General features: G+C 55.8%; 8 protein-coding genes and 1 non-coding gene across 40 annotated transcripts; 4 read left to right on the top strand and 5 right to left on the bottom strand.

Moving 5' to 3' along the window:
* Window positions 1-4,801: 4,801 nt before the first annotated feature.
* Window positions 4,802-8,676, top strand: REEP4 (receptor accessory protein 4). Of its 3 annotated transcripts, XM_032143598.2 has the most exons (8): window positions 4,802-5,276; window positions 6,015-6,087; window positions 6,465-6,541; window positions 6,628-6,748; window positions 7,169-7,282; window positions 7,636-7,771; window positions 7,904-8,058; window positions 8,145-8,675. In XM_032143598.2, exons 1-8 carry the CDS (start codon window positions 5,245-5,247, stop codon window positions 8,208-8,210), a joined length of 774 nt encoding a protein of 257 aa, XP_031999489.1. In that variant the 5' UTR covers window positions 4,802-5,244; the 3' UTR covers window positions 8,211-8,675. The 3 variants fall into 3 exon arrangements, with proteins under 3 accessions (XP_031999489.1, XP_031999492.1, XP_031999493.1); XM_032143601.2 differs by lacking the exon at window positions 7,904-8,058 and having other exon boundaries at window positions 8,145-8,676; XM_032143602.2 differs by lacking the exons at window positions 7,636-7,771; window positions 8,145-8,675 and having other exon boundaries at window positions 7,904-8,008.
* A 6,818-nt stretch (window positions 8,677-15,494) lies between these two features.
* On the top strand, window positions 15,495-31,596 carry HR (HR lysine demethylase and nuclear receptor corepressor). Of its 2 annotated transcripts, none has more exons than XM_032143597.2 (19): window positions 15,495-16,228; window positions 17,446-18,097; window positions 18,827-19,616; window positions 20,921-21,071; window positions 21,149-21,342; window positions 22,844-23,008; window positions 23,777-23,866; window positions 24,048-24,163; window positions 24,965-25,046; window positions 25,444-25,607; window positions 25,714-25,956; window positions 26,165-26,330; window positions 26,499-26,568; window positions 26,783-26,913; window positions 27,378-27,497; window positions 27,596-27,711; window positions 29,622-29,786; window positions 30,229-30,357; window positions 30,902-31,596. In XM_032143597.2, exons 2-19 carry the CDS (start codon window positions 17,486-17,488, stop codon window positions 30,962-30,964), a joined length of 3,567 nt encoding a protein of 1,188 aa, XP_031999488.1. In that variant the 5' UTR covers window positions 15,495-16,228; window positions 17,446-17,485; the 3' UTR covers window positions 30,965-31,596. The 2 variants fall into 2 exon arrangements, with proteins under 2 accessions (XP_031999488.1, XP_031999487.1); XM_032143596.2 differs by having other exon boundaries at window positions 16,087-16,228; window positions 22,841-23,008.
* HRURF (HR upstream open reading frame) lies at window positions 15,948-16,052 on the top strand. Its single transcript, XM_058433572.1, has one exon. It carries the CDS (start codon window positions 15,948-15,950, stop codon window positions 16,050-16,052), a length of 105 nt encoding a protein of 34 aa, XP_058289555.1.
* A 3,662-nt stretch (window positions 31,597-35,258) lies between the features above and the next one.
* NUDT18 (nudix hydrolase 18) lies at window positions 35,259-39,700 on the top strand. Its single transcript, XM_032143667.2, is given in 4 exon segments — window positions 35,259-35,438; window positions 36,624-37,436; window positions 38,226-38,439; window positions 38,675-39,700. Coding segments are annotated over 4 exon segments (1,803 nt in total). The 3' UTR covers window positions 39,271-39,700.
* Window positions 39,701-41,903: 2,203 nt separating this feature from the next.
* On the bottom strand, window positions 41,904-57,067 carry FHIP2B (FHF complex subunit HOOK interacting protein 2B). 5 transcript variants are annotated; one of them, XR_004246210.2, is made up of 18 exons: window positions 56,901-57,056; window positions 51,742-51,820; window positions 49,750-49,922; window positions 48,709-48,813; window positions 48,490-48,612; window positions 48,019-48,261; window positions 47,710-47,903; window positions 47,306-47,414; window positions 46,997-47,073; window positions 46,469-46,658; window positions 45,628-45,773; window positions 45,395-45,523; window positions 44,842-44,932; window positions 44,521-44,664; window positions 44,054-44,194; window positions 43,740-43,840; window positions 43,183-43,575; window positions 41,904-42,400 (listed from the first exon to the last, which is right to left on the bottom strand). XR_004246210.2 is itself a non-coding variant. In XM_032144017.2 (17 exons), the coding sequence occupies exons 1-17, from the start codon at window positions 56,943-56,945 to the stop codon at window positions 43,437-43,439; spliced, it is 2,232 nt and encodes a 743-aa protein (XP_031999908.1). In that variant the 5' UTR covers window positions 56,946-57,067; the 3' UTR covers window positions 43,299-43,436. The 5 variants fall into 5 exon arrangements, 2 of the variants coding, with proteins under 2 accessions (XP_031999908.1, XP_058289574.1); XR_004246208.2 differs by having other exon boundaries at window positions 47,710-47,906; window positions 56,901-57,055; XR_004246209.2 differs by having other exon boundaries at window positions 41,904-42,275; window positions 47,710-47,906; window positions 56,901-57,055.
* A 6,509-nt stretch (window positions 57,068-63,576) lies between these two features.
* Window positions 63,577-97,070, bottom strand: DMTN (dematin actin binding protein). Of its 17 annotated transcripts, none has more exons than XR_009211662.1 (16): window positions 91,248-91,379; window positions 89,129-89,257; window positions 79,306-79,476; window positions 79,035-79,109; window positions 78,512-78,667; window positions 77,152-77,196; window positions 76,693-76,792; window positions 76,262-76,318; window positions 75,865-76,017; window positions 73,751-73,875; window positions 72,373-72,478; window positions 65,864-65,928; window positions 65,648-65,696; window positions 65,238-65,490; window positions 64,915-64,995; window positions 63,577-64,762 (listed from the first exon to the last, which is right to left on the bottom strand). XR_009211662.1 is itself a non-coding variant. In XM_058433592.1 (15 exons), exons 2-15 carry the CDS (start codon window positions 79,321-79,323, stop codon window positions 64,649-64,651), a joined length of 1,218 nt encoding a protein of 405 aa, XP_058289575.1. In that variant the 5' UTR covers window positions 79,324-79,476; window positions 91,248-91,374; the 3' UTR covers window positions 63,577-64,648. The 17 variants fall into 17 exon arrangements, 2 of the variants coding, with proteins under 2 accessions (XP_058289575.1, XP_031999884.1); XR_009211666.1 differs by having other exon boundaries at window positions 79,306-79,361; XR_009211665.1 differs by lacking the exons at window positions 89,129-89,257; window positions 91,248-91,379 and adding an exon at window positions 96,928-97,070 and having other exon boundaries at window positions 79,306-79,361.
* A 265-nt stretch (window positions 97,071-97,335) lies between these two features.
* On the bottom strand, window positions 97,336-105,531 carry FGF17 (fibroblast growth factor 17). 3 transcript variants are annotated; one of them, XM_032144014.2, is made up of 6 exons: window positions 104,180-105,531; window positions 103,208-104,073; window positions 102,990-103,026; window positions 99,883-100,060; window positions 99,541-99,647; window positions 97,336-98,199 (listed from the first exon to the last, which is right to left on the bottom strand). In XM_032144014.2, the coding sequence occupies exons 2-6, from the start codon at window positions 103,240-103,242 to the stop codon at window positions 97,906-97,908; spliced, it is 651 nt and encodes a 216-aa protein (XP_031999905.1). In that variant the 5' UTR covers window positions 103,243-104,073; window positions 104,180-105,531; the 3' UTR covers window positions 97,336-97,905. The 3 variants fall into 3 exon arrangements, with proteins under 3 accessions (XP_031999905.1, XP_058289580.1, XP_031999906.1); XM_058433597.1 differs by having other exon boundaries at window positions 103,208-105,531; XM_032144015.2 differs by having other exon boundaries at window positions 99,883-100,027; window positions 103,208-105,531.
* Window positions 105,532-106,274: 743 nt separating this feature from the next.
* NPM2 (nucleophosmin/nucleoplasmin 2) lies at window positions 106,275-122,517 on the bottom strand. Of its 7 annotated transcripts, XM_058433593.1 has the most exons (10): window positions 121,998-122,517; window positions 121,315-121,405; window positions 121,100-121,185; window positions 120,846-120,971; window positions 112,986-113,079; window positions 111,949-112,118; window positions 111,681-111,715; window positions 109,693-109,726; window positions 109,514-109,581; window positions 106,275-106,479 (listed from the first exon to the last, which is right to left on the bottom strand). In XM_058433593.1, exons 1-9 carry the CDS (start codon window positions 122,019-122,021, stop codon window positions 109,537-109,539), a joined length of 705 nt encoding a protein of 234 aa, XP_058289576.1. In that variant the 5' UTR covers window positions 122,022-122,517; the 3' UTR covers window positions 106,275-106,479; window positions 109,514-109,536. The 7 variants fall into 7 exon arrangements, with proteins under 7 accessions (XP_058289576.1, XP_031999904.1, XP_031999900.1 ...); XM_032144009.2 differs by lacking the exon at window positions 106,275-106,479 and having other exon boundaries at window positions 109,234-109,581; window positions 121,998-122,516; XM_032144010.2 differs by lacking the exons at window positions 106,275-106,479; window positions 121,998-122,517 and adding an exon at window positions 121,544-121,988 and having other exon boundaries at window positions 109,234-109,581.
* On the bottom strand, window positions 113,791-113,893 carry LOC116462175 (small nucleolar RNA U13). Its single transcript, XR_004246272.1, has one exon. It is a non-coding gene; the product is annotated as a small nucleolar RNA U13 (small nucleolar RNA).
* Window positions 122,518-124,508: the final 1,991 nt, after the last annotated feature.

The raw sequence follows: 124,508 nt of genomic DNA, 5'->3' as shown, positions 1-124,508 counted from the left end.
TCAGGTGATCCGCCCGTCTAGGCCTCCCAAAGTGCTGAGATTACAAACGTGAGCCACCATGCTCGGCCATCGGTCTGATTTTTCTAACACACACTTTCCTCCTGTCCTCCCCTGCTCAGGAGCCTGCCTTGGCTTCCTGCTCAACAAGCCCACGAGCCTCTGCCCAACATGAAGATCTCCTGTGACCTGGTCCCACCGTACACACCCAAGCCCTGTGGGCAGTCAGGGTCCCTCAACATCTCTGTGAGTGGAGTCAAGAGAGCCTAAGACAGTCAGATGGGGGCCGGGTGGGGGACAGTGCTCAGGGTGTCAGTGCAAGTAATGGGGTCTCGGGGACAGCACGCTGAATGGCAAAACAGGTGTTGTCAAGCTGTGGGGACCCCTTTTCTCCTCTTCCCCCATGGGCTTGAGTAAATGAAATCCCTTTGTGGCCGTGTGTGGGTTGGTGACAGTGTAAGGGACAGGGGATGGAAACGGGGGGAAATGATAGATCCTTGGGCAGTGGTGCTTGCTGTGTGATCCTGGGCAGGTCAAATCCCTTCTCTGAGTCTCCAGGTTTTCATTTGTCCTCCAGAGCCCCTCTCAGCTCTCGCATGTCACAAAACCCCCTTCGTTTCTCTGTCTTCAGCGAGCACCTGTGAGCGGCTGTGCGCAGAGGATTAGGTTATGGCCAGAGAGCCCAAGGAGCTCACAGCCAGCCCGGGGAGTGGAGAACTGGAGACAGTGGGGTCTGGAGCCTGGATAACATGGGTGTGAATTCTGGCTCAGTCCCTTCCCATGGTGTGAGATTTCAAGCAAGTCAGCTGATTTCCCTGAGCTTCAATTTCTCCTTCTGTGAAGCAGATTTAAAAACCCCACTTCCTGGGTTCCTGATTCTGCCAGCCGGGTGAAACCAGCTAGTAACACTCAGCCGCGTTAGCCTATTTGTGCCTTGGTTTTTCTTATTTATAAAATGAGTATAATCGTGATACCTACCTGATAGGGTTTGTTTGTTTGTTTGTTTGTTTGTTTTTTCCAGCTTAGGCTGGAGTGTAGTAGTGTGATCTTGACTCACTGCAACCTCCGCCTCCTAGGTTCAATTAATTCTCCTGCCTCAGCCTCCCAAGTAGCTGGGACTGCAGGAGCACGCCTCCATGCCTGACTAATTTTCATATTTTTAGTAGAGATGGAGTTTCACCATGTTTGCCAGACTGGTCTCGAACTCCTGACCTCAATGATCTGCCCTCCTCGGCCTCCCAAAGTGTTGGGGTTACAGGCGTGAGCCACCTCGTCCTACCCTGACAGGGTTATTTCTCATGAGAGTGAAATGCATTAGTATATGTAAGTCCATTGGTATAGTGTGTCCAGCACATAATTATGATTTGCCTTGGTCTATAGGAATATATGAAAACAGAAGTGGCTCAGAGAAGGGTGTTTTGTGCAAGAGGAGGAGGTGGATCTTTGGAGAGAACTGTTTGTGGGTGACAGTTCCTCACCCATCCTCAGTCTTGGAGCCCCTGTGCCCCCTATCTTACCTGCAGCCTCTGACCTGGCCTGCTCGCCCCCAGCAATAGGTGACTTACCTGCTTTCCACCTCCTCAAACATACTCTTAGCTTAGCAGGCACCTCCATCATCCTGGGGAGGCCTGTCCTTCTTTTCCAAATGGGAAACGGGCCCTTATCCTGTGCTTGGGAGAGGTTGCCAGGGAAAGTGGGTTGAGTCTCCCAGACACGCTGGCACTCTGCTGCCCAGTAGAAGGATAAATATCACTTTGACAGCTGCTGCCCCCAGTGGGGAGCTCTTCTGAGGGGTGGGAGGCACTTTCCTCCCTTGGCCCTGGCTTTCTGTGTGTGCCTGCTGGGTCACTTGCCCCGGAGCTTGTCCATGTCCAGAGTGCTGCTTAGCAACCCAGTGGAACTGGGTGACTGTGTCAACAGCTCAGGACCAAAGGCTGCAAGAGGCAAGGTCCACTCACTCTGCCAAGACCAGGGATGGTGATACTCCTCAGCTGCCAGCCTCTTGCCCTCCATGTTGAGCCTTGCTGTCAGCGCGGCCCTCTGACATCTCTTCTCTTAGATTTCCCAAGCACAGGCATCAGGACCAGGAGTCTCCATACGGGAGACCAACCCAGCTGAGTGAGCTCTGGGCGGGCCCAGGGAACGTTTCCCAGCAAATAGGGGTAGACAGAGGCCTGTGATGCTGAAGTCAGGCGCGTGGCCCCGGAAGGCAGCCAGCGGGGAAGGGACAGTTCTGCAGCACGCACCAAAGGACCCGACGCTCACGTGGGCAGTGACCTCCTGAGTCATGGATGTCCCTTTCAGCGGCTCCCTGAAGGGGTGGGTTGCCCCTCCACACCTGTGGGTGTTTCTCGTTAGGTGGAACGAGAGCCTTGGAAAAGAAAAAGACACAGAGACAAAGTATAGAGAAAGAAATAAGGGGACCCAGGGGACCAGCGTTCAGCATATGGAGGATCCCGCCAGCCTCTGAGTTCCCTTAGTATTTCTTGATAATTCTTGGGTGTTTCTCGGAGAGGGGGATGTGTCAGGGTCATAGGATAATAGTGGAGAGAAGGTCAGCAGACAAACACATGAACAAAGGTCTCTGCATCATAGACAAGGTAAAGAATCAAGTGCTGTGCTTTAGATATGCATACACATAAACATCTCAATGCCTTACAGAGCAGTGTTGCTGCCCGCATATCCCACCTCCAGCCCTAAGGTGGTTTTCCCCTATCTCAGTAGATGGAACATACAATCGGGTTTTATACTGAGACATTCCATTGCCCAGGGACGGCCAGGAGACAGACGCCTTCCTCTTGTCTCAACTGCAAAGAGGCATTCCTTCCTCTTATACTAATCATCCTCAGCACAGACCCTTTATGGGTGTCGGGCTGGGGGACGGTCAGGTCTTTCCCTTCCCACGAGGCCATATTTCAGACTATCACATGGGGAGAAACCTTGGACAATACCTGGCTTTCCTAGGCAGAGGTCCCTGCGGCCTTCCGCAGTGTTTGTGTCCCTGGATACTTGAGATTAGGGAGTGGTGATGACTCTTAACGAGCATGCTGCCTTCAAGCATCTGTTTAACAAAGCACATCTTGCACAGCCCTTAATCTATGTAACACTGAGTTGACACAGCACATGTTTCAGAGAGCACGGGGTTGGGGGTAAGGTTACAGATTAACAGCATCTCAAGGCAGAAGAATTTTTCTTAGTACAGAGCAAAATGGAGTCTCCTATGTCTACTTCTTTCTACACAGACACAGTAACAATCTGATCTCTCTTTCTTTTCTCCACAGCTCCCCTATTCAGTCACAGCTTTCCTCCTTCAGGGAGGAAAGGTTCTCTCACCTAGAGAACCATGTCTGTGCCTAAAGATGGACAGTGGCTGGGGCCTTCCTTAGGGGTTCCTCTAGCCGTTGACCTTTTTGGTTACTCCAATGTGTGTGTGTAAGGGGGGATGGGTAAATGTGAGGGTTGGTTAAGAGAGGAGAGGGAGACATGGGGCCTCGGGGGAGTTTCTCCCGTGGGCTGGTTTCACTGCTGGCTCTCACACCCAGCAATACCAATAAAACTGATGATAATAATTAAGACCATATAATCACTGTGTGTTTATTTATCCCCCAGAAGCCTCCTTTCCCTGGCCCCATGATCACCTATTCCATCCTTATGATAGCTGGTAGGCGTTAACTGTGGCTCCAATAAAAAGCAGTAACTGCCTGTGTTTCCACCCCACATGCCCGGACAGCTTTGCTCCCACCCTCTGCAGGGTGGGGGGACGCTATTTTCAGAGGGAACAACAGAGGCAGTAAGCTGAAGATGTCAAAAAGAATGAAACCTCACAGGGCAAGTAGTAGAAGCAGCAACGTTTGCCTTCTTTTTTAGAGCCTTCCCCCTTCTTCCTGGTGTCTGCCTCCCTCCCAGAGCAACTTCTCCGGTTCCATGGCCCTCTGCAGGGCCACTCTCAGCCTGCAGCTGCTGATCTCTCAGAAGACTGATCAAGCCGAGCATGTAGCCACCAGCCAGCAATAAATACCACTGGGTGATCCCGGGAAAGTTACTTTTCACCATTGAGCATCCTATTTCCTACATGGTAAAAAGGATGTTTGCAAAGACTAAGACCTTGCGTGCAAACGTGCATTACAAAATGGCAATGGTTGATACTACTATTAAGGGCCCAGGGATATTTGTGTACTTGGCTCAGAGGAATAGGTGGAATTTCAAACTTCTGCTGAAGAAGGAGTGTGGGAGCTGGGAGCTCTACCCAGAATGCCTCAAATCATCGCGCTCAGCCTGCACCGGAGTCAGGGCTCTGGAAAGGCATCCCAGAGAGAAGGGAACCCCTGAAACCTGCTGGGGCGAAGAGTCCCTCAGGTTCCCTCTCCCCCCACGCCTCCCCCCTTTCCCTCCGGGACCCACTGGTGTGAGACCCGGACTTGCTGGCGCTCAGCCAAGCTTCCTTCCAGCTTCTGACTGAGCCTGCAGAGGAGAGCCTCCCCTCTACCCCACCAACCGCATCTCATGCCTTTACCCACTTCACAGAGGGGAACATGAGGCGGGAGGGAAAGACACCGGGAAAAGCCAGTGAAGGGTCGCGAAAACTCTGGAGTCCAGATTTTCTTTGTGTGCCGACCCCCGCACTCCTCCTGCTTTTTTGTTACAGCTTCCCACACTCTAATCTTTCCGATTGGAAAGGTGACTCCACCGTGGGCCCCACGAGCCAGTCCCGAGGCACATCGCCCCTTTAAGGGGCCGGCCTCTCACCTCCCTGACCTCGCCCCGCCCCCTCCGGGGCCACACTGCGCCTGCGTGGCGAGCCGGAGCCCTGGGGTTGGGCAGCACTCGGTTCCGTGCAAGTTTCAAGTGAGTTACAAACTCCGCCCTGTAGGCCGGTGCTGGTGGCCCCGCGCGCTGGAACCGCGGCGACCCGCTCCAGCGCGGGACCAGCAGCAAGGGCCGAGCGCCAGGTTCTCCGCGGCAGGAAGGGCGGGTCGGAGCTGTAACTGCCCGGGCCGCGGGGAGCGCCCGCTCCCAAGTCGGCTTCCTCCCCGCCGGGGCCGCTTTGCCTCGGGTCTCCCCATTCTCCAGGTCCCCTGAACTGCACAGTCGGAGGCCGTGGGCGGCGGGCTCCGCCTCCGCCGAGGGACAGCCGGATCGCCCCTCTGCTTCCCGCAACTGCCCTGATCACCCCCCGTCCCAGCCCTTGAGTGAACGTCCTTCTGAGCGGCTTCCTGGGGTCCTCCCCACGTCCCAAAGGCCGGCAAGATGGTGTCCTGGATGATCTGTCGCCTGGTGGTGTGAGTATGGCCGCCCTCAGACCTCCTCTACCCCGGGGTGCCGGCCCGCCCCTGTGGTGGAGGCTGTGGACGTCTAGTGGGAGGGGGAACTTTCTGAGCTCCACCCTCCGGCACCCCATGCAAGGGACTTGTGGGCTTGCACGCGGTGTCTTGGGCACCGCAGGCTCCCCGCCCCACCAAGCCTCGTTGGCTGAGGACGACCCCTGCCGCACGCCACACACACTGCAAACAGATGCGTGGGGCCGAGGGCCACAGGCCTACCTTGCTGCCCCTTGGCAAACACAAGGTGATATGGCAAGTTGTGGGCGGAGAATCCAGGTGCCTGCTTGCCATCTGTGAGCAGTCACATGACTCACCATCCTAACCCTCACCTTTGAGTATGCCAACACCTGGCTCACATAGCCCTGTCTGCAGCCCAGCAGTGTCAGGTCTGGTGACCCAGGGCCTGATTGCATGCCCATGGGAGGGGACAGTCTGGTATTCTCACCCACTTCGTGGAGTGGCTGTCCTCTCGCTCCATCACGCACCCATGGGCCACCGGTGCAGGCTTGGGATGTTTGTAAACAGCAGGGTGGGGAGGTGGCCTCCAGGGCTCTGACTCAGGCACGGGTTGTACAAGCCAAGCGAGAAAAACAGGGCGGGTACTGCCACCTTGCACCCCAGTGGGGGGAAATGGCTACCTGGCAAGGTGGGAGTGGGGCATGGTGCCCCTCACACTCCCCATGGCTGCTTTTCCAGGCTGGTGTTTGGGATGCTGTGTCCAGCTTATGCTTCCTATAAGGCTGTGAAGACCAAGAACATTCGTGAATATGTGAGCGTGGGGGGTTTGGGTGTGTGTAATAGGACTTGGTGAGGTGGGGAGGGTCTCAGCTGGCCTCTCCCTCCTCCAGGGGCAAGGTCGTGTGGCACATCCTGAGTGGAGTGGGGAGGGAGAGAGAATGGGCCCTGTTCAAGAGGGTGTAGATAGAGGGCAGGCCATCGGGGTGCCTGTGGAAGATCTCATGGGTGAAGCTTGTTGGAGGCGGGCATAGGAATGAGCAGCAGTTTCTCAGAGCTCCTGTCCAGCCATGTGTGGGGGAAAGCAGCTATGCAGTCGGACAGGCTCCCTGGAATCTCTGGGCTGGGCTGGCCTGGGTTGGGAGTTGGTGCTGCAGGCCCCATGCTGACCTCTGCGCTCTCACCCCACAGGTGCGGTGGATGATGTACTGGATTGTTTTTGCACTCTTCATGGCAGCAGAGATCGTTACAGACATTTTTATCTCCTGGTATGGACGCAGGGTCTGCAAGCCATGGGTCGGGGTGGCCCCCCAGCCCTGCTCCTTGGCTCACCCTGCCCCTTGTGCTGTGACAGGTTCCCTTTCTACTATGAGATCAAGATGGCTTTCGTGCTGTGGCTGCTCTCACCCTACACCAAGGGTGCCAGCCTGCTTTACCGCAAGTTTGTCCACCCGTCCCTGTCCCGCCATGAGAAGGTACCCCAGGGGGAAGCGGGAAGGGAGGCTTAGGGGGTGGGTGTGAGGGAAAGAGCCCTGGACCTGGGATTTAGGATGCTGGGGACACCGGGGTTCTATCCCCGTCCTGCTGCTGTTGAGGGGCAGGACCTTGACAGGGCCCAGCCTACCTCATCTTCTGGGATAATCAGGTGGGGGTGCACATGAATGACCTTTGAGGATGGAAGTTGGTTTGGGGGTAGTGGTGGCGGCAGCTGGAGCATGGCCACTCATGGAGGTGTGAATAGGTGGCAGCCCTGCTCTTGGTGTGTGTTTGTGGCCCAGATTTGTGGCTCTGGGCACCAGGTGGGGCTGGGCTGGGTGGCGCCACAACCAGTGGCTTCTCAGAGGAAGAGGGACTCTGGCTGTCCACCTGAGCTCTCCTCCCCATCGGGTCCACAGGAGATCGACGCGTACATCGTGCAGGCCAAGGAGCGCAGCTACGAGACCGTGCTCAGCTTCGGGAAGCGGGGCCTCAACATTGCCGCCTCCGCTGCTGTGCAGGCTGCCACCAAGGTGCTCCGGGTCCCCAGCCCTCCAGCAGCCCTCATCCCACCCCTAAGGCCCTTTGGGCTCATTCAGCTCCTCTGCCAGGGAGCCCAGAGATGGCAGCTGGGGAGCAGGGGTGAGAAGGTGACGGGGGGTATTGGCAGAAGCGTGGAGCTGGAGTCAGACCTTCCTTCCTGGCTCTGGCACTGAGTGTAAGCAGCGGCTCCTGCTCTCTGACTTTGGTTTCCTGTTGGTGCCGCATTGGCGCGGGGCCAGAAGCTTGCTGAGCAGTTTTCACTTCTGTGTCTCAGCCCTGGTGATTAGCTAGTTGGCCGATTTCCCTGGGCAGCCTCCCCGCTGAAGCCTCTTCCCTGTTGCAGAGTCAGGGGGCGCTGGCTGGCAGGCTGCGGAGCTTCTCCATGCAGGACCTGCGCTCCATCCCTGACACGCCTGCCCCTGCCTACCAGGACCCCCTCTACCTAGAGGACCAGGTGCCCTACCGGAGGCCACCCATTGGTGAGTGGGCAGAGGGGCCCAGAGCCATGCCAGGAGGGATAGCTTCCTTCACTCGCACCGTGGCTTCCCCCAAGGCTCGAGGAAGGGCTGGCCTGGCCGCAGGCTTTCAGCTTCACCTCCTCCTCCACACAGGGTACCAGGCCGGGGGCCTGCAGGACAGCGACACCGAGGATGAGTGTTGGTCGGATACTGAGGCAGTCCCCCAGGCGCCAGCCCGGCCCCGAGAGAAGCCCCTAATCCGCAGCCAGAGCCTGCGTGTGGTCAAGAGGAAGCCACCGGTGCGGGAGGTCAGTGTGGGAGGACGACAGGAGGGAGGAGGGCTCTGCTGGCTGGTGCTCCCCACACCCTCATGCTGTGCCTCCCCTTTCCCCAGGGCACCTCCCGCTCCCTGAAGGTTCGGACGAGGAAAAAGACTGTGCCCTCAGACATGGACAGCTAGGGTCTGCTGCATCTGGCCCCTTCTTACCTCGTGCCCTGCAGGGCTCCAGGGCTATTTGGAGGGACCTTGGGCTGCACATCTGGCCTGCTTGCACCAGCAGCCTGGGCCCCGCCCTCCTGACTCCTGCTAATGGTTAAGGGCCGGGAGCAGATGCTGCCAAGGCCACATGAAAGGATGCACGCACAATGTACCAAAGCAGGCTGGGCCCAGGGGTCTATTTATTGCCTTGCTCTGCCCTCTCCCTTCCCCGACTGTGGGACAAGAGCCCTCCCTGAACCCCTGCAAATGAAACCAAACGTCCACCTGGGTGTGTTCATTCCTTCCTGTCCTTGGAAGTACTTGATAGCCTTTCATAAGGCCTGGCACGTGTGTCCTGGTTGTGTGTGTGTATGTTGGTGAGTGAGGTCAGGTTTGCGAATGTTTTGATAAATAAATACATAAAGGGGTTCTGTTTCTCTTGATTCTTACTCCCATTGCTCGCGTCACACCCTTGAAATTGGGCAGCCCAGTCCTAGCCTAGGTCTAAGGCTGAAGGAGCCCAGTCTTCTGAGGGAGACAGAACCATTGACAGAGAGTTGCAATGCAGCACATGGTTTCACGAAGGAGCTTTTGGGGAGTTTTGAGAGCACTGATGGGAAAGTGGGGACCAGTCCAGGGGACGAGTCAGAACCCGAAACTTCAGTTAGGCCTTGGCAGGAAGGTGCAGCTATAGAGAAACCAGTGGCACAGGCAGGAGGGGCTTGGGGCAGCACGTTAGTCCCATAGGGAGGTCGAAGCTGGGCAGAGGAGACCTGGGGAGGAGTACCTCCTCCAGGAGCCTGGAAGAAGGAGCCCCCTGGGGCAGCTCTGGGGACATTAAGTTGTGTAAACAGTCAGGTAACCACAGGGGCACCATTGCACCTCTGAGGAGTGGCCACAAGAGGGCAGAAGTGTCCAGGATCTGGGCTGTCCCCGGCTTCCAGGTCAAGGAGGGTGGGGTTGGGAGACTGGCCAGAGCCTCGCCTTGCTGGGCCTAGTGGAGCTCAGACGGCCTCCAATGGCCCTCCCTGCTGCTTGTGGTCACTGGTCCTTGGCCTGCCCCATCCAAGGAGTCTCCTCTGCTCTCCTGAGACCGAGGCTCTTTGCCTGGCTGGCTCCACTCCAACTCCTCCAATCCCTGGGGCAACCGGGGTACCCAGCTCTGCCCTCTCCTGCCCCGATGCTGGTCTCACCACGATGCCCGGGGTGCACCCCTCTGCCACTGCCGCACCTGCTCCTCCTCCCTGCTTTTGATTAAGCAAAGAGGTGGGTGAGAGTGTGGGATGAGAAGAGGGGAAACGGGGTGGTAACCTGGAGTGGCCCCAGAGAGTGTGGATTAACTCTTGGTGTGGGGATTATCTGGGTTTTATTTGGGGGAGGCTCTTAATCTGCTGCGGTGATTTAGCTTCTCACATATAGGGGCTCACTGGCGTCCAACATGGCCTGCCTTTGCATTGTGGGGTTGTCTTATCGCTTCATTAATTCATTCAAAAATGAATCTTTATTGAGCCTCGAGCAGGTACCAGACATGTTGCCAGACACTGCAGGGATGCAGGCAGTAGTAACGGCTGGCGCCCAGAGTGTGGCTGCCCACGCAGCCCCTGGCATATATTAATTTAATTCTCATAACCATCTTTGGGGGGCGGGTACACACTAGTCTTATAGTCTCCATTTTCCAAACAGGAAAACAGGCACAGAGAGGGCAAGTGATTTGCCCAAGGTCACATAGCTAGTACGTGGCAGGAGGGCTTGGAATCAGGCAGTCTGGCTCCAGAGTCTGTGCACTTAATCACTAAGCAGTACCAGAGTGAAGGAGATGATTCCTGCCTGGGAGGCAAGGACATGGAGACTAACATGTATGGAATATTTGTTGTGTGCCTGACCTTGTACTGGGCATTTTACAGAGATGATTTCCTTGAATCCTCCCAACAAGCCTGTCAAGTAAGGACTATATCCACTTTCTAAAACAGGTTCTCACTGAATCACCCATGCTAGAATACAGTGGAACCATCAGAGTACACTGCAGCCTCGAACTCCTGGACTCAAGGGATCCTCCCACCTCAGCCTCCTGAGTAGCTTGGACTACAGGCACTCTCCATCACACCTAGCTAATTACCATATTTTTTTTGGTAAAGACGGGGTCTCACTATGTTGCCCAGGCTGTTCTTGAACTCTGGGGCTCAAGTGATCCACCTGCCTTGAACTCTGAAAGTGCTGGGATTACAGGCATGAGCCACCACACCCATAGGGCTATACCCATTTTACAGATGAAAAACCGAGGCTTGGGGAGCCACAACAACTTGTGTACCATTGTGCTGCTTGTGAGTCGGGGACCCTGACTCCTGAAGTACCTCTGCCTGGGAGTTGCGTTGATACAGGCAGGCTGGCAGGATCCATGTACCCAAACCAAGGGAACAAAACCAGAGGGGCGCTGGGCGCAGTGGCTCACCCCTGTAATCCCAGCACTTTGGGAGGCTGAGGCGGATGGATCACCTGAGGTCAGGAGTTCGAGACCAGCTGGCCAACATGGTGAAGCCCCGTCTCTACTAAAAATAACAAAAATTAGCCGGGCATGGTGGCGCGTGCCTGTAATCCAAGCTACTTGGGAGGCTGAGGCACGAGAATCGCTTGAGCCCGGGAGGCAGAGGTTGCAGTGAGCCGAGATTGCACCACTGCACTCTAGCCTGGGTGACATAGCAAGACTCCGTCTCCAGAAAAAAACAAAAATAACAAACCCAGAAGGGCATGTGATGAATGGCGAAACAAAACGGAGTGAAAGAAAACAAGAGTTGGGGAGAGGCCTGAAGTCGTGGGGTGGTGAGGGAGATTTCACTGGGGTGGGGGCTTCACTTGCCCTCCCTCCTAGGATGGGTGCTTGGAGAGGGCCACAGGCCCCTTGGCGGAGCTCGCGATGCCTTGTCCTCGCCATCTCATCAGACTGTCTCATGGCTCCGTGTGGCCCTATGCGTGCTGGCCTCTGACGTGCTCTTCCTCCACCATCCAACTCTGTCCCATTTCTACTTGCCCTTTGAACCCCACTCAGAAATCACCTCCCCAGGAAGCCCTCCGCAAGCACTCCCTCACCTCAGAGTGGTTTGCTGTCTGGACCACACCACCTCTGTTCTTGCACAGACTTCTGTTTTTGCCTTGAGCACGTTGCCTTTTCTCCCCCGCTGTGTTGTGACTTCATAAAGAACAGACGTATTTTACACACTGTTGTAGCTCAGCCTGAAACAAATGGTCTAACCGAAGTGAAATACTTTTGTAAGTTCGCGATTGGGTGGTGAAGTCCTGATCTCATTCTCTGATCTCCTCCATGAAGTTCCCCTGACTTCCCCAGGGTGGGACTAGAAGCATCTTGTAATCATTCATGAACAAGCCCAACACCCCCAACGCCCAGCACAGGGCCAATACCTAAGAAGCCTGGAGGAGTTTTGCTGGTGAAAGAACAAATGCGAGAAGTGACCATAAGTTCTGGGTGGGGGAGGCTGGGGGGTGGGATGGCCTCGTGATTTCTGCCTTTGTGCCCTGCATCGCCTAGGGCCCACCGCCAAGCCTTGAACATGCCAAGGCCCCTGGAACACGGGTTTGGTGAACGGCTGACTGCAGTTGTATGAATTCCAACACATGCTGGGGGCAGGAGGGGAAGGAGCCAGGAGAAGTCCAAATTCTGGGGCATTTCTGGGTGAGCACACATGTGACCCGGAGGCTCAGGGCACTGGTTGTCAACTGGGCTTCCCTGAGAGCCAGCCCTGCCTCTCTGAGAACGCCTGAGTCCTCACCTTTGCCCAGCAGTTGCACATGTTGCCTCCGGTTGCACACTGGAGGGGGTTACTGTCTCAACCTCCACCCCCTCTGGCCTGGCCTCTCTTGGAAGAGTAGGCTGCATGCCAGCCTGCCTAAGCACCCCCAGTCCTCTTCTCCCCACCAGGCAGTGGGCCACCAGCAGGATCAGGGCTGGTGGGGACACAAAGCTGCCACAGCCAGCCCCGTTAGAGCTGCACACTTCCGCTGGGTCCTGGCCCCTGCCCCACTCAGTTTGTGCCCCGGTCTCACTCCTCACCTCCCCTGCAGCTTGTCTGCTTTTGAGGGGTTCCTGCATATCCACCCTGGTTTCTGGGTGCAGATCGCCCTCTGTTCTTGCCCCTCTCTTCTCTCTCCTCTCCACCCACCGCCATCCCTTGGCCCTTCCAGGTGGCTCCTCTCCCTCCCTGACCCTTCAGCCCCCGTCACCGTCCCTCTCGGCCTGGGGCCCTCCGTGTCCCGGTCCCCTTCCCTGTCTCCAGCCTCCATGTGCGCCGCGCGCGCTGGCTGTATTTTTAGCTGCCACTGATTAGCCTCTAGTTCTGAAGCAGCCCTGGCCCAAGCTGGGTTGGGGCGTCCTGGTTGGCACTGCCCTCCACCTTGAGGGGGTTAAGGAGGTGGCACTCAGGCTCTGGCCCTGTCCTCTACCCAGCATCAGGGACCAGAGGTCTCAAGAGCTGGGTAGGGCGCAGACGCCTGGGCAGGAGGAGGATTCTCGGCTGCTGGAGAAGTCCTGGGGGCCACAGTTGGTGTTTCCGGGTAGGCACAAAGGTCCCAAGCCCAGGGCAGAGTGAAGCTGGCTTCCTCTCCCCGGGTGGGTAGCTTGTGGGGGTAACCTGGAGGGGAGGGGAGGTGGGGGGAGGAGGAAGCGCACTGGGAGGTGCAGACTGAGAAGAGGAATTAGGTCAGGGATGTAGGTGGGTGGGCGAGAGGGGATGGCGGCATCTGCTTTGGAGCTTCCTCCGGGTTCCAAACGCATCTCCACACTTCCCTTCCCCTCCTCTGCACACCCTGCCCCCACCCCCACGGGTCCCGGGAGAATTAGCCTGGTATTCCCCCTCCCCCATCCCCCCAGGCGTTGCCACAGGGTGGGGGGTGGGGTGGGGGGAGGCCAGCCTCAGCTGTCTGAAGGATGGAGGGGCTGGGGAAGCAGGGCTAGGTGCCCAGACGGCCGCGTGTGTGGGAGGGGATGTCCTCAGATGCCCTCCACCCGGCAGTCCCCGCTCTGACGTGGGTGCCCCCCCTCTCCCCGCCCGGATTAGTGGCAGCTTGGCCTGACTCTCCGGGGCTCCTTCCCCCGCCCCCGCCTGCTGCCCTCCCCTGGGCCGGGGGCTGCTCCGCCCGGGGGGCACTGTGCTTGCCCAGGTAAGGGGCTCTGGGGATGGCATGAGGGCCGCCGGCTCGTGAGTGCTGCTGTGCCCATCAGCACAAGCGTGTGTCAGCGAGTGAGTGTGTGTCAGTGCGCCAGGGGTCGGTGCGGGGCTGGGGCTTGGCCCCCGAATGGCTGGGGGTGCTGGTCAGCTTGCCTTTGTCCACAAGTCTGGCATTGTGTCCACGCGCCGTGTGGCTTTTCTTCTGTGTTTGTGTCTTTTGTGTGTCTCCTCAGCTCTGCTCCGTCTTCAGGCACAGAACAGCCGGCTACAAGGACTCTGTGGGCCTGTGGCATGGGCTCCAAAGCGGGATGGGGAGCTGGGTGAGGGTGGGGAAGAGGTCCTTCCTCCCACCCCGCAAGTCCCCACGAGCACCTGGGCTTTTCAGGAGCCTGTCCCCAAGAGCCCTGCTGCTCTAGTCCAGGGACTGCGGCCTGACAAAGCAGACATGGTAACTGGGGTTGGGGGGGTATCTGCCCCACTCCCCTGGGATAGTCCCCATCCCCTTTGGGGATGTCAGCTATAGGTCCTCAGGGTTCTGGACACCGCAGGCTCCCATCTTGGCCTCTTCCAGGCCCCAAGCCGCAGGAATCTTCCCCTGGCACTCCCACAAGCTTCGGCTGCTGAGGAGGGAGCCCAGAGGACACAGATGGGGGACCACAGACACACCCCAGCCCTCACCTTCACCCCTGGAGCCAACCTGGGAGTGGGAGGACGGGCCTCAGGGCCTGGGGCCTCCAGTCCGTGTTAGACCCTCTACAAGCATCTCCCCTGGCACACTCAGGTCCCAGCCACCCTCAGGGGAGCTGGGGAGGAAGGGAGTGTTATTAACTCAGTCATGTAAACAACCCCTACCAGCCTGCCTTGCCACAGAACTGGCCTCTGGGGGGAGGCCAGGGGCAGGGTGAATGGATGCCAACACGGCCCAAGTCCGGCCCAGTGCTTGCTCCTTTAGACCCTCGCTCCCCAGGACCCCTACTCTTCTCAACTGGTAGAAGGCTCTAGGCCTTGCTCATCCCTTAGGAGGAAGGCTCCTGGCTCTTCAGGGCTCCCCTCTGCAGGGATGGTGGTGTGACTTGGGACCAAGCTAGAGGCATCCAGAACCCATCGCTTCCAAGGGATGGGAAAGAGGGAATGCAGCTTCTGTCCCAGGCAGGCCGAGGATGGCTTCCGCAGGGAGGCAGGGGAGCCGAGGGTGGGAGGTGGGTGCCTGAGGGGAAGGGAAGCGCCCATTGGGCGTGTGGGTTTCTGTGTGAGTCTGAATCTGTCTGTGTGTGTTTGAATCTGTCTGTTTGTGTCTGCACTGGAACCACCCCCGCAGTGGAGCCGGGATGCTTCCTCGGGTGGAGGGTGCCCTGCTTTTCCATTTCCTCTCCTCCTCTCTGCACTCTCCCGGGAGCCACTCCCATGGGCGCCTCTCCAGCCCCTGGCCTGGAAGCACCAGGAACCCTGCAGACCCTCACAGCCCAGGGTCTGGAGCCCCTGTCGGTGTCGGAGCTCATCTGGGCCCATGACCTCTCCAGACATTTGGCAAAATCAAGGCCCTTAGACCGGGGACAGACCCGATCCCAGGCCCTCCCAGAGGTCCTAGGCCACAACCCTTTGTGCCCCTGGGCTCTGGAAGAGGTTTGGGAAGGTTTTGGGGTGGAAGATGGCAAAGAGCAGCTTAGCCAGGTGAGGATGAGGCAGGGCAGACACAGGCCAGCGGGGCGTGCCATGTGCCACAGCTGGAGAGGACCAGGAGCCAGTGGCCCGGCAGGCACAGCCCGGCTGGCGTGGGCCAGGGCGCCCATCACTGACCCGTGAGAACTCGACTGCCCCTGCCAGCTCTGGCACTGCCCCCTCCCAGCCGCCCCGCCCTAGCACCCTGGGGGGCACCCCGCCCAACCGTGGCCTGGTCCGGCCCCTCCCGCCCTTTGCTCCAGTTCCCGGGCTTGGCACCTATAGTGGGGGTGCCGCCCGCCTGCCAGGCTCCGGGGCCGGGCCCACGGGAGGGTGGGGCGGCTGGGAAGCTGGCACGCTGCCCCGGGGGAGCCTCTCTCGGCAGGCGCCCGGGTGCCGCGGGGGGGAGGGGGAACAAAGGACTCATTCTCCCCGTGCGCAGCCGGTGGCATCGCCGGGGCGTTGGCGGAAGCCCCCGGGGCCCGGGAGGGGGCAGGCCCAGGCGCGGCCGCCGAATCACGGGCTCCTGTTTCCCGCAGGGTGCTGGAGGAGGAAACCGGCGGAGCAGCTTCCCCACTCTCAGTTGCGCGTCTGGCGATGGCGATCAGAGGTCCTGCTGCGCTCTCCGCCGCGCTCTACCTCCATTAGCCGCGCTGCGCGGTGCTGCGCCCTCGCCGGTGCCTCTCTCCTGGGTCGCAGGATCGGCCCCCCCCATCCAGGCACGACCCCCTCCCCCGGCCCCTCGGCCTTTCCCCCAACTCGGACATCTCCGACCCGGGGCGCGTGTTCCCCCCGGCCCGGCGCCTTCTCTCCCTCCGGGGGCACCCGCTCCCTAGCCCCGGCCCGGCCCTCCCCGCGGCGCAGCACGGAGTCTCGGCGTCCCATGGCGCAACCCACGGCCTCGGCCCAGAAGCTGGTGCGGCCGATCCGCGCCGTGTGCCGCATCCTGCAGATCCCGGAGTCCGACCCCTCCAACCTGCGGCCCTAGAGCGCCCCCGCCGCCCCGGGGGAAGGAGAGCGCGAGCGCGCTGAGCAGACAGAGCGGGAGAACGCGTCCTCGCCCGCCGGCCAGGAGGCCCCGGAGCTGGCCCATGGGGAGCAGGCGCCCGGTGCCGGCCACGACGACCGCCACCGCCCGCGCCGCGACCGGCCGGTGAAGCCCAGGTAAGCGCCAGGAGTGCGCCGTCTGGGGACACTCGTGGCGGGGGATTTCTGAGCCGAGCCTGCGGTGCCCGTACGGAGTGAGTTCCCCGTGCCCCTCTGGGCTGGGCCACCCATTCTGACACCTGAAAGTTAGGATGCCCGACGCGGCCAGAACACGGCAGAGCGGTGGCTGCAGAAAACCTGGGGGCCCTCTGCCACTGCGCCGTCACGTCCCACCTGGGGCTTCGTCGCTCTGGCCGAGGGGACCGCGCCAAGAGAGCGCTGCCGCTCTAGTGCCACCTGTCATCCTGGTCCCTTGCACGCACGTTCAATTTTCCCTCCCTTGCCTCTCTCTGGGGCCCAGCCCGCTTTCCCCGCCTCCTTCCCTCTCCCCTCCCCGCCAGGCTGAAGTTTCCAGCGGCGGTGGCGGCTGCCCTGGCACTGCTGGCTGGGCTAGGGCAGCTTGACCCATCCAGCTGAGGCTTCTTAATCCCCCTCCCCTGTGCCGGAGCGCTCTTCCCGCTGGGGGCCAGGGCGGGGTTCCTAGCCCCCTGCAGCTGTCCTGGGACTCTGCTTGAGAAGCGGAGAAACCGCAGGGCTCTGGGAAGAGGCTGACTCAGGGCCGCCCAGGTGTAGAGAGAGACACAGCCAGCGGCCCTGGCTGGCAGCCTTCCCCAGTGACTCCAGCCTGCCAGGCCTGCACTTCCCACGGCTACAAGCCTGGCTGGGGCTGTAGGCTAGGGTTGGGCTAGCAGCACCCCCAAAACCACGGATTGTAGGATGGGAAGAATCCTCTGAACCGACCCAAGCCTCAAGGGCGCACTGAGGCCCAGAGGAGTGATGTGATTTGCCCAAGGCCATACAGCATAGGACAGAGTCAGGCTCAGGATCCAGCCTTTTTCTTCGTTCAGTGCCTTCCACTTTCTGTCCTCCCTCATGTGTCGTGAGCAGATTCCTAGCTCGGTGAGGCCAGGACATGCCCTACTAGCAATGGCAGCCTCCGCTGAGGGGCACTGGCTCAGTTGGAATTTGGGGCAGGGGTGACATCCCCACACTGGAGGAGCAAGATGCGTCTGGCTGCATGTGGAGAGGCAGCATGGTGCCCAGTTGTGGGCTGGCACTTGCCTTACTGGTTTGAGCTGCCTCAGTGCTGCCAGGGCGGTGCCCACTCTGTGCCAGGCTGTAAGGTGCTTGGGGCATGTGCCCCAGAAGCTCATGCTTTGATGGTTATGCTCCAGGGACCCCCCTCTGGGAGAGCCCCATGAGGGCAGGAGAGTGATGGAGAGTACGCCCAGCTTCCTGAAGGGCACCCCGACCTGGGAGAAGACGGCCCCAGAGAACGGCATCGTGAGACAGGAGCCCAGTAGCCCGCCTCGAGATGGACTGCACCGTGGGCCACTGTGCCTGGGAGAGCCTGCTCCCTTTTGGAGGGGCGTCCTGAGCACCCCAGACTCCTGGCTTCCCCCTGGCTTCCCCCAGGGCCCCAAGGACACGCTCCCACTTGTGGAGGGCGAGGGCCCCCAGAATGGGGAGAGGAAGGTCAACTGGCTGGGCAGCAAAGAGGGACTGCGCTGGAAGGAGGCCATGCTTACCCATCCGCTGGCATTCTGCGGACCAGCGTGCCCACCTCGCTGTGGCCCCCTGATGCCTGAGCATAGTGGTGGCCATCTCAAGAGTGACCCTGTGGCCTTCCGGCCATGGCACTGCCCTTTCCTTCTGGAGACCAAGATCCTGGAGCGAGCTCCCTTCTGGGTGCCCACCTGCTTGCCACCCTACCTAGTGTCTGGCCTGCCCCCAGAGCGTCCATGTGACTGGCCCCTAACCCCGCACCCCTGGGTATACTCCGGGGGCCAGCCCAAAGTGCCCTCTGCCTTCGGCTTAGGCAGCAAGGTGAGTGCAGGGGCAGAGAGGGTACCTGTGGCTCTGGCCTTGCAAAGTAGCTCGGTGGTCCCCAAGCTGCTCTTCCACTGTGATGAAAAGAGAAGGCAGCACCGAGGTAGAGGAGTCTATCAGCTTGGAGCTGTCCCAGACCCCACAGTCAACCCCAAGCAAGCCCTCCCCTGAGCAGCTCCATCTCTCTAGGCCTCCCCTGCCCTCAGGTCATTGCAGCCACTGACTCACCCATTGTCTGCCTAGGATAAGGCCCTGGGAACTGTGGCCTTGGAATGTGTGGCTTGTCCTGGGAGGAGATGGGCAGGCAGACAAGGGCCCTCTATCTGAGAGTGGGATGTGCAGGAGACCCCATGGCCCATGTCTAGGGCACCTCCTCCATAGATGACTCCCACTTCCAGGGATGAGATGTTAAAACACTTAAAACTCAGTATGGCACAGGACACCAAATGGCCCAAACAGACCCCAGATGCCCTTTGGCTGTGCCAGGCATTCACCCTTTAGTTCTTAGACTTCCTTGTGGGAAAGTCTGAGAAATCCTGGGGGAGGAGGTGGGGGTTGCCAGGACAGTGTCGGAGGCACTCCGGAGACCCAGGGCAGTTCTGTTTATTAATCAGAATGTGAGGGCTTCAGTATTCTCCCCTTCCTTCTTGCTTGTCAGTTCTGCCCATCCATTTAGGCACAGGGAGCCCAAGTCAGCCGAAGCGTAACACTTTCTCCCCTCTTTAGGGCTTTTACAAGGATCCGAGCATTCCCAGGTTGGCAAAGGAGCCCTTGGCAGCTGCGGAACCTGGGTTGTTGGGCTTAAACCCTGGTGGGCACCTGCAGAGAGCTGGGGAGGCCGAACACCCTTCACTGCACCAGAGGGATGGAGAGATGGGAGCTGGCCGGCAACAGAATCCTTGCCCGCTCTTCCTGGGGCAGCCAGACACTGTGCCCCGGACCCCCTGGCCCGCTTGTCCCCCAGGCCTCGTTCATACTCTTGGCAACGTCTGGGCTGGGCCAGGCGATGGGAACCTTGGGTACCAGCTGGGGCCACCAGCAACACCAAGGTGCCCCTCTCCCGAGCCACCTGTCACCCAGTGGGGCTGCTGTTCATCCTACCCACCCACTAAAGATGGGGGTCTTGGCCCTTGTGGGAAGTGCCAGGAGGGCCTGGAGGGGGGTGCCAGTGGAGCCAGCGAACCCAGCGAGGAAGTGAACAAGGCCTCTGGCCTCAGGGCCTGCCCCCCCAGCCACCACACCAAGCTGAAGAAGACATGGCTCACACGGCACTCGGAGCAGTTTGAATGTCCACGCGGCTGCCCTGAGGTCGAGGAGAGGCCGGTTGCTCGGCTCCGGGCCCTCAAAAGGGCAGGCAGCCCCGAGGTCCAGGGAGCAGTGGGCAGTCCAGCCCCCAAGCGGCCACCGGACCCTTTCCCAGGCACTGCAGAACAGGGGGCTGGGGGTTGGCAGGAGGTGCAGGACACATTGATAGGGAACAAGGAGGCGGACTCAGGACAGCATGATGAGCAGAAAGGTAAGGGGGCCAGGAGGGGCTGCAGGCCCTGCGTGGGAGGGGGCAGCCGGGGCTAGGGCTTCGCATGGGGTGGGGTCTGTAGGCTTTATGAGTGGACCACAACCATTGGTCAGGCTCCCACCTGGATCGCGAGGGCTCTCTGGGAGTTCCTCAGCATCTCCAGGCCAGAGCCTTCCAGCAAGTATCTTCTATCTCTGTCTCCTCCCAAGCCCTGGTGTGTTGGTGGCAGTATAATGACATGGTTCAGAGCATGGCTCTGGAGCCAGAGCGCCTCATCCCTGACTTTGCTGATTGGTAGCTGTGTGACCTCGGATGAGTTGCTTCACCTCTCTGGGCCTCAGTTACTTCATCTATAAAATGGGGAAGAAGACGGCACCTACCTCAGGAAGACTGCTGCAAAAGTTAAATGCTAGAATAATTCACAGCAAGGGCTTGGAAGAATTCCTGGCACCCAGTGAACACTCAGTAAATGTTCACTGTGATGACTGTGTGTGCCACAAATCCCTGTTTGGGGATTGCTTGTCCTGAAGGATCCCTTGTCCTGCCCCAGAACGGCTGCTTTCTTGGCCAGATGGAGCTGGAGACTCAGTTTGGACTCTGCCAGTATTAGGGCTCTGGGCGCACCCTGGAGTCATTTGCTACACTGTGCCCTCCACGGAGGACCCTGGCGCTGCCGGCCCCAGCCTCAGTTCTTTGGGATCACTTCAGTTTTTCAGCTTCCTGGACGGCTGGGTATGGATCAGGACTCTCCGTGGCCTTGCCCAAATGCTCCTGCACCTGGCATGGGCCTGTCTGTGCCCTCCCAGGCCTCTGCCCTGGCTGGGAATTTGTTGGCCCCTTTGCCTTCTTGGGTTACTGCACCTGTGGCCTGTGTCGAAACTCTCCGGCCTTCTCACCTTCCAGCGCCCTCCGTCCACGTTGGGATTGTCTCCTCATGTCACGCAGCCAGTGGTATCACATCACTAAGCCCTCAGTGGAGCTATCCAAAGTCTACACTGGCTGGATCCTGCACTTGTGTCAGGACGATCGCCCCAGCTGCCCAAAGCCTTGGGCTCAACACACCAGACAACCTCTTCCCTCAGCTGCCGATCCATATCAGGGCATCCTCAGACTCCCTTCTCAGCCTGGCGTGCAAGCCTTCCAGCTGCCTGGTCCACTCTTGCTGGTTCTGAATTAGGCTTCAGAGACCTGGGGCGAGGAACTGGGCTGGCTCTGAGTGTGGATGGGGTGGGCGCTAAGGTGGGGAATGGGGTTCTCAACAGCCCAGGAAACCCAGATTCCTGACCTCTGCATTGTCCTCTCAGGACCCCAAGATGGCCAGGCCAGTCTCCAGGACCCGGGACTTCAGGACATACCATGCCTGGCTCGCCCTGCAAAACTGGCTCAATGCCAAAGTTGTGCCCAGGCAGCTGGAGAGGGAGGAGGGCCCACCTGCCACTCTCAGCAAGTGCAGAGGTGAGCCATTGCCCCTGGATGCCTCCAGTGCCCTCCCGCCAGGGCTCCCTCCTCACCTCCCCCTGCCCTCTCTCCAGATCACCTCTGGGAGGGGAGCCGCAGCAGGAGGAAGACACAGCCGCCAACTCCAGCTCTGAGGAAGGCCCAGGGTCCGGCCCTGACAGCCGGCTCAGCACAGGCCTTGCCAAGCACCTGCTCAGTGGTTTGGGGGACCGACTGTGCCGCCTGCTGAGGAGGGAGCGGGAGGCCCTGGCTTGGGCCCAGCGGGAAGGTGAACAGGATCTCCTGGGTCTGCATGGGGTCTCTGTGTGGGGAGCCCCAGGTGTCCCTCCCCTGACCCCACCCACACTGCCGGCTCCTAGACCTAAGGCAACCTCAGAAGAGCTCCTGGCCTGGGTGGGGACATCAGGAAGGTGTCAAACTGGGTACAGCCCAGTTCTCTGGGAGTTTTTGGGCTTGTTGGGAAAACAAGAATGAGTGCCAAGTATCTGCAAGGCACTGGGAGGTGGGGGAGCTCCTGAGGGCTTGGGGGTCACGCGAAGCTCCCGGGCCTGGAGGGCTGACAGGACCTGGGCTAAGGTCCCCTCTGGCTGCAGGCGCTCCCTTTGGTCGCCCTTCCGCAGCAGAGAGAGTTCCTCCTAAGCACACAGCCCTGGGCTGCCGGTCAGTCTTTGGGTGGAGACCCCCGGGGCTCCCTCTTGCCCCAGACAGGCCAGGCCCCTTGGTGCATCTTCAGCCGGCTCCCTGTCAGCTCCTGCCACTCCCAGCCTGGGTTCCCGGCACATACGCCACCCATCCTTCCCTTCCCGGCTCCCTGGAGCTTGTCATCCCCTCGGGCCTTGGCACTGGCTGTCCCTGTGTCTGGAATGCCCTGCTCCTCCCTTTCTACCTGGTGAATGAAAACTTACTCATCCTCTGGGGCCCACTTGGGAAGCTCCCCCGCATTCCCATCCTCACCCTTCCCTGGCATTTTCCGTCTCCAGCACCCGCCTCGTAGTGCCACAGTCATCGCCGTATTTATGGGTCCATCTCCCTACCTGGAATGTGTGCACTGCAAGGCAGGGCCAAGTCCTAACCACCTCTGAGGCCCCTGCACCCAAAGGCAAGGCGTTCGTTGAATTGTACACAGCGACACCTTTTCCACCTACCAGCAACGGCTTAGTCTGATGCATGGTTCTTAGAAAACCCCACTCCTGGCTGGGCGCGGTGGCTCACGCCTGTAATCCCAGCACTTTGGGAGGCGGAGGTGGGAGGATCACTTGAGCCCAGGAGATGGAGGCTGCAGTGAGCTGTAATCACACCACTGTACTCCAGCCTAGATGACAGAGTGAGACCCTATTTCAAAACAACGACAACAGAGTCTCCTGGAGGAAACGGCACCTGAGCATGGTTACCATTTCTGGTAGCACGTAGGGCTTGGAGGGAAGGAGGTGGAGGAAGAATGTGCTAGAAGTGGTGTGGATTAGTAATTCAGGGCCAGTGGGGAAGTCCCTGGGGCAGGGCTGGGTGTGGGGCAGGAATGGTGGAGCTGAGGCCTCCACTGTCCCTGGAAGGCTTTGCTGGAGAGGATGGTTTCTACAGGGAGGCTCTTGACAGGGCTGTGGAGTAAGCAGGGGGTAGCTGTCGAGGGGCCTGTCTCCCTTCCCTGGGGGGCCCCTCCATGGAAGCTGCTCCCTGCTTCTTCTGCCCCTGCCTGGATCCTTCCCATGTAAAGCCTTCCATTGGGGCCTGTTGCCTTCACCCTCTGACCCTGTTCTCTCCATGGTCAGCAGGCCAAGGGCCGGCCGTGACAGAGGACAGCCCAGGCATTCCACGCTGCTGCAGCCGTTGCCACCATGGACTCTTCAACACCCACTGGCGATGTCCCCGCTGCAGCCACCGGCTGTGTGTGGCCTGTGGTCGTGTGGCAGGCACTGGGAGGGCCAGGGAGAAAGCAGGTAGGAGAGGGGCTGGGGGTGGGAGGGCGGGATGGAGCCCTCAGGGGGACTGCTGCAAGCCTGTGGTCATTCGTTGGCTGCCTCTCCCCAAAAAGCCCCCTACCCACTGCGCAGCCCCAGCCTCAGCCACCGTGGCTCAATGCCCTTAGAGCAGACTTCCCCTCTCTGCAGATCAGAGGACCATGCCTGCGTCCTTGACCACCCTTAAACAAAGGCGAGTGTGCCCACTCGGTGTCTCCCACTCTGTTCAGCTGCACCTTTTAAAACCTGCTGTAACACTGTGAAGTGGGTATTACTGCTTTTGTTTTCCAGATAAGAAAAACTCAGAGGATAAGTGACTTGTCCAAGGTCACACAGTTAGTAACGTGTTGCAGCCAGGACTTAGACTCAGGTCTTCTGATATCGTTCTGTTCTTTTTATGGTTCTCAGCTTTCTTTCCCTTGGCTCAAGTTGGCCACGGGAGAGCTTGAAATTTCCCTGTGTTCTAGTAGGCATGACCAAAAAGAGCTCCAGGGTCAGATAATGTTTTAGAACATTGTCTTCCACATGGTTAGCCTAAGGGCCTGCAAAGCATCTAAGCACATTAAAGGCTGTGCATTCTACAAGCAAAGAGCGCCGTGTCTCTATGTGACCCAGGTTTCCCAGAAAGCAGGAGTTTTGTGGACTATTGAGTCCCCTGATTTAGCTATCATGTCCTGACCTTATCTGACCTTAACCTGTGATTACCTTGATTTCTGGACCTGCAGCTTTTCCCTTCCTGCCCCACAGGCTTTCAGGAGCAGTCCACGGAGGAATGCACGCAGGAGGCTGGGCACGCTGCCTGTTCCCTGACACTGACCCAGTTTGTCTCCAGCCAGGGTGAGCCATCTTGGAGGGGTGGGGCGTGCAGAGGTTGGGTCCTGAGGGAGACCAGCTTCCCATCTGATTGTCCCTCCCCCCAGTGCCATGCCCTTCTGCTTGGCAAGGCCAAGCTGCCCGGGACTGCCTGTTGGTCTACACTCACCATCAACCTCCCTCTCCTGCCCACCCCCACCCCCAGCTTTGGCAGAGCTGAGCACTGCAATGCACCAGGTCTGGGTCAAGTTTGATATCCGGGGGCACTGCCCCTGCCAAGCTGATGCCCGGGTGTGGGCCCCCGGGGATGCAGGCCAGCAGGTAAGACCCAGGGCATGTCACCGGGTGGGTATCGTGCCTGCAAATGACTGACCTTTGCAGGGGTTTGGCCCCCCCTTTTTTTTTGGTGGGGATGAAGAGAGAGAAGCCTGTGGGATCAGGCTAATTCCCACCTTGGGGATCAGGAGCCATGCACGACCTCGAGCGCTGGTCCCTCCCACCCCCATGCCCTGGAGGTCCTCACCCCCTGCCTTCCTGGAGCATATCCGCCCTACTCTGTGCATATTCTTGTTCAGCACTTGCCACAGCACGCTAGAGGTGTTTGTTGGTATGGCCAGGTCCCCAGGCCATGGGTTCCTGCAGGGGGAGCGTTGGCCTGCCTTCTCAGTATCCCAGCACCTAACACCTAGCAGGCGCTCAATGTGCATTTTGTAAAGTTTTTATGAAGCCCGTGTTCTTATCATAAAAGTCATCTGTTCAAAATAAATAGTTCATTGAATGAATTTCGGGTGCCAGACACTGTGTTATATACCCATTGTGGAAAATTTGGAAAATACAGACAAGTATAAGGAAGAAAATGATGATGACCTTAATGCTACCATTAGTTTTGACATATTTCTTTCCAGCCATTTGTCTGTTTTAGTAGACTATAGACCCTACCATAGGTAGAAGTCCATGAGCAACTTTTTTCCACCTAATGTTATATCCTATAGCATTTTGCTCCTATAAACACGATTTTAGGACTGACAAGAGTCCATTGTTCATTCTCGTGGGTTGTGTTGAATTGTGTCTGCCATTTTAAAATCTCTGGTTGGATTGGGGGGTGGTGGATGGGTTTAACAGAAGGAATCGACACAGAAAACGCCCCCAACTCCACAACCTTCCTGCAATGGCAACACCCACAGGACCAAGAGCATCAAAGAGGGTGAGCGGCTCCTCTTGCCCCTCGGCCTGTGCAGGAGGGAGGCTGGGCCAGAGTTTGAGGCAGGAGGGCACAGCTTCGGAAGTCTCCAGGGACTTTAGCAACCCCCCCCCCCCCCGCCTCCGCCCCCAATAACCTCCACCACTCCCCTCAGAACACGCCTCCGAACACCTTCTTTGGCTGGACCCCCCTCTGAACCCCTTTTTTTAGAGGCTCTGGAGCTGCCTGCAGGAAAGGCAGTAGAGTGGGGAGACCCAGAGCAGAGCTGAGGTGGGGGATGCTAGCTGGGGAGAGAGTGGGCTCAGCCAGGAAGAGAGGGAAGAGCAGCGTGGGCAAGAGGGCCTCGAGGGGAAGAGGAGGGAGCAAACGTGAACTCCCCCACCATCTTCCTCCCCGACAGAGACCCCCGATTCCGCTGAGACCCCAGCAGAGGACCGTGCTGACCGAGGGCCCCTGCCTTGTCCTTCTCTCTGCGAACTGCTGGCTTCTACCGCGGTCAAACTCTGCTTGGGCCATGAGCGAATACACATGGCCTTCGCCCCCGTCACTCCGGCCCTGCCCAGTGTGAGTGAGGGCATGGAGGGAGGGCTAGGAGCCAGGGGACCAGAGGCTGGGCCTGCTCTCCCTGCGGGGCCCAGTGGGTCCTGAGCCCCTGTGCCCCTCCCTGCAGGACGACCGCATTACCAACATCCTGGACAGCATTATCGCACAGGTGGTGGAACGGAAGATCCAGGAGAAAGCCCTGGGGCCGGGGCTTCGAGCTGGCCCAGGTTTGCGCAAGGGCCTGGGCCTGCCCCTCTCTCCAGTGCGGCCCCGGCTGCCTCCCCCAGGGGCTTTGCTGTGGCTGCAGGAGCCCCGGCCTCGGCCTCGGCGTGGCTTCCACCTCTTCCAGGAGCACTGGAGGCAGGGCCAGGTGAGGCACCCCTCCCCTCCCCTCCCAGCCCTGGCCACCCCACCTGCCCCTCGGGGCCTTGGTCCCTAGGCCCAGACAGACCCAGTGGCTCAGAGGGAGCAGGAGGGCTGTCCCCGAGCTGTTCTACTGCCCTTACAACATGCCCTTGCCTGGCCACGGCGGGCACCCTGGCCATTCTCCTCATGGCCTCCTTCCTTTCCCACCACAGCCTGTGTTGGTGTCAGGGATCCAAAGGACATTGCAGGGCAACCTGTGGGGGACAGAAGCTCTTGGGGCACTTGGAGGCCAGGTGCAGGCGCTGAACCCCCTCGGACCTCCCCAGCCCACCAGCCTGGGCAGCACAACATTCTGGGAGGGCTTCTCCTGGCCTAAGCGTAAGTGTCCCTGACACAGGGGAGAGGGAGCTGGGAGCCCAAGCCCTAGGGATCGGGTGTCAGAGGAGTCCCAGGGTGACCCTGAGGGGCTGGAAGCTGGTGTTGCTGCCGCCGGGGCAGGGGCTTCGGGGCCGAGGAGGCCAATGGCCGTTCTGTCTCCTCCTCTAGTTCGCCCAAAGTCAGATGAGGGCTCTGTCCTCCTGCTGCACCGAGCTTTGGGGGATGAGGACACCAGCAGGTATGTATGTCACCAAGGGCCAGCCCTACCTCCCCAGCCACCGCAGGCCCCGCCTGGTTCAGCCCTCCCCTCCTCCTCTGCCCCCTACTCCCACCCCGTGGTCCCTGGTACTCTCATGTTTGCCCTCTGGGAATTACCCCGGCAGTGGGGGAGCTTTGATGGGGTCTCTGGTGCCCAGGTTGGGCCTGCTGGGCATGACCCCCTCCCCTGACAGGGTGGAGAACCTAGCCGCCAGCCTGCCACTCCCGGAGTACTGCGCCCTTCATGGAAAACTCAACCTGGCTTCCTACCTCCCACCGGGCCTTGCCCTGAGTCCACTGGAGCCCCAGCTCTGGGCAGCCTATGGTGAGTGTCCCTCCACTCCTGCCCAGTCTCTACTCCCATGCCTGTCATTTCGGGGCACATGAGCGTCTGTGCCAAGGCGCTGGGGCCTGAAGCACTTCTCTGATTCCATTTCTTTCTTTCTTTCTTTTTTTTTTTTTGTTGAGACGGAGTTTCGCTCTTGTTGCCCAGGCTGGAGTGCAATGGCACGATCTCGGCTCACCACAACCTCCGCCTCCCAGGTTCAAGCAATTCTCCTGCCTCAGCCTCCCGAGTAGCTGGGATTATAGGCATGCACCACCACGCCCAGCTAATTTTTTGTATTTTTAGTAGAGATGGAGTTTCTCCATGTTGAGGCTGGTCTCAAACTCCTGACCTCAGGTGATCTGCCCGCCTCGGCCTCCGAAAGTGCTGGGATTACAGGCATGAGCCACCGCGCCTGGCTCTCTGATTCCATTTCTAACTGTTCTTTCTCTATTGCCATGCAGGTGTGAGCCCACACCGGGGACACCTGGGGACCAAGAACCTCTGTGTGGAGGTGGCCGACCTGGTCAGCATCCTGGTGCACGCCGACGCACCACTGCCTGCCTGGCACCGGGCACAGAAAGGTAGGTCCCCGGCCAGAGTTAGGAGCGGGGACAAGCTACAGAGGTGAGTGTCTGTCGCCACCAGCCCTGGGCCTGCCTGAGCGCTCTTTCCTCCTCAGACTTCCTTTCAGGCCTGGACGGGGAGGGGCTCTGGTCTCCGGGCAGCCAGGTCAGCACTGTGTGGCACGTGTTCCGGGCACAGGACGCCCAGCGCATCCGCCGCTTTCTCCAGATGGTGAGGAGGCAGCCGGGAGCCCTCCCCTTCCCCCCGCCCAGCCCTAGAACTCGTCCAGTCCCACCCCAGTGTGCGGTCCAGGTCCCGTGTGCTCGCTCCCCGCCCCACGCCCTGAGGTGAGCTGCACAGACCCAACTCGCACAGCCAGGTGCAGAGAAGGCAGAGGGGACCCGGAGTTCTGCCGTGGGGCTCAGAGAAGGGGCAGGGGCTGCGGCAGGAGAGCCTGGACCCGATGATGAAATGAGAGCACCAGCTGCCCGAGGCTGGACGTGGCGCTAGGGCCTTAGGCGCAATTATCTGTTATCCGTCTCAGCCCCCCACCCCATGAGGCAGGCACTGCTCCTTTCCCATTGGCAGATGAGAACACCGAGGCTGAATGGCAGGGCTGGGATCTGAGCTTCTGTCTGTCATGGCCCAGGTCACTACTCTATGCTTTTCCTGGAAGCAGGCAGCCTCCTCTCCCTTCTGAGACTCTGTCCGGCTGCCCCCCTTTTGGTATTTGCATCTTGTTAGGGGAGACTGCCTGGAAGAGATGCTCCCGGAGGGACTAGCAAGGAAGGGGGCTGAAGGAAGTGGAGGGAGAGACGGGTCAGGTGAGGAGCCAGGGAAGGGGAAGGTGATGGGGTGGGCTGGAGGCAAGAAGCTTGAGGCGCAGGGGAGAAGAGAGTCCAGGGGTAAGCCGAGGGCAGCCCCGTGGTTCCCAAGTCCAGCTGAGCCCTCATTATCCTGGGGAAAAGACTTCCACCTAGTGTCACCCCTCGCCAAGGCACACACACGGAGACGTGCAGAGGCCAGCATGGTGTGCATCCCTCCTGCCCAGAGGCACACACATGTGTAGATGCACACACAGATGCTGGGACACGCAGAGGGGAGCAGACAAGCACACCTCCACACACAGATGGCCTCTTCTGGGCTGGGTGTGGCTGGCCGTGGGCAGTCACCACGGCCCAACCCAGTGACTCACGGGGCAGGGCTGAGGGGCACAGTCTCCCTGGGTGGCCTGGGAAAAACTGCTCAGCTCCAGGATGGACCTAAATTTCCAAGGGCAAAGGAATCTTGGCACCCATCTGGGACTCCCCTAGGGTCCAATCTGCTTCACCAGCCTTCTCTTCCCCCATGGCCCCATCTTGCAGCCCTAAGGCCAGAGGCAATGGCTGAGGTCCTTGCCAAAGGGGGTGGATTGGGCTGGTGGTGGGTCGGAGCACAATGCTGGCGTCCCCTTTGCACATGTTCCCTGGGCTCCTCTGGCCTCCACGAGTCCCTGCCTGCCCAGAGAGCTCCCTGCTCTGGTTGGGCTTGTGAGGTCCCCGTAGCTGTGGCTGCTGCAGAGGCCTCAGCCTGGCCCGAAGGCCTGTTCACCCGCTGGCACTCAGAGCCTCACAGTTGTCCTTCCCTTTTCTGTGTCCGGAATCTTAGGGAGACCCTGATGAACACTTTGAGTTGTCTCCTCAGGGACATACAGCTCTCTCCTCATCCACCACTTAGCACACAATTCTGGCCATTCCAAAGACTTCAGATGAAGAAGTCCTAGTAGACAGTTTATGAACTGGGATTATGCAGGACGTCTCCCTCAGATTTGCAGAAAGGGGTACCATTGAGAGAGGGAGCAGAGGGGCCGAGGTCACAGAGGGTATTAAAGGCCTCCAGCTCCAGAAAAGCAGGGATTCAGCCTGCCCAACTGTAGGGCCTTGAATCCCTTCCTTCTAAGCTCCTTCCAGCCAAATGTGTGTTCTGCCAACCTGAGCTGCCCCAGCCCCAAACAAACTCAGCCATGCCCTCCCTGCCTGCCCTTCAAGACTTGACCCTTCGGCTCTTTTCTCCACCCTGGCCTCTGGAAAGTCCATGCCCCATCCTCCTGCAGCCCTGCCCTTCCCTCCCCATCTTGCTCACTCCCCCTTCTCTTCTTTGAGGTGTGCCCGGCCGGGGCAGGCGCCCTGGAGCCTGGTGCCCCAGGCAGCTGCTACCTGGATGCAGGGCTGCGGCGGCGCCTGCGGGAGGAGTGGGGCGTGAGCTGCTGGACCCTGCTCCAGGCCCCCGGAGAGGCCGTGCTGGTGCCTGCAGGGGCTCCCCACCAGGTGCTTCCCGGCGGGCAGGGGCTCTGCGGGGAGATCAGGATGGCAGGAGCGACCTGATCAAGGCCGCAGGCATCCAACATCCCCTCAATACCCAAGAGCCAGGCAGGGTAGGGAGCCGCACGCTGCTGTGGGGAAGAGAAAACGGGGGAGCCAATAGGCCTTGAAGTCACTGAGCCCAACTGGGACTGGTGCCAGAGTCCACTCCTGGTCTCCTGGGCATGCTGATGTCAGGGGGCTCGCGGGGAGACTTTGGGGTCTCTCTGGCAGTTCTGAGGCCTGGTTTTGGCCACAGCCTATGAGGTGTCCAGTGGTGCATCCAGGAATCTGCTGAGAGCCAGGGGTTAGGGGTGGGTGTCATTAGAGGAAGCGAACCTCAGGGACCAGGGGGACAGGGAGAGGATGTGTGATCTTGAGCCTCACTGTCCGTGTCCCCCCGACACAGATGCAGGGCCTGGTGAGCACAGTCAGCGTCACTCAGCACTTCCTCTCCCCTGAGACCTCTGCCCTCTCCGCTCAGCTCTGCCACCAGGGACCCAGCCTTCCCCCTGACTGCCGCCTGCTTTATGCCCAGGTGAGTGGGATGTGGGCCAGCAGGCTGGGTGTGCTGCCCAAGCCTCCCACCTCCCTGTGCCACAGCTGCGGTGGACATAGCAGATCCCACCCTGTGCCAAGCAGGCAGCCACCCTGTGCAGGGGCAGAGTTTTCCTTTTGTTTATTTTGTTTCATTTTGTTTTTTGAGATGGAGTCTTGCTCTGTCATCCAGGCTGGAGTGCTGTGGCACTATCTCAGCTCCCTGCAACCTCCGCCTCCTGGGTTCAAGTGATTCTTCTACCTCAGCCTCCCAAGTAGCTGGGACTATAGGCACCCACCACCACGCCTGGCTAATTTTTTTTTGGATTTTTAGTAGAGGTGGAGTTTCACCATGTTGGCCAGACTGATCTCGAACTCCTGACCTCAAATGATCCACCCACCTTGGCCTCCCAAAGTGCTGGGATTACAGGTGTGAGCCACAGCACCTGGCCAGAGTATTCCTTTTAAGTGGGGTGGGGGACAGCGGGGAGGGGGGGGGCCCAGGAATGTAGCTGAAAATGCTTTGTCCTCTCTCTTTTTCCTAGATGGACTGGGCTGTGTTCCAAGCAGTGAAGGTGGCCGTGGGAACATTACAGGAGGCCAAATAGAGGGATGCTAGATGTCTGGGGTCAGGGTGGGGACAGGTAGACCAGGTGCTCAGCCCAGGCACAACTTTAGCAGGGGATGACGCTAGGGGACTTGGGGATTTCTGGTCAACCTCACAAGCACCACTCTGGGCACAAGCAGGGCACTCTGTTCCCCTCCCCCTTAAGCCAACAACCACAGTGCCACCAAGCTCACACCTGTCCTTCTCAGGCTGGCACCTCCCCCACCCTGTGCCCCTCTCCATGGTACCAGGCCCGCACTGGGGGCAATTGACTTCCTCCAATCCCCACTCCTCCCCGACCCAGGGGACAAACAGCCCTTCCTTGGGGAAGCTTGGGAATCATTCTGGCTTAAACAACACCTCCTCGTGCTGCTCACTCCCGGTGAGCCCACTCTACTGCCCCAGCTGCGTTTCTACCACTGCATCCCCACTGGGCTCACTGCAGGCATGCTGAACAAGGGGCCCCCGACCTTCTGCCCTCCTGCCAAAAGATCTGGGGAGTGTGAGGAGAGGGTGGCATCAGGAGCTGCTCAGGCTTGGCAGAGGGAGCAGCATGGGCGATGTCACTCAGCCCCTTCCCGGTCCGCCCGCTTCCCTCCTTCATGATTTCCATTAAAGTCTGTTGTTTTGTGACTGCTGCCAGTGTGGTTGGCCCTGCCCCTGCAGGCCACATGGTCCAGGGAGGGAAGGGGACATGGAAATCTGCCTTAGAGTAGAGGCAAATGGAGTAGGGCAGCTCGGAGCTGGGGCCCGAGGGACAGGACACCACTGCCTGCTCTTCTTCGGGGGCCTGGGTCCTTGCCTCCCACTGAGAAGCCTTTGGGTGGGGTGGGGGGCTGTCCCCCGAAGATGCTCCTGAGTGCAACTGCAGGCAAGGCAGAGTCCTGGGGCACAGCCATGAGGTGACCTCCCTGTGCAGAGACTCCCGAGCCCTACTCCACCCAGCAAGCTCCAGGCCGTCCCATCTCTCCTGTCTACCTTGACCTGGAGATCCAGGAGTATGGCCCAGAAGAGCCCTTGCCCCGCCTGTCTGCCCTTGGTGGCCGTGGCCGACGCCAGGCCCTGCCACCCTGGGACTGAGCCTGACTGCTTCAGGCAGCCGACCCCTCCTTGTCCCCGCTCCACGCCCGCAGCCTCCTGGTGGCGCTCTGCCCTCTCCCGCTTCCTTTGTGTATCTCAGCCCCACAAAGAAAAACACTCCCACTCTTGTCATACCTAATTGTTCCTGCTGTGGTTTGGGGAATTTTTTTTTATTAAATAAAGTTTTTTATTATAAGTGTAATATACTTTCAGAACATTTAGAAAACAAGAAAGTCACCTTCGAGCCCATCATTACACACCTCCAACTACTATGAGTATTTTGGCGTATTCCCTCCCAGTGCTTTCCCCAAGGATTTGCTGTGCACATGGCTGGATTGCTGTGTTTTGTCCTTGGTTTCTTTCTTTCAACACCATATCATAATCGTTTTCTGTGTTGCTACCTAATCTTCATTTTAAATGACTGCTTCTATTCCATTAAGTGGCTTTGCCATGATTTACAAAACCATGCTTTATTTAAAAAAAAAATGTAGGGCTTCCTTCATTGTTTGGAGAACTCAGTTATTTTCATTTTTTTATGGGATAAAGAGGAGAAAAGAAAAGAAAAAACTGAGAACTCTACAGTTTACTTTGCTATTGTTTTCATTTAATTTATCTCATCTGGCCAGGAGACATGGTTCACGCCTGTAATCCTAGCACTTTGGGAGGCAGAGGCGGGTGGATCACTTGAGGTCAGGAGTTCAAGACCAGCCTGGCCAACATGGTGAAACCCTGTCTCTACTAAAATACCAAAAAAAAAAAAAAAAAAATTAGCCAGGCATGGTGGCAGGCACCTGTAATCCCAGCTACACGGGAGGCTGAGGCAGAAGAATCGCTTGAACCTGGGAGGTGGAGATTGCAGTGAGCTGAGATCATGCCACTGCAGTCCAGCCTGGGAGACAGAGCAAGACTCTGCCTCCAAAATAATAACAATAATTTATCTCATTTAATCCCTTTCATTAAAACGATCTCAGTTAATCCGTTATCACGATTTTGAGACAGATAGGATTTATTTCCATTTTACAGAAGAAGAAACAGGCAAGCTACAATTAAGTAAATTACCCAAGGTCGCATAGCAATTTTAGTGGCAGAACTGGGATTTGAACCAAGTTTTCTGAGTCAAGCCACCTTGTGTACATTATAGTCTTAACTCTTAGTGGAATTTAAAGACAGGCTTGCCCTCCTCTCTGTCCTTCTTCTTCCAATGTACGTGCTTTATAGCTGATCATGTTCCAAGTGGCCCTGAATGACCCATTCCTACCTACGTTTCATCTTTTGTTTGAGACAAGGTCTCACTCTGTCACCCAGGCTGGAATGCAGTGATGCAATCTCAGCTCACTGCAACCTCTGCCTCCGGGACTCACGCCATCCTCTCACCTCAGCCTCCTGAGTAGCTAGGACTACAGGTGCGTGTCACCATGCCTAATTTTGGTAGTTTTTGTAGAGACAGGGTCTTGCCACACTGCCCAGACTGGTCTCGAACTCCTGGGCTCAAGCAATCTGCCCACCTTGGCCTCCCAAAGTTCTGGGATTACAAGCATGATCCACCATGCCCCACTTCATCTTCTGTAGCCATGTCCTGATGTCACCTCAGAACCCCAAATCCGGGGTATTTCCTGTGGGAAGATGGTTCTCTGAATTTTACCCATTAGGGGTGGGAACAGTGCATCACTGAACCTCTGTCTTCCCCACAAGACCTCATCTCCTCTTAACCCCCCCTGGCCTTCCAGGTGGGTCACAATGCCCTTGAGGACATATTTGGTCTCTTTGTAAACAGAAGCGAATCAATGTTCATTTGTTCCAGCACTGTTCCTGAGAATGCGGCCAGGCCAGGTAGAGACTGACTCTGAGACTTGTCTTGGGGCACTCGGTGGAACTGTTCTTCAGAGACCCTTGGGCCTCTGCTGCTCACAGGGTCTACCAGCTGTGCTCTGCCTGCAGCCCCTCTGTCGCTCAGAAATCCCAGACATACAACCAGCCAAGCTGGAAGTGAGCGCAGGGTTGCATACCCAATGCCTTCTTTCCTTTTTCTCTGATAAAATTCTTAGACTTTTTTTTTCCCTTTTTACCCAGGAGCATAGATTTGAGTTGCCCTGAATATACATGCTCAGGCTTTTTATTTTGAAATAATTTTAGATTTACAGCTGAGTCACAAAGATAGCACAGGAAGTTCCCAATTATCCTTCACCCAGCCTCCCCTATTGTGAACATCTTACATAACCATGGTGCCTTGATCAAAACTACGAAATTAATATTGATACCACACTACTAACGAAGCAACAGCCCTCACCAGGATTTCACCAGTTTTTTCATGAATGCCCTTTTTCTGTTCCAGGATCCAACCATGCCTGCATTTGACAGATGGCCTGGAGGGTAGATGTGGCATCCCCAGGGTCCCTCAGAGAGCTGGCCTGTGGCCAGCCCTCCCTCTCCCGCTGTAGCTTGGGTTCCTGCCCTCCTCACCTTCCTACCTTGTCAAGACACAGGGCTTGTTGCTCTCTCCATGGCTGTAGCATCACAGATGCCCCTGATACAACCTTGCCCTGCCTGTCCCTGACCCCGTCCCCATCCCCATGGCCGCCTACCCAGGCCTTCCTGCTCATGTGCTCCTCCCACCATCTCCCGCACATGCGCACATATGTCCTGAAACGGCTGGCTCCGGCTTGGCTCCCATGGGTGCTGGGAGCATTAAGCTACTCCCATTCACCATGCTGTGCGGCCCGCCACACTGGTCAGGGTTCTTCCCTCTCTGTGACTGGAGGACACACAGTTGACTTGATGGGGACACTGGTGGTTCCTATCTAGCCTCCCGTCCTCCCTCAGCTGCCTCCCTTGTCTCAGGGCCTCTCCAGCCTCTATCTGACTGCTGTTCTCTCCCAAGGCCTTGGGAACTCCTGCCTCTTTGTTGTCTCAGCACTCCCTTCACAGTTTACAAGGGGCTTTTGGGGAGGGCTTTCCCCTCCGGGATAATGGGAGGTGTGGAGCCATGGTTTGCTGTGGTCTTTGCTCTCTGGGCAGTGAGGCCTCCTGTTGTTTACCTTAGGCTGCCTCTGAAGCTCCCAGATCCCTGCCCAGACATGATCTCACTCTCTCAAATCATCCCTGCCAGACAGACAGGAGTCTGGGTCCAAACTGCCCCCACTTCACAGGTGGGAAAACTGAGGGATTCACACATGTGCGTGCCGCAAGAGACACACACACACACACACACAGCAACTATGTTGACAAGTTGCTCTGCAGTCCTGGGGTCCTGTGCCTGCAGTTATTTGGAAGGTGAGAGGTCCAGGATAGGGCAAGGGGCGTTCAGCAAGTGCCTCAAAATTCATGGGCCTTCTAGTGATATCCCACAGCCTAACACAGGGCCCTGCCTCCAGGGAGCCTGTGGTCAGTATCAGCAGGTGAGAGGAGCCTAAAGAGACACATCCTGCGTTGCTGAAGTTCCTGAGTCCAGTTCTAAGGCAGCTCTACAGGCACATTTTGCCAGGCGTGGTGGCTTATGCCTGCAACCACATCGCTTTGGGAGGCCAAGGCGGGAGGATCACTGAGGCCAGGAGTTCAACACCAGCTTGGGCAATATAGCAAGACCCTCGTTTCTACAAAGAATTAAAAATTAAAAATTTAGCCAGGCGTGGTGGTGCACACCTGCAGTCCCAGCTACTCAGAAGTCTGAGGCAGGAGGATGGCTCGAACCCAAGAGATCAAGGCTGCAGTAGGAGCTGTGATCATGCCACTGCACCTCCAATCTGAGCAACAGAGTGAAACCCTGTCTCTAGGGGATAACAAAAGTCACATTTCATGAGGGCAGGCCTTGCGTGTGATAGCAAGAGCCATGGTGGAGAGGGACCACCCTTGAGGGTTGGTGGGCTGCCTGGGGACGGTGCCCAGTGCTGGACAATCCACACAGCTCCTCCCTGATTGTTGTGGCTTCTCAACACCCCTGTAAAAGAAGAATTGCTATGACCCTACTCTACAAATAAGAAAATTGAGGCCCACAGCTCACCCAGGAGCACAGAGCAAGCCAGTCAGCAGTGGCTGGCCATCTGGCTGCAGGTCCTGAGCTTTGTCCACACCACCAAGCCACTGTCTCCCCAGCAGGGAGGCGCACAAAACTATCAGAGGCAGAGGAAAGGGGTGGCCTCTGCTGGGTGAGGAGCCAGACGGCCTGCTTCGCAGATCCCTTCCAGCTGGCTTTGCCTTCCAGTGCTGAGGGGAGGGTGAAGGAGGAAAGACCAAGCTGGGAGAGGAGCAGGCGCTCGCCACAACCACCCCCACCCTGCTCTCCACGCGCCAGGTCCTGCACGCTGAGTGGGTGGGTGACGACAAGGATGGAGGAGCAGGGCCCCACCCCCGCCCTCCCAGGGCGCACCATCTGCAGCAGAGAAGGCCTTGAGCTGCGTGGGAAATGCGGTGGGCAGAAGGACACCGATGAGGGTGGGCCGGCTGACTGCAGCCTTCTCTCAGCCCCGGACCCCTCCCGCCATCCCCAGCCCTGCCCCCACCCTCCTCCCAGCGCCTGTCACTCTTCCTGCCCAAACCAAGCATTTAGCACTTAGCCTCGAACCCTCAGCTGACTCCTCATCTAGGACTCCATCCATCTCTCCAACTACTGCAGAATCTCCTTCAAGGCAGGGGTTTATGTCCCTCACCCCACGGGCAATGTGACATTTATAACTCTTTGGTGGAGTGAGAGGAAAAGTATTTGGGATATGATCAACTCCGGCAATGCCATTGTGTGTTTACGGCAACAGCGGGACAGTGGGTCCAAGGGGCGGCCCCGGCCTCCGTGACGTCATCGGGCTTGTGGCGTCACCGTCGCCTACCTCGGCGGCGCAACGCGCCCTGCAGGAAAGATGACGTCACCGTCGGAGCTCCTGCAGACCAGTGCGCGCTCGGGGAGTTGGCGAGCGGGGGGCGGCTGGGAGACGTCCCGAGCGCGCGGGACTGACAGGCGGCAGAAGCCGGGCGAGGTCCGCTGGGTGCCCACCCAGTTCCCGGGCGGCCCCGCCCCCTCGGTGACTGCCGCGGGCCGGCCAATCCGGGCAGGCCGCGGCGCCGCGCAGCCTATCAGCGGCCAGAGCTCGCGTGCGCTTCCGCGTTCGCGTGCGCTTCCGCGTTCTCGTGAGCGCCCGGCCCGCTGCCGCAGGGACTGGGAGAGGGCGCCGCAGCGCACGGTAGCCTGCGGCTCGGCTCAGTCGGTCTGCGAGGATCCGGGCCGCCGCCCCCCGGGGGACCCGATGGCCTCGGAGGGCCTGGTAGGGGCGCTGGCTTCGGTGCTGGCTGGCCAGGGGTCGAGCGTGCACAGCTGCGACTCGGCGCCGGCCGGGGAGCCGCAGGCGCCCGTGCGGCTGCGGAAGAACGTGTGCTACGTGGTGCTGGCCGTGTTCCTCAGCGAGCAGGTGAGCGGCCGCCCCCGGGCCCACCGGGCCTCGGGAGCGCGCAGCCAGCCCAGGTGGGGACAGAAGACCCAACGGCCACAGCCAGCGCTGCCACGTGCATGGCGCTTCCCAGTTTTGCAAAGCACTCCCAGTCCCACTCGCGTCTGTGTCTTGCTTTCGCCCCGATATGCAGAAGAGGAAACTGAGGCCCGGGGTCTGTTTGTCTCATCCCACTAGGCCTCATTCCTTCCCTTCCCCAGAGTCTAGCGGAATGCCCAGGGCCCCTCAGATAGCAGTGGCTCAACCCGGGCTTACCCTTAGGGCTTTGGTGGTGATCCCTGTATTGGGTGATGTAATGACAACTAGAAGGGGCCAGGGCCATAGGGCGGGGTTGTACAGAGTGGAGGTGGGGGGTCGTGTTTCAAGCCAGACCCCAGTGTGAGGACTCATCACAGTTTGTAAACCACGCCGTTGGAGGCGAGAGATACACAGTGACAGGTACAGACGCAAATAAATGCAAGACAGACACATGGTGACCCTCACTCTGGGGCCTCATCTCCAGCCGTTGAAGCGGCTTCCAGGAATCTCAGCCCTTCCTGAAATGGAAGTCTTCCTAAATCCAGAGAGGGACGAATTGCAGAGAGGAGAGGGCTGCAGCCACCAGCGACACGAGGGCAGGTCTCCTGGAGCGCTAGCCGGGTTGAGGGTGTCTGCCCAGAGGGGAGTCTTGGGCAACTGTGTTTGAGATGCCCCCTGGTCCCGGGGCGAGGGAAGGCTGTGGCAGGAAGTGAGGATCCTCTTTCCCCTCAGGATGAGGTGCTACTGATCCAGGAGGCCAAGAGGGAGTGCCGGGGGTCGTGGTACCTGCCTGCGGGGAGAATGGAGCCGGGGGAGACCATCGTGGAGGCGCTGCAGCGGGAAGTGAAGGAGGAGGCGGGGCTGCACTGTGAGCCCGAGACACTGCTGTCCGTGGAGGAGCGGGGCCCCTCCTGGGTCCGCTTCGTGTTCCTCGTTCGCCCCACAGGTATGGCCCACCTGGAGGCAGTGTGAACAGGGCCAGTTGACACCTTTCCCCCAGCTCCTAGGTGAGGTGAGCCCCTCCACAGCCAGCCCTGTTATGGCTGGCACAGCCTGGCATGGGCAGATTCCAGCCTTTGGGCTGGGGGCCTCTCTCCTGGGTCAGGGATGTCTGTTCTCTGCCAGATCTGCACTTCTCTCCACACAGACCCTCCCTGCCCCATCCCCCACATCTCCCCCAGGTGGAATTCTCAAGACTTCCAAGGAGGCCGATGCGGAGTCCCTGCAGGCTGCCTGGTACCCACGGACCTCCCTGCCCACTCCGCTGCGAGCCCATGACATCCTGCACCTGGTTGAGCTAGCCGCCCAGTATCGCCAGCAAGCCAGGCACCCTCTAATTCTGCCCCAAGAGCTACCCTGTGATCTGGTCTGCCAGCGGCTCGTGGCCACCTTTACCAGTGCCCAGACAGTGTGGGTGTTGGTGGGCACAGTGGGGATGCCTCACTTGCCTGTCACTGCCTGTGGCCTCGACCCTATGGAGCAGAGGGGTGGCATGAAGATGGCCGTCCTACGGCTGCTGCAGGAGTGTCTGACCCTGCACCACTTGGTGGTCGAGATCAAGGGGTTGCTTGGACTGCAGCACCTGGGCCGAGATCACAGTGATGGCATCTGTCTGAATGTGCTGGTGACTGTGGCTTTTCGGAGCCCAGGGATCCAGGATGAACCCCCGAAAGTTCGGGGTGAGAACTTCTCTTGGTGGAAGGTGATGGAGGAAGACCTGCAAAGCCAGCTCCTCCAGCGGCTTCAGGGATCCTCTGTTGTCCCAGTGAACAGATAAGAGAGTTGGAGGAGGTGACGGGGAGCTAGGCAGCTGTGCTCCCTCCAGTGCGGACTTGTCTCCCTCTGAGGGAGGCAAGAGGCTGGCCATCAGGGGCCTTGTTGCATTGAGAGCAGGGGCGGCTCTCCTGGTCCCCAGGAGAGATGCTTTGAGGAGCATTCCTCTAGATTGCACAAGGGACAGTGCCTTTAACCAAGCAAGGAGTCCAAAGCTCAGGACCTGACTACCCTGAGGGCACGCTGACGCCTCTCCCCAGGGGGATGGGGAGCTTTCTGCACCCCCAGTGGCATCTCCTCATCACGTTCTGTGCCCTCCTTGGGAAAGGCCTGCATCCTGATTCTTCCAGGCCCTTCGAGCATGGAGGAGCACTGGGGAAGGTCCCCCGAGGGAGAAGCACGTTGCTGAGTAAAGAGGTGTTACTTACCTTGCCTCCCTGCCTAAACGTCTCTGTGGGGAGAAAGTGATGGGGACTGCTGCCCAAGAGCTGCTGCTCCCCTCGTGTTACCCACAGGCACCCACACCTTTCCCAGTGCACTGACAGTGTGGGTCAGTCCGCTGTCCAGCACGGCCCCTGGGGCTCCCTCCAGCTGGCCTGCTGGCCCGGGATGTGACTCTGAGGGGACCCATCCCTAATGAAACACAGCTCTGAGCCCTCCAAGGGTTGGGCAGTGGGTGGCCCCAGAGGAACTTCACGTGGGACAGGAGCTGCAGGGGCTGCCTCTGCTCTCTCCTTGAGCCTCCCTGGCACGGACCCCTCCCCCTGGCTCTCCTGCCTCTGCCTTTTCACAGCTTCAGCCCACACCGGACCAAACCTTTTCTTCATTTCCCCTCAGCCTGGCTGAATCATGGTAGGAATTTTTCTTTTTTTTGATAAGTGGCCGGGCAAAGTGACTCACGCCTGTAATCCCAACACTTTGGTAGGCTGACACAGGTGGATCACTTGAGGTCAGGGAGTTCGAGACCAGCCTGGCCAACATGGCAAAACCCCATCTCTACTAAAAATACAAAATACTAGCCGGGCATGTTGGCAGATGCCTGTAATTCCAGATACTTAGGAGGCTGAGGCAGGAGAATTGCTTGAACCCCGGAGGCAGAGGTTGCAGTGAGCCAAGCTCCAGCCTGGGTGATAGACTTCATCTCAAAAAACAAACAAAAAAAACTTTGGCCAGGCATGGTGGCTCAACACCTGTAATCCCAGTGCTTTGGGAGGCTGAGGCAGGAGGATCACTTGAGAAAAAAGAGAAAAAAACGAACTTTACTGACATTTAAGCAAAAATCAAAGGAAATGAACAAATAAAATATATCAAGTGTTCTACGGTAGAGATTTCTGAGCAAGGAAACACTTGCACAGGCTCCCCTTCTCTTGAGGGCCAAGAGAACCTCCCAGGCCCCTTTCCCAGCCTCCTCCCTGCCTCTCTTTGGCTGCCCTCCTTTCTGGCCCCTGGAAGGTGGTAGGAATCCTTGTACCCTCTGAGGACAAATACCTCACAAATGATGGAACCAAACCCTTTGTTTCAGTTCACTTTTCTCAGTGTCTAAGGGACCCACCGGCCCATATCCAGTCAGCCAGGCAATGTTTGGCTATTTGCCCCCATTATTTAGCCTAGTAGTTTTCAACCCTGGGCACACATTAGGGTCACCTGGGTTTTTTTTTTTTTTTTTTTCCCTCAGATAGAGTCTTGCTCTGTCACCCAGGCTGGAGTGGAGTGGTGTGATCCTGGCTCACTGCAGCCTTGACCTCCCAGGCTCTAGTGACAAGTGATTCTCCTGCCTCAGCCTCCCAAGTAGCTGGAACCACAGGTGCATTTTTAAGCTTTTAGTAGAGATGGGGTTCTCGCTATGTTGCCAAGGCTGGTCTCGAACTTCTGTCCTCAAGTGATCCTCCCGCCTCAGCCTCCCAAAGGGATCATAGGTGTGAGCCACCACGCATAGGTGTGAGCCACCTGGAGAGCTTTAACTCTGGGCCCACCCCCAGCAACAATAATTTAACTGGTGATGGGGCACTGGGCATTGGGATTTTAAAAAGCCACCCAGTGATCAACACGAGTTGAGAGCCAACATCTGCCTCCTTTTCCTCCAAGTTCTCAGCCTGCCTCCCGCAGTCTCTTGGGGACCCCCTCAGGGGATCCCCCACCCCTCCACACACATCTGAGGACAAAGGGTTTATTTATTTATGTCTTAACTTTTCTTTTTCCCTGAGAACACACCTGTGAATTTTTTTTTTTTTTTTTTTTTTTTTTAGAGACAGGGTCTTACTCTGTTGCCCAGGCTGGAGTGCAGTGGTGCAATCAGCTCATTGCAGCCTTGAACTTAAAGACAAGGTTTTAAATATCAGGCCTACTTTACAACTAAAACAGGCATACAACACGCAGCATAAACACACCCAAATGAGACTTGCACACAGATGCTCCCACGTGGTCCATTCCCTCACGGTATCTCCGGGGCGGGCAGGCTCTCAGCTGCAGGTCAGCCCAGCAGAAGTGGCACTGCTCCACCAAGAGTCTGGCTCCTGGCAGGCACTGAGGATCAGCAGATCTGCACTGCCAGAGCCTGTCTGTTTACCGCCCACCCCACCTCCCTGCTCCAGCGCTAGAAAAAGAATTTGTCTTCCTTGGGGAGGAAGATGGGCCCGAATTAGCAGTGGAGTCCTGGGCAGAAGGAGGGGAAACCTGGCCAAGAACAGAGCCACCGTGTCCACGCAATCACACCATTTATTGCTGTGCTGTCCGGGGAAGACACCATGCAAACGCCAAAGTGCATTGAGGAGAGGGGAGGGTCTGTGACTCTCAAACCCTCGAATATTTTATGAATCAAAGAGTCCAGATGCAGTTCATCCACGGAGATCTGCGCCCCGTCCACACCAACACCCACATTTGTGCACCCACATGCGCACAGTGCTCTTCAGAGTGGCGAGGTCCTCCCCCGTGGGGAGGAATGCGGGAGAGGCAGAGGTCACTGAGTTTCCTCCTGTTTCGTGTCACCTCTTGGCAACCTGTGCCTGGCTTCTAGAAGCGGCATGGGCAAGAAAAGGAAGCAAAAGAGGCTCTGGCCTGCTCCTCCTTGCCCAGGAGCAAAGCCAGCAACTGTGTAGTCCCGCTGTGAGGTAATGCCTGGCGCCGCCCGTGTATTCCTGCAGGTCAAGACAGATTCGGGCCGGGTGGGGTGGCAGCCCAGCCACGGAGGGCATGCAGGGAGAACACCACCAGGACTGGCTGCCTGGGCCGCAGCCACTCCCTGCCAGGCTCAGGGGCCTGGAGTCAGGGGGCGTCCTGCCCTTATCTGTCCCCTGAGCTCCCTGGCTCCCCAGAAGGGTCTCCTATCAAGAACACTGGGCCCTGGGCAGAAGGGAGGGCAAGGCCCGGCCTCCCCTGGTCTCTGACCTCTCTGCCCAGGTGCTGTGGACCTGCTGAGACGGGTTCAGAAGGCGCCAGAGAGGAACCAGCTGGACCTGCGCCTGGCTCCCGGGCCCGCTCCCCTCCTGGCTGCAGCTGCACCAAGGTTCTCATTAGCAGCGGCCCCCGCCTGGGTGCGGAACATGCTTTGGGCATTTGCCATGAGGCGGCTGGGAGTTTTGCAACAGTTTCCAGGGGAGCAGAGCAGGAAGAGGGGCTTCCCCGACGATCCCATTCACTGCTCCTTCTCCATGGGCCAAGCCATGTAGGCAGGGGACAAAATGTCAGGTCTCAGCAGCTCCCATGGTACCTAATGTGACACAGACAAGGCTCCAGGCCCCACCTCACTGGTCTGGGCTCCCGACCAGTCTCTGTTGTCCCAGTGAACAGATAGAGAGGTGGAGGCTCACTCCCCATCTTGCCCCTGGAGTTGAGTCACAGGCTTGGCCCTGGCCACAAATGGCCAGTACAGAAGGGGCCAGGCACACAGCACATGAGGGTCTGGGGTCTGGGTGCTCACCTGGCTGTCACCCAAGCTCCTCCAAGAAGGCCCCAAGGACCTTGCTGCCTGGAAAGCCATCTGTTTGGCTCCTTGGCACCTGGCATGCCCATTCCCTGAAACCCAGTCTGGTGTGGTCAACATGCCGCAGTCTCCTTGAGTGAGCCTGGGAGCAGAAGCCCCATCCCAGGAGGGGAGTGTGGTGGCAGTGCCAGGCAGGAGGCAGCTCTGGGACAGAGGTGTGGACAGGAGTCTCCCACCGCCCTGGTCCTGGCTCAGACCTGCCCTTCCGGGGCTGGGGAGACATTCTGGCGAGGATCATGTGGGGGAAACTTGACGAAGGCAATGGCAGCCAGCTCCTTGCAGAACTCCTCCAGCACCACCACGCCCTGGAGGAGGGTCTGGTGGTCCAGCCTGAGGGGAGATGGCACAGGGGGCATGGCTGGGTGGGGGCAGGACTGTGCCCAGCATGACAGCCCAGCATCCACGAGGCTTGACCCTGTGGCCAGCCACCTCTCCTCCAGAGGTGCTTTCCACCCTCCCACCCCCAGGTTTTACCTGGCACCCTTGGTACTCACTGCTCCCCAGGAGCCTGGCCCGTCAACTGCTTGCGCACCAGGAGCAGCTTGCCTGGGAACTGGGGTACCCTCTGGATTCTCTGCATCAAGTCCCCGATCACCTACAGCGGGAACCACGGGGGACTCAGATGGGGCCAGCAACACCAGTGAGTCCCCTGGCCCTGCCACACCATGCAGAGCATGGGAGACTGTGCTTTCCCTGGCACTGGCAAGGGTGCCCACCCCTCCAGCCCCCAACCACCTACCCCGTTCTCTTTCCCTGCTGTCCCCTCCACCCCCACTGGGCACACTCCCTTGGGCCAAGGCGTCCTCACCCTCACCAACACAGAGAATAGGCTCCTGCAGCCAGGGGCCAGGCTGATGTACGGATCCAGCAGGTACTCATGAATATGGGGGTGGGGGAAGAGGGCAAGCCGGGACAGGACCGAGGTCACCTGCAGGTTCAGGCTGTATGGCTGTCGGAACATGGTGGACAGAACCGAGGCTGGCAAGGCTGGTGAGCATTTTTGCACTCCCCCAGCAAGGTGCCTGGCCAGTATGAACGTGTGTGGGGGTGGGAGGCTCAAATGGTGTGTGTGTGTCATGGATTCCATGGGGCTGAGGGCCAGAACATGTTAGGACGTGTGGAGCAGGAGTGAGATGGGGCTTCCCATCTGGGGAAAGGACAGGGGTGGCACCAAAGAACCAAAGCGGAGGCAACCGTGTGGCCAGCCTCTCTCTGCTCTTGAAGGACCCCAGGGGCACCAGCCTGGAGTTCTCTTGGCCCGGGCCCACTGGCTACCTGATCCAGAATCCGGGACATGCGGTCAAACAGCACTCGAAGGAAGTGGCCCTCGAAGAAAGGTCGCTCGGGCTCATGGGGGTCCAAAGGTGTGGGGGTCAGAGGCCAGCCCCAGGAGGCGACGCGGGAGCTGCACTCCTGGAACTGAGAGAGGAGGGAGAGTAGAGGCAGCAGGCCTGGGGACTGGGAACCAGCAGACAGGGCCCCACGCAGGAGGGATGGGCTGGGGTCCTCGCGCAGATGAGAGAGGGGGAACCCAGAGCTTATCATCCAGCTGTTCTGAAGGACAGGAAGTGGGAGCTGGTAGCAAGAGCCACTCACCAGGCCATAAGCATCGTGGACATATGTGTCATAGCCCGTCTCCTCCAGGAAGGCAGAGGTCTTGGCTTCCTCGGGGACCAGGCACAGGAAACTGAGAGATAGAAGCTGGTGTGGAGGTGCTCCCGGCTCACCCTGTTCTCCCCTGCTCGTGGGACCCCATCTACCTCCCTGACCCCAGGGCTATGGCCAAAGAAAGAGTAAAACTCAGCCCAGGCACGATGGCTCGTGTCTGTAATCCCAGCACTTTGGGAAGCCGAGGTGGGCGATCACCTGAGGTCAGGAGTTCGAGACCAGCCTGGCCAACATGGGGAAACCCCGTCTCTACTAAAAATATAAAAATTAGCTGGGTGTGGTGGTGCATGTCTGTAATCCCAGGTACTCGGGAGGCTGAGGCACAGGAATCGCTTGGATCCGGAACCCGGGAAGTGGAGGCTGCAGTGAGCCGAGATTGTGGCACTGCACTCCAGCCTGGGTGACGGAGACTGTATCTCAAAAAAAAAAAAAAAAAAAGAGTAAAACTCAAGTGGTTCAGACTGCCTAACTTGCTCCCCACCTATTGACGATCTCGGTCACTGCTGTTTTGCCATCGTAACTGGTGGCAGGAGCTAGGCGAGGCTTTGTGCGAGGTTGAAAGCCGGAATCCAGGAAGCTGTCGGTAAAGTAGGGGTCTTCCTCCAGATCTCTGTGGCCAGGGCAGAGCAGCGCGGCACCAATGAATGAATGGACAGAGTGAGCGTGCGAGTGCTAAGGGCTGGGCTGGGTCCAAAGGGCGCCGGTTTCACTTACAGGGTGTCCTCATAGCTCTCAGGCTCTGGTGAGCCCCAGGCCACATAAGGGCGGCCCTCAAGGTTGCGCAGCACCAGGCTGCGGATGATCCCCTCGTGGGGCTTCTGCAGCAGCTCCTCAAACAGCCGGAGTGTGGCGATGCTGATCTGGAGCAGGAAGGGGGTCGGCAGGATAGCCCCTTCCCCACCCAGCTCCCAGGGGTGCCTTGGCATGGCTAACCCAGATAAAAGGCCTCTAAGGCAGAGTCACCTCCGTTGGCTGCATGCTAAGGTGGCAGGTTTTGGGGGGAGTAGGGGGTGTGGGCCTAGGAATCAAGAAGTCTGGGTGGTCCTTGGTATGTGACTAATTTGATGTGCGATTTCAGGCAAGTCAATTCGCTTCTCTGTGCCTTCCTTTCCATGTCTGAGAAATGGGAGTATCAACCTCGCCTACCTCACGGAGTAAGTGTTAGCCCTCCAGCGAGCCAAGTGTGCATTATAAAATACTGTACAAAATAAGCTGGGCTCAGTGGCTCAGGCCTGCAGTCCCAGCACTTTAGGAGACTGAGGTGAGAGGATCGCTTGAGGCCATGAGTTGGAAACTGCAGTGAGTTATGATCACACCACTGCACTCCAGGGCCTGGGTGATACAGCAATACCCTGTCTCTTTAAAAAAAAAAAAAAAAAAAAAAGTATATGATCATAGAAAATTAGTGTGTGACAAAAGTGGCTCGGCAGTGTTTTGCAGTTCAGTGTCTCAAAGGTGGAGTCAGCTGGGAACACTAATGAAATGGGAAGAGTGGTCAGGAAATCCCTCTGGCAGGGGTGGTGAGAGGAACAGAGATGGAGGTCCCCCGCTGTACCTCATCGGAGAGGTGGTCACAGTGCCTGATGAGATGAGCATACAGGGCGCAGGGGTTGTCCCCGGGGGCTTCAGGGTGCCGGTCTGTGCCCAGGAGGAAAGCCACGGCCTCCCGCAGCAGCGCAGGGGAGCGGAGCTGGATCAGCATGGCTGTGAGGAGGGCGGTGGAGGTCAGGATGCTCTGCTCAGACCTACGGGAAGAGGGCACCTTAGCCAGGCCTGGTGTGTGCAGACAGCACATGAGTGCGGGTGGCAGAACCCTTCCTGCTTGCCTATCTTTGGCTGGTATGTCTGTGGTCACTTGCCCATCCCTGCTGAGGTCCTGCAGGGAACGGTAGGAGGCCTTTGTTTAGCCCACGTAGCTCAGGGCCATGTGCACATCACGGGGCAGGCCTGGCAAACATCACCCAATGGGGTCCACAGATAGGATTCTGGTCAAGAAGGTGTCTGACCTTAGGGACAGGACGAGGCTGGGTGGGGCAGGCGGTTTGCTGTACGCCAGTCATGCCTGAGGGAACTAGACACTTACACGTGCAGAAGCTGGGGCTGCAGGGTCTCCACGAAGAACTTCTCAGCCACGGCCTTCGCCAAGGCGTCCGCAACCACCTGGGTGCCAGAGAGCGTGTCGTCAACGTGTTTTGCCCTCATCACAATTCCAGCTGAGAAATAACCGTGTCCTTGCACAGTGCCTGATGCCACAGGAGAGGGTCCCGGCCTGCCTGGGGCCCCGCCTAGTTCCTGGACTCCATGTTTCCATGTCCCTGCTCCACTCAGTTCTCGAGATGGAGATGGTACAGGGAATAGCGTGAGAGCCCGGCCTCCACCCACCCCTGCTCACCGTGTGTGCCTCTGTGATAAGGTGGTCGCAGTAATCAAACCAGCCCAAGAAGGCAGCCAAGGCCTCCTTGCCAGGGAAGGAAGCCTCGTCAGACGGGGCACTGGGTAACCTGAAGGAAGAGGGGAGTGAAGTCTCAGAGAGTGGAGGAGGAGCTTCAAGGTCTTCCTCAATGTCTACAGAAACTGGGCCCTTCCCCTCTCCTGTGGAACCTCTGTGGCTGGGGATCAGTTATCTTGGGGGTTTTATGGACAGAGGCAGCAAGAGCAGTGCTTCCCTGGAGGGTGAGAAGGCCCCTGGGGATCAGCTGTAGCCTTGGGGAGAGGGTGGCCAGCACGGGTCCCTAGCAACGTGGAACACCAGGGGAGCTGGCCATCAAAGACAGGCAGGGCTGCCTGGGCACCCACCTCCAGCTGATGCCTTCTAAGGCGGCAATGTCTGCGGGGTCCAGGAAGACAGGCATGGACCGGTACAGCTGGCAGAGGTGCCGGACGATCGCAGGGCAGCAGGCACTGCTCTGTACCAGGTAGGTGGCGGCTGCTGGGGAGGCCATGCTCACCAGGAGCAGCAGGTTCTCCTGGGCCTTCAAGGCCACCCGACTCTTCTAGGGGATGAGGATACGACTTCAGGGACATGCATGTGAGCCCCCAAATCACCCCCCGGCCATCGACCCACCCTTCCCCCACCCCCCCCCCCCCCCTCTCTGCTGCCAGCACCTTGCTCTGGCACAGCCCAAGCAGGGAGGTGATCAGGTTGCTCTCTGTGGTCCCACCGTCCAGCTCCTCGGTCTCAGCAGGCATGTGGCTGTTCAAGGCCTGGGCCCCACGGGACTCCTCGTCCAGCTGGGGCCTGGCAGGAGCACCATCGTGGAAGCAGTCCTTGTCCCTGTGGCTGGCTGTGTCCTTAGGCAGGGCAGTGGGTTCTCCGCATGCCTTCTTCCTACCTACAATCTTTTTACCCTGCAAAGAGGGTGAGATGAAGCCAGGCCTGGTGGGGACCACTTCCCAGGGTCCCCCACTGGGACCGCAGTGTGGGCTGCCAGCAGCGCGTCGGCCTGGAGCTGGAGGGGAAGCTGCCTGCGTGCCTCCCGGGTACCTGCTCTCTGCTTCTGCCTCCTCAGGAGGGCCGAGGGGGCTTGCCCTGGGGTTCCGGGCCCTCCCACTCCTGTTCCCGATCGGAGTGCTCACTTCCAGGATGTAGGCGAGCAGCTCTGGGTCCTGCTGGATCTTGGAGCAGAGGACGGTGGTGAATTGCACCTCCTCCTTTTCTGTAATGGATCCGGGAGCAGTCCCACCAAGTCGGAGGAGTTTCTGGAAGAGCGGCAGGACAGAAACAGAGGGGATAGGGGTGGCAGGGGAGAGAGGGGGCTTCACGCCCAGACACCCCTTGGCTTCCGGGTCTCTCACCTGCACAGGTCTGTGGACGCTGAGGTAATGCAGCAGGGGGTGCTGCACCTGTGCCAGAACTTTGCTGAAGAACTGGAACACCTGCTGCCGCATGCCTGGGGGGTACTGAGGCCAGGGACAGAGTGCCTGTCAGAGCTGTGTCCCCTGCCTGCTGCATGCCTGGGGGTACTGAGGCCAGGGACAGAGCGCCTGTCAAAGCCGTGTCCCCTGCCTGCCGCATGCCTGGGGGGTACTCAGGCCAGGGACAGAGCGCCTGTCAGAGCTGTGTCCCCCACCTGGAATGCTGCACCCCCAGAAAGCCCCAGGCTCAACTCCTCCCTCAGTCCCAGCTCAGAGGGCCCGTTCTCACAGGCCTGCTTCCCTTGCCACGTTGTTCGAAACTGGCCTTCCTGGCACTCACAACCCCTTTTCCTGCGTCACTTTGCTCCATGACTGGGTCATTATTGAACCATCACGGGATGGTCCTGCCTTTCCCACTAGGATTCTTGTCGAGTTTTCTTTCCTTTTTTTAAGAGACAGTGTCTTGCTCTGCCTCCTAGGCAGGAGTGCAGTTGCACGATCACAGTTCACTGCAGCCTCCATCTCCTGGGCTCAAGCAATCCACCCACCTCGGCCTCCCACGTAGCTGAGGCTACAAGCGTGCACCACCATGCCTGGCTGTTGTCAGTCTGAATCCCTGCTGTGTCCCCAGCATCTAGAGCAGAGCCTGGCACATGGCAGGCCCATCTTTGTGGAGTGAACTGGGAACAGGAGTGCTGGGATGGTGGAGTGTTCTAAGTGAGACAGCCACAGTGCCCGTCCTGTTTGCTCCTCTCTCCCCAACTGCCACTTTCAGTGTCAGGACTGGGAAGAGCACAGGCAGAAAGGCCTGGAATCCAGGGAGCCCCAGGCTGCCCACTTCCCACTTCAGCCTGGCCCAGCACTCAGAGGGCCTCCCACCTCGGCCTGGCCCAGCGTGCAGAGGGCCTCCCACCTCGGCCTGGCCCAGCGTGCAGAGGGCCTCCCACCTCGGCCTGGCCCAGCGTGCAGAGGGCCTCCCACCTCGGCCTTGCCCAGCGCGCAGAGAGTCTCCAGGATCTTGTGCTGCAGCAGGTACTCCAGACAGGGCCCTGCCTCACCCGCGGCCGCCTGCTGCTGCTCTTCATACACCAGGATGTCCAGCATCTGCTTCAGCCGCCAGGGAATGTCTGTCTTCTTGGCGGGGGTGTTTTCATCTAATGATATTTGGGAAACAAGGGTGAGTAGGGTGAAGAGGGGCACCCTGGCTTGAAAATTTCACCCTCTCCTGCCAAAGCCCAGAAAGGAGAGGTCCTGTCTGGGAGAGGTGGGGGAAGAGAGCTGCTGGCAACTGGGAAATGGAAGTTTACAGTGGATGCCTCAATATTTAAGAAGACAAAAGTCCTTCCAGGCTCAGGACACAGTCCTCTGAGAACACATGCATGCCCAGCACTTTATCAGGGGGCAGCAGCATCGGTTTCCTTCAAACCCCGGGATGGGTACAGAGACAGGGACACGTGGTCCTGGGCCCACAGAAGGCTGCTGTCAGCTCCGGGCCTGAGTGAGACGCTGTGGGCTCAGGGCTCTTGTCACATAACTTAGAAGCTGTAATTCCAGCAGCTGCCTGAGAGAGAACCTCCTGGGGCCTCCCCCACTGACACTCAGAGAAGGCAAGCCTCTGTTTTTCACAAAGCAGAAAAAAACATCTGCGCCACCACCTTCAGGTCTGACCCAGTCCTGCTCCCTGTACCAACGCCCTGACAGGGAAACTACTTAGTGGGGGCTTTTGCAGTCAGAGTCTCAGTGTGTGTTTTAAAGAAAGTTCTGGTGCTTCAGGACTGGCCTTGGAGCACCCCCTAGCTTTCCTTTAAGGAACAGGAGCTTGAGTAGGGCGGCCTGCCCCACGCACTTCCAACCCTTCTGGTCTAGGGACCATTCTGGAAATGAAAGGGCTGGATGGGGGAAGCCTCAGGTGGATTTCAGCCAGTTCTGATCTGATCTTACTCAGCTGGTGGACTGAGGCTCTCCTTCAAGAGATCTTTAACCTGAAGAGATGGTTCAGAACCAGGGGTGTGCTTCCCCCCCACCAGGGAACATGAGGCAATGTCTGGAGACCTTCCTGGTTGTCCCAATTCAGGGATGGGGTGTGCTACTGGCACCTAGTGGGTAGAGGCCAGAATTGCTGCTGCACATCCCACACCGCCCAGGACAGCCCCACGCAGGGAAGGCTCCAGGTCCAATGCCAACTGTGCCAAGATTGAGAAACCTGGTCTAGTAGAACCCTCAGAGGGTCCCGCAGATTTCTGAATTTCCTGGGCTGGCCCGGGCTGGAAAGAAAGCCTGTAGGAAAGGTGTGGGCTGGGATCAAGCCCCAGTCTGAACTCCAGGAAGAGAAAAGCGAGGGATGCAGGATATGGTTACCTGGCAACCAGTCTGTATCCACCCATGGCAGAATCATGACTGCAGAGCAGCCACTCAGATGCCATCCCCTCAGTGAGCGGTCCTGATGGGACCAGGTGCCAAGGCTTTGACTCTCTGGGGTGTCAGCTTGGAGAGAGGGACCCAGGCACGTTACCCACCTTGGTTTTCGTTCTCCTCCTACGCCAGATCTCTACAAGGAAAATGCCCCTAAGTTGGCTCAGAGGAAAGGGGAATTTATTAAACTCTTTTCTTTTGATCATTAAGCCCTAGGCACAAGCACTTGGGGCCTGAAGGTCTGGAGCTGGAAGCTGGGGTAAGTGCAGCCACATCTTCCTTGCAGAGTCAGGCCAGTGAGACCCCCAACCAGGCTACTCCTTCCTCACACAGCCCCTCTCCAAAAGGTCAGGGTAGGACCGGCAGCTAAATCATCAGGAGTGGAGTGGCCCAGGGCTCTGGGTCTTCTGTCTGTCTGGTTCTCTGTCTCCATGAACTCGGCTCCAATTCTGAACGACTGGGCATGTTACCTTTCCCAGGACACCTGAATGGTGACACTCTGCACACTCCTTCCTCCCCGCTCCCTCCAGGGTCCCTGGGCTGGGGAGGGCCAGGCCGCACCTGTGCTCTCGATGTAGTAGTGCGTGATGCCCTTCCAGTGCTCCACGAAGGCCTGCAGCAGGTCAATGCTGGGCTCGCGCTGCGGAGAGGGCAGAGACACGACCTTAATGGGGGCCACAAAGGCCAGGGAGCCCCTGCCCTCATGGGAACAGACATTCCATGCTGAGTGTCAGGTTCACGCTAGGCCTCCGCATGAGGAGGCACCCAGCTCCCTGGCTTTCAAAGGGAGGAATAACACATTTCCTCCAGGACACACTGGCACCTTGCCAAGGATCTCCTGACAGGCACTTCTCCCTAGATACCCCTCCCTCCTGGAAATGCTGTTTTCTTGCTGTATGTCACAATCCTGTCCCGTCTCTGTCCTGGAGGTGCTAAGAACGTTGCTGGGGGAAACAGACACAGATTATTTCAACACAGCATGGTTACGCTACAATAGAGGCACATAGAGGAACACAGGAGTGCAGTCCCCCGAAGAAAAGCAATATGATACAGATCGAAAATGTGGCAAAGGCCAGCGGCTCACGCCTGTAAGCCCAACATGTTGTGAGGCAAAGGTGGGCAGATGGCTTGAGTCCAGGAGTTTAAGACCAGCCTCGGCAACATGATGAAGCTCTGTCTCTATAAACAATTTAAAAACTAGCGGGACGTGGTGGTGTGTGCCTATAGTCCCAGCTACTTGGGAGGCTGGGGTGCGAGGATCACCTGGGCCCAGGGAGGTCAAGGCTTCAGTGAATTGTGATCGCACCGCTGCACTCCAGCCTAGGTGACAAGGTGAGACCCTATCTCAAAAAAAAAAAAAAAAAAAAAAAGACAAAGCTTTCCCATTCCTCTCAATCTGAGAGTCTATGAAAATCTGTTCAAGACCACCACAGGCTCTGTTCAGCCTGATGGGTAGGTAACATTAGCATGATATTAACAAAGTGCCATCTTTATAACATGCTTTCATCTTGTGTCCAAAGCCTGAGCCTGCACAACCCCAACTCCTTAGCCAGTGCTGCTCTCGTTTGCTCCTCTACCGGCTCCTTCTATCAAGCCTTGGAAAATTCTGGTTCTGTTCTGGGGAAGCCCCTAACCTCCCCCTTTTCCATAAGCGCTCTCTCCATCTCTACACCATGGCTAATACTGGCCTTGCACTGAGAACAACCACTTTCCCTGAAAACTTCTCAAAAAACAAACAAACAAAAAACTATTCCTTCGCTTTTCTTGCAGAGTAAATGTTTTCAGGAAAAAAAGAAAGAATTCTAATCATCCCTCCCCACAGCTGTGCATTTCTGCCTGTAGGTCTTTGCTGGGGCCACTCCTCTGCCCAAGGTGCTCTGTATCCCGCTAACTTGTCTGGATCCTGAGAGTCCCCAGTGAGGTTCAGTCCCCAGCAGCTCCACTAAGCCCTCTCCAGTGTCCCTGCCTGCCCACACCTCTCTGACCTCACACTTTACTGCACCACAGAGCTGAGTAGCCACTCATGAAATCATTCTTTCATTCCAAGCGCCCACTATGTACAAGACACTATGCTAGATGCCACAAGCAACATGATGATGATTAACACCCAGTCTTTGAGAAACGTGCCATGGAGAAGACGATATAAAACCGCACTGAGTAACGAAGCTACAAGGAAGTAGTGTGAGGCCGCAGGAGAGGCGGAAAGTAGTGACCTCTCAGAAAAACAGGGGTAACTTCTAACAGGCTGGAACAGGGAAGGCTTTACCAAGATCACATCTCAACTAAAACCTGAAGAATTGGGTCAATATCAACAAGAGAAGGAAAGACAGTCCCTGCAGAAGGAACTCTGCAAAGTGTGTCTGGGGAAGGGTTGGGCTGGCGACACTTTGGAGTCTCTAATGCCAAGCCAAGAAGTCTCAATCATTTTTTGCAGGCAGCATGGAGCAGGTCAATGACAGCTTTTTTTTTTTTTCTTTTGAGACAGAGTCTCACCGTCACCCAGGCTAGAGTGCAGTGGCACCATCTCAGCTCACTATAACCTCCGCCTCCTGGGTTCAAGTGATTCTCCTGCCTCCCAAGTTGCTGGGATTACAGACGTGTGCCACCATGCCTGGCTGATTTTTGTATTTTTAGTAGAGACGGGGTTTCACCATGTTGGCCAGGCTGGTCTCGAACTCCTGACCTCAAGTGGTCCGCCCGCCTGGGCCTCCCAAAGTGCTGGGATTACAGGCGTGAGCCACCATACCCGGCCATTGGCACCTTCTGAGCAGTGTTTTCGGAAGATTCATCTGGCAGTTGACCTTGGGAGAGGAGGTAAAGGCAGGAAGAATATGCTTAGAAGGCCACTGCAACATGGGGAGGGAGGGATGACATTCAGAGAACTGGAAACTCCCCTTGGTCTGCAGGACATCTTGTCTTCTTTCAAAGCTAGTTGGTAGGGGCTATGACCCTTCTCAAAAGTAGCACCACCCAGTTATTCCAAATATTCCATCCCTGTGGAGTAACCACATCTCACTACATTCCATGTGACAGTGCCTGCTGTGCTGAGCAGTTGTCTCTTCTGCTAGACGATGAGCTCCCTGAGAGCCAGGGTTCTGTGTTTTACAGCTAGCCTGCCGTCAATGGGCTCAGCACATAGTGAATACCCATGAATATTTACCAAATATCTCAGGAAACTCCTGGAGACATTCTTTCCCTAGTTCCTTGTTTTAGACAGTCCTCTGGCCCTTCACCAGCCCTACAATTATCTCATAATTTCTGTGATGGGGTCTCCTTTAGCCTCAAAATTGGCTTATAGTCTTTGAAAACCTTGAGCTGGGCTTTAACCAAAAAGAACACTCCAGTACGGCAGGAGACACAGGAGAGGCAGGTTAACCAGCACAGGCCATTAGAGAGCTGGTGACACAGGTGTGTGATCTTTACCTGACTCCACGACCAGCTATGGTAACTCCAAACCAAAGGCACCAGACCCAACAATTTCTCTTTAAAGACATTATTAGTGGCCAGATGTGGTGGCAGCTCACACCTGTAATCCCAGCACTTTGGGAGGCCGAGGCAGGTGGATCACTTAAGGTCAGGAGTTCGAGACCAGCCTGGCCAACATGGCGAAACCTCATCTCTACTAAAATTACAAATATTAGCTGGGCGTGGTGGTGCAGGCCTGTAGTCCCAGCTACTCAGGAGGCTGAGGCAGGAGAACCACCTGAGGTGGAGGTTGCAGTCAGCTGAGATCGCCCCACTGCACTCCAGCCTGGGTGATAGAGGAAGATTCCATCTTAAAAAAAAAAAAAAAAAAAAAAAGAGCTGTAATGATTCCTAATCTGTTGGATCAGAAGAGGGCGGGGAGGAGCAGTCTTCCTCCTCAATGAGGAATCAGTTGACTTACTAGGATCACACTTGGTGACCAAGGCTTGGGAAAGACCTAGACTGGCGACCTGGGGGTAGAGCATAAAAGAGGAATTCCCATCTCCCTGTAGGGCCGGCCACACCTCCCAGACATAGCCTATATGGTCAATACTAAAGGGCCCAGAAGATCACCTGCCTAAAAAGATCTCCCTCCACTGCCAAAACCTCCTCCTGCCACTAATGCCTGTATTTCCATCATTGGAAGCCTTAGAATTTGACTCCTAGCTGGGTGCGGTGGCTCATGCCTGTAATCCCAGCACTTTGGGAGGCTAAGGTGGGTGGATCGCTTGAGGCCAGGAGTTCAAGACCAGCCTGGGCAACATGATAAAACCCTGTCTCTACAAAAAATACAAAAATTAGCCTGGCAGTGCCGCACGTCTGTAGTCCCAGCTACTCAGGAGGCTGAAGTGGGAGGATTGCTTGAGCCCAAGAGGTGGAGGCTGCAATAAGCGGAGATCGCACCACTGTACTCTAGCCTGGGCTCAGAAATAAATAAATAAATAATAATAAAAAGAAAGAAATTCACTCCTCAGGACTGAGGAACTGTCTGGCCTGTCTCACCTCCTGTAAAGGGAGTGTTCCCCAGAGGTATGAATTAGTTTATCAGATCACTTTTGAAGATGACAGCCGTTTTGACTGGGGATGGGGGAAGGGGAGGAAAAATCATTTTGGAACCCTCTCTACCTGGATGCCCCAAGGCCCTGGACCTGGGTCAACAGCAGGGCTGGGAAGGTGGAGGAAGTCATAGTTTCTGACTTTCTTCCCAAGTTTGCCTAAGGCAACCTTCTTTCAACAGGAGCTCCCATGAGGGTTGGGGAGGAGGTGGTGGTGAGGAAGGAGGGTGAAACCCAAGGCTTTCTCTCCTGAGAAAATCTGATACTCCACTCATCAATTGGGGGAAGATTTACACTAGGAAGCAGAAGTATTGTTGACTTTACAGACAGCTTCTTGGCAGAGTTACTTTCAACAGCGGATACCCCCCCACCCTACCGGGAATACCCTCACCCTTCCTACACAGCACTACATCTTGCTGAACGAACCCTAGTAGTAGGCTGCCTGCCAGCCCGCAGTCCCAACAAAAAATGGCAAAAACACAAACTCTGACGGCATGTGAAACATCAGTGGACTCTCCTCCCCACACAGGGCCACCCAGGCCCCACCACGGGCGGCCTGTCCCTAACTCAAAGTCAGTTTGGCTTGTGAGGGGTCACAGCCACGCTGGAAACATGTGCACCCAACAGAAAGCGATTTACCCGGCTGGGCGCCCACCAGCCTGCCCCGGGTCTTTACCCTTCGTGGGGTCTTGGACCGGCAGGGCCTGCACTTCCCACGTCCCGGGGTGACGGGAAGGGCGTCCTGCACCCCAACAAGGTCCTGGAGTTGTCTGGGAGATCAGACCGAGGAGAAGGGGCGGCGATTTTTTCAAGCCCAGGGGAGGCGGCGGGGTGGAGCGGAGGAAGGAGGCAGGCCCACCGGGACTGCGGGGAGGCGGCCTAGGGCCCCGGGGGGCAGGAAACACCCCAAGGGGTGACAGGGAGCGTCCCGGCGGAGGCGAGTTCGGGAATTGGGAGAGACTCCGGGGCGAGGACGCACAGACAGGAAGCGACGCGGGAGCAGGCCGGGGAGGCGGGGCGGTCGGGAGGAGTCTGGGAGCGGGACTGGGAAGAGCGAGGGGAAGCGGGGTGCGGCCGGCGAGAGGAGGCCGAGGAAGGGGCGCCGCGGCCCGGGGGTCCCTGCCCGAGGGGGCCCGCGCCCGCCCAGCCCGGCCTAGGCCCGCGACCCCCGGCGGCCCGGCCCGGCCCTCCCGGCCTCACCGCCCCCACGGCTTCCTGCAGCAGCGCCCCGAGCCGGCTCAGCATGATGGCGCCCGGCCCCCGGCTCCCGGGAGAAAGCGGCGGCGACAGCGCTCTCGGCGGAGGAGGCAGCCCCGTGCCCCGGCGGCCCCGGCGCGGCGAGGGAGGCGGGGCCCGGCCGCTCCGCCCCTTCCCGGCCCGGCTGCGTGGCGCTGGCTAACCCCGGCTGGGGCGCCCCGATGGGCTGGGAACCGCCAGCGGTGGGCCCTGAGAGTTGGCTGGGAGGTGTTTGGTTTTTTTTCCTTTCCTTTCTTTCGAGACAGGGTCTCGCTCGGTCGCCCAGGCTGGAGTGTAGTGGCGCGATCTCCGCTCATTGCAGCCTTCAACTCCTGGACTCATGCGATCCTCCAACCTCGGCCTTCAGAGTAGCTGGGTCCATAGGCGCGCGCCACCACGCCTGGCCAATTTTGTTTGTTTTGTTTACTGGAAGAGAGGTCTCACTGTGCTGCCTGGGCTGATCGCGAGCTCCTGGCCTCAAGCGACCCTCCCGCCAGGGCCTCCTGAGTAGCTGGGATTAAGGCGGGAGCTAAGGGAGGTATTTTCGAAGAGGAATTACAATTCCTCCTGAATTGAAGTCTCAGGCAGCCCCAGGCACATGGGCTGATGAGCTCCTGAAATGTGCTGGTCCCAACCAAGATGTGCCGTGCCAAGCACACCCCGATTTGGAAGATACAGTAAGAAAGGAAAGAATGTGAAACTGCAATAACCATGGCTTATATTGATTACATATTGAAATGACTATTAGGTGTGTTGGGTTAAATAACGTACATTGTTAAAATTAATTTCACGTGTTGCTTTTTACTTTTTTGACATGGCTATCAGAAAATGTTAATGGGCTGTGGGCGGTGGCTCACACCTGTAATCCTAGCACTTTGGGAGGCCAGGAGTTTGAGACCAGCCTGGCCAACATGGTGAAAACCCGTCTCTACTAAAAATACAAAAAAATTAGCCAAGCGTGGTGGTACGTGGAGGCTAAGGTGGGAGAATCACTTGAATCCGGGAGGCGGAGGTTGCAGTGAGCCAAGATCGTGCCAATGCACTCCAGCCTGGGCAACAGAGTGAGACCCTATCTCAAAAAAAAAAAAAAAAAATTTCTGCAGCTGAGTGTGGTGGCTCAGGCCTGAAATCCTAGCAGTTTAAGGAGGCCAAGGCTGTTGACCAGCATGGGCAACATACCAAGATCCTGTCTTGACAAAAAATAAAAATAAAAAATAACCAGGTGTGGTGGTATGCGCCTGTAGTCCAAGCTACTCGGGAGGCTGAGGTGGGAGGAGGATCACTTGAACCCAGAAGTTCGAGGCTGCAATGAGCTATGATCGTGCCACTGCAGTCCAGACTGGGTGACAGCAAGATAATGTCTCTCTAAAACAAACAAACAAAACAAAACAAGTGTCTCTGCTAATAACTGACATCATATTGTGTCCGGAATTGGTGGGTTCTTGGTCTCATCAACTTCAAGAATGAAGCCACAGACCCTCGCAGTGAGTGTTACAGTTCTTAAAGGTGGCCTGTCCGGAGTTTGTTCCTTGTGATGTTCAGATGCGTTTGGAGTTTCTTTCTTCTGGTGGGTTTGTGGTCTCGCTGGCTCAGGAGTGAAGCTGCAGGCCTTCAAGGTGAGTGTTACAGCTCTTAAGGCGGCGCGTCTGGAGTTATTCGTTCCTACCGGTGGGCTTGTGGTCTCGCTGGCTTCAGGAGTGAAGCTGCAGACCTTTGCGGTGAGTGTTACAGCTCATAAAAGCAGTGTTGACTTAAAGAGTCAGCAGTAGCAGGAGTTATTGCAAAGGGCGAAAGAACAAAGCTCCCACAGCATGGAAGTGAACCCGAGCAAGTTACCGCTGCTGCCTCGGGCAGCCTGCTTTTATTCTCTTATCTGGCCCCACCCACGTCCTGCTGATTGGTAGAGCCCAGTGGTCTGTTTTGACAGGGCACTGATTGGTGCGTTTACAATCCCTGAGCTAGACATAAAGGTTCTCCACATCCTCATCAGATCAGTTAGATACAGAGTATCAACATAAAGGTTCTCCAAGGCCCCACCAGAGCAGCTAGACACAGAGTGTCCATTGGTGCACTCACAAACCTCGAGCTAGACACAGGGTGCTGATTGGTGTGTTTACAAACCTTGAGCTAGATACAGAGTGCTGATTGGTATATTTACAATCCCTGAGCTAGACATAAAGGTTCTCCACGTCTCCACCAGACTCAGGAGCCCAGCTGGCTTCACCCAGTAGATCCTGCACCAGGGCTGCAGGTAGAGCTGCCTGCCAGTCCCGTGCCATATGCTCGCACTCCTCAGCCCTTGGGTGGTCGATGGGACTGGGCACCGTGGAGCAGGGGGTGGCGCTCATCGGGGAGGCTCGGGCCGCACAGGAGCCCATGTAGGAGGGGGAAGGCTCAGGCATGGCAGGCTGCAGTCCCGAGGCCTGCCCCGCGGGAAGGCAGCTAAGGCCTGGCCAGAAATCAAGCACAGCGCCGGTGGGCTGGCCCTGCTGGGGTACGCAGTACACCCTCCACAGCCGCTGGCCCGGGTGCTAAGTCCCTCATTGCCTGGGGCCGGCAGGGCCGGCCAGCTGCTCCGAGTGCGGGCCCGCCAAGCCCACGCCCACCCGGAACTCCAGCTGGCCCGCAAGTGCCGCACGGCCGCTCGGGCCTCTCCCTCCACACCTCCCTGCAAGCTGAGGGAGCGGGCTCCCGCCTTGGCCAACCAGAAAGGGGCTCCCACAGTGCAGCGGTGGGCTGAAGGGCTCCTCAAGTGCCGCCAAAGTGGGAGCCCAGGCAGAGGCGGCGCCGAGAGCAAGCCAGGGCTGTGAGGACTGCCAGCACGCTGTCACCTCTCAATATGACGAGAGGGAAAGGAATCAGTTTCCCTCGGGAAGGAAGAATAGCCCCTGTCAGAATTATAGAACCTAGAGTTTTGGGGTCTCGGGCTTCACAGGACCTGCCTCACCTTTTAGGACCCATTCCCCAGTGGGGCTGAGGCACAGGAAATGCTGACCTGCCCAGAGTGGGCTCTGTGCTGTGATGTGGAGCCTGCAGTCCAGACTCTGAGCCAGGGTGGCCAGTGTCTGGGCCTCAGGCCCTAAGGAGGGCCAGGGTTCGGCCAAGCCCAGGCTGAGTGAGAATTGATTGGGACCTCAGTCCTCTGACAGGTGGGAGTTCCAGTCCAGTCTCTGCAGATTTCTAGGCCCACCTCCTCACAGGTAAAGGATGCAGGCTGGATAGGTCAAATCAGCTTGCTTCCCTTCATCATGTCTCAGAGGACACTAGCCGATAATGAAAGTACATCAGGAGTTCATAACCTTTTATTTGACTTAACTTTCTACATGTTATTTAAAAAATTCTAATAAAAGTCAGTGTACACACTACATGTATTATATTCCAGAAATATCAGAGACCATGATGTTTTATGAAATTCTGAGGCCAGGTTAGCCCATTTAGGGGAAGAACTTTGAATAAAGCCTCTCCTATCAGCTTAAATGAAGAGTTGAAGATGATTTCATGGTAAACTGGGTTTTACATATTCTTTTTTTTTTTTGAGAAGGAGTCTTGCTCTGTTGCCCAGGCTGGAGTGCAGTGGTACAATCTTGGCTCACTGTAAGCTCCGCCTCCTGGGTTCACGCCATTCTCCGGCCTCAGCCTCCCACATAGCTGGGACTACAGGCGCCTGCCACCACGCCCGGCTAATTTTTTGTATTTTTAGTGGAGACGGGATTTCACCATGTTAGCCAGGGTGGTCTCGATCTCCTGACCTCGTGATCTGCCTGCCTTGGCCTCCCAAAATGCTGGGATTACAGACGTGAGCCACCACGCCCAGCCTATGTATTCATTTTTTTAAGGTGGGGTCTTGCTATGTTGCCCAGGCTGGTCTCAAACTCTTGACCTCAAGTGATCTTCCTGCCTCAGCCTCCCGAGTAACACGGGTAAGCTGCTTTAAACATTAAGGCATGAAGGCCAGATTCAAGGAGAAGGCTATATGGCTGGGTGCAGTAGCTCATGCCTGTAATCCTGGCACTTTGGGAGGCCAAGGCAGACAGATCACCTGAGGTAGGAGTTTGAGACCAGCCTGGCCAACGTGGTGAAACCCCATCTCTACTAAAAATACAAAAAATTAGCTGGGCGTGTTGGTGGGCACCTGTAGTTCCAGCTATCTGGGAGGCTTAGGCAGGAGAATCGCTTGAACTCGGGAGGTAGACGTTGCAGTGAGTCGAGATTGCGCCATTGCACTCCAGCCTGGGTGACGAGAGAAACTCTGACTCAAAAAAAAAAAAAAAAAAAAAAAGCCATATAGTCAATGACTCTCAATGTGAAATAATTTGCTCATGCTTTAATTTTTTCATTTTTTATTTAAGTGTGTGTTGTGGGGAGGAGGCACTGAGAGGCTCTTCCTAAGGCTTTGTTTTAGGGACATAGAGCTCCACTCTGAGCTGCTCTAATTTTTTTTTTTTTTTTAATTTTAGTAGAGATGGGTTTTCACCATGCTGGCCAGGCTGGTCTCAAACTCCTGACCTCGGGTGATCCATCTGCCTTGGCCTCCCAAAGTGCTGGGATTACAGGCGTGAGCCACCGCGCCCAGGCTTTTTTTTTTTGTTTTTTCCATAGGTTATTGGAGAACAGGTGGTGTTTGGTTACATGAATAAGTTCTTCAGTGATGATTTGTGAGATTTTGGTACACCCATCACCTGAGCAGTATACACTGCACCCAATTTGTAGTCTTTTATCCCTCGCCCCTTTCCCACCCTTTCCCCCTGAGTCCCCAGAGTCCATCGTGGATTGTTTGTGACAGAGTCTTGCTCTGTAGCCCAGGCTGGAGTGCAGTGGCACGATCTCGGCCTACTGCAACCTCTGCCTCCCAGGTTCAAGCGATTCTTATGCCTCAGCCTCCTGAGTAGCTCGGATTACGGGCGTGTGCCACCATGCCCACCTAATTTTTTGTATTTTTAGTAGAGACAGGGTTTCGCCATGTTGCCCAGGCTGGTCTGGAACTTCTGAGCTTAGGCAATCCTCCCGCCTCAGCCTCCCAAAGTGCTAGGATTACAGGCATAAGCCACTGCGCCTGGTCCATTGTGATGTTTTTATGCCTTTGCGCCCTCATAGCTTAGCTCCCACTTATAAGTGAGAACATACGATGTTTGGTTTTCCATTCCTGAGTTACTTCACTTAGAATAATAGTCTCCAGTGCCATCCAGGTTGCTGTGAATACCATTCATTCCTTTTTATGGCTGAGTAATATCCCATCATATATATGCTCTAAATTCTCATGAACTGAAAATCCTTTAGGACCTAGGGTCAAACCTGCCCGTACTACATACAGTTCCCAAACCCTGTCTCCAGCACCCCTTAGGGTTCAATGACCTTGACATTTTCCCAAACAGCCTGGGAGCTCTTTTTGGACAACGGGCATGCCAGCCTGGTCACTGCTGTGTTCCCCATGCTCACAGCAGGATAAGCCCCCCAGCAGTTTCTGAATGCCTTGTATTGGGTGTGTGTGCAGAGACCATTTCTTTCTGCCTCTCCTAGTCTGTCCTCCTCTGCTTCTCCTTCACAGACAACAGTACCTATTGGGAAAGTCCTAGAAACCTGAATCCTGTCACCATTCTCCACTCATTGGTTTCCTGTAGCTCTGGGCTTCAGAGGAAATGTCTCTGTCCCACCATTTTCTCATTTGCTAAGAAGATGACAGTGATCTGTTCTGTTGACTTCATAGGTTTGCTGAAGGGATAAAATGATGTTGTGGATGCAACAGAACTCCTACAATGTAAAATAATCGTTCACATTTGAGGGGTTCTTATCCACTTTGCTTATTTCAGCCACAGGGGCTAGGAACTCAACTAGGGGACTCAGGCTAGGCCCCAGCTCCAGTCTCAGGTTCACAAGTTGCACACCCTCCAACTCACCTGGTCCCTCTGACTGCACGCCTCTTCATGTGCCCACACATGGTTCTGCTCCAGCCAGGTGGGGCTGGCCCCTCCCCACATAAGCACCCACACCTGCAGGCAGTCCTCTTTCTGGTCTTTCCGTCAGATCCACAGCCCCTCTCCCACCCCGCACCCACAACACGCAATTCCCTGTCTTTTCCCCTTGGGAGGCCTTACCAAGTCAACCAAGACCAGATTCCCATCTTCCTCCCTTGGCCTCCACTTGACTTGTCCTCCAACTGCCATTTCTCCATTCCTTAGTTTCCCCTGCCTGATTCCTGGCAATCAGCTCACCACACACTCACATCCTGCTGACCTTTTCTGTGTTTGGCCTCCCCATTGAACCATGAGCACCCTGCCCCTTGGGAGGGACAACCACGTCCAATGTTGAGCTTGGCCACCAAGGTGAGCACGTCGGGATTTGGTGGAGGGCTGGGGCAGTCTTTCCTCCCAGCCAGTTCTCTACCAGGCTCCTCCCTGAGGTGTGAGTTCCCTCTGGCCCCAAACACAAGGGTTCCTGCCCCCATCACAGAGTCTCTGAAGGAGAGGCAGACAGGCCCCTGTCTAGACGGCCCCTGCTTCTGCGGCCTGGGCCTGGGGGAAGGGTACTGCAGGGCTGCATCTCCACCCCTCCAGCCCTAGGTGGCCTCTGCATTGGAACCCTTGCTCCCAGGGCTTCCCTCCGCCTGATATGGCTTGTCTCGTTCACCCAGGTCTGGTGGCTCATAAGGAAAAGACAGATGTAGGGACCCAATGCAACCTTTTAATTCCAAGCAGAGTCCCCTTCCCCCAGCATGGTCACACACACAGTGGAAAGGGATGCCAGGGTCTGGGCAGGAGCAATACCCAGACCTGGGCAAAAATAGAGATATTATATACACACGTGGACTGGAAAGAAGTCAAGCTGGGGGTGTAAGGTAGGGCAGGGGCAGGTGAGGAAAGCAGCTGGGGGGGCCCCAATAAATTACATTCTTGAGAGAGCATAGTGTGTGGGGGGGTACGTGGGTGTGGGTGAGAGCTGGTAGTCAGGACACTCCAAAATGTGCCAGGCCTGGCCTCTTGACGCCATCCAAGTGAGGCGGAAGGCCCAGCTCCTGCCCGGTGCCTGGCTTAGTGCTGGAATTCCCATTTCGTGGCCTGGAGGCAGGTGGAGGGCCAGGGTCGTGTGTAGGTGGCATCTCCACCCTAAGCCCAGGCTTCTGGGGAAGCCGCAGGGCTGGAGCAAAAGGCTTGGAAGCTCGGGGTTTGCGAGCGGAGGTCAGGGCAAGCTGAAGTGGGGGGTGACCTCCCTGCCGGAGGCTGAGCTGGGGCCTGTTCCCACTAGAGTCAGAGGAGCAGGAGGCTGCAGTGCAGGAAAGCTGTCAGGAGTGAGTATGGGAGGGCTGGGTGGGTGACACGAGAGCCTGGAGCTCTTTCTGCCTGGCTGCTTCCCACACCTGCATCTTCCCTCCAGCTGTTCAAGACAGCCGACAGGCCTAACCACCAATGCCCCTCATTCCTCCTCACCCTCTGGGGTGAGGGGCGGGGAGAGGGCGCAAACATGCTGTATGCCGGAGCCCAGACTGGCTTTGCCCTGTGCACGGAGGGCCAGGGATGACAGCAGGAGGCCCCCAGGCTTCTGAGGGGGAAGAAAGTCCATAGCTCACTGCTGGGGACTGCAGAGGTTTTGGCCCCCTACTCTACCTGAGGAAAGGAGCCCACCCTACTTCCACCCCACCTCCTGCCCCTCCCAACTCGCTGGGGAAGAACCCTGAAGCAGCAGGGGTAAGGGGGCCGTCCCGGAGCAGGTGGGGGCCATCAGAAGAGAGAGGCCTTCTTCTTGAGCTCATTCCGCTTCCACAGAGCCAGCTTGCCAAACTCTTCAGGGGACATGGCAAATACCCTTGAGAAGTCCTCGGCAGACAGATGCCTCTACATGGGGGAATCGGTGCAGCTCAGCATGGGGTGGGGGCTGTGCCCAGTGACCTAGGGGACACTCACTCAAAGAGGCCCCAGGTCTTCCCCCAGGCAAGAGAGTGCCCGTGGACAGTCCCGCACCCATCCAGGGCATCTTCCTTGCCTACCTCAAGCCGCATCCGATCCACCCCCGGTGGCAGCTTGGTTCGCCCCTTGTTGGTCACCACTAGCATTTCATAGGGATAGATCTGGGGGTGGGGGGAGGGGCAATCTTAGGCTCACAGAATGTCCTGTCCTTTGACTCCCTAGGCCCCCCACATCAACCTGCAGAGGCCACTGGGGTTCATGCCATCTTGCCCTCTGTCTCCCCCAGCTTCCCTGCCATCCCTCCCATCTTCAACACCAGGAAGACCCCGCAGTGCATTCCACTTGCCTGGCATCTCCCCAGCCTCCCGCCCCACTACAGGTGCTTGTGTCCCCTGCCCCTCACCTTCTGCTCCAGCACACAGGGCAGGGAGTTCCCCCGGTCCATCCTCCCCCTCTGGCCCTCTCCGTTCTGGGGAGACCAAAGCCGCAGTGAGCCAGAGCGGGGCAGGGAGACCTTCCCAGCCTTACCCCGGCTTCTTCTTCTTCTCCAGGCAACTCTGTGGCCCCACAACCCCCTTCCCCTGACATTTCCAGGCACCAGGACCCGGCTTCTGGTGCTCCGCCTGTTCCCCTCCAGGAGGCACTCACCTGCAGGCCTGCGGGAGAGAAGGGGCATGGGTCAGACGCAGCTCCGAGGTCAGCAGGCCAACACGCCTGACCTCACCAGACCCCTGCCCACAGCCCAGACCCCGGCTGCCCAGGGACCTGTGTAAGCCCATTCTCCAGATCCCAGCACCAGGCCCCACTTCTCACCTGGGCTTCCAGTCTCACTCCCCGATGGGCTGAACTCTGTGGACTGTAGCTAGAAAGGACACAAAGGAATCAGAGGCAGTCGGGGATATTCGCCTTTGGTCCCCTTCACTTTGGGGGTCTCCCCGCTCCCTGAGGGTGCCCAAGTGGCTCAGTCCCTCAGCACCCCACATGCACGCTCTTCCCACGTAGTCTGTATCTCTGGTCCCGAGACCTTACCCGGCTCAGGGTAGTCCTGCCATAGGCGGGGAGAGACGAAGATTTAGACGTTCCCTGGTGCAAGGCTGGAAGAGAGCAAAAGGTCCTGGGTTCAGTCCCTTTGGCCCTGACAGCCCTTCCTGAGAGAGCTCCCTCACTGGCCTTCCACAGCTGGGGCAGGGCAGGAAGGGGTCATGCTGGGGGGAACCTGGCCGGCTTCTGCTAGCTCCCAGCTCCTACTGGTCACCTTCAGCAAGTAATACAGTGCTGGTGGTTCTCAGCTGTCTCTACCACCATCCTTTTTCTCTCCAACTAGAAGTGGCCCAAATATACAATTGGGCCCAATGCCTGATGTGAAAATTGAGTCAGCCAGAGCCAAGGCTCACATCAGAAAATGAACCTTTGGGATACACAAAGAAATCTAAAATCGAATCACAATAACTACATTATTATAATTTTGTTAACAACGTTAGTAATCATATCTATTTTTTTTTTTTGGCCAGGCGTGGTGGCTCATGCCTGTAATCCCAGCACTTTGGGAGGCCAAGGTGGGCAGATCACCTGAGGTTGGGAGTTCAAGACCAGCCTAACCAACAGGGAGAAACCCTGTCTCTATTAAAAAATACACCGCACCTGGCCAAAAATTTTTAATAGAGATAGGGTCTCACTATGTTGCCCAGGCTGAACCTGAGCTCCTGGACTCAAGTGATCCTCCTGCCTTTGCCTCCCAAGTACTGGAGCTACAGGCATGGGCCACCTGCTCAGCTAGTATTCATATTTGTTTGTTTGTTTGTTTATTTATTTATTTTTGAGATAGGGTCTCAGTCTGTCACCCAGGCTGAAGTGCAGTGGTGTGATTATAGCTTTCTGTAGCCTCTACCTCCCAGGCTCAAGTGATTCTTCCATCTCAGCCTCCTCAGTAGCTGGGACTAGGGGCATGAGCCATCAAACCCAGCTAATATATATATATTTTTTTATTTTATTTTTTTTTTGTAGAAACCAGGCCTCACTATGGTACCCAGGCTGGTCTTGAACTCCTGGGCTCAAGCAATCCTCCCACCTTGGCTTCCCAAAGTGCTGAGATTATGGGCGTGAGCCACTATGCTTGGCCTAGTAATCAAATTTTAAAAGTCTGACATTAGGCCGGGCAAAGCGTCTCACACCTGTAATCCCAGCACTCTGGGAGGCCGAGGTGGGTGGATCATGATATCAGGAAATCAAGACCATCCTGGCTAACATGGTGAAACCCAGTCTCTACTAAAAATACAAAAACAAATTAGCTGGGCGTGGTGGCAGGCACCTGTAGTCCCAGCTACTTGGGAGGCTGAGGCAGGAGAATGGCGTGAACCTGGGAGGCGGAGATTGCAGTGAGCCGAGATCACGCCACTGCACCAGCCTGGGTGACACAGCGAGACTCCATCTCAAAAAAAAAAAAAAAAAACAGTCTGACATTATACTACAGAAAGAGTCATGTTCTCAGCACTGTCACTGGGGATCGTACCAGCAGTCAACAACTTCACATCAGCATTACTGGATCCCAGTCTCAACTTGCACATTTAATAGGATCTCTAAATTTTGAAGTACTGCAGATTATAATTCAAGAAAATTTGTTTCCAGTAATATGTTTTCCTGGAAATAACTTTGTACCTAAGATCCTTAGCTTGAGGTGATCTCAAAATGCCTTCACCTCCAATTGCTCGAAATGACTGGCATCTATACCAACTGTTTCCACAAGCATTTTTGTATGAATAGTTAACCTCCATAGATTCAAAACTATGAGGAACTATCTTAATATATACATATATATATATATTTTGTTTTTTGATACGGAGTCTCGCTCTGTTGCCCAGGCTGGAGTGCAGTAGTACCATCTTGGCTCACCACAACCTCTGCCTCCCAGGCTCAGGTGATTCTCCTGCCTCAGCCTCCCAAGTAGCTGGGATTACAGGCACGTGCCACCATGCCCAGCTAATTTTTGTATTTTTGTTAGAGACAGGGTTTCACCATGTTGGCCATGCTGGTCTTGAACTCCTGACCTCAGGTGATCCACCTGCCTCAGCCTCCCACAGTGCTGGGATTACAGGCATCAGCCACTGCACCCAGCCTCTTCTTAAAATATTCTTATGAAATCTGTTGCTTGGAAGCATTCGACTATTGAGAACAAAACCTCATTTTTACCCCTAACACTTATTTTTATTTAGAAAATAGTTTTCACAATCACCATTCACTATTGAAGCATTTCACTCTTACAATAATAAGTATACATTTATTCAACCGACTGATAGAATTTCAACCTTCAAACCCTGCATGAAGATTTTCCCCTCCAAATTACTTCTATTATAAAATGCTTACGTGTGTTCCAGAGCGACTATTCCAGTGTCACCATTTAATCAGAATGACATGCCTGTTCATGATTCTAGAATTCACGTTGTTTTAATATGACAGTAACCTATGCAGTCATGTGATCATTAATCACCCACAAGTTCAGGGACACCAAAGATGATCCGGAGGTAGGTGTCTGGTTATTCAACTTCACGAGGCCAAAATGGAAGTTAACGAGCTAATCTGGGCTGAATAGACGATTCTGGCAGAACACTGACACTGAATCCAACCTTCACGCATCCTCTCTCCATATCATTCCTTAGGCCTTAACTCTTTATTCCACATTCTCTAATAAACCTCTGTAGCTCTTCCCACCCACAGAGACAGCATCCTGAGAGCCCTGGGGAACACTCAGATGTCTTAACCACATATTAACCTTGAGGTCCTTGAATTCCCCAGTTCCAGTGGTTTTCACCTCTGCTCCACATGAGATAACCCTTTCAAAGGGCCATGCCCAGGATCTTGTCATCAGCCGCACCATGCTGCCTAGAAACTGTGAGCTTGGACCATTCACTTTGTGGCTTTGGCTCAGCTCCATCCCCACCACCCAGGCCACCAACCTCGTGGAGAACTCCAGTTTCTTCATTCCCCTCCTACCGCCCCCCCCACCTCCCACCTTCTGTCACTAACTTCTCAGTTTCGGCTCTGTGTCTGGGCACAGCAACTACTTTCATCAGCTCCTCCACAGTGCAGCCTGGCCCCTCAGCACCTATCCTTACAAAACGCTAACCCAGGGTCAACCCAACAGCTCCCATCCTGCCCCCAGCTGTGGACATACAGCCCACACAATGTAGATGAGCATCACTACGAAGGTCAAGCCTCGCAGGTTTCTCTTCCCCTCCACGGCGGTTCCAAACCCTCGCCATTCTCACCAAGTCTCACCCTCTAATGCTCAGCAGACAACCGCGGCTTCTCATCCGGCCTGCCCCTGGATCCAAGTTCCCATCCCACAGGGGAGGCCTTTCAAGGCCAGCCTCCCACACATTCTGGGGCTCGATCTCAACCAGCCCTCAAACCAGCCCTCTAATATATATATATAATTAGACACAGGGTCCCACTCTGTCACCCAGGCTGGATTGCAGTGGCACAATCATAGCTCCCATCTCAGCCACCCAACTAGCTGAGACTACAGGCACATGCCACCACTCCCAACTAATTTTTCTGTTTTTTATAGAGACAGTGTCTCACTATGTTGCCCAGACTGATCTTGAACTCCTGACTTGAAGCAATCCTCTCACCTCAGCCTTCCAAAGTGCTGGGATTACAGGTGTGAGCCCTGACTGGACCTTTAATGGAAGCCCTAGGCACCCTTCCCTTCTCTCTCTGTACAATCTCACTTTCTCCTCACCGTTTTCCTGCCACATATGAGCAAGCTGAAGACCCTCAAGCTCCCAACTCTGCCAGTTGCACCTCCCACCCACAGTGCTGTACATGGGGCACTTCGAACCCCACATGTCCAAAACCAGTCTCTCATCTTTCCCTGAAAATCCGCCTCTCTTATTATCTCAGTTCCAAGTTGGTCATCACCCAGCACCCAAGACAAAAACCTCAGCTTCTCTCTCTTGCACCTCCCACGTCTAATCAGCCACTGGATTCGATCCAGCGGATTCAATTGTCTATATATTCTCAAATCCATTCCCTCTTCTCTGGACCCACATCTTTTTTTAGCCCTTATCCAGTCTATTGGAGAGTGTGGTAGATTGTTTCCAAAGATGGCCTGCACTGTTGCCTCCCATCGTTCATGCTTTCTGCAATGAGACCTTGTGGTACCTGTCATCAAGAAGTGGTCTTGGCTGGGCGCAGTGGCTCACGCCTGCAATCCCAGCACTTTGGGAGGCCGAGGTAGGAGGATTGCTTGAGCCCAGGAGTTCAAGACCAGCCTGAGCAACATGATGAAAACCCATCTCTACTAAAAATACCGAAATTAGGCCAGACGTGGTGGCTCACATCTGTAATTCCAGCACTTTGGGAGGCCAAGGCAGGTGGATCACCTGAGGTCAGGAATTTGAGAGCAGCCTGGCCAACATGGCGAAACCCCATCTCTAATAAAAATACAAAAATTAGCTGGGCATGGTGGTGTGTGCCTGTAGTCCCAGGTACTCGAGAGGCTGAGGCAGGAGAATTGCTTGAACCTGGGAGGCAGTGGTTGCAATGAGCCAAGATCACACCATTGCACTCCAGCCTGGGTGACAGTGAGACTCTGTCTAAAAAAAAAAAAAAATTTAGCTGGGCATGGTGGCATGCACTTGTAGTCCCAGCTACTCAGGAGGCTGCGGCAGGAGGATCATTCAAGCCCAGAAGATAGAGGTTGCGGTCAGCCAAAATGGTGCCACTGTACTCCAGCCTGGGCAACAGAGCAAGACCCTGCCAGAAGAAGGAAGAAGAAGGAAGAAGAAAGAAGAAGAAAGAAGAAGGAAGAAGGAGGAAGAATGAGGAAGGAGGAGGAAGGAGGAAGGAGGAGGAAGGAGGAAGGAGGAGGGAAGGAGGAGGAAGAGAGGGGAGGAAGAGGAGGAAGGAGGAGGAAGGAGGAAGGAGGAAGGAGGAGGAAGGAGGAAGGAGGAGGAAGGAGGAGGAAGGAGGAAGGAGGAAGAAGGAAGAAGGAAGAAGAAAGAAGGAAGAAGAGGAAGGAGGAAGAAGGAGAAGGAGAAGAAAGAAGGAGGAGGAGGAGGAGAAGGAGAACGAGAAGGAGAAGAAGAAGAAGTCTAGCTCCCCTCCCCTTGAGTCTAGGCAGCCAGTGACTGGCTCTGGCAGCTACAATGAAGAAGTGACGCTATGTGGTTTCCTCTTAGGCTTTTTTTTTTTTGAGACAGAGTCTCGCTCTGTTCCCTAGGCCGGAGTGCAGTGGCTCGATCTTGGCTCACTGCAACTTCCACCTCCTGGGTTCAAGCAATTCTCCTGCCTCAGCCTCCTGGGTACCTGAGATTACAGGCATGCACCACCATGCCTGGCTAATTTTTGTATTTTTAGTAGAGATGGGGTTTCACCATGTTGGTCAGGTTGGTCTCGAACTCCTGACCTTGTGATCCGCCCACCTCAGCCTCCCAAAGTGCTAGGACAACAGGTGTGAGCCACCGTGCCGGGACCCCTCTTAGGCTTTAAGAGTCTTTGCAGCTTCCATTCCTGGGTTTTCAGGTCTCTCCTCTCCTCTCCAGCCGCCAAGCTCTGAGGGAGTCCAGGGTAGCACGCTGGATAGTGGGCCACGTCATTCAAAGCCTGCCCCGCTCCCCATCTCTTGGCCTCACTGCCCACTGCCCCACAGTGTACCCTGTACTCTGTAATTCCAGACTCCTGGAGGCTCAGCCAGCCAGATGTTTCATGTTCCCAATTTCGCTCCCACACCATTCCCAATGTCTGCAATGCCCTCTCCCACTCACTTTGTCTGGCTTGCTTGGTCTCAGCCTTCAAGACTTAGTTTAAGCTGGACGTGGTGATTCACACCTGTAATCCCAACAGTTTGGGAGGCCAAGGCGGGATGATTGCTTGAGTCCAGGAGTTCAAGCCCAGTCTGGGCAACATTGTGAGACCTTGTCACTACAGAAAATTTTAAAAATTGGCCAGTCATGGTGATGCACACCTGTAATCCCAGCTACTCAGAAGGCTGAGGTGGGAGGATTGCTTGAGCCTCAGAGGTGGAGTTTGCAGTAAGCTGAGACTGCACCACTGTATTCCAGCCTGGGGAACAGAGCAAGGCCCTGTCTCAATAAAACAAACAAACAACAAACAACAACAACAAAACCCCTCAGTCTGGCCTCCCAGGCCCTGTTGCTGTGCTCCCAAAGCACCCTGTGCACCTTGATCACAATACTGGCCACACTGTACTGAAACCCCAGATTCCATGACAGTTTCCCCGCCGACAGCAAGCTACCAGAGGACAAGACTAGATTTTTTCCCTGCTTATATGCCCAGTGCCTAGCACATGGTAAACACTCAATAAATGGTTGCTAAATTAAACCAAACTTGATGAATTATATTTTAGCCGATTCTCTCATTTATCATCTGACATTGTTCCATGACTGGGATTCTTGCTCCCAGGAGAGCAGCCGTGCTTTGGGTCAGGGATTGTATCCTGTATGTGTCACAAGTCAACAGATGCACAGAGTCAGGCCTCCATCTCTGGCCAGATGACTGACCCCCTCCATAGCACTCACAGGTATGGAAGGGTGTCCGGTCAGGCAGAGAGCGGGTTTTCCTTCGGATCGGCAATGACTTTTCCATCTCTTCTTTCAAGATCATCTTTCCCAAGTTGGAAGTAACCTGAGGAGGGAGAAAGGAAGATGGAGCCAAGACTTAGACACTTGTTTCTTTCTTTTCTTTTTCTTTCTTTCTTTCTTTTTTTTTTTCTTTTTTTTTGAGACAGGGTCTCACTCTGTCACCCAGGCTGGAGTTCAGTGGCACAAACATGGCTCACTGCAACCTTGACCTCCTGGGCTCAGGCAATCCAACCTCCTCAGCCTCCTGAGGAACTGGGAACACAGGCATGCACCACCACACCCAGCTAGCTAATTGTTTTTTTTTGTAGAGATGGGGTTTCACCATGTTGCCTAGCCTGGTCTCAAAATCCTGGGCTCAAGTGATCCTCTTGCCTCAGCCTCCCTAAGTGTTGGGATTACAGGTGTGAGCCACTGTGCTGGGCCAATACTCGTTTCTTATCTCTAAAAGGTCCAGAGTTGGGCATGGTGCAGGCAGGACTGCGGACATTTCCCAAGTTGCTGGTTCATGCCCTGGAGCTCACAGAGCCTCTCGTTCGTGGCTGACACATGGCCACAATGGGTTTGGCCACCCTTCAGAGCCAGGAGTCAGAGCTGCTCAGTAGAACTCTACCACGGCGGCCTCCCTGTCCCTGTCCCAGGTCACCCTGCCCAGAGCCCAGGCCCATGTCACTGTCGATGGCTTTTCCATGGTTCTCTCTCCTCTGCTGGAGGCCCGTAGCCCATGCTCTCCTTTTTTCTCTTCCCATGGATCACTCAGGCTGCTAGCTCCCAGCTCTGATGGGACCACCCTTTGCTGCGCTTTCGACCCTAATATCAAGTAGTGTCCCCCGGAAGGCAGCATAAAGTCCAGGTGTCCCTTCAAAAGCAAAATCCTGGGGTCTTGGCAAGAAGAGGCTCCCCCACATGTTCCAAAAAGCATGCTTTTTGGGTAGGAACCCCTTCGACTAGCTATGGAGCCAGAACTTCTGTCCCCAGAAAGACACAGGGTTGGCTGGGCATAGTGGCTCACGCCTGTAATCCAAGCACTTTGGGAGGCTGAGATGGGTGGATTGCTTGAGGTCAGGAGTTCGAGACCGGCCTGGCCAACATGGCAAAACCCTATCTCTACTAAAAATACAAAAAAAGAAAAAAAAATCAGCTGGGCAAGGTGGTGGCGCGCCTGTAATCCCAGCTACTCAAGAGGTTGAGGCAGGAGAATCACTTGAACCTGGGAGCGGAGGTTGCAGTGACCTGAGATCATGCCACTGCATGCCAGCCTGGGCGACAGAGCGAGACTCCGGCACAGGGGTGGAGGGTGGGGGTGGCGAGATGCTACCTTACTGAGTTCCTCTCTCTGACGCTCCCTGAGAGCCTTCATCTCCTCTCCAGAGTCGTCATCTTCCTCCTCCTCCTCTTCCTCTGCTCCCCTCCGAGACGCCTTCCGCTTCCTCCATTCTGTCTCTAGGAGACACAAGCAAAGGCGGGCAGGGAGTCACTCGCCATGGGGTCAGTGTGTGTTTACATGGCGCAGCCTCTGTGCACTGCTCTGGGCCGGACCTTGATAAGGCCACTACAATTTTTTTTTTAAATAAAGTAGGGTGGGTAGGTGACTCATGCCTGTAATCTCAACACATTGGGAGGCTGAGGTGGGAGGATCGCTTGAGCCAGGAATTTGAGAACAGCCTGGGGTAATATGGTCTCTATAGAAAATTATTTTAAAAAATTAGCCCGGTGTGGTGGGGCATGCCCCACTAGTCCCAGCTAGTGGGGACGCTGAAGTAGGTGGATTGCTTGAGCCCAGTAATTTGAGGCTACAATGAACTGTGATGGCGTCACTGCACTCCATCCTGGGCAACAGAGTGAGACTCTGTCTTAATAAATAAATAAATATTTAAAAATAAAAATAGGCCGGGCGTGGGGGCTCACGCCTGTAATCCCAGCACTTTGGGAGGCCAAGGCAGGTGGATCACGAGGTCAGGAGATCGAGACCATCCTGGCGAACATGGTGAAACCCCATCTCTATTAAAAATACAAAAAAATTATCTGGGCGTGGTGGCGGGCACCTGTAGTCCCAGCTACTCAGGAGGCTGAGGCAGGAGAATAGCGTGAATCCGGGAGGTGGAGCTTGCAGTGAGCCGAGATTGCGCCACTGCACTCCAGCCTGGGTGACAGAGCGAGACCCTATCTCCAAATAAATAAATAAAAAAAAATAAAAATAAAAATAAAAAAATTAGCTAGGTGTGATGGTGGGCACCTGTAATCCTAGCTACTTGCGAGGCTGAAACAGGAAAATCGCTTGAACTCAGGTGGTGGAAGTTGCAGTGAACTGAGACCTCGCCACTGCACTCCAGCCTGGGCAATAGAGCAAGACTCCCTGTCTCAAAATTTAAAAAGAGAGTCAGGCGTGGTGGCTCACGCCTGTAATCCCAGCAGTTTGGGAGACTGAGGTGGGTGGATCACTTGAGGTCAGGAGTCTGAGATTAGCCTGGCCAACATAATGAAAACCCATATCTACTAAAAATACAAAAAATTAGCCAGGTGTGGTGGTGCATGCCTGTAATCCCAGCTACTCAGGAGGCTGAGGCAGGAGAATTGCTTGAACTCGGGAGGTGGCGGTTGCGGTGAGCCAAGATTGTGCCACTGCACTACAGCCTGGGGCAACAGAGCGAGACTCCATCTCAAAATAAATAAATAAATAAATAAATAAATAAATAAAATAAAAATACAATAAAATAAGAGTAACATTTTCTCACCTTGCCTTGAAGCTGGGTAGGCAACACACACATACACACACTCATGACTGAAATTCAGTGGGTGCAGCAACATGAATGGAACTGGAGGCCATTGTCTTAAGTCAAACAAGACACAGAAAGACAAAGACTGCATGTTCTCATTCATGAGTGGGAGCTTAATAGTGTGTACGCATGGATGTAGAGAGTGGGATGACAGACCAGGGCGACTCAGAAGGGTGTGGGGGGTGGTGACGGGAAATTGCTTAATGGATACAACGTGCATTATTCAGATAACAATATCATAAAAACCCTGACTTCACCACTGTGCAATCTATGCAGGTAACCAATTACACTTGTACCCCATAAATGTATACAAATACAAATTAAAATAAAATTCGCTGGGGACCAAACCATCTATCATTTATCTTTCTCTTTCCCAGCACTCCCCTCACAGAGCCTGGGATGCAGAAGTTTGATACATGTCTGCTGAGTCAGGAAATAAATGAATGGAAAGAAAATGAACGACCAATAAAAGGGCCACTTACACCAAGCGCTATGGGAACACAGAGAGTGAGTGAGCGAGAAGCCTGGGGGCTCCTGAAGGTGGGAAAAAGCCCACGAGGACACCATAGGGCAGAGGTGGGAGTGGGTTCACGGGGCTGCAGCAAGAGCCAAGGGGAGGGAGTGCAGTGCATTCCCCTCTCCCCATCTCTCCTACCCACAACAGCCAGAGACGGGGGGCATGGCCAGTAGTCAGTTTCGATTTTGGCTGGCTGGTTGGGGTCCGGGGGCTGGGCTGCAGGGAACTTGGATGACTCGATGATGAGATCCTCGATGAGGTGCTTGGTCTGAGGGCTGCCTCCCACGGACTCTGCAGACAAAGGCCAGGGTCAGCCAGGTGTGCCCTGCCCGAGGCCAACTTGGCTACCCTCACCCCTCCCCCTTCACACCTGTGAGGTCCTGCAGGTAAAAGCAGTGTACACGCTGAGCACCGGGCACACGTGCTGCTGTGACATGCTGTCCTCCCGACCCCCTCCAGCCAGCCCGCAGCCCCAGGGCACGGCCTCCCAGCATGCAGCTGGAAGCAGGCTCTGGTGAGCCGGGAGCACCCTCACCTCTCTGCTTATAGATGGGAGGCTTCTTGTAGATGTTGGAATCTGGGCGGGAGGTCTCTGTGGGAGGAAGAACAGAAGAGGAGGAGGACATGCTGATGGCAGGGAGGCTGGAGCCAGGAGAATGGAGACGATGGAACAGGACAAGATGGGGAACTCACTGGAGTGACAGGAACTCCCTGTCAAGAGCCAAGACAGGGCTAGCATTCCTGGCACTGTCCCTCAGGGGTTTGGGACTTTTTACACTTTCCTGGCTGGGGGAGACAAAAAAAGTGACAGGTCTCCCATCCCTGGGAGGGGTCCTGGCCTCCTGGGGCCTACTTAGCTCTGAGGTGAGCATATACCCCAGAGAGTGGGGGACTGAGCATAAGGGGATTGGGGCTCCTGATGGAGAAAGTCTTAGGAAACAATGAGGTTGTGCCGAGAAGACCTACCAGGGTGGTGGAAATGGGGCAAGCTGGTCCGGGGGGTTCCAGTGGTTCTGGGAGCCAAAGCCTGAGAGATGATTCCAGGTGACCGGCTGTCCGCCCACACCTGCAGAGCAGAAGCGTGTGGCTCCAGGGCCCCCTAACCCTTTCCAACCCACACATGCACCCCGTCAGCTCACACCACCCTCTCTGTCCCCCCATCCTGGCAGGCTGCATCCCTCCAAACCCAGGGCAATGTTGTGGCACAGTCCCAAGGACCTACTGATGGTGCCTGGCCCAGGGAGAAAGGGTTGAGGTCCTGGGTCCGACAGAATGATGGACACAGAGCTGGCCAGTGACAGCCGGGGGGCCACTGATTCCGGCACTCCCTGGGCTCTGCAGAGCTCGGTCTGACGTGTGAGGGGAGGGAGTTAGGATCCCTTTCAGGGCAGGGCAGGGCAAGTTGCAGGTGTGGGGCAGACTCACCTCTGGGGATGGTGGGGGGGATGTGGATTTGGGTGACAGCGAGCGCTGTGAATGGAGAGGGGGCTGGTCAGAGCTACAGGGGCAGATTCAGCCTCTTCCCTAGAACTCCAGAGAGGCCACCTCATCCCCCACCCAAAGCCACACACTTTCCTGGCCAGCTTCCGGGCCACCTCTGCTTTCTTGGATCCTTCCCACAGTTCCCTGCACAAAGTCCTCAGCCTTCCCACAGGAGGCACAGAGAAGCACGCAAGCCTTGCTCAGTATGCCTGGGGCTCCGAGGGCACTCTTTTCTTCCTTCCGTCCTCTCTCCTCCCCTCTTCTCCTCTCTCCCTCTCTAATCTTTCTTTTAGTTTCTTCCTACTTCCTTTTTCCTTTTTCTTTCATTCCCTGCCTTCCTCCCTCCCTTCCCTCTCTTTCCTCTCTCTCCACTTTCTTCTCCCTTCTCTCTTATTCTTTCTTCTCTATCCCTCTCTCATCTTTCTTTCTTGTAGTCTCACTCTGTTGCCCAGCCTAGAATGCAGTAGCTCTATCACAGCTCACTGCAGCCTCCCCTTCCCAGCCTCAAGGGATCCTCCCACCTCGGCCTCCTGAGCTGCTGAAACTACAGGTGCACACCACCACACTTTGCTAATTTTTGTAGAGATGGGGGTCTCCCTATGTTGCCCAGACTGGTATCAAACTCCTGGCCTCAAGTGACCCTCCCACCTTGGCCTCCAAAAGTGCTGGGATTATAGGTGTGAGCCACCGTGCCTAGCCTGGGAACCAGTTGGGGAATAGTTGGTCCTGTCCTCAGAGCCTCAAAACAAATAGAAGAGACAAGACCAAGAAGCATCCAAGGATGAGGTCCGGGTTCATCATGCTGGTACTGAAGTCACCCGAAAGTCTAGCCCCCTGTCACTGGTCAGCCATGACGCTACCCTGTCTTGGAGGCAGTTGATGAGCACCTGCCTTGCACTGTCTCCTGCACCTTCACTACCTTGCGCATGGATGGGCAGGAGGTCACCTCTATTTTACAGGAGGGTAAACTGAGGCCACAACATCACACAGGTCCCTCCGCTAGACTTTCAGCCCCCACTCTCAATGCTTCTGAACTGTTTCCACAAATCTTGCTCTTTGTGCCTCCTGTGTGCTGCTGCCATCCAAATGTGTCCACCCCTCTACATCTGAGCCACATGCCAGCTCAGAGCCCGTTCTGCCTGCTCTCTTGAACGCTGGACGGACTGACTGGTTGGTCCTGCGCAGTTTCCTCTCTTGTTTTGCCAAGGCAGACCTCCAGGATAGGAAGCACGGGAGGGATCAGTCCCCACCCAGTGTGGCTGGGGGGCCTCCCCCGAGTCCTGCCTAAGAGGAGCCCCCTCACCTCGCGGCTGCGGGGCAGCTCCACGTGTTCCAGGAGGGAATAAGTGAAGTGAGGCTCGTAGATCATGAGGTCGGGCCGCTCGATGTCCAGGATGGCCTTGTCCTTGGGGATGGCAGCCAGGTCCTTGTAGCCCAGCACCTGATTGTCCATCTTGGCCTGAAGGGAAAGGTGCGCGTGAAACAGCTGTGCCGAAAGCCCCGCCTAGGACACTGGACCTGCTAGCTAGACTTACGTTAATTACCAAGAAAACTGACTGCCATTACAGACGTTAACAATTCTATTATTTTAAGAAATTAGTCACCGTAAAACATGATAGTCCTTTTCCTATCACTTCAGGTGTAACGAGGCCAGACCAGTGGAAGGGGATATGGGAGCTTCTCTGGGTTTCTGGGTTCTCTCTGCCCGCCAGCACCGGCGGGACCACCACTGGGGAGGCTCTGCGGGAAGCCCCTCTAGCAGCCAGGGGTCCCCCACCCTCCCCCCTCCCAGCCGGGGGGTGCTGGTGGCCGAGAGGGGAACTCACCACGATGCTGGAGGGAGAGCCAGGCACACTGGAATCTCGGGAGGGGCTCACGCTCCCGGGGGAGGTAAGTGGTTGCTGGGGAGAGCGAGAAGGCGGGCGGGTGGGCACATGCGTGTGTGCGGGAGCGGGGCGGGGGCGGCCCTAGGCCTGCGGGACCCGGGGCGCGGCGCGGCGCGGCGCTGCGCGGCGGGTGGCCACCAGGTGGCGCCCTGGACTCCCAAGCGGCCCCCACCCGCCCTCGGCGCCCCCGGCCTGGGGCGGCGCCGCGCACCTTCTGCAGCCGTTCCATGCAGCACGGAGCTCGCCCGCCGGGTCACTCGCAGAGCCCTGTGCGCGAGGGGAGAGGACAGCGTGTCAGGCTCGGCGCGGCTGCTGGGCGCTGCGCGCTCGGGGCCGCGAAAGCAGCCGGCGCGTCCTCATCCCTCGGCGGTGACTCTCCAGGCTGCGGGGAGAAGGGAGGGAGGCCGCGCCGGGGCGGCGTTAGGCTGCGGGACCTCCGCGGGCGGCCGCTCTCCAGGCAGCCGGGCCCCTTGAAGCTCAGGCTTCCCATCCGCTCAGCCCCGGAGAACGCGCGTGGACGGGAGGCGACCGAGGGACGGGCTGCACTTGTTTTTGAGCCATTGTTCTCTGGCTTCAAAGGAAATGACGGCAGGGGTCAGCCGGCTGCCCGGGCGGAGGCCTCCACGGCCTGGCCCGGCCGCACCTGCCCTCCCCGCCCCGGCCCGGCCTGCGGCCCCGCCTCAGGCCCTCCCCTCCCGGCTGCTGGTCCCACTGCCGCTCGGGGCGCTGTCCCCGCCGCCACCTCCCCGCGCTCGCCCAGGAAGGGTTAACACGGAGGGTTCCCTGAGCAGCCCGGCTTCAGCATCCCTCATCCAACACCTGACATTCGCACTCCGAAACTTTGTGAGTGCCTACCATGACGCACAAGTGGAAATTCCACACGTCAGAACTTCACACAAACTTTGTTTCATGGACAAAATTATTTTTAGAACACTGCATAGGTAGGGCTCACGCCAGCAATCCCAGCACTTTGCGAGGTTTAGGTAGGAGGATCGCTTGAACCCCGGCGTTCGAGACCAGGCTGGACAACATAGCCAAACCCTGTCTTTACAAAAAAATTTTTAAAAATTAGCCAAGCGCAGTGCTGCATGCCTGTAGTCCCAGCTACTCGGGAGGCTGAGGTGGGAGGATCACTTAAGCCCAGGAGATCGAGGTGCAGTGAGCCGAGATCGCACCACTGCACTCCTGGGTGACAGAGTAAGACCCTGCCTCGTTAAAAAAAAAAGGTCTTGCTCTGTCGCCCAGGCTGGAGTGCAGGGGTGCCATCTCGGTTCACTGCAACCTCCGCCTCCCAGGTTCAAGCGATTCTCCTGTTAGCCTCCCAAGTAGCTGGGATTACAGGCGTGTGCCACCACACCTGGCTAATTTTTGTATTTTTAGTAGCGATGGGGTTTCACCATATTGGCCAGGCTAGTCTTGAACTGCTGACCTCAAGTGATCCGCCTGCCTCGGCCTCCCAAAGTGCTGGATTACAGACGTGAGCCACCATGCCCAGCCCCACCTTCCTGCTTTCGACACCTTCCACTGCTCTGTCCACCTCTCTGCCTCTCAGGTGCCTCCAGCCTTCCAGGGCCATCCCAAAGCCGCTCCTCTGGGAGGCCCCCTGTACTAGTCTAGTCCTCATGGATCAACCCTTCTCTGAATTCCAATGGGACTTAAAAACAGACCAATGTAGCTAAGCACTTAATTACAGGGAACATGTTTTCTCCCTAACTAGACAGACTGCAAATCACAGGAGAGTGAAAACAACAGTAAGAGCTATGTGGGAGGCCAAGGAGAGAGGATGGCTTGAGGTCAGGAGTTCGAGGCCAGCCCGGGCAACATAGGGAGACCTTGTCTCTAGCAAAAATGTAAAAATTAGCCAGATGTGGTGATATGCAGCTGTAGTCATCTCAGCTACTCTGGAGGCTGAGGTGGGATGATTGCTTGAGCCCACGATGTCAAGGCTGCAGTGAGCTGTGATCACACCACCGTATTCCAGCTTGAGTGGCAGAGCAAAGAGCTATCATTTTTTGAATGCTCATTATGTGCTAGGTACTTTGAGAAGCCTTTATAAGGATTATTTTGTTTCATTGCCCCAACAACCTTATAAGGTAGACCCATTTACAGATGAGGAAATGGGCTCAGAGAGGTTAAAAATTTGTCCAGAGTCGTGGAGCTGAAAATGACTGTGTCTTCAGCATGATTCACAGTGCCTGCCTAGTACTCAGTATCAGGTGAGAGTAAGGAAAGCTAGAATCTGCCAGATTTCTCAAGTCTGTTTGGAATTCTAGAACCATGGCATCTCCAAAACAAGACTCTGGCAGGCCGGGCGTGGTGGCTCACGCCTGTAATCCCAGCACTTTGGGAGGCCGAGATGGGCGGATCACAAGGTCAGGAGATTGAGACCATCCTGGCTAACACAGTGAAACCCTGTCTCTACTAAAAATACAAAAAATTAGCCAGGCGTGGTGGCGGGCGCCTGTAGTCCCAGCTACTCAGGAGGCTGAGGCTGGAGAATGGCGTGAACCCAGGAGGCGGAGCCTGCAGTGAGCCCAGATTGTCCCGCTGCACTCCAGCCTGGGCGACAGAGCGAGACTCCATCTCAAAAAAAAAAAAAAAAAAAAAAAACTCTGGCCATCAGAGTCACACAAGGTGTTGGTGCCCATGGAAAGACTCCGTTCTGGAACTTTATACTCCTCTTCCCTTCTTAGTACTTGCTTTGTAATGCTTTTAATTAAGTGAAAAGAAGAATAAATTCTGGTACATACTTGAAGAGCTGTTAGCTCCCTCCCCTATCTTTACTTTGTTTATAGCTAGGATCAAACTAGCTATACACTTAGCTTAGCCCCAGGGGCAAATGCTTATCCAGGCATGCATGCATCTGTTCATCCATCTATCCATCCCTGCATCCATGTATCCATCCATCCATCCTTCTATCCATCCATCCATCCATCCATCCATCTCTCCATCCATCCATCCATCCATCCATCCATCCATCCATCCATCCCTGCATCCCTGCATCCATCCATCCATCCATCCATCCCTGCATCCCTGCATCCATCCATCCATCCATCCCTGCATCCTTGCATCCATCCATCTCTCCATCCATCCATCCATCCATCCATTCATCCATCCATCCATCCATCCCTGCATCCCTGCATCCATCCATCCATCCATCCATCCATCCCTCCCTGAATCCATACATCCATCCACTTAGTCATGTACTGTTTTATTCATCCATTCAACAAATACTTTCTGGGCACCTATTCTGCAATGAACACAGAGCAGGACTCTGTGGTAAGCCTTGTGGAGAACAGAAAGATGAGTCAGAGGAGCTAAGCTTCTCCTCCAGAAATAAGGCATGCATCTAGATAACTCCCATGCAAAGCAGAAAACTACATGTACCAGATAAGATAGTATAAAGCACTATGAAAAGTCACAGGAGAGATTCCTCCTGCTGGGGTGTCAAGAGAGGGGAAAGGGTTTACTGGAGGAAGAGGTATTTGAGGTAGGCCTTGAAAGATGCCGAGTTTGAGATCGTGCAAAAATGGAAAAAGGGGCTCCTGACAGAGAAAGCAGCATAAGGTGGGGATATGGGGATGCACTGGGCCTGCCTGGGGAACAGCAGATATGGCTGGATTGGAGAGGTCATGAGGTTGAGATGCATTTGGGACAGGAGATTGAGGCCAGATCATGGAGACCCTGAACCCAGCCTAGGGTTATGTCGTAATCTGTTGGCAACAGGGGGGCACAGAAGGCTCAAAAAAGAAGTGACACGATTCAAGCAGTGTTTTGGGAAAATGAATCTGGTCGCAGCCTGAGAGCCAGACTGGACAGGCAGAGGCGATCCAGGTCCCCGCAGGGAGACCAGACCGGAAGCTACAGCAGTAGTTCAGCAGGGCACTGCGAAGATCTAGACTTGGGCAGGAAGGAGAGAGGGCAAATGGGAGAAACCCTAGAGGCAGAATGTGCAAAGCAGTTCTGGATCTGGGGCGCCCATGGAAGAGGCTGCAAGTCCAAGAGACTGGGAGAAGGGGAAAGGAGGAAGTCACTTTGACAGGTGGAGGTTGTAGTGGGTGCAGCAGGGGAACAGGTAGGAATGTCCAGGGGGAAAGGAACCTATGGAAGAGGCCAGGCTGGAACCAGACGTGGGTGTCATTTGCCTAGAGGTGGAAGTCCAAACACGAGATTGCCAAGGGAGAAAGAAGGTCAGCAACAGCATCCTGGGAACCTGGGGAACTGAAAAGAAATAGCCAGAGATGGCACAGTCAGAAAGAGAGAGGAAAACTAGATGGCAGCTCGCAGGGGCCAGGGAGTCTTTAGTGAGTCTTTGTGTTTTCAGCAAAGGGTCTGATACACAGTAAATGTGCAAAACATGTTGAGAGAGAGAATGGGAGGGAGGGAGGGATAGAGGGAGGGGCTGACAGAGTAGAACATCATGTAAGCTGAGTGTTACCCTGGAGAAGGTGAGGAGAAGTGCTTTTCCTCCAGCTGGAATGTCAGGGCCATAGTGGCCTCCTGGTTAGGGATTGGGGGGGTGATGGGGGTGCTGGCCAGGTGGTACAGCCAGGGGGAGTGGCCCTTCCAAGAAGTGTGATAGAAGGGCAGGGTCATTTTGGAGGAGATAAGATTGGCCTAAGGCCTTTAATATGTTTGCAGACAGCAGAGAGGGAACGGTAGACAGGAAAGACTGAGGCTGCAGGGGGCAGTGGGCACTAGGTGGGTGGAGCAAGACGGCAGCAGGAGGGAAGGGATCAGGTTCACAGCCAAGTACAAGACTGGCTTTGGGAAGAAAGGCTCCCTGGAAACAAAGATGAGCTGGGCAGTGGCTCATGCCTATAACCCCAACACTTTGGGACACAGAGGTGGGAGAATCACTTGAGCCCAGGAATTCGACACCAGCCTGGGCAATATAGAGAGATCCTATCTCTACAAAAGAATTTTTTTTTTTTTTAATTAGCTGGGTGTCGTGAAGTATGCCTATAGTCCCAGTTACTTGGAGGCTGAGGCAGGAGGTTGGGTTGATCCTGGGAGGTCAAGGCTGCAGTGAGCTATGATCATGTCACTGCTGCACTCCCTGGAAAGGAGAGGACAGGGAAATAAGTTGTGTAACAACCATATAGGGCTTCCATTTTCCCAGCAAAAGTGAGAGATGGTGGCCAGGTACAGAGGCTTATGCCTGTAATCCCAACACTTCGGGGGCCAAGGCAGGAAGATCACTTGAGGCCAGGAGTTTGAGGTCAGCCTGGGAAATATAGTGAGCCCTGTCTTTACTTTTTAAAAAATGAAGAATTATCTGGGCATAGTGGTTGCACATCTGTGGTCCCAGCTACTTGGGAGGCTGAGGCAGGAGGATCACTTGAGCCCAGGGATTTGAGGCTGTAGTGGGCTATGATTACACCACTGCACTCCAGCCCGGGCAACAGAGTGAGATTCTGTGGCAAAAAAAAAAAAAAAAAAATGGGAATTAAGGTTCTCTGCAGATCTTACAGGTGAGTCGGAGGTTTGGAGGGGTCACTCTGAGGAGCGTGTGCAGCTGCACACAGAGAGGGGCAGGAGGGAGACTGGATAACTTCAGCATGTTCTGGAGCCTAGGGGAGGCCCTGGAATCTTCCTGGAACACCAGCTGGGGGAGGGGTGCAGAGTGTGACAGTGGCTGTCTGTCAGAGTGATGGCTACTGTCAGACTGGCTATCTGTCAGAGTGGTGGCTACTCAGAGAGGTGAGAGGTGAGTGGCCCAGGGTAAGCCATGTCTCAGGAGTATGTGGTCATATATCCCCATACTCACACGTGCACAAATACCGTGCCGGAGGCACAGGCACTCAGAAACATGATTCAAAATCCTGATGGTTACAGTCATATGAACAGCTGCCGTTTATAGAATGTCTGTGTTATGGCTGGCACTGTGCTGGTCAGTTCACAATTTTTTCTTTCCTTTTTTTTTTTTGAGACAGGGTCTCGCTCTGTTACCAAGGCTGGAGCACAGTGGCATGATCATAGCTCACTGCAGCCTCGACCTCCCAGGCTCAACCCATTCTCCTGCCTCAGCCTCCTGAGTAGCTGGGACTACAGGAGTACTCCACAACACCCGGCTAATTCAAAACAAATTTTTTTTTTTTTTTTTTTTTGTAGAGATGGGGTCTCCCTATGTTGCCCAACCTGGTGTCGAATTCCTGGGCTCAAGTGATCCTCCCACCTCTGCCTCCCAAAATGTTGGGATCATAGACGTGAGCCCCTGCCCAGCCCATCTTTGTTTCAATTTAACCCTTACATTCCAATCTTGTGGGTTGGCTTGGATTGGCAAGTATCTCGTTTGCACATGAACAAGTTGAGACTAGAACAAGTTAAGTAGTTGGTCAAAGACACAGTACTGTGTGGAATCTAAGCTCAGGTCTGTCTGATTTCTAAAACCATTCACCGCGATACCACCCAGGCAAAGCTGATGTGAGTCACTGAGCCTCTGGCCTCTCACCTCTGCTCTGTCCCCAGTCCTTTCTTGCCCACAACCCCACTGCTGGGTCTTGCTCTTTAGCATCTGGCTCTGCTTCCTGGGGTCAGCCAGGGCCCTGTACCCTGGCGCCACCCCCTGACATTTGTTAGAGAGCACGTTGGTTGATAAATTATTTCCGCAGAGGCAGAAATTTGGTCTTATCCCTTGGGGGGCATTTGCATGTAAACGTGGGCCTAGCCTTAAGGCATAAAGTTTGTACTGGTTAAATTTTAAGCTGTCATAAGGCCAGCCGGGAAAATGGGGGTGGAGAAGAGTGTGTGTATATGTGTGTGTGCGCACATGTGTGAGGGGGAGAGAGAGAGAGAGAGAGAGAGATTCCTTGGCTTCTCTCAAATCACACCCCGCCTACTCCACCCACAAGCAGCCCTTTCCGTCAAAGCTCATTTCTCGAAGGTCAATGCCAGCTCACTCCACCTCCTCCCATCCAGACCCCTCTCCCATCCATGCACCCCGCCTGTCTGTGCCTGCACCCCCAAGGTCCCAGCGACCTCTGTGCACAAAGAGATAGAAAGGGCGAGCTGCAGCAGGAAGAGGGGAGGGAGGGAGGAAGAGAAAGCACTGCAGAGGAAGGCAGGTCCAGGTGACGGAAGGGACAGCTCAGCTGCCCCTGGCCCTGGTCGGACGCCAGCCAGCCGCTCGCCCTCCATCTCAGCCCCACCCTCCCCCAGCTGTGTGTCCCTGCCTTATCTGAGCTGCCAGCCCAGCCCCACCTCACCCACCACCCTCTGCTCTCCACAGCTCCCCGGGATGTGGGTGATAAGAACCACCCACTGGGCCCTCCGAGTTTGTGCCCACCCATCTTGGAGCACTCTTCTTCCAGGCAGAAACTGATCCAGACTGTGGCTCCCCTGGACTTTTAGAAATGAAGCCTCTGCAGGCAGAATGGCAGCTTCGGGGTGGGGCGCCCCTGGTCTAGCTGTGCTCCTGTCTCCAGCCAACTACTACCTGCTTGGTGCCAGCCCCTGTATACTTGGGACTTTCATACATCCTCTCTAAACCTCACACAAAACCACGTTCTCCTCATTTAGAGATGAGCAAAAATGAAGCTGAGAGGTGAACTTGCCGAAGGCCACCCAAATAGAAGCCAAGCCAGAATCCCTACCCGGGCCTGCCTGAGGCCAAAGCCAAGTGCTCTTTTCAGTGAGTACCAAAGAGCCTACTTCAATCAAAATGTGGGACTTGGGGGTCCCACGTGCTAACCTTAGACAGTGGAGCCACCCAGAGTCCTGCTCGTTGATGGCATCTGTAGAAGAGCAGCTGGGAGTCTGGGGGCCTCTGGCTCCGGGCCACACAGGCAGCAGGGTCCAGCCAGGCTGGAGGCCAGCCGGTGCAGACAGTAAGCGAGTTATGAAACGAGACAAGTCATCCAAACAGGCTGGCGTCGGTGGGCAGGGAACTTTGCCCCACTTCGCCTTCTCCTGTTCTGTTAACAGTGCGACTGCCTGGCGCTCTCTCCCTTTCTTCCTCCTGTCTTTCTGCTTTCTCTCCTGGTCCCTTTTCTTTGCTTTCTTCATCTTTTCTCCCTCCCTCTTTCCCTTTCACCCTCTCCCCTACCCAGCCCCACCCCCGCAGTTACTGTGGCAACAATTCAATGCCAGAAATAAAGGCAGAATCCAGCTAGGTCACCAGTTCCCAAAACAGCATCCTGGGTGGGGAGGGGCAGGGAGGGTGGAGCAGTGCGGCGCGGCAGGGCAGGGGCCAGGCGCTCCCATGGGTGCTATGCATGCGTGTGATGTGGGTGGGGTAGGGCACCTTGCTCCCCGCCCCCCCGCCACTGGAAAAGGACACCAGGAGGCTGAGGCCTGCTCTGGGCCAGTGGCTCATCAGAGGTGTCCCTTACTTAGGCCAAGCCTGAACTCCGAGTCTGTCCTAAGGCTGGCAGAGCCTGGGGACTCCCTCCTCTTCTCCCAGTTTCTCCCTCTCCCCTACTCCAATGTTTTTTACCCTTGTGTCTGCTGGGATGAGGGTTCCCCTAACCCAGCACTACAGGGCACCCTCTCGCATTCGGATAAAGGACCAGGCCTGGGTGGGTGGGGAGCCCAGAGTCCCCCTGCTCAAGGCCTGCCCTCCCTTGTTCTCTTGATAACAACAAAACCGGGCCCAGGCGCCCCCTCCTGCCTCTCTAGCCCACGCAGAGACGCATCTGTGCAGCCATCTTCTCCTAGGGTCTCTCTCTGGCTTGGTTTCTATGTGCCCTCTCCACCTTCCCTCTGAAGAGACCCTGCTTTCTGCTTTCTGCGTCCTGCAGCACCCTCAGGCCGACTGCTCCCCCTCCATTTATAGCTGGTCCTGTTGTACAAGTGGGACTGGCAGAGCTGGGGGAGATGCGGCCTCAATTCAGCTTTCTGGATCCTGGGGCCTCCCTGTTCCGGTCCCCACAACACCCAGGAGCTCTAGAAGAGGGATTCTGCAGATCCACCCACAGGTGGACAACCTCACCCAGGAGTCTGACGCCTGACCACAGAGAGGCCAGCAGCATGGACACAAGATGGACAGGTGGGCACAGGCAGAAGTGCCCGCGCTGAAACCGTTGCAGGACACATGCACACGAGGAGACTCCGAAGCCCTGCGTGCCAGTTCACGCCCCCACTCTCCCATCGAGGCCCCCTCACTGTGACACATGGTGCTGCCAACACCCGCTCGCACCCACCCACCGGTCCCCTCCCTGGCATCCATCCCAGAGTAGTGCACGTGTACAGCAACACACACAGAGCCCTCCACTTACCCAGCTCCGGAGGCCTTCCCTGGGCTCCCCATTCCCACAGCCCAACTGCCTTCCTTGTCTTGGACCTCTCCCTGCTCCCCTGACTCTCACAACCAGGCAACCAGTCCGTGGAAGGGACACAACGGGTGTGTCTGCCCAAGAAAGGGGGCTGGGCCTGCTAGGCCCTGAGGGACACAGCTAGGGAGGGGGAGCCCCAGAACCCTGTGGGGGCTGCATGTCTGCTCAGCCCTGGCCCCTTCAAGCACCCCAGCGGCGGGCACAGGGGGAGCACTGGGCCTGGGCCTGCAGCTGCGCCCTGCCACAGCCTCACTCTTCACTCAGCCCCACCCCAGCCTTGCCAGCCACTGGCTGGGGGCAGGCCCTCCTCCCACTCCCCCTAAAAAGCAGGCTCCAAACAAACAGCCTTAGGCCCCTAAATTTACTGCTCCAACCCCCAGAGCATGTGGAGTGGTTGCAGGGAGGCCAGTGGGCCAGTATTCAGCAGAGAGGGAATGCTCCCCTGCCCACCCCGTGCCCCCACAGTCCATCCCTTCCATTGCTGGCCCGCTCAGCTAGGTGGGCTAGGCAGAGATGCTAGCGAAGAGGGGATTGGGCTGGGAGCAGTTCTCATCCTTGGGATGAGAACACCCCAGGCCCTCTTCCCCAGATCAGAAGGTTCCATTAGATCAGGCCCAGCTGGTCCCAGGGGCCGCCCATCCTCCCACTGAACAGGGCCCCTCCAGATACCCTGCTGCCACCCAAAGCCTGGCTCGCCAGCAAGCGCTGTGGCCCAGAGTGCCCACAGAGGGGAGGAGAGGCGGAGACCCTGACACCTACCTCTTCCCAGACAGTGTGGCCCAGACGCTCTGAGGCCAAAGAGGCCCGAGAGGCGTAGGCCAGATCCACGGGCTGCCACTTCCCCCAGGAGCCTAGGTAATAGGCGTCTCTTCCAGGAACCCAGCCGCGCTTCCCCGGAGCACAAATAACAGGAAAAATGCCGGCTTAGGGTGGGTGGGCGGGGTGGGAGCTGGCAAAGGAGGGGAGCTGGTCTCGGCTGAGCGGTCTGATCTCCCCTCTGGGCCCCCACCCTCCTTGCCCCCACCCTGCTTCTCTGCAAGCCACGGCCGCCTGGATCCCCCGGTGCTGGGGAGTCCTCGTCTGGGGGCAGGCAGGCGGGCTGCCGGCTCCCCCACGCCCTCCCCGCGCCCTCCCCACCTCCAGCTGATAGCGTGTGGCTGGCGAGGGTGTGTGTGTGGATGTGCGCGCTCTTCCACCAGTGCTGCAGCTCAATCCATTTCAAACAAGAGGAGCATTAACCCAGCGTCATGACGAAGCAGAATCAGCCAGCACTGTCCTCTCCCTTTCCCACACCCCAGTCTGCAGCACTCACACTCACACACACACCCACAGGCACCCAGAGCCCCTCAGCCTCCTCTTAAATAGCCAGAGTTCAAGTTGCTGTGGGCGGTGGGTCGGGGAAGGGGGCTACTGATGACCCAGGCGGACAATACCTGCTTTCTCCAGGCACCTGCACCTTCTACCCTATTCATGACCACCCCACCATCTGACAGCAGCAACTGAGGCCCAGCCTCTTGAGGTGGTGGTGCAGGCACAGGCCAGAATTGGTTACCCAAGGATGAGCTCTCTCCTGGGAGGGCAGAATGGAGGGATGCAACCAGGTCCTCAGTACTGAGACTTGAGCTGGCCCCTTGGTAACCTGATTCCCCTGGGAACTCCAATGGGATGCAGCAGAGAGAGAGAAGGACCCCATCTCTCCCTAGGGTGGCTTCATGAAAAAGGAGCTTCATGCCCGGTAACCCCTGGGTCCCAGCACAGAATTTACAGGCACGTGCCTTCCCTGTCTCTAGCAAAGCCTCAACCACCCCAGGAGCCTGTCATTGGCCTTTTGGCCCCCCTGGGCAGGACGGGGAAGGACAACAAGCTTTGCCCTCGACCCTCGCCCTGGCCCCAGCGTCCTCTCCACCTCCACACCGCAGACTTGCCTACCTAGGCAGCCCTCACCGTTGCCCTGGCAACTCTGCCCCCAGCCGGTCAGCTGATGGTATCAGCTGTTGTTGGGGAAATGTAGAAGCTGGGGAGGGGGCTCTGGGGTGTCTGAATGGAGAAGCACAAGGGGAGGGGCTTGAGGGAAGAGGCCAGGAGCGGACAGAAAGTATCTGGCTGGTGGAGACAGAGAGGACAGTAACCTGAGGGATGGGCTCCAGAGAGAAGGGAGGAAGGAAGGAGGCAGGTGGCTGAAAGGGGAGACAGAACACAGGCTGAGCTGCTGCAGCCGGGTGGGGGTGGCTGTGAAGGTACAGAGAAAACCTGGGGGTGGGGGATGAAGCATCAGATCCATGGAAATGCAGAGAAAAAGGCCAGGAGAGTGACGTGGGAGGGGGCATACCTTTAATGTGGCAGAAAGGGGCACAGCCTTGGAGGAGGAGCCACCCTGGCCATCGCTCCACAACCAGCCCGGCCTCAGCCCAGCCTCTCGGCTTTCTGTACCTTCAACCCCACCCTTACTTGCCTCTAATCAGAGTCTGAGAGACAGAGGGGAAGCCCCAGCCCCACTCCAGCCCTAGATGATCTCTCTCGGTCCCTCCAGCAGACCAGGTACCGGGGGCTTTGACACCTCAGCCCTTTAGGATTCCTGATCCCCGCCGCACCCCGACCTGGGTTCCTCCCCTGCTATTGCCCCTCCCCCACCAGGCCCCACCCCAGGAGAGCTGTCTTCTGGTGCAAGGGTCCCCAGAGGTAGAGTTGGAATGAGCTGATGCCAGGAAGGACAGCTGTGGCCAAGGGCCTGGAACGAGGTGGGTGATGAGGAATGGGTAGGATCGCTGGGCCTGAGAGGAGGGGTGCCTCCTCCTATTGAAACCAGTGCATGTAGGGCAGAGTCGGGGGAGTCAAGGGGAAAGGGCGGAGGGGAGAAGGAGGGGAGGGTGCTCGGTACCTTCAAGGGCCCAGGGCGTGGGGCAGGAGCGCAGCAGCCTCCTCGGTGACATATACCTCCATCCCTCGGCGCATCTCCTCTCCGCCTCCTGTTGCCAAGACAACCTGCCGGCAGCTCAGGCCCGGCTCAGCCGCGGCAGCAGGGAGGGGGGAGGAGGAAGCTGTGGCTCCCGCTGCCTCTTCCTCAGAAATGGAGGGAGGGGGCCTGAGAGTGGGTCCTCAGTGCTGGGGCTGGGGGTTAGGGGACAGCTTCAGGAGCTAGGGTGCCCAGTGAACCCCACCAAATGCTCCGTCCTATCTCCCTTCATAAGGCTCTAGAATTGGCTCTAGGGGTGACCTCAGGAGAACCCTAATTCAGGGCTGGAGAGCAGGCCAGTCTTGAAGAGTATGCAGCACTGGGGAGAGCCCCCACTCCAGGAAGCCTAGTGTGGAGCTCGGGACAGTGACAGACAGCAAGGCAGGGACAGTCCTTGTGCTGAAGGGCCAGAGGGGTTGCTCCAGCAGGGTGCAGAGGCCCCTGGGCGCTGGCTGCACTGGGCACGCGGCTGCGGACCCCACACCTCTGCTGTCTCTATGTGGGCACCTTCACCTGGTCCCAAACCCTCTTTCATTCCACCTGAGAAAAGTCAGAGCACGGGACAGCTCTCTTCCAATCCCTCAAGGCCCCATTCCCACTGTCCCCCACCATGCCCGAGTCTCACATTCTATCGGAATGTCCCTCCATGGGTGGGGCGGGCGGGCCACCTTGGGCAGGAAGACTGCTCAGCCCAGCCAGGCCTGGACCCAAGGGGACTGCAGAGTGAGGGCTCCCTCTGTCGACCTGAGGAGTGGTAGCTGCCAAGGTCATTTTGCTGCCAGGGATCTGGGGTGTGTGTGTGTGTGTGTGTGTGTGTGTGTGTGTGTGTGTGTGTGTTGGTGGTGGGCATTCAGAGGCAAGGCAAGGGGACCCTTCTCACCCATGCCATCCTCTACCCCCACCTTGTCACTGTCCTTGTCCCATGGAAAGACTCACTCTGCCTCCAGCCTCCTCCCCCTGGGAAGGCCTCTGACCCCTCAAGGCCAGCTGAACTGAATTCCCCCATGGCTTGTCTGAGAGGGGAGGTTCTCCCCTTGAAAGCTGGCAACACTGAACAACAGGTGCCTGTTGGCTCAGGCCCCAGGCGAGTGGGCTTCCTCAGCTCTGCTCCATACCCAGCAGGCAGGAGGCAGCTGCCAGGGCTCTCGTACCTTTGGAAGTTCAGCAGTTCTCAAGACCTTGAGGATGGGCGCTTGTGTCCACAACACGGGGCCAGGGTTCCTGTGTCTCTCAGGCAGGGGGGTCCCAGGCCCCCAACGCCCCGTTCTTGGCTCCTTTCCCCACAAGGTCACTGATACCAGATGTCCTGGGTGGACTCTGGCCCTGCTGCCTCCTCCCTCCCCCAGGCCCTCTCGATAGGCTTCTCTGTCCACGTCTGGTCTGTCTCACTCCAGTGCCCCCCGGCCCCACCCCACACACCTACCTGCTGGGCGGGGGAGCTATCTAAATATTAACTTCTGGAGAGGTGGAGCCAGGGCACCTGGACATTCAGGGAGGAGGGAAAGGGTGACAGAGACCTGAAGAAAAGGATGAGGGCCCCAAAGCCACCATTCTCACCAGAGATTGGGAGCCATGTGCCCCTGCCTCCGGGCATTGGACTCTGCTGCTCAGACCCTAGAGCCTCCACTCCTTCAGCATGCTGCCACCAGACCACTGCATCTGGCCCCTGCAAAGCCCCTCACCATCTCCTCCCTGCCACAGCATAAGGACCAAACTCTTCATCATTTGATCCAATCACTTCCTGCCACTTCTCTACATAAATTTCAGCTCCAGCCAAGTAGATGGACTGTTCCCCTTCCCTGGAGCACAGCTCCCGTTTTCCCACCTTGATTCTCATGCCCGTTTTTCCTCTTGTCATTTTCCGCTCTGTGCATATTTTCTCCACTGAAATCATCTGAAATCATGCAAACCCCAGGCCTTCCACAAAGCCCCCACAAGCACCCTGGCCTGTGCTCTCTCCTGCCCCAGAACCCACGATGCCTGGGCACACTTTGCATGCAAAGTGTGGAAGCCGGGCAGAATCTAGAGTGCAGTGCTCACTAGCTGTAAGACTGTGAATGGCCTGGCATTTCTGAGTGTGAACTCAACCACATGTGCTACATGGGAACATCTCACTGCCCTAAAGAAGGATTGCAAGCAAGTGTGCCCTGAGTGTGGCCTAGCACATCTCCTGAGCTCGGTACATATTAGTTTTCTTATTCCCAATAATTCTTATCTCCCCTTTCCCTCTTTGGGGATGTATGAAAAAAAAAAAAAGGTTGCTTTGTTATGTCATGTGTAAGAGAGGGTTTTCCAAAAGTCCCACCAAAGAACAAATAATTGCCTTTTTATGGGTTTATCCCTCCAATTAAATTTCAAGTGCCTTGAGAGCTCTATCTTGTCCATGTTTTTTAGCACAGGGCTTGAATGTTGTAGGGGGAAAATAAACACTGGGACTAACTGCTTAAGCCCCCGCCCCACCCACGTCTGCCTAAAGAAGGAGGGAGAAGGCAGGATTCTGGCCTCTCTCCTGCCTCCGCCCAGAGGGGTGCTGGGCCAATGACTTCTTTCTGGGGCTTCAGGTGGTTTATTTCCTCAATAAACATTTACCCTGTGTAACATACTGTGCTGGGCACTGTCGGGGAGGAAAAGATGGACTACTTCTACATCTGGGGCCCTTGCTATTTAGTGGAATCATGACAAACATATACATCATGACAGTTCTGGACAAGCTGTGACATGTACCATAAGGCGAGGGCAAGTGAATGGCTGGCAAGACCAGTGGCAGTGGAGACAGTCGCTCATCCCAGGGAAGTGCTGAGAGCCTCTGGCACAGAGGAGGAGCCTGCGGTCTGGGTGTGTGTGTGTGCTAGAGCAGGACACGCCAGATGGCGGGAACCCTTCAAATGAGAATGGGGACGTGCTTGCTTGATAGAGTTGCAGTTTTCCAGCATTCTTAAAGGGGAGTTGTGGGGCTAGGGCTGAACAGGGAGACTGGACAGGGCTGGGCAGGAGTCTTAAAGATGACGCTAAGGAGTTTGGCCGGGATAGCGTGGCCTGGGTAGAGCTGTAGTTGATGGTAGGGAAGGTAAGTGGAGCAAACTCGGATGTACTGGAGTGGAGGGCAGTGTTGGGAGGCACAGAGATGATGTAGGGAGCGAGCGGAGATTTAGACGGATCCCAGTGAGGTCTGGCCACGGTGCAGAGCCCCAGGGTTTGGCAGAGAGCAGCCACGCGCAAGGAGGCGGTGGCTGAGATGCTGAGGTTGCTCAGAGGGGCAGCTGGCAGACAGAGAGCAGAGCGGGAGGGAATCTTGGGTGAGGGTCCTCTGTGAGGAGCTGGGAAAGAGAAGCCAGGCAGGACAGCTGAGGGCAGGCTGAGGCGGGTGGGGTGTGGCTCAAGGAGAAACAGTTCTTTGCCATGGCAAGTGCTTGGGGCTGAAGACACTGGGGACTGAGACAAGGCTTTCGGCTTGGTCCCTGGAAAGTCACTGTCTCAGCGTCAGAGGGACAGGACTGAACAGAATGATGTAAGTGGAACCAGTTTGTGTGGCCTAAAGAGTGAATGAATGTCCCCCTCTGACGACCTGCTTGGCTCCCCTCTGCCTCGTCTGGCTGTTTGGAGGACAGGACGGAGAAAGGGGAGGTAAATTTGTAAGCCATTTTTAGTGAGAGTTCTTGGTAATCCCAAACTGGTGTGAGATTTGAGGCACTGGTGGCCGCTGCCGCCACCTCCCTCCACCTGGTCACATCCTCCCCTAAATGGGTTCATGTTTCCCCAACAGCAAGGGGCTATTAGCAATTAGCCCCCTGTGGCTACTCCATGCTCACACCTGCATAGACCCAGGCGCTCAGAGGCAAGCAGGATTGCTGAAGCCAGGTGTGGTCTGAGGACCTGGGGGAAGTCTCCTTCCTTCCAACCGCCTAGATGTGCATGTTAAATCTCCTCTGAAGTGCCATCATTAGGGATCTATTCTTGTGGCTTCTTCCTTTTAGCATCTTCGAAGTCACCACTAGTTCTGGGGAAATGAGCTGAACAGACTTCCAGAGCCTGAAGAGCCACCTGGGGAATGGCAGCGCCTGGACACTGGGCAGAGGCACCGAGAGGTGTGGTGAGAAGGCTCAGTCAGAGACTAGGCAGGGACCCAGAGACCCAGCGACCCAGGGTGGGAGCAGGCGCTGGACACTTTGGGGATGGGGTAGGATGAGGGCACTCCCTGGGACAGCACAGGCCTCCGGAGCGGCCCTCCCCCTCCCTCTCCCTTCTCTGTCCCTCCCTGCCAGGTCTCACCTCAAAAAGCAAGAAAGAAAACAGTGAGGGCTTTCTGGAGCCAGCCCCCAGAGGCCTGTCGGTGCTGGGGAGGTCAAAGAGAGGGAGGGAGGGGCCGGAGAAAGGCCGAGAAGAAAGCACAGGCAGGACAAAGGGCCCAGTCCACCTTTGAAGCCGTCTCTAACCCGAGCGAGGGAGGGGCAGGGGTGGGCCAGAGAGCCGGGCTAGCAGGGAGGCAGTCTAGAGTTTTAAAGAATGTCTCAAATTCCTGCGGAAATCAGAGGGATTGTAAGAGCCCCCCTCCCCAACACACCTCCTTCCCAGCCTCCTCCCCAGCCACCCCCCAAAGTCCAGTCCTCTACACCTGGGGGGCCCCCAACCCTTTGTCCTCAAGTAATTGCTGGGTGTTGCCCCCGTTAAGTCCCATTGAACTCGCCAGTTATCAGCTGTGGCTCCAGACCACCCTCCCGACACACATCCCAGAAAACTACCCCCAACACGGCGCGGTCTTCACTGGGATTAAGGCTCTTTGTGATGGGGGAGAGAAAAAAGTAACCTGGTGAAAAGCAATTATGACGAGCAGTAGGGAGAATGTCTGTCCCAGGGCCGGGGACCTCCCTCTTGGCTGCCGCTGTCCCCACCCTCTAAATTGCCCCGTGGTGGGGGTGTCAGACTCTGCGCCGGCGCTCGCCATCAACTGGGACTGTAGCTGCACCCACCTCCCATTTTCACTGGACCAGGGCCTTTCCCCACTTCCTCTCTCCTTATTTTTAGGCCATTCTAGGGAGCAGAGAGGAGAAGGGATGTCTTTCATCCTTCTCTCTCCATAATCCCCCTCCTCAAGGTAGTCTCAGAAAGAAGAGGGAGGGGAGGGGAAACAGGCTGGAGCGGGTACATCCTCAGAAGAGAGGGCTCAGTGAGGGAAGGGGAAACTGAGGCTGGGGCCCCACCCCCAGAAGAGAGGGCTCACTGACGGTGTTCCCCCTGAAGAGCTGACCTGGTGGGGTGGGGGGGTTGTCCCTGCGAGGAAGACCTCCCCCTCGACAAGATTAAAAGCCAGCGCAGTGAAGAGGCGGGTTTTATGGCCCCCAAGTTCCACTCCCCACATGCACACCTGGAGGCCCCTGGGAAAGCCCACCGGAGAAGCTGGGGTGGGGGCAGGGCCGCCCCTTCCTCCCCGCCCCTCTCGCCCCCTCCCCCCAGGCCATCCGGGCCCGGCCGCTGCCTCTAATTGAGATTTGCCCTCAGGTGTGGCCCCCGCCCCGGCCCCGCGGGGACCCGGGAGGACAGGGGACGCCTTCTCGCCCCCTCCCCCTTCCGGGCGCCCAGCCCCGCTTCCCGCCCCCGCCCTCCTCACCGGAAAAAAAGCAATCTCGCTGCCCGAGGAGGCTCCTGGCGTCCGCGGGCCAACCGGGCCCCGCCGGGCTCCGCAGGGCCCTCGCCTGCGCCTCGGGCCTGGGGCCTGGGGCTCGGCTGGATGCACGTCCCGGCCCTGGCCCCGGCCCCTCCGGGGGCTCGGGTTTTCTTCCCCAACAGGTAGCACGGGCCGCGCCGCGCGAGCCCAGGAAACCCGAGCCCGCGCCAGGGAGGGGCCGCCCGGCCTGGACGCGCCCGCCTCCCGCGGGGCCGAGCCCGCGGCCTCCTGGGGGCCCCAGCGCTGCGGGCCGCGCCTGCACCTGCCGGGGCCACGCCCGGCCGGGGACGGGCAGGCTTGTTTCCAGCGGTGCTTGGTGGTCGGATCCCCCGCCCCGCTTCAGATAACCCATTTGCAGGAAAATGGTTTTATTCCGGGGCTGGGAGTTGGGGGTGGGGTGCAGGCCTGGGTCGTGGAATGTGAGGAGTGGACAACCCTCTATTTTCCTCTCTCTCTCTCTCTCTCTCCCTTTCTTTTTTCCTGAAACAAACAAACAAACAAAAGTCCCTTCCTACAGTCTAGCCAGGAGGAGTTTGGGCGCTGGGGGCAGACTGAGGGAGATCCGGGGAGCAGATTTTGAGGACAGCCATCTCCAGACGGTTGTCTGCAAGGCCTTCAGTCGCTGACCATTCAGCGGGCTTCAGGAGCCCGGCTGGGAGGCCGGCAGAGGCTGGCGGCCTGAGATCAGGGTGACACTCAGTTCCTCTCCAGGGCCTGCCACCCGTCCGGGAAGGGGGCACTGTGCCAGCCGCTCCTGGGGCACCGGCCTGCCCCTTCCCAGCTGGGGGCTCGGATGCTTCGCGGCCCTCAGGGTCCTCCCTCGGGGATCTGGCTCCCCTCCCGCCACCCCAGCCGTCCTTGGATTAAGAAGGGAAGGGGGTGGGGAGGCGGCCCAGGGGCTGCTGCCCCCTGCCTCCCAGACTACGTGAGGGGCTGGGGCCGCCGCGTGCGCTTGGTCCGGCGGGTGGGGGCGGAGCCCACAAACTCGAACTGCTTCTGCTTCTCAGCGTGGTTGGGGAAGGGCAGCTGGCCTTGGTAGAGGCGCTTGATGAAGTGGGCCTCGCGCTGGTTCTGGCGGCTGCGGGAAGCCTGGCGGGGCCGCCCCTGCCGCGTGAAGGCCATGAACCAGCCCTCGTGTCGGGCGTTCTGGAAGGCCGTGTAGTTGTTCTCCAGCACGATCTCCGTGAACACGCAGTCTTTGCTCTTCCCGCTGGGCTGCGGGAGAAGCAAGGACAGGAAGGGCATTTGTCCACCTACCCTGGTCTGGGGTGTCGCCCTTAGGGCCTATTTTGGACGACTGAGGAGGGACAACGGGAACAACGGGGCCGTGAGCCCAGGGAACTCTGCCTGGTGAGATGGCATCCTAGTTAGAGAGGCAACAGTGGCCAACGAGAACACACTTTGTGGACCTGAGTTGCAGGCTTGTTATTTAGCGGTGCTGTACCAGGCTGGGCCTCAGCTTCCTGAGATGCAGGTGAAGATCAAGCACCTGCGGCAGTTCCCAGCAAGCACAGGCCCTTAGCACTGAAATGCTCATGCAGCCTAGGTGAGGGGTGCTGCTGGGCATGGGAGAGGAGGCAGGTGCCTCCAATGAGAAGAAAGAAGGGTGCCAGTGCGGCCACTCATCCCACTCTGTCTGCAATCAGGGGTCTGTGCCCATTTCTTCAGACAAGAAGCCTGAGTCTTGACAAAGATAAGCAAACCAAAGGTGATTTGGTCAGCAACAGCCAAATGGGAAGCTGGGATTGCCTGGTTTCAAACGAAGTGGAGTTCTCCCACCCAGCAGGGCCGGGCCTACCGTGTGCTTTGGTCACAGGAGCAGCTGCTTAGTGTCTGTCTTGCTAGCTGGAGCCCACTGGCCCCACTGAACTTGGGGGAGTTCCTGTCTTACATCTGTGCCCCTCAACAGCTTTCCACCCTTTCCACCCTGAACAGCTCTTAGTCCTCCACCCAGAGGCTGCAGTGTCAGGTAGATGCTAAGCTCTTACTGATGCCTGCTGGAGAAATACTCCTGACATCACCCCACAGATCCCAGTGGCTCGCCAGTCCCCTCAGAGGGCTAATAGAGTCCCGGGGACTCGTTTAAATAGAGAAACCAGGCCAGGCTCCGTGGCTCACGCCTGTAATCCCAGCACTTTGGGAGGTTGAGGTGGGAGGATCGCTTCAGCCCATGAGTTTGAGACCACCCAGGGCAACATAGTGAGGCCCTATCTCTACAAAAAAAAAAAAAAAAATTAGCTGGGCATGGTGGCATGCACCTATAGTGCCAGCTACTACTTCAGAGGCTGAGGTGAGACGATTGCTTGAGCCCAGAAGTTCAAAGCTGCAGTGGGCTATGATTGTGCCACTGCACTCCAGCCTAGGTAGCAGAGCAAGACCCGGACTCTAAAATAAAATCAAGAAACCAGAGAGTGGCCCAGTGGGTGGGCTGAGAGTAGGATGGGAAGTCTTTACACAGGAGGGTGTGGCTCAGGGGAGAGAGGGGAGCGTGATGCCCTATATGTCCCCACCCCAGCAGGGCTGATTCTCTGTTACTTCCCAGTCTCCCAGCCTCACCTTCCCGATGAGCTTGCCCCTCTTGTTCATACAGATGTACTTCTCGCTCTCAGCCCCTTTGATGCGAACCCGGCTGCCAAACGTGTCCGTCTCCACTATGAGCTTGGCTGTGGTGGGGGAGGGGAGAAAGACCTCCGTCCATCGGGGCTGCCGGCCTATGGCTACAGCAGGGGACCACCCAGCCACACTGACCTCCAGACTCAGGCGAAGGGGTTGGGGACGCTCAGGCCCTTGGGGCCCTCAGCCCTGACACAGGATCTGGGGATGGACCAGGAGGTGAGGCAGAGTGGAAGTGAGGCAGAGTGGAGGTGTGGGTGGCCTGGGGGGAGGGCCAACTCTCACCAAACTTGTTGCCGTCCTCGGCGGTGGCGGAGATGCGACGCCCGGTGACCTGCACGTGCTTGCCACTGGTCCGGCTGTAGAGTTGGTACTCGCGGATCTGCCGCCTGCTCAGCTGGTCGGTCATGGCACCCTGGTCCCTCACGTACTGGTTAAAATTAGGAGACGGGTGATTCTCCCCCTTTGCGGTTACCAAGGGAAAAATAGTGTCAATTTGCTTTGGGTGACACCACCACTGGTCCATCCAAGGGAGAGGGGTGAGGAGGTGAATGTAGTGGGGACAGGCCACTTGTCCTGCAGAGTGAAGTGGGCATATGGCCATAACCTTCCCAGGCCCCTGGGTGAGCCGGTCATAACCTCTTTGCTTTGCGTCTACCTTACAGAAGGGACTGGGGTCTGCCCAGGCTGGGGGACACTTATTGACAGAGCACAGCCCTGGAATCAGGACTCTGGGAGCTGGAAGGAGCCCTTAGGGTTCTATCCCATCCTCATATTCTATGAAGGAGGTGCACGGGGCACACAGCTCATGAGGGACAGAACCCCTGTCCCTGCCTCTTAGACCAGAGCCTGTCATCTGCCCCAGAACTCCAGGGACATGCTCCATTAGCCAGGACAACCAGATTCCTTCCTCATCCTCCGCACTGGCCTTGAAAGACCCCGTGCCCAGCACACGGGCACAGAGCAGATGGTGCTGCGAGTTAGGGTCAGCAGAGAGCATGTGGGGGATTCTGAAAGCTCCTGCAGAGTCCCGTGAGCATTTCTTCAAAGCACTAACTGTGGAATCCTGAGCTCATACCCATCTTCTCCCCGGCCTCGCCTCCTGGTGCTCAGGGCCTTTCCAGTGTTCCTCCCTCCTCTATGGGCTGGAGCTGGGGCTAGGCACTACGGGACAGCAGGCAAGCAAGGTGCCTCCTTAGCGGAGGGAGGCAGAGGCAGCACCAAGAGGACAGGCACTATCAGCGGTGGCCCAATGGCTGCCCCTGCCAGGCAGCTCCTTAGCCATAGTGTAACAGAGGCTCCTGACCAGTTGGTGGGATGCGCCCGCCCACCTGCTTCCCCTTTGGGTTGGGGGAGAGGAACCATTTCTCCCCACGCACTGTGCAAAGCCAGGAGGAGTACCGCCTCCCAGCTAGGTCTCTCCTTACCCATCTGTAAGGCTGAGTGGGAGAGACTCAGAGTACTTCTTCCCCTCCATCCTGCAAGGTGCGACCCGGGCTAGGTTTCCTGGCTGCTGGCAACAGCCTCAGCTCTAGCATGAGAATGCACCTTTTTTGCTGTTTCTCTCTCCACCTGGATGCTGCTGCCTGTGCTGGGACAGCTTTTCCCAGCCCCTGCCCCAAATCACTAATCCCACCTTTATCCCAGGCCCAACCTCAGCCATCTGGACAGAGCTAGACCCAGATCAGCATCTGTTAGGGGCTACTCTCTCCTAGGGAGGGGGTGGGAAATATCACCTTTGAGACAGAGGGAGTGAGGGAGCAGCTCTCGGAGCTGGACGTTTAACCTGCGCAGGGTTAACGCTTCCTGTACACCATTGCTCATTTCCAATTGCAGCTCCCCATAGAGCAGCCTCTGCCCAGCCTCTGCAAGACCTGTCCCTCGCCCCACCCTGGAGCATTTGGGGTGGGGGACCTGCCCAGCCAGCCCCTCACTGGCCTCCCTTCCAGGGGGTGGAGTCCTGCCTATCCCAGCCCCGCCTCCTGGCCCAGGTTCAGGCCCTCCGCCCCTCTTGGCCGACGGCCTCCTCTGGCAGTCTGTTCCAGGTCAGGAGCAGAGAGCGCCCCCCCGAAGCCCCCTCCTTTCCTCGTCCCCCTTCAAGCCTTTCACAAAAGCAGCCCCACGCCCCCCCACAGCCCACAACCCACAAGTCCCTCTCCCCGCGGGACCTAGCCTGTCCCTTTCATGTTCCCGCTGCGGGAGGACCTCCCCTTCCACCACTGCAGACAGCTGCTTGTCAGACAGCCCCTCAAGCATGGCTGTGGTCCGGCCTGCTGGCCCCCCCTCCCAGGGGGGTGAGGGGGCACTTCAAGGGGGAAAGGACCGCTTTGCCACCTTCCCTGAGTCCTGAATGGGGCCTCAGCCAGGCCATAAACGCCCGGCCAGCCGCACCATTGTGCTAGTTCCCCTCCAGAACAGGTTGGGCCCACCCCCAGCCCCCTCCCAGCCAGGCTGGGGGCTTTCTTCTGGCTCCCCCTGGATGTGTGAAGCAAAAGGCCTGGAACGGGGCTGGAGCAAAAGGGGGAAGGAAGGGGGGGGCAGTTGTCTCTCCCTCTCCCACCCCCCCACTGCTTCAAAGGCTGCCCCTTTCCCTCTCCCAGAGAAAAGGCATTTACCTTCAAAAAAAAGTCCCCACTGGATATGAAGAGAAGCGGGCCTCTGGCCTGGGAAAGCCAAGCGATCTCTCCCCAGAGCGGTTCTGGACCAGTGCATTTTAATAGCTGCACTTTTATGGAGGATCACAAAAAAGGGAGCAAGCCTCGCACTGGGGGCTGAGACTTGGGGGTGGGAGGTGTGCATGGAGGGAGGTGGGGGGCCGACTTGGGGTTGGGGGAGTGTGGAGAAGCAAACCCTGCATCCCGTCCCAGTCCCAAACAAACCTCTTTGGGCTTGACCTCTGTGCCCTCTAGGTGAGGAGTCACCTCACCCTGGCCAGGCATTCTGGACATGCTCACGAGACCCCCACCCCAGGCATCCATATTGATGGGAGTGGGGTGGCGAGAAGGACATACAAGTGGTTTTGCATCAAAACCTGTCCTTTCAGGTACTGGCAAACCCAAGCATCACCTGAGCCATCACCTCCACCCGCTTCCAACCGCTCCAGGCTCCATCCCTCAAGTCTGGGGGAACCGGATGGAGAGGGAGGGAGAGGAGCAGAAACCCAGGGGAAGTGGGGAGGGTCCTCAGAGGGAGGACAGAGATAAAACCTCAGTCAGCCCCCTTCCCTGCCCTCCCGGTCAAAGGCTCACTCCCCTCCAAACCTCAGTGCCTCCTGGACCCAGGGAGAGGCCAAACTCTGCCTCTGGCCACCTGAAAGGAGCCGTTCCCCTGCACCCTCCCTGGTCAGGTGGGGTGGGAAAATTGGGGGAAAGCCGGTGGGAACGCCCGCCTACCTGAGTTTGACAGCAGAGAATCAGCAGTTGTAAGCATCTGTGCGGGGAGAGGAGGTAAGCCCAGGTGTGGGTACCAGCTGCAAGCCTAGGGTGCACCCAGGCCCCCGCACCCGCCCTGCCAGCCCCATGCACGCGCACGTGGGAGTCCCGGGAAGAGGAGGGCTGCCCTGAGGCTGGAAATGGCAACGAAACTCCAGTGGGAGAGGTAGCACACTTACAGAGTGAGGTTGGGCAGCAGGCGGGCGGCTCCCATCGCTGGAGAGGTTCCTCAGGCGGTTGCCCCCCTGCCCCCAAGCTCAGGAGCAGATGTGGGAAGTCCCCAGGGGTAGAGTCCCAGAGAAGCCAAGGTCTCTCCGAGCCACAGGTTTTCAGGGGGGCGAGGAGGAGAGAAAGGGGAGGAGGAGGAGAGAAAAGAGGGAGGAGGAGGGGGAGGAGGAGGGCGTAATTGGGAGACTGAGGTATGAGGTGTCCACCTTCCTGGCCAGTGAGGCTGCAAAGCAGATGCGGGTGGGGGCGTGCGCGCTGTGCCCTCTGGGCTGCCAGTCTCTCCTGGGCCACCCAGTACAGGGATGGAGCAGTGGGGGCCTTCTGAAGGAGGTGGCCCTGCTGTCTCCTTCTCTATTCCTGACCCTCACAGACTGGCCAAACTTGATGCAGGCAAACTCGATGTGTGGCAGGCCAGGGACGGGGAGCCCCTCCAGGTCTGCATCTCCTGCCCTCAGGTCTGGCGCCCCACCTCCCCGCGGGTGAGCTGCAGGTGTCAAGCGGGGCTGGGGTCTCTGGTTCTGGCTCTGGAGTGGAAATTCCCAGAAGCAGCCTTAAAAGGAGGAGCCTCCCTCCAGGGGGCAGGGGTGGGCTTGGCTTGGAGCAGCTGATTGCCCAGGAAGGAGGGGTTAAGGCTGTCCTGACCGGCAGCAAATACTGGGTGCAACAGGTTGGGGGTCAGAGGTGGGTTGGCAGGTACAGATGGAGGTCTTGGAAGAATCCCAATGGAGAGTTGCAAAAGCTGGCCTGAGACAGAGACTCGGAGAAGAGCTGGGTGTCCTGGCCTAAGCCCCTTTTCCTTGGGCCTCTGTAGTTCCATCTGAGAAATGAGGACAGGAATGCCTTAGGGTGTTGGGGGGTCAAGTGTGAAATCAGCATATAGCAGACTTCAAGATGTCTGTGTTCTGAGACCCAGCTCCACTCACCATTCTGCATCCCCTTCCTTCCAGTGCCTGTCCCTGGAGCCTCTCTGAGCTAGGAGCAGCTCGGAGTCCCGTCCCTGTGTCCCGTGTCCCTGAGCAGCTGCCTGGGATGAAATGCCTACCAGCCTCTTCCCATGACCTCCGGTCCCATACTGCTTGGTACAATGCCAGCGACTAGCCCATTTTGCAGATGAGGAAACTGAGGCACATTGGGAGGTAGTTTGCTCAAAATGGCCCAGCTAGTGAATGGAATAGCTAGAATGGAAAAGTCCATGCTTCTTCTGTTCTGCATGGATTGAGTTGCCACCCTCCAGATCCAGCCCCAAACCTGCTTCATTGTAGGGATACAGAAGCCTTCCTGGGTTTTCAGGATTAAAGGTGGAATCCGAGGTCCTGGAGACTGGTGAACAGAGAGCTGCATGCTGTTCCCTCCCTACAGAAAAGTGGATGACGGTGACTGCAGGAGATAGGAGGGCTTGGGGGTCTCTGAGGGAAGACCCAGCGTGAGCAAGCAGAGCTCAGGCCTCAGCTCTGGGCTCCCTGGAGTTCTCAGCGCCCCCAGGGTGGGAAGGGAAGGGGAAGTGGCGGATGTGGATTTATTTACCTAAAGAGATGACCAGGGGGGCGAAACTCTCACCTGTGGGTCCCTTCTCACCTTCCTGAGCTCCATCAATCCACAAAGTGGTCTGCCACCCCTGCCCCCATGCACTGACTGGTGCAGGCAGCTCCGGGCTGTCCTCTCCGCAGGCTCTTCCTCGGGAACCCAGCCCAGGAGTGGGTGCAGCCTGAGCTTGTGTGGGGAGGATGGGGCAAGCCCTGGCCTTGCTTACCTGGGGGAGTACAGGGTTTTGGAATGAAACTCAAAGAATGTCAAAGCTAGAAGGGGTCTTAGGGATTCATCATTTGTTCCAACTTCCTCATTCCTTGGATGAGAGCCAGAGAGGGCAAGGGTGTCGCCCAAAGCCTCACAGCTAGCTGGTGGCATGGCTGGGACAAGGCACCAGGTGCCCACATGCCCACCTCTCTGCTTTTCCCCTGTAGATCCTTCAGGTCACTTACATTACGCGTTCTTCCCATTATCTGCAGTCTGGGTTACACTCTGCCTCTTCCGGCAGCTCTGGCTCATTCCCTGAGAAACCTTCAACCTCACATCCACATCCTCACTGCTCCCAGTCCCCAGGCAGGGCATTAAAGAGAGCACAGACACGTGGAGGGGACAGCTCAGGCCTTGGGTTCCAGGGTGGAGGTGTCAGCTAGGGGTGAAAGGTGGGTAACGGTTCCAATTTATGCTGTCGGGACTCACTGTCCATGGGGACAGTGGGAGCCATTCAAGGCCTCTGAGCCCAAGCACCTGTTTCTATCCATGGGGACAGGGCCTGCCATCACTGGCCAGCCCTCAGGCCAGCCTGGGTCTCCATGGTAACAGATGCCAGCAGTCAAGCTGGGCCTCGGGGCTTAGCCAAGGGGTTAGCTCTGGGCATGGCTGGATGGCCTGTGTCACAGGCAAGGCAGCTGTGGCTCCTTGTCCCTTCCTGTTGGGCACCTGCAGGCCTGGCCTTCTAACTTGGTTTGCTCCTTTACGCCCATGGGGAAGCCAGTGGTGGGCCCCAAGTGGGGAGGCAGCATGGAGCCCTTGATTTTATCCCCGCCCCCTTGCCCTGGTCCTTATATGCTGTGTGACCTGTGGCAAGTCCCTTCACTTCTCTGGTTTCAGGGTCCCAGTTTATAAAAAGGAAATGGCTACCAGCAGGGATCCTGTCAAAACCACCGCCATCCACGTCAGCTGAGATAAAGGACTCAAGAAAACGCATCAAGTGCCACAAGAATGGGGGCAGGGGCCCTTTTTGTGGCTTAGCCTCAGTTGACCTGAACTGTCAGACTCTCTCCCTTGACTGGAGTGAGCTGGGGGAAAGGGGGAGGGAAGAAGGGTGGGGTTTATTAACATTCATTGCTGGCGGGGGTGGGGTTCAGCAGGTGATAAGGGAACTGAGAAGTAGCCTGGGCTGCTGTGGTTAATCCCCACCCCACAGTGCCAAGTTCAACACCCCCCAGCTGGGGTTGTCTCACGCCTGCCTCTCCTAACAGCTCAGCTGGTGCAAACACAGAGCCCACCTGCAGGTCAGCCACTTGCCACCACCTGCTTGAGCCCAGCCCACCCTCTTCCTGCTGAAAAACAGAAGAGTTGGGGCAGGGGAAGGGCAAAGGGCAGAGGGCATAGGGCACCCTAGCAATGAGAATGGACCCTCGCCTTTGCAAATTTTTTTTTTCTTTTTTGAGACGGAGTTTCATTCTTGTTGTCCAGGCTGGAATGCAATGGCACGATCTCAGCTCACCGCAACCTCCGCTTCCCGGGTTCAAGTGATTCTCCTGCCTCAGCCTCCCAAGTAGCTGGGATTACAGGTGCCTACCACCACGCCCGGCTAATTTCGTATTTTTAGTAGAGACGGGGTTTCTCCATGTTGGTCAGGCTGGTCTCGAACTCCTGACCTCAAGTGATCCGCCCACCTCGGCCTCCCAAAGTGCTGGGATTACAGGCGTGAGCCACCGCACTGGGCCTCCACCTTTGCAATTTATTTCCTATTGCCTGCTTGCAAATCAAAATCAAGTGATCACTGGTTTATCTGTTGCATGCCTTCATATGCTTGGGGCCAAATATGTGCTTGGCTGTAGAGGGGCCTGGCTGTCCCTTGAGGACTCCCATTACATGGTTGACTGACTTCTAACTCCTGCTCTCAGTTTACACAACTTCGTAAACTGTGCACCGGCTCATGCCTCCCTCCCATCAGCAGAGTGGTCAAAATCCAGGGCTCTGGGGTGGGACTCCCTGGCTCCTCTGCCAGCCATGTTACCTTGGGGCAACCTGTCTAACCTCTCTGTGCCACACTTTCCTCATCTGGGAAATGGGGCTGGGCCAGGTGTGGTGGCTCACACCTGTAATCCCAGCACTTTGGGAGCTGAGGTAGAAGGATAGCTTGAGGTCAGGAGTTTGAGACCAGCCTGGGCCACATAGTGAGACCCCCATCTCTACAAAAATGTTAAAAAATGAGCTGGGTATGGTGGTGCATGCCTGTAGTCCCAGCTACTCGAGGGGGCTGAAGCAGGAGGATAGGTGGAGCCCACAGTTCGAGGCTGCAGTAAGCCATGATCGTGCCACTGCACTCCAACCTGGGTGACAGAGTGTGGCCCAGTCTCTAAAAAAAATTAAAAAGAGAAACAAATGGAGCCAGTCACAATCCCCTTAAGGCAGGGTTATGAGGATTAAAGGAGTGGGTCATGGGTATTAGCAGCTGTCACTGCAGCCGATCCCCCTTCAAGTGGGTGTCTGCCTCGGACCCTTTGCATGCTCTGCTCCTGTTCCCAGGAATGTCCTCTGCCAGCTCCTCATGAAGCCCATTGGCCCCTTCTTGTCCATTGCCTCCTCCAGGAGACCTTCTCACCAAACTGCTTCCCCCTGCCCCCCAAGTACACCTGTTCCACTCCCTTCAAAGCACCAGACAGCAACTGAAATTGTTGTGTTGGGTTTTGTTTCCACTAGACTGTAAGTGACCTGAAGGTGAGGAATTGGGTTTGTCTAACTCGGGTCACTGTGGATGAAACCAAGTTCAAAAAGCACCAGCTGCCCACATGGAGCAGTCCCCTTTGTCACTCTGGGTGACCTGAAGTTAGTGGTTTGTCCCCTTGTTGGAGGATGGGACTCTGGCAACCTGTAGTAGCTCGTCTGTTTGTTGGAGGGTGGGACTCTGGGTGACCTGAAGTTAGTGGCTTGTCTGTTGGAGGGCGGGACAGCACCCACATGTCTCATGGGTGTAAGAAACATGCAGGGAGAATGCCACCCTGGGTGGGTGCAGTGGCTCACGTCTATAATGCCAGCATTTTGGGAGGCTGAGGCGGGAGGATCTCTTGAGCCCAGGAGTTGGAGACCGGCCTGGGCAACATAAAAAGACCCCCGGTCTTTACAAAAAATTTTAAAATTTGTTTTGGTGTGGTGGCTCGTGCCTGTAGTTCCAGCACTTTGGGAGGCTGAGGTGGGAGGATTGCTTGAGTCCAGGAGGTTGAGGCAGCTGTGAGCTAAGACTGTGCCACTGCCCTCCAGCCTTGGTGACAGAGTGAGACCCTGTCTCTAAAAAAAAAAAAAAAAAAAAAAAAAAGAATACAACCCTGCCCTCTGCTACCTCTGTCTCTGGTCTCAAAAGAAGCTATAGCTGGACAGGAGGCCCCAGCCTGGTTGTTGACTTTCCTAGGCAGGTGTTCAAAGAGCTCCGACCTCCTGGGCCCCATACCTGGGGGTCCTAGGCAGGACAGCAGGACCAGCTCCCCACTGGTTCACTTCCGGCCTGGCCCCAGAGGGTGCTGGGGAGGGGCAGGGAGAAGCTAGCAGAGGCGCTGCATGGATAACCCCGAGTGGAGGGCCCGTCTGTGTGTCTGCCTGTTCCAGGAACTGCGCCAGGGTCACCCACGGGTGAACAGCCCTCCAGAGTCCCCTCTGCACACTGGGGAGAGGGTAGGGGTCCCCTCCATTTTCCAGTCCTCTCTTGGCCTCGCCCCTATGCTTGACTGAGGCCTGCTGGATAGCATGTGGGGCTTGGCGCCTCTGTAAAGCTCACCCTGTCTACCCCACCTCGAAGGTTTTCTTGAGGGTGCAGGCCTCTGGCTCCTGCCTGACACAGATCTTCACATGTGGGAGGTCCCTATAAGAAGAGCTGGCCCCTAACAGAAGCAAGCAGGGAGAGCGGATGTCCCTGAGCTCCCTACAGATGCTCTGCACACCGTAGCTGCCTGACAGGAATAGGGTCAGGAGAAGACCCTGGGGGCTGGCCCCCTAGGGAGAGGCCCTTTCTGGTAGCTTGAGCAGCCGTAGCCCTTGGGTGCCTATAAACCTAGCCCTGCCCAGAGGGAGTGTGCTGGCTGGAAATCCACCTGACACACAGCTCAGCAAAAGGCAGACTCTAGGCTCTTCCATCGCCACTGGGGGAGAATTGGGGGTGGCGAAGATGAGGGACACAGCAGGCTCAGGCCCCGGGGGCTGGGCGCAGGGAGGTGGGTATGACCTCAGGCCCCGGGTGCGCTGGTTCAAGGCTGCCCTCTGCCGGGCACTTGGGCTGGCGCAGCGGACAAGGAGGCCAGCTCCAGGAAAGAGAAGGAAAGTCCTGACCAGGCAACTTTATTATGACCCCGAGGTGGGGCTCTTCACTGGGGGCCTCCCGAAAGCGGAGAGTTGGGGGTGAGGGGCTCTCATGTTGCCCCCACAACACCCCTGTCACATTCAGACACAGATGGAGGGGCTGGACAGGGGCACCCTGTGCCCACAGCACAGCCCAGGGAAGGCCCACTTTGTACCGTGCCCCCCAAGGCGTAGCTCCTCATTTCTTGAATCCTGGCTTCTTGGCTCTGGCTGTGGCTTTGGCCTGTGGAGGGAAGGCAGGGCTCCAGGGTCCCATTCCCTCCTCCATACCAGGCAACCCCCTCCAGAGAATACTCGCCTGTCCCAGGGGCCACAGCCCTCTGGTCCTACTCACCTTTTTCGCAGGGCTCTTGTCTCTAACGCTGGCTCTGCAACAGGGTGGAGCGGAGCAGGAGTGGGATTGGGGTCAGGGAGAGAGCTCAGCTCCAGACCAGTGGCGTGGCCCTCCCAGTGCCCACCCTGGAAAGCAAGCCTGGCTGCTCCTCCTGGGGACCACTCAGACTCTAAACAAAGCTGTGTGTGTGTGTATGTGTGTGTGCATGCACACACATATGTGTTTTCCTTAGGCTTCCATCTTCATTTGGTTATCACAAATGTCTTTTGTTTTGTTTTGTTTTTGAGATGGAGTCTGGTTCTGTTGCCCAGGCTGGAGTGCAGTGACACCATCACAGCTCACTGCAGCCTCGACCTCCTGGGCTCAAGTGATCCTCCTGCCTCAGCCTCCTGAGTAGCTGGGACTGCAGGTGTGCACCACCACAACTGGCCCACAAATGTCTTTTTCATTATAAAATATTAACCATTTTGTACAAAATGTAGCAAATAGACAAGAAAATACATTACTTATAGTTTTCTTTACTGCCCACACTAAACATTTTGGTGTATTTTCTTTCAGGGTTATTATTTTTTTTTGGTCAAACTTTTTTTTTTTTCTGAGATGGAGTCTTGCTCTGTTGCCCAGGCTGGAGTGCAGTGGTGTGATCTTGGCTCACTGCATCCTTTGCATTCCGGGTCTAAGTGATTCTCCTGCCTCAGCCTGCCGAGTAGCTGGGATTACAGGCACATGGCACCACGCCCAGCTGAATTTTGTATTTTTAGTAGAGACAGGGTTTTGCTATGTTGGCCAGGCTGGTCTTGAACTCCTGACCTCAAGTGATCCTCCCACCTTGGCTTCCCAAAGTGCTGGGATTACAGGCGTGAACCATCGCACCCGGCCTGGTCAAACTCTTTTAAAAAATATGTGAAATAAAATAAAAATGACTTTATATCCTGCTATATGAATTATCAATATTCTTGTCAGGTGCAGAGGCTCACACTTGTAATTCCAGTGCTTTGGGAGGCTGAGGCAGGAGGATTGTTTGAGGCCAGGAGTTTGAGATCAGCCTGGGCAACATAGAAAGACCCTGTCTCTACACAAAACTTAAAAGTTAGCCATGCACAGTGGCACGTGCCTATAGTCCTAGCTACTTGGAAAGCTGAGGTGGGAGGATCGCTTGAGCCCAGGAAGTTAAGGCTGCAGTGAGCCATGATTGTGCCATCACACTCCAGCCCGGATGGCAGAGCAAAACCCTGTTTCATTAAACAAACAAACCAAAACTATACACATACGTTCCGGGTCGCTATATTCTTCATAAGCATTATGTAATATTCCATTGAGAAGAGAGATGTAGCTTAGTCGATTTTTATATTGGTAGACATTTAGAATGCTTCCATTTTTTCACTATTCGAATAATGCCGTGATAAGTGTCTTTTTTTAATTTTGTTTTTTGAGACCGAGTCTCGCTCTGTCATCCAGGCTGGAGCGCAGTGGCACCATCTTGGCTCACTGCAACTTCTCCCCGGGCTCAAGCAATTCTCATGCCTCAGCCTCCTGTGTAGCTGGGATTACAGGCGTGCCACCAGGCCTGGTTAATTTTTTATTTTTAGTAGAGACAGGGTTTCATCATGTTGACCAGGCTAGTCTCGAGCTCCTGACTTCAAGTGATCCACCTGCCTTGGCCTCCCAAAGTGCTGGGATTACAGGCGTGAGCCACCGCACCTGGCCATGAGAAGCATCTTAGTGCAGATAATTTCCCCTGAATTTTGAATGGAATTCTGTGGAAGGAATTGCCTTCAGTGGAATTAGGTCCCAAGATAAGAACGTTGTAATGCTCTTCCAGAAAGGTGATGCCACCCTCCAGCACTTCCATACCCGTGTGCCTGCGTGTACAAGTAGACACACCGTGTGTACATTTGTACACGTACATGCCAATAGCACAGTATTCTTTCTAACACTGTATATCTCAGCTAGAGATTTTGGCTAATTTAATAAGTAGAAAGAGTTACCTTATTTCCTCTTGTTCTTTTTCCAGCTTTTTTTTCTGGGAACCAAAAAACAGTGTATTAGGAGAGTTAGGACAAAGTCCAGAGCCAGAACAGATTCCAAGGTCCACAAGGTCCCTGCTGAGCTCCTGGCCAGAACTAGCTGAGGTGGCCTTGGCCCATCCTGCACACTCATTTTGGGAGGCTGGCCCAGGCTCCCGGTGGCCCACCCCTCTTAGGTGCTTCTGTAGGGGTAGCACTTCCTTTCAAACAGCCACGCTCCTTCCCCCACCTTAGCCACGCTCGTCTGCTTCTGGGGCACCAGCCTTTTGACTTGTTTGATGGGGCTTTCCTCCTCCAGAGATACATCTGCATCCTCATCCTCATCGTCTTCCTCCTCCTCTTCCTCTTCCTCCCCTTCTTCTTCCTCCTCCTCCTCCTCCCAGGTTAGGTCTGATGCTTCTGTGATAGCGTGGGAAAGGATGCAGGGGCACAGCTTCAGAGCTACAGAATCAATGCCCACCTCCCATTCTGTGATCTGTGTTGCTCCAAGCACTGCCCTGGAGGAATCCTAGACTGGAGTTGACAGTGGTTACCTGCCTGCCGCCTGTACAGGGCGGCACCCTTTCTGGCCCTCCTGACAGTGGAGGCCAGGGTAGGGTAGGGGGTCTAGGAAAGCCCTGCAGAGGGCTGGGATGGTAGAAAGAAGGCAGGGGAAGTGGCTCTGGCTGGGTAGGAGGGGGATTCATATTGGCAAGGGCTGGGGCCAAGGCTAAAGGTAGGCAGAGTTGGGGAGGAAGAGGGGGAGAGGGGGAAAGAATCTAAAACAAATAGCTAAAGAACTGAAACCTTATCCTAAGAGAAGTGGGACCTGCCAAGGCTTTTTAGCAGGAGAGTACCCTGATGAATGAGGCATAATCATACAGAAAAGAGGGCCAGTTGAAGGGACCTTGAAGGAGTCAGCATCATGCCGCGTTGCTATGGTCTGCGTTGCTGTGGTCTGCATCACTGCAGCAGCCACATCCTGAACAGTGGCTCCCTAGTGCCGGGTATTATGCTGAGTGCTTTTCCTGAATATCCCATTTATTCTTCACAACTGCTCTTTGAAGTTTACAAGTGAGGGGCTGCAGCCTACAGAGGTCATGGCAGGTAAAGAAGAACAGGGACCAGTGCCCTTGCCTTCCAGTCCAGGCTGCTGGCCGTCATGTTGCCTTTGGGGATTTTCTTCCAAAATCCAAGAATCCCTCCAGTGTTTGAGTAGCTAATATGTCCCCAGCCCCTGCCTAGCATGGTACTCTCGGACCTTCCTGATCCCGGGCTCTGACTTACCATAACGTTCCTGGCCACTGAGGAACACGGGTCCTGAGCCAGCCCGGAGCTGGAAAGTAACTGGGGGAGAAAGCTGCACTCCTACCATGGTGACCTGCAGGGGGAGGAAGCAGAGAAAACAGGGCCACTTAGGCCTGGCACCTCTCGGGGACTGGCCTCAGGCAGAAATACTGAGTTGATTTCCCTCCCCAAACCCTACACACTACTCATGGGTTGTGTGGACCTTACTGTGTTCTCAGCCCTGTATCCCCCTGCTGAGGTGGGCTCTGTCCAAGAATTTGAACCCGGTAATCCCATTCTTGCTAAGCTCACAGATGGGCTTCCAAGCTGAAGGGCAGCTGTCAGATAGAGGAATCTGATTGCTTTGGGCTAAATTGTGGCTGTTTCCCCATCCTCCAAATTCCTATGTTGAAGCCCTATCCTCCAGTGTGATAGTATTTAGAAATGGGGGCCTTGGGAGGTCATTAGGTTTGGGGTCATGAGGGTGGGACCCTCATGATAGAACTAGTACCTTTACAAGAAGAGACACTAGAGAACTCACTCACTCTCTTTCTTTCCACTCTCCTGCCCCACATGTGAACACATAGCAAGAAGGCTGCCGTCTGCAACTCAGGGAGAGGACCCTTACCAGAACCCAACCATGCCGGCCCCCTGATCTCAGACCTCAAAGCCTTCAGAACTGTGAGAAAACATTTGTTGCTAAAGCCCTCCAGTCTGTAGTATTTTCTTATAGTAACTTGGGCAGACTGAGACACTGATCAAACGAGAAAGCAGATGCACGATTTTATGTACAGTACTTTCTTCATATCAGACAGGTAATGTGCCAGCTCGTAACCAGGTTTGTGGGAGGCACATCTTACACACGAGCGTGAAACCCCAGTCATCACACTTATAAATGACAAGAGCCTCTATAGTACTACTTTTGTCTTATGTATAATGTATGGATATACATAAGAATAAAGGCTTAAAATATATTAAAGTGCTAACCATATTGTCAGTAGATAGTAAGGTATTTATTGTATTTACACTTTTCCAAACTTTCCAAATTTTCTAGAATGACAATGATAGCTTATTTTTTTGAGCTTCTGCCACGTGCCAGGCACCTGCTAAGCATTTTATCTGCTTTATCTCATTTAAATCCTCAGAAGAAACTCATGATGGAAGTACTGATACTTTACAGAGGAGGAAACTGAGACTTAGACTGAATAACTTATAGCTTCTAAACTCTAAGTTCAGACAGGAGGTAATAAGTGAAAACAAACTCTGCAGCCAGAGCCACTTAGAAATGCCAGAGAGAATGTAACTCAGTGTTTCTACTGCATGGCTGAACAGTAAGACAGAAGAATCCTTGCACATAAAAAATGAAGAGAGGATGCCTTCTGAGTAGTGATGAATGGAAAAAAGAAAAAAGAAATGAAGAGAGGCAGGTGCAGGAGCTGGTGCGCAGCAACTGAGGGGAAACGGACTTGAAAACAGCCAGGACTTTTTGCTTCAAAACTCACACACAGGCCGAGCACGGTGGCTCATGCCTGTAATCCAAGCACTTTGGGAGGCCAAGGCAGATAACTTGAGGTCAGGAGTTTGAGACCAGCCTGGGCAACATGGTGAAACCCTGTTTCTACTAAAAATACAAAAATTAGCCAGGTGTGATGGTGCGCACCTGTAATCCCAGCTACTCGGGGCTGAGGCAGGAGAACTGCTTGAACCCAGGAAGCGGAGGCTGCAGTGAGCCGAGACTGCGCCACTGCCTGCCAGCCTGGGCGACAGAACAAGACTCTGTCTTTAAAACACACAGAACAACAACAGAAAACCTCACAGACAGGAGACAAGGCCTTGGGCTCAGGCAAGGAGGAGAGTTGTAGCTGAGACCACCATGGGGAGGGTAGGATCCTCAAGGGCTGTACCCTTAGTGAGAGGCCCAAGGTAAGTGTTGAGGATTAGAGACTCAAAAGCCCAAACCAGCCCTCTTCTCCTCAAAAATGAAAAACAAAAATCAAAACCCTAGCCACCGTTAAAGGAAGCTAACAACGAAGCATGAATGGAAACAAAAGAAGCCTCCAGTGAGAGCCCATGACCCATAGCTGTGCCTCTCACTTATGGGGTCTGAATTTACTCAGTGAGTACTGCCAAGCCAAGAAATGTATAGAAAATCCCAAGCTTATGATATTCCTGAGGTAAATGGCAGAAGCAAACACGAAACCACTCTGTTGGGACACTCCCCAAACTCAGGCCACATTGAATTCTTTTGGGAAAAAACAAAATAAACTAAAGATGAGCTCACCATATAAAATTACAAAACGTACAAGAAACAATCCAGCTAGAGTCAACAGAAAGAAATCAAGTGACTGCAGACTAGCCCAACCAAGAACTTAGAACACTGATCTAAAAAAAAATCAGATAAAGCTGGGTGTGGTGATGCCCGCCTGTAGCCCAGGCTACTGGGGGGGGCTGAGGCAGGAAGATCACTTGAACTCAGGAGTTCAAGGCTGCAGTGAGCTATGATTGCACCACTGCACTCCAGACTGGGCGACAGAGCAAGATCTTGTCTCTAAAATATGTATATACACAAATATACATGTATATATATAAGTTTAAAACCAAGTAAATATAAAAGTAGGAATCATAATCATAAGAACAAGACATTATGAAAAGAAAAAGAACCAAATGCAGCTTTCTAGATATAAAAAACCCGAAGCTGAGGATGGGCATGGTGGCTCACGCCTATAATCCCAGCGCTCTGAGAGGCCGAGGTGGGAGGAATGCTTGAGGTCAGAAATTAGAAACCAGCCTGGATAACATAGTGAGACTCCAGCTCTACAAAAAACTAATAAACATTAGCTGGGCATGGTGGCTCATGCCTGTAGTCCCAGCTACTCAGGAGGCTGAGTGGGAGATCACTTGAGCCCAGGAGTTTGAGGCTGCAGTGAGCCATGATCAGGCTACTGCACTTCAACCTGGGCAACAGAGCAAGACCTTGTCTTTAAAACAAAAATAGCCGGGCGCGGTGGCTCACGCCTGTAATCCCAGCACTTTGGGAGGCCGAGGAGGGTGGATCACAAGGTCAGGAGATCGAGACCAGCCTGGCTAACACAGTGAAACCCCGTCTCTACAAAAATACAAAAAAATTAGCCGAGCCGTGGTGGCTGGCGCCTGTAGTCCCAGCTACTCGGGAGGCTGAGGCAGGAGAATGGGGTGAACCCGGGAGGCAGAGCTTGCAGTGAGCCGAGATCACGCCACTGCACTCTGGCCTGGGCAACAGAGTGAGACTCCAGCTCAAAAAAAAAAAAAAAAAAAAAACCTGATCAAGTGATTAAAAAGCAGAATAAAACAGCAGAAGCAGAATTAGTATGATCAATAATGCTGTGAAGGAATGACTCAGTATAAGGCACAGAGGGAAAGATTTAAAGAAACATGAAAGATGAGCTAACACGGGGGACAGAGTGAGAAGGCCCAACATATATCTAACTGGAAAAGGGACTAGGGAGATTGGAAGACAGTCAATATTCAAAGGAAAAACAACCAATAATTTTCCAGAATTGATCAAAGACATAGATCCTCATATCTGAAGACCTAAGTCCTGAACATATAAATAAAAATAAACCTACACCTGAACACATCATGGTAAAACTATAGAAAATAAAAACAACAGACATTATCTTGAAATAAACCAGAGAGGAAAGACATCTCCAAAAAGGGAATAATCAGACAGATTGAGGACTTCAACAGCAACATTGGGAACCAGAATAGAACAGCTTCAAAGCTGAAGGAAACTCTCTACCTAGAATTATATACACAGCCAAACCATCATGAAGGAATGAGGGCAAAATCATATTTCCAGACAAAGCCTGAATAAGTTTACCATTCTCAGGCTTACTAAAGTATGTTGCTAAAAAGGATAAGAAACTAAATCAAGAAGGAAGAAGTGGGTGCAAGAAGCAGTGGTAACCAAACTAATTGGTAAACAAAGTAAACCTACATAAGAATTAACTGGAAAATACAATAGTACTAGTAATGAGTAGTGTTGAGTAGGCTGACAAGTTGGAGCTAGAACACTAGATAATAATGCTGAAGTTAAAAAGATGAGAATCAGGCCAGGTGTGGTGGCTCACACCTATAATTCTAGCACTTTGGGAGGCCAAGGCAGGCGGATCACCTGAGGTCAAGAGTTCAAGACCAGCCTGGCCAACATGGTGAATCCCTGTGTCTATTAAAAATACAAAAATTAGCTGGGCATGATGGTGCATACCTGTAATCCCAGCTACTCGGGAGGCTGAGGCAGGAGAATCACTTGAATCACCTGGGAGGTGGAGGTTGCAGTGAGCCAAGACCGCAGCACTGCACTCTAGCCTGGGCAACAAAGTGAGACTCCATTTCGAAAATAAAAAAATAAAAAGAGGAGAATCAGAAAAGCTCCTTGGATTATCTGGGAGGAAATAAAACATTAATTCTAAACTCTGAGTCATGTATGATTGTTAAAAAAAATTAAAGATAACCAGCAAAAAACTAGAATGAGATTCTATAACTTCCAAACCAGTAGAGAAGGGGAAAAGGAACTTTAATTAATCTAATAAAATATAGGAAAAGGAGAAGAAAATAAAAAAGCAAGGAAAGTAGGGGTACAAAGTACATGCCACAAATCCAATTACATCAGCAATCACAATGAATACAGACTATACTGGCCAGATAGAACAAAATCTAGCTACATACTGTGTAAAAGATACATACCTGGAACATAAGACATAAAACACACCTGAAACAGAGAGGCTGCTGAGGCCAGAACACAAAGGTTTCGAAGCAGGTCATGATACACTCTCAGCTCTTATTCCAAGTGAGAGAGAGCCATGACCTAAGTGTCCTAGCAGAGAAGCCACATGATCTGACCTGTGTTTAAAAGGATCTTTTTGGCCAGGCATAGTGGTTCACGCCTGTAATCTCAGCACTTTGGGAGGCCGAGGCAGGTGGATCACTTGAAGTCAGAAGTTCAAGACCAGCCTGGCCAACATGGTGAAACCCCGTCTCTACTAAAAATACAAAAAAAAAAAAAAAAAAAAAATTAGCCGAGCATGGTGGGAAACGCCTGTTGTCCCGGCTACTAAGGAGGTGGAGGTTGCAGTGAGCCGAGATTACACCACTGCATGCCAGCCTGGGTGTCAAAGCAAGATTCTGTCTCAAAAAAAAAAAAAAAAAAGAGAAAAAAAAAGATCTTTTTGGCAAGTGTGTGGAGCACAGACCAGGAAACTTTCTGTAAAGAGTCAGAAGGTAACATTTTAGGCTTGCAAACCATATGGTCTCCATGGAGCCTACTCAAATCTGCTGTTAGGAAGGAAAAGCAGCCATGGACAGGGTACAAATGAATGAGTGTGGCTGTTTTCCCAGTAAAACTACCTACAAAAAAACAGGCAGAGGGCTAGATTCAAGCCCTCTAGTTTGCCTACCCTGGAATAGACTACAGGGGACCATGTGATGATAGGTAGACCAGGTGGAAGGCTGTGCAATTAAAATGGAGCCACAGGCAACTGTCACCTGTACCAGGGGTAGCAGGCAAGACGATGAGATGTGGTCCATCGGGGTATAAGATGGAGGCAGAGACAACAGGACTGCCGGTAGATCAGATATGGGTGTGGGAAAAAAGAGGGTTTGGCTGGGTGTGGTGGCTCATGCCTATAATCCCAGCACTTTGGGAGGCCAAGGCAGGTACATCACCTGAGGTCAGGAGTTCGAGACCAGCCTGACCAACATGGCAAAAACCCATCTCTACTAAAATTACAAAAATTAGCCAGGCATTGTGGAACATGCCTGTAATCCCAGCTACTCGGGAGGCTGAGATGGGAGAATCGCTTGAACCTGGGATGCGGAGGTTGCAGTGAGCCGAGATCACACCATTGCACTCCAGCCTGGGTGATAAGAGTGAAACTCCATCTCAGGAAAAAAAAGAAAAAAAAAAAAAGTTTTGTCCTGGCTAACTGGAAAAACAGCTGTTTTCTGAGAGAAAATCAGGTTGAAGGGGAGGTGGGTGGATTAGAGCTAAAAATTGAATATGTGGATTTAGACATGTTAAATTTGGGATATTTATTAGATATCTATTAAAGCCATTTAGTTGGATATAGGACTTGGAGCTCAAGAGAGGTTGGGTTTATAGAAATAAGTTCCCGAGTCTTCATTTGTTTAGATGGCCTTGAAAACCACAGAACTGGATGAGATTGCCTACGAAGTATGTATAAATAGAACAGTAAAGTAAGCCTGAGGGCAGTTTGACAGAGGGGTCTCCCAAACCTCCAAGGACGGCTGATCCTAGTCTTCCATTCACTGTTCCATGGAATAGGAGAGAACCCTCCACCCTCAGGCTAGCATGTCCTGAACACCTAAATACTATCATTTATAGGCCAACCTCACATGTATATAGGTAAAAGAAAGGTCTCAGTATATGAGTAGAACAAATCTAGAATTTGTAACATGACCAGTGGTATTTATCCCAGGATGGCAAAGGAACTCAGATATTATTCGCTTCATATAATTTATCACGTGGACTAAAGAACCTAGAATCATATGAATAGAAAAGCATTTGGTAAAATTTAACCCCCTTTCATGATTTCAAAGCAAAGCAATTTTTTAAAAGCAGAGTGTATTAGATGGGAACTTCCTTAACCTGACAAAATGTACTTACCAAATGCTTCTTTTTTAAAAAACAGGAAAGAAATAAGGATGTCAGACCTGATCTCATGTTCACCCAATATTCCACTGCAGGGCCTAGCCAGTGCAGTAGGAAAGAAAGCAAGAAAGCAAGAAAAGCAAGAAAAGCAAGAAAAGCAAGAAAAGCAAGAAAAGCAAGAAAGAAAGAAAGAAAGAAAGAAAGAAAAGACCTGGTGCAGTGGCTCACGCCTGTAATCCCAGCAATTTGGGAGGCCAAGGCGGGCGAATCACCTGAGGTCAGGAGTTCGAGACTAGCATGGGCAACATTGTGAAACCCCGTCTCTACTAAGAATACAAAAATTAGCCGGGCATGGTGGTGCACACCTGTAATCACAGCTACTCCGAAGGCTGAGGCATGAGAATCGCTTGAACCTGAGAGGCAGAGGTTGCAGTGAGCTGAGATTGCACCACTGCACTCCAGCCTGGGTGACAGAGCGAGACTCCACCACAAAAAAAAAAAAAAAAAAAAAAGAAAGGCAAAAACTGCCATTATTCACAATTACATGCATAGAAAACTTGAGATAAGTTATTAGAAACTAGAGAATTTCTGGATGCACAACCAATACGTAGATCGACCATGTTCCTGTCACTAGCAGTGAATGGTTTAAAGCAGCAGTCTCCAATCTTTTTGGCACCAGGGAACGGTTTCCTGGAAGACAATTTTTGCATGGATGGGGTGGGAGTGGGGGGTGGTTTTGGGATGAAACTGCTCCACCTCAGATCAGGCATTCGATTCTCATAAGAAGCATGCAACCTAGACCCCTCGTACGCACAGCTTATAATAGGGTTCATGCTCTCTGAGAATCTAATGCTGCTCTGATCTGACGGGAGTCGGGGCTCAGGACTAATGCTGGCTAGCTGGCTGCCCACCTCCTGCTGTGCCGACCGGTTCCTAACAGGCCACAGACAGGTTCTGGTCCTTGGCCTGGCGGTTGGGGACCTCTGGTTTAAAGTGTAATTTTTGCAGACAGCTTAACTTGCCCAAGGACACACAGCTCTAGGAAGGGGTGAGCTGGGCTGGACCCCGGCTTTCTGCATGGGCTGTGCTACCTCCCTGGCATGGCTCATTTCTGTAGGGTGAATGCACCCTCGTGTGTGTCCATCCCCACCCAAGGGTGAGGGTGAGGCTGGGGCTGGCAGCAGTTTTCCAGCCAGCAGGGAAAGGCGCACCATGGGGAGGACTGAGGCCTGGAGCGAGGCAATGGTGACCGGCTGCGTCTTCTTGTCCTCCTGGTTTGCTGGGGGCAGAATCTCCACGCGATGCATCTCCTCTTTGGCTTTCTCCCCCAAGCAAATCTGAGCAGGTTGAAAATAGACAGAGGCCCCTCATCACCCTGAAGGCAGACGGGAGAAACCCATAGTCCTCTGTTGGGACCAGAAAGTCCCCGGACTCCATCCTCCTCCCCTCTTTTGGGAACACCTACCGTATGAAGCAACAGCCTGCAGCTCTGCTTCCCCTCCCGCTGGGGTCTGAAGGTCCAAGTCCGCCTCTCTTGACTGAGCTCGCAGCCTGCGGAGGAGAAAGGGGGGGAAGTGGGGCCCTCCATTCGTTCCCAGGGGAGGGGCTCACCTGCGCCCCAAGCTGCTGCGCACCGGAGGTGGGGCGTGTCTCTGGGAAGGAGCCTGAGTCCCCACTCACCCCAGAGCACGGTCGTCACTGCCTTTTCCTCCGTGCTACTGGCGCTACTGAGATTCATGGCTCCCGGCGGAGAAGCGGGGTGGCCGGGCACCTGCAAGGAGGGCGCCCGCGTGAGGCCTCGCTCCCTGACCCTGACCCTCGACTGGAGGATGCCGAAGGCCAGCAGGCATCGGCAGGCACTGAGGGGTCGCTCGCGGCTGGAGAGGACCTGCCACGGTCAAGGGCTCACCGGTAACTCCTGGAGGACGAGTACCCGCCTCCCAGCGGGGCGCGCAGCCCGGGGCTCCACCGGGCGCGTACAGGACTGCGGGACTCACAGGAGAGGGGCTGTCCACCGAGCCCAGGCTTGAAAGCCCGCGGGGAGGTCACCGGGCTGCGCTTGGGCCTGACTCAAAAGCCTCTGTGCACCTCCACCAGACGCAGAGAAAGGGGTGTGCGCGCGGCTTAGGTCCCAGCTCCCCGCCACCCAGCCTTACTGTCGCTGCTCCGCGCGGGGCCAGTCACGCCATTGGCGCTCCCGGAGCGCAGCGTAGCCTCATCCCCGCTAGCCGGAGGGCGGCTGTCCAAGCCCGGGCTAAGAAGCCTGGGAAGGGGAAGGGCAGGTGTCCAATTAGCCGCAAAGAAGCCGCCTCCCTCTCCCCTTCCTTTCTCGGATTCTTTCCTCCTCTGCGCGGCAGAATCACCTGGAGGGCTGTTAACGCGCGCATCGCCGCGCCCCGCTCCACAGCTGCCCTTGACGTGGGTCTGGGTGGGGCCGAGGGAATTTGTAGTTCTAACAAGTTCCCAGGTGAGGCTGATGATGCCCGCCCAGGACCTTTCGTGAGAACTGCCGTCCAGGCCAATTGCGGACACGCCGAGGCCTCCTGGCGCCCCCTCCCCAGCCCATGGAGAGGAAGCCTCAGCTCAGCTTAGGAAGGGAGGCCTGCAGCCGGCAGGAAGCGGCAGTTGGAAGCCTTCCTTCTTGTTCCTTGCCTTTCTTCCTTTCCTTTCCCCATGCCTTATACAGCGTGGGCCTTTCCTAAGGCCCAGACAACCCGTTCTTCCAGTCTACAATGAGAGCGAGCGAGCCCCGTCTCCAGAACGGTGAGATCTCCCGCGGAGAGCCGCAGCTGGCAGGTGGGGTGGGGAGGTGAGCCGGGAGGCGCCGCGGCGGGGGGCGGGAAGCACCCTGGGGAGCACGGCTAGCGACGCTACAGGGCCAAGCACGTGACCAGCAGCTGGTCCCAGGCTCAGTGGGCAGTGAAGAGGAGGTGGGGTTTCAGCGGATATACCCTGGAGACACCTCAAGATAACCAGGGATCTCCCGCACACCCCTGGGACAGGGGCTCATTGCCACGGAGAGGTCAGAATCTTTTATTCCTGGAAGCTGGGGTCAGCCTCCCTGTGAATTGGCCAAGACAACCCAGGAGAGGCTTGGGGGACTGCCAGGGCCCCCTAGGCTCCATGTCCCCAGCTGAGCAGTTCTAGTCTCCTTGGCTGTTCCTGAGCTCTCTGTCCCTGGCAAGCGGCCTATTGGAGGTGACAGCCATTGCAGCCAAGTGTGGTAAAGATGAGCAAATGGCAGGCACATGCATGCCATGCACAGACGTTCAAGAATTCACTCAACAAACAGTGATTCCGCCAGCTGGACGGGACCTGGGCATCCTGCGGTGAATACGACACAGCCCCTCAAAGGGCTTCCAGCCTCATTGGAGAGCAGTGCTCAAAGCAAACCGGCCTTCAGTGGCCCCAGGCTGCCCTCCCCGTGAATAATCACACTGATGTCAGGCTGCAGCTGAGGGTCACAGTGAAGGCTAAATGGAGGCAGGGGAGGGGGATGACCCTGAGGTCATGACCTAGAGCTGGGACACTGGAACTGGACAGTCTGGGTTCAAGTCTGGACTCTGCTCTGTGATTTCAGGTGTGTTAATTCATGTCTCAGTGCCTCAGTTTCCTCATCTGCTAAACGAGGCTATAATATTGGTACCATCCTCATTAACTTTTTTTAACTGATACATATTAATTGTACATATTTGTGGGGTACATATGATGTTTTGATACTTGCACACAACGTGTAATGAGCAAATCAGGGTAACTGGGGTATCCATCACCTTCAACATTATTTCTTTTCTTTTCTTTTTTTTTTTTTTTTTGGAGACAGAGTTTCATTCTCATCACCCAGGCTGGAGTGCAGTGGTGTGATCTCAGCTCACTGCAACCTCTGCCTCCCGGGTTCAAGCGATTCTCCTGCCTCAGCCTCCCAAGTAGCTGGGTTTATAGGTGCCCACCACCATGCCCAGCTAATTTTCATATTTTTAGTAGAGATGGGGTTTCACCATGTTGGCCAGGTTGGTCTCCAACTCCTGACCTCAGTGATCCTCTTGCCTAGGCCTCCCAAAATGCTGGGATTACAGGCATGAGCCACTGGGCCCGGCTAAACATTTATCATTTCTTTGTGTTGGAAACATTTCAAACCTTCTCTTCTAGCTATTTTGAAATATACAATAAATTATTGTTAACTGTAGTCACCCTACTGTACTATCAACTTATTTTTTATTATTTCTTATTTCAATTTATCTTATTTCTATCAAACAGTATGTTCGTACCCATTAATCAACCTCATCCTCCCCCCGCCCCCACTTCCCAGCCTCTAGTAACCATCATTCTACTCTCTACTCCCATTAATTCTACCTTTTTTTTTTTTTTTTTTTTTAGCTCTCACATGAGTGAGAACATGTGAAATTTGTCTTTTTGTGTCTGGCTTGTTTCACGTAACATAATGACCTCCAGTTCCACCCATCTTGCTGCAAATGACAGGGCTTCCATATTTTTTTTATGGCTGGATATATTCCATTGTGTATAGGTACCACATTTTCTTTTTCCATTCACCTGTTGATGGACACTTAGGTTGTTTCCATATCTTGGCTCTTGGAATAGTGCTGCAGTAAAGGGCGTGCAGATATCTCTCCTTTCATTTGGATACTGATTTCCATTATGGAGAGCAGTAAGGAGATTTCTCAAAAAACTAAAAATAGGACTACCATATGATCCAGCAATCCCACTCCTGGGTTATTTATCCAAAGGAAAGGAAATCAGGTACTGATTTCCTAGGAATCAGTATCTCTAGGGTTATTTATCCCAGTAGTGGAACTGTTGAATCATGGGATAGTTCAATTTTTAGTTTTTTGAGAAATCTCCATACTGCTTTCCGTAAT

Source organism: Hylobates moloch, unplaced genomic scaffold (assembly GCF_009828535.3).
Source record: "Hylobates moloch isolate HMO894 unplaced genomic scaffold, HMol_V3 SCAFFOLD_22, whole genome shotgun sequence".
In the NCBI taxonomy this organism is placed as follows: Eukaryota; Metazoa; Chordata; class Mammalia; order Primates; family Hylobatidae; genus Hylobates; species Hylobates moloch.
The sequence above is the reverse complement of the archived record's forward strand: the minus strand, read 5'-3'. Positions and strand labels throughout refer to the sequence as shown.

Bases quoted from the DNA above. Each gene is read 5' to 3' on its own strand.
- NPM2 (XM_058433593.1), bottom strand. From the start codon at position 122,021: ATGCGCGCGTTAACAGCCCTCCAG. The intron at 121,186-121,314 runs GTGAGTGGGGAC...TCTCCTCCGCAG, and splicing joins AGTGACGACCGTGCTCTGGG to GCTGCGAGCTCAGTCAAGAG. The intron at 113,080-120,845 runs GTGCGCCTTTCC...CTCCCCCTGCAG, and splicing joins AGGCCTCAGTCCTCCCCATG to GTCACCATGGTAGGAGTGCA.
- FHIP2B (XM_032144017.2), bottom strand. From the start codon at position 56,945: ATGCTGAGCCGGCTCGGGGCGCTGCTGCAGGAAGCCGTGGGGGCG. The intron at 51,821-56,900 runs GTGAGGCCGGGA...CCCTCTCCGCAG, and splicing joins TGCAGGAAGCCGTGGGGGCG to CGCGAGCCCAGCATTGACCT. The intron at 44,665-44,841 runs GTGAGTGGCTCT...CTCCTCTCTCAG, and splicing joins TCCACGATGCTTATGGCCTG to TTCCAGGAGTGCAGCTCCCG.
- HR (XM_032143596.2), top strand. From the start codon at position 17,486: ATGGAGAGTACGCCCAGCTTCCTGAAGGGCACCCCGACCTGGGAGAAG. The intron at 26,914-27,377 runs GTGAGTGTCCCT...ATTGCCATGCAG, and splicing joins CCAGCTCTGGGCAGCCTATG to GTGTGAGCCCACACCGGGGA. The intron at 27,712-29,621 runs GTGAGGAGGCAG...CTCTTCTTTGAG, and splicing joins TCCGCCGCTTTCTCCAGATG to GTGTGCCCGGCCGGGGCAGG.
- REEP4 (XM_032143598.2), top strand. From the start codon at position 5,245: ATGGTGTCCTGGATGATCTGTCGCCTGGTGGT. The intron at 6,542-6,627 runs GTATGGACGCAG...GTGCTGTGACAG, and splicing joins ACAGACATTTTTATCTCCTG to GTTCCCTTTCTACTATGAGA. The intron at 8,059-8,144 runs GTCAGTGTGGGA...CCCTTTCCCCAG, and splicing joins GGAAGCCACCGGTGCGGGAG to GGCACCTCCCGCTCCCTGAA.
- DMTN (XM_058433592.1), bottom strand. The intron at 78,668-79,034 runs GTGAGTTCCCCT...CTTTCCCTTCAG, and splicing joins GCTCTCCCTCCAGCATCGTG to GCCAAGATGGACAATCAGGT. The intron at 72,479-73,750 runs GTAGCATCTCGC...CTCCCTCCTCAG, and splicing joins AGAGAGAGGAACTCAGTAAG to GTTACTTCCAACTTGGGAAA.
- HRURF (XM_058433572.1), top strand. From the start codon at position 15,948: ATGGCGCAACCCACGGCCTCGGCCCAGAAGCTGGTGCGGCCGATCCGC.
- FGF17 (XM_058433597.1), bottom strand. From the start codon at position 103,242: ATGGGAGCCGCCCGCCTGCTGCCCAACCTCACTCT. The intron at 103,027-103,207 runs GTAAGTGTGCTA...CTCCCCGCACAG, and splicing joins CTGCTGCCCAACCTCACTCT to ATGCTTACAACTGCTGATTC. The intron at 98,200-99,540 runs GTGAGGCTGGGA...CTTCTCCCGCAG, and splicing joins GGGGCAAGCTCATCGGGAAG to CCCAGCGGGAAGAGCAAAGA.